This window comes from Bubalus bubalis, chromosome 9 (genome assembly GCF_019923935.1).
Source record: "Bubalus bubalis isolate 160015118507 breed Murrah chromosome 9, NDDB_SH_1, whole genome shotgun sequence".
NCBI classification, from domain to species: Eukaryota; Metazoa; Chordata; class Mammalia; order Artiodactyla; family Bovidae; genus Bubalus; species Bubalus bubalis.
This window is the reverse complement of record NC_059165.1, coordinates 47,579,852-47,724,030: the sequence shown is the minus strand read 5'-3', so window position 1 is coordinate 47,724,030 and position 144,179 is coordinate 47,579,852. Positions and strand designations below refer to the sequence as shown.

Sequence of the window (144,179 nt, the reverse complement as noted above, 5' to 3'; positions counted from 1 at the left end):
AATCTTTTCCTCTAAAATCAGGAATAAGACAAGGATGCCCTGTCTCACTACTGCCATTTAAATTAGTATTGAAAGTTCTAGCTACAGCAGTCAGACAAGGAAAAGACACAAAAGGCATCCAAATTAGAAGGAAAGTGTTAAAACTGTCACTATTTGCAGATGACATAATGCGAAATATATAGAAAACTCTGAAGTCTCCACCAGAAAACTATTGGAACTAGCAAATGAATTTAGGAATTTTGCAGGATATAAGATTAATATACAGAAATCTATTGCTTATCTCTACACTGATAAACATTAGGAAGATAAAGCAAGAAAACAATCCTGTTTTAAATTGCATCAAAAAGAATGAAATATCTAGGAATAAATTTAACCAAGGAGGTAAAAGACATATACTCTGAAAACTATAAAACATTGATGAAAGAATTTGGAAATAATACAAAGAAATGGAAATACTTCATCATTATTTTTTTAAACAGTTGTTTTATGTGAGTGTTATAAGTTTTTTTTTTACTTATGGTACTAATAAAAAGTTTTCTTTTAAAACAAAATTGAGACAAATATAAGTGGATATAAAGAGTAAGTCTTTAAAAAAAAAATGTAGCCCACATGGTAGCAAAAATTATCAGACAAAGGAAGTGACAAGTTTGGAAAACTCTGAAGCAGGTTGATGACAATTGGGACTCTGAACAAGGAATTTACCAAAGAGGTGCTGCAGACTCAGATAAATAAGCTCAATAACCACATAGGTTCAGCTGAATTCAGTTAAGTGAACATATATTGTATCAACAGCCTGCACAACACAGTGGCAGGAGGCAGAGATGCAAATGAAAAACTCAAAGACCTTATCCTAAAACAGTTCATAACCTACTGGGTGAGAGATACATAGCAGAAAACTTTGACCCACTATGGTAAATTCTATTAATATATTTAGTTAACATGCCTTAGGTGCCTAAAGAAAAGGCACTAATCTTAAGCTGGAGAGTAGGCATTGGGCAAGGGTAACCAGCAAGTTCCCTGGAGGAGGCTCTGGAAGAATGAATAGAGGTTCCCTGTAAGAAGAATGAGCAAAGGCATGAAGAATGTGAAGTACTCTTGGGAAAGCTGATTCTTATTGAAGCCTGATGTTTGAAACAAGAGATGAGACTGGGGATTGGGGGCAGCCAGAGTATAGATAGCTCTGTTTGCTACACTAGACAACTTAGAATTTTCCCTGTTATGGACAACAGGGGGTCCCTGATGGTTCTCAAGCTGGGAAAAGACATATATATGTATTTATTTATAATATATGTGTTATAATTTTATAAACAAATATATTAAAAAGCACATTATATATATATATATATATATATATAAAATACATTATATATAACATGTTCTTCTTTTCTACAAAAATTCCTGCAAGGTGGTTTTGCCACTTTTGTTTTGCAAGCCGCCAATGACAGGGTCCTCATTATCCTACAACTGAGCCTGCTATAGTCCTGATTGTAACCAGACAAAAAAGATAGACTTGAGGCACACAAAAATGGAAAGCAAGACTGTGCAGTAATCCAGGCGAGTGACATGAAGGGACTGAAATGAGGAGAGCTCTTGGTTTCATACTAAATGCTATAAAAATGTGAACTGTGGTTGTGCTTGCTTTAGAGCCCACACTTACTGCATAAACAACTCCCAAACCACACAAATACCCTTTTCCCCCTCCTTATAATTGGACAAAGCAATGCTGACACCCAGTGGCTGGTCCAGATTCCCTAAAACTCCCCAAGAGAGGATCTTGAGGGACAGAGATAGATGTCAGCTAGCCCACCCTGGCCCTCAGAGCAGCTCAGGATCCTTAGCTGAAAGGGCAAGTCTAAATTCAGCTAGAAATGGCTGGCCATGTGATGTGTTTGGTACCACACAAAGGATAGTTCCCTGTGAGTTTAATGCAGATGAAAGAGCTAAATTAAACCTGCAGATGAGAACAGCACCGCATCAAAGCCAGCCCCTTCTAAGGCAGAGGCAAAAGCAATTACCCTCAGAGTTCCCCCGAGAACTCCCATCCAAAGCACCAATAAGAAAATGGGATATTTAAAGGTCAGTTCCTCAGTCAGATCAGCACTCTGTATGGCTGTATTCCAGACTTCTTGCTTTGGATGGAACCTACCCAGACCCTGTTCTGACAGAGTCAGGATGTGTTAGAGCAATGAGAAAGTTGACAGATCAGGTGGTAAAACAGATCTAGGGAGGGAAGATGGGTTTCACAGGCTCTCAGAGCAAACTAAAGGCAGACTGTTTGGGTTTCACAGCAGACATTTATTATAGTTCTGGTGGCTGGAATGTCCAGGGTCATGGTGCTGCCAGAGTCAATGTCTGGTGAAGGCTTACTTCCTGGTTCATAAGTGGCCTTCTTCTCATTGTGTCCTTACATGGTGAAAGGGGTGAGAAAGCCCTTTGGAGTTTCTTTTACAAAGATCCCAGTCCCTTTCATGAGGGCTTCACCCTCATGACTTAGCCATCCCCAAGGCTCCACTTTCTAGGACCAGCACATTGGCGTTAGGACTTCAGTGAATTCTTCTGCAGGGGACATTGTCCACAACAATGGCTAAAACTTCAGTATGTTGCCTTCAGTATGTTGTCAATGCCTGTCATCTACTTGGTATCACACTTTGAAGGTCCCGGAGGAATGTTCAAAACCAAACTCCCAACTCCAAGTCCCCTCTGTGACCCTAAGTTTGTTCTCAATGTCTGTGAGCCCATTGCTGTTTCATGGATAAGTTCATTAGAGTCATATTTTAGATTTCACGTATAAGTGATAGCATATAGTATTTGTCTTTCTCTGACTTCCTTCACTTAGTATGGTAATTTCAAATTGCATCCATGTTGCTGCAAATGGCATTATTTCATTCTTTATTTCTGGCTAAGTAGAAATATCTTCTTTTTAATATCAAAACATACTGTATATGAAGTGGATAATGCACATTAAATGATGCATTTCTATGGCTCTTAGTTGTTGGCTCTTTTTAGCTAATGTAAATGGTTTTATTAGACATGACACATGAAGACTAAATTGGGTTTCATTCCTTATCTTTTTTGAAGGACATAATTTTAAAAAATTGTATTGGAGTACAGTTGATTTACAATGTTGTGTTACTTCCTGCTGTACAGCAAAGTGAATCCATTATATATATCCACTTGTTTTCTATTCTTTTCCCATATATATCATCTATAGCCCTTGAGGAGGAACTGAAGGTCCTTGACTTTATTTAATGGTTAAAGTGTTTTTATTTTGTCTTGCTTGACTGTTTCCTTTTCTTTCTGCATTTTCTCACCTCTCTGATTAAATTTACTTTTGGAAATTGGGGAAGGCCTAGGAGGTTGAAGTTTTTCTACAGATGAGAGACAAACAGAGGACATAGTATGTGGGGTGGGGGTGGAGTAGGGGGTGTCTGTTCTGGGAAGGTCCCACTGGATCCTGCTCGGTTACAAAAAAGAGCTTTGTCTGTCTGGTTATTACTGTACCTCCAATCCTGGAGAAGGAAATGGCAACCCACTTCAGTATTCTTGCCTGGAAAATCCCATGAACAGGAAAGCTTGGCAGGCTACAGTCCATGGGTTTTGCAAAAAGTTGGACATGACTTAGCGACTAAACCACCAGTGGTAAAGAACCCACCTGCCAATGCAGGAGACGTGAGATTCAGGCTCAGTCCCTGGGTGGGGAAGAACCCCTGGAGGAAGGAATGGCAACCCACTCCAGTACTCTTGCCTGCAGAGTCCCAGTGGATGGAGAAGCCTGGCGGGCTTCTGTCCATGGGGTTGCAAAGAGTCAGACACCACTTAGCATGCACACACACAACCCCAATCTTAGGCCAGTGCCCAGTACAAAGCAGGTGTTGGTCCATGCTTTGATGAATGAGTGAACATTCACATCTGTGTTCATATGATGGATCTGCAGTTCTTTGGGGTGGTGGTATCTAGCAGAGGATGAATAGGGTTAGCAACTGCCTGGGTATTACCTAAAACTCAGCTATCTGTTCCTGATCCTTTCTGTGGTTTATTACCATAGAAGCAAATGTTACTGATCTGACAAAAGACTCAAAAAGGCAGGCTGGTCTAATGGAGGAAAAAAATGTATTTTAAATCTGGCTTCTCAAGGTAGGACACTTGGAAGATGCAGTGTCAGGCTAACCTGGACTGCTACTTTTATTTTCTGCTACTTTCCATTATGGCCAACACCTTCAGGGAAGATGGTTAGTTACTGGTTCGTGCAGTTAGCTGGTGAACTTGACGGTTTAGCTGGTCCTTGACTGAGTCCACTTATTTACTTAAAATTAACTGTTCTATTCAAGGCCTTGTGGTGGGGACAGGTGGAAGGTCTCCTGCTTCCACTGATGTTCATGCCTGGACCCCACAGTTGCATTCTTCAGGGAGCGGTCAGAATGTGCTTACCCCCTCTCTCCCTCCCTCCTACTCTCTCTCCCTCTTTGGCTTCATACCTAAAGCTTATTTACTCCATTACAAGCCAACATTAGTGTTCCCAGCCAGCTCGAGGACACCTCTGAGATTATCTGGAGACCCAGACACCTTCTGCTCTGTAACTCTGACCTCTTTTAGGGCCTCAGAGACTTCCATAAAAGGGGAAAGGATGGGGAGGATTATGCGTGGGAAGTTTTTAGGAGTCAAGTGCATGATCTCTTTAAAATGTAAGTTGTCCAGGATCTTACCCTGCCTACCACCTTCAATGTCTTCCCACTTGCCATAGAATAAATCCCAAACTCCTCACCATGGCCTGCAAGGCCTTATATCTTTGATCTCATCTTCCCTTTGTTTTCTCTCTCCTCACTCACTCTGCTCCAGGACACACAGCCATTTTTTCTTGGTCCTTGACATCCCAAGCTTTGACCTGTCTCAAGTTCTCTGGGTTTGTTATCCTCTCTGCCTGGATGCCCTAACTCAGTCAGCATGGCTGGCTGCTCCCCTTGCCTCAGTAGAATTCAGTTCAGAGAGACCCTCTCCACCTGCCCTAGTTAATGTCTCTCACCCCTTCTTCAAGGATACTCTATTTTATTACATTTTATAATTTTCTCCATAGTTCTTATCAGCATCTGAAATTATATGTGTTTACCTGTGTCTCTTTTGTATATGATTGTCCATTCCTGTGGTTCAGAAGAGTATCTGGCACCTGGTTGGTGCTTAGCTGTGAGTACCTCAGCTCAGTCGCTCAGTCATGTCCGACTCTTTGTACCCCATGGACTGCAGTACACCAAGCTTCTATGTCCATCACCAACTCCTGGAGCTTTCTCAAACTCATGTCCATCAAGTTGGTGATGCCATCCAACCATCTCATCTTCTGTCATCCCCTTCTCCCCCTGCCTTCAATCTTTCCCAGCATCAGGGTCTTTTCCAATGAGTCAGTTCTTCTCATTAGGTGGGCAAAGTATTGGAGGTTCAGCTTCAGCTTCAGCTTCAGCTTCAGCATCAGTACTTGCTGCTAAGTCACTTCAGTCGTGTCTGACTCTGTGCGACCCCATAGACGGCAGCCCACCAGGCTCCCCTGCCCTGGGATTCTCCAGGCAAGAACACTGGAGTGGGTTGCCATTTCCTTCTCCAATGCATGGAAGTGAAAAGTGAAAGTGAAGTCAGTATCAGTATCAGCATCAGTATCAGCACCAGTACTTACCATGAGGCAATTACTCCTTGAACCATTGCACTAACTAATTTAATTCTAAAAGTCACTACTATTGCAATCCCTATTTCATAGAAGAAACTGAAGTCCAGAGAGGTTAAGTAACTTGTTTAGGGTCATAAGAGTAATAAGTTGAAAAGCTGGAATTCTGATTCTATGACCTTGACCACTATATTGTATTGTATTACCCTCACTCAGAATCCTAGTTTTGGAATAGAATTTGGTGTCTTTGGATCACCTCACCAGCATTAAATGCATGGATAATGCTCTGTAACATACCCTCTGAGGTTTCCTAACTTTTCTTGAGCATTTTGGGGACAAGAACCCACTTCCTCTTAAGAGAACCCACTTCCTCTTGAGTGAACCCACTTCATTATGGAAATTAGCCCAAATGTTAATTTCCTCCTCATTACCTGCCTCCCTATCACTTCTCCTCCAGCAATCAAATTCCACCTGCTCAGCACTCTGTGTGCTCTAAGGAAGACCATCAGCAGTGACCAGGTCTTCCTCCTGACACTTCTCTCCTCCCATGTGATAGTGCCAGGGTCACCATGGGCATAGTTTATCTTCCTTACCTTGCAAGGAAGTGCAAATGTCTGCCCAGGCTTTATACAGGTGAACTCCTTCTTTGTTCCTGTCCCTCTTTGGGGAAGCTGTGGTCCAGCCACGAGTTGATGGAATTTCTAAACCCATCACATCTGATTTCTCTGAATCTCATCTCACAGCCAGGATAACACAAAGGCAGTTCCTCCCTGGGACCATGGGAGCTGTTATCTGCCGCTCCTTGGATGATGCTATTAGCATTACTCATAGCTCCCGTTCCTCCTTCACAGCCTGAAATCACAAGCATGGGAGAGGCTGATAAAGAAACTGGCTTATGTATGCCTTTCCTTTCACTGCTGATATGCTTGTCCCTTGTGGGTTCTTGCAAAATAATGGAATCACAAAGAGAAGAGAAAAGTTATCATTGGGTTAGGAAGTATGGAGCTCCAGTGTGCAGGACTGTCTGGGGGTCACTGATTCAGGGGCTGGAGGTGAGCAGCGTTTACAGACAGAATAAAACTTTTGCTCAGAAAAGGCCACGTCATAGAGGTAAGACTCACTGACCTGTGTACAAATACATTTTATTTATTTGTTGTGTAACTCAAGAAAGTTACCTTACCTCTTTAAAAATAGAGAAAGTAATACTTAGCTGACACAGCTGGCATGAGGCTAGATGATACTTTTCTGTTTTGTGTGGTATGGGTCCTCCGTACACATGAATTCAGACCAATTGGACTCAACGGAGGTTTCTTTTATTTGTTAAAAAATCTATGTTTGTGGGATTGAAATCTATCCCAGGCATTTGGCTAAACCCACCTGTGAAATAGGATGGTGCTTTATAAAGGTAGAGACATTTTTAGTAATGACAGTTGAATATGCCTAGGGCTTTACACTTTCACTTTTCACTTTCATGCATTGGAGAAGGAAATGGCAACCCACTCCAGTGTTCTTGCCTGGAGAATCCCAGGGATGGGGGAGCCTGGTGGGCTTCCGTCTATGGGGTTGCGCAGAGTTGGACACGACTGAAGCGACTTAGCATAGCAATAGCAAGGGCTTTACAATTTTGCAAAATGTTACCCCATATGCTAATTCCCTTAATTCCCTTGACAACCTTATGAGGTAAGGATGCCAATTTTACACTTTACAGATGAGGCAACTAGGACACAGAGAGGTTATTAACTTGTCCCAAATCACAGTGATTGAGTGAGTAGTCACTATTTGAGCCCAGAAGACCTGGACAGGGACAAAGCCTTGAACTCAGGTCTTCTGATTTTAAACTCCTGCGTTGAACAGAAAGTTCTTTGCTGGGCTTGTAGAAATTAACCTTGTGTTATTCATCTTTGTGTCTTCCACCTTAGTGCCTGGCACTCAAAAAGGCACCAAATAGGCATTTACAGAATTTTCAGTTTTAAGCAACCGTGGATAATAAATGGATTTTGCAGGAATGGAGTTTAATTGTCCAGTGTAGTAAATAAGACAACTTATAAGTGAACTGCTACTTACCCACCCCAGAACTTGCAGAGATTATTCCTCACCCTGTTTCTTAACTTATGTGTGTCTTGGTTGAGACTCCTACCATGAGAACAATTGTGGGGAAAAAGTGGCTAGTCCAAAGAATCTGTGTTTTTGTAATTGAACAAAGAAAAATGCTGTGAGGACCAGACATTGCTTAGGAAAGTAGCATGTGGTAGTGACGAGGGTGTAGAGGTGGGGGTCAGTTTCTGGTTCAAGTCATGGATCTTTATGTAATTTATACTTTTATGCATCTACCCATGATGGTAGGCAACCAGCCTACCCTCTACCCTGAATGACTAGCACCAGTGACAACAGACTTCTGATTACCCCCTTCATTTATTATCTTTCCTTTCTCTTTTTATCTTTCTAGCCCACTTTGCATACTTATCTAATCCTTGCCACCACAGCTCCTGACTCCTTGCCTTGTCTCCCATTCATGGCTTCCTTCTTGGGCCTGACCCTTAGCACTACTTCTCTGGTTCTGACTTTGAGCTTCCCTTGTCAATTAGAATGAATTGTTTGTTTTCTCCCCCCAAATGCCCTGAGAAACATATGCTCTCATGAGAGTAATTCCCTTCAATTAGCCTTATTTATTTAAATTGGAGTTGACCCAATGGAATCTTTTATTTCTAATGTGTAATGATTCTATTCATTCATTGCTGTATTTATTCATTCCATCTTAGTCTGGTTGGGCTGCTATAACAAACTTCCACAGACTGGGGCTCATAAACAACAGGCATTTACTTCTCACAGTTCTGGAGGGTGGATGTCTGAGATCAGAGTGCCAAGAGGGTCATGTCCTTGTGAGGACCCTCTTCTGGGTAACGGACTACTGTCTTCTCACTGTAAACTCACGTGATAAAAGTGGGCAAGGGAGATTTCTTGGGCCTCTTTTACAAGGCCACTGATACCACCCTAAAGGCCGCCCACTCCTAATACCATCACCTTTAGTGTTAGGATTTCAACAGACAAATTTTGAGAGGACACGAATGTTCAATCTATGAGACTTTCATTTAATCAACCAATATACATTAAGTATCACCTACTTGCCAGGCACACCAGTACTGGAAGACCATGTGACTTGGACCCAGTCCTTGCCCCCTGAAGCCCAGAACATGGAAGGGGATGTGATGTAACATGGTGGTTAAGATCGTGTAGGCAGATCTGGATTCTAAATATGGCCCTGCCACTTACTGGATGTAATATCTTTGTTATCTTGGTCAAGGTATTTAACCTCTCTGAGCCTGTTTTTCCATTTATAAAATGGAGATATCACCTTATAAAATTACTGTGCTATTAAGTGAAATAATCTCTGTCATAAGCCTGGTGCAGTACCTAACTCATATTAACCACTAAGCCAGCTTTGGCTGATTGTTTTTATTAGTGAAGGACAAATAAGTAAGATAATTAGAGTATGGTGTGATTAATGCTATGATAGGGAAAGTATTGGTGGTTGTTGTTCAGTTGCCAAGTTGTGTCCAACTCTTTGTGACCCTATGGACTGCAGCATGTCAGGCTTCCCTGTCCTTTACCATCTCCTGAAATTTTCTCAAACTCAGTGTCCATTTAGTCGATGATGCCATCCAACCATCTCATCTTCCGTTGCCCCCTTCTTGTTCTGCCCTCAATCTTTCCCAGCATCAGGGTCTTTTCCAGTGAGTTGGCTCTTTGTATCAGGTGGCCAAAGCATTGGAACTTCAACTTCAGTGTCAGTCCTTCCAATGAATATTCAGGATTGGTTTATTTATCTAGGTTTCAGAAGGCTTCCTGGAGGAGGTGACACCCAGTTAATATCTTAAGAGAGAACATGAGCAGTCCTGTTAAGCAAATGTGGAGCATTCCAGGAAGAAGAAACAGCACGTGCAAAAGCCTGGAAGAGAGAAATAGCAGCCCACTTTGTGTAGTTTAGTCTGGAGAGAAAAATTGTGAAAATGGGTGGGGAGAGATGAGGACGGTGCTCTGTTTACTTCTTTTTTCTTGACTGCCTTCTTCCTCCTGCCCCACCCCAAGCGATGGCCTCATCTCTTTACCCTACTTTTCCTCTTTGCACAGCTGTGATTTGCTAGGGGCAAAAGATGCCCGAGAGAAAGTTGCTTCCCCTTGGTGACTTACTTACAGAATCGCTGATGCAGGTACCCCATGGAAAACCTGAGCCATATTCTATTTCGAGACATTCAGCCTTACACAGCACATCCAGCTGCTGCAGCTTGCCTCATTACCCATGAAGGGGACATTTGCATGGAAAGAAATGGTTCTGTTCACCTTGTTCTGCGGGCAGATCTGTCCTGTAGAGGGTGGACTGGGAGAGTGAGCAAGAGGTCACTGAGAGGTGCTTCCAATGAGCCCCTGGTAGAAGCATAGAAAGTGAGACTGGGAGACTCTTTGTGGCTCATTTCTACTGATACTTTCCCATGACAGAGAAAACGGTGAAAATTCTAATCCTAGATTCCAGGAATGACCAGGTGTAGGGGGTGGGTGGAACTAGTAAGAAGAGAATGATAGTGATGTTGACAATGGAATAGTTTTGCAAAACTATTAAAATTTTCCCATCTGATCTACCATCAATGTCAAACATGTGGCATGGCTCCCTCTACCCCTCATTCCTGCACCTGTGGCAGACATTACTAGCTGAAGGCAGCACTTTTCTTTTAAGCCCTGATAAGGTCTCAGAATACTTCTAAACATGGTGCTTTAGAGATCCACTGCTGAGTGTATGGAGTTGGCACTTGCAGTGAGACACACTAACTACCTTCATTGCTCCTCCTTTGATATGCAGGGCAAATCAAACCCATCCAATAAGGCATTTATCCAGGATAAATCTGCACATTAAGGGCAGAGTTTAGGTTACAAACTCTTTACAGGATTTGCTATCTTTAAAGGTATCACAAAGGTCAGTTAATAATTCTTCTTTCCATAAAGATGTTGTTGTCCTGCTACACCCTGGCTCAGCATCCTTCAGTAGCTCCCCATTGCCTATAGAATAAGATGTGAACAGCTTAGCAAAGCATTCCGTTTTCCATCTCTTGAGCTCACCTTCAGTTGAAGGATTCCTGTCCCTCTGTTCATACTTCTGCATCAACTCAGTTGCCTTTATCCTCCTCCAAAGCTTAGGTCAAGCATTTCAAGTTCTCTAAAACCATCCAGTTTCAATACTATTGATCTTCTTTCCCTGAAAAACTCTAACATTTATAGTTCAAGCCACATCACTTATTGGAGTTCTAGAGATTTTAATTCCCTGGTGGCTCAGATGGTAAAGAATCTGCCTTCAGTGCAGAAGACCTGGGTTCGATCCCTGAGGCGGCAAGATCCCTTGGGGAAGGAAATGGCAACCCACTCCCGTCTTCTTGCCTGGAGAATTGCATGGACACAGGAACCTGGCAGCTACAGTCCATGGGGTTGCAAAGGAGTGAGACACAACTGAGCGATTCACACTTTCAGTTTCAGAGATTTCAATGGTGGAAAAATGACATCTGGACAATATTGCTCTAGATTCCAACTGTTGTGCATCAGTAGAAAAGGGCAAGCTGCACCTAAAGGCTGACTTTTAATGAACACTGACCCTTTCCACCTGCAATCACAGCACAGCTTCAGTCCCAGTATTGGACCAAACTGATGATAGTGTCATTGGGTTGAGGTGGAGTGAAGATGGGTGGTAAGTAAGCAAGGAACCCCTGTACTCTAGAGGGCTTCGTTTAATATGTATTCCCCCTTTCCCCGCCTTTTCTTTTTTGTTTAGCTTATCTGTAGGGCAGGATCTCATTAATTAATTTGTTAATAAATTATTTGTCAAGTACCTTCTATTTTTCAGGCATTTGTTTTTTGGACTTGGGAACACAAAAACAAGACAAACTCCTTCCTCTAATGAAGCATGTATTCAGACAGGGGAGATAGAAAAGACACAGATCAGATCAGTCAGTCACTCAGTCGTGTCCAACTCTTTGTGACCCCATGAATCGCAGCACGCCAGGCCTCCCTGTCCAACACCAACTCCCAGAGTTGAAAAGACACAAGTAACAAATAAATAATGCCTTTCTTGTCTAGCATATCCTGGGGGAGCATGATATGTACTCAATAAACACTAGTTACTTTGGCTTATTTAATATATATTTTAATTGGTGTCTTCTTGGTGTGTGCTCATTTATTCAAGGATATTAGTTGAATGTTGAAATAGTCAAGTATCTGTATAATTACAATCAAGAGAGGTGGTCCAGAAGCGTGGAATGTAGGATTACGTGGCCTAGAGTCAGCCCTATACTCTAAGCTCAGCTACGCTTAGAGTACTGTTCTCCACCACGCTGAGGGTCTGCAGAGTGTCTGACAGAGGGTTGGTATGAGGTCTTGGCATTGTGTTACCTGAAAGACCTTTTTAGGAAGTGCAACTGGGTTTTGGAGAATAGTCTAGGATTTTGGTTGAAATGTGGGCAATAATGGTTGATTATTTGTTGTAAATAATTGAAGAGCTAATATGTGTCACAATGAATACATTTTTTGTGTGCATCCCAGAGGATAAAACCAAGACCAGTGAAAAATATCAGGAGGCAAGTCCTTAATTCAGTTTTAGATGTTCCCAAATGGGATATACATACAACTCCTGTCTTGTGTAGAAGGAAGCTCCCTGACCCTGGAGAAGCTCACACATAAGTCACAGAGTTTATGGTGGGCATTCAGACATTAAGAAGATGTTTGTACCAGGCAGTCTCTAACAGCTGTGTTAGCTTTATATCTAGTAGTGATTTGTCCTAGATAGTGGTAGTTAGTCACTAAGTCGTGTCTGACTCTTGCAATCCCATGGAATGTAGCCCACCAGGCGCCTCTGTCCATGGAATTTTCCAGGCAAGAATACTGGAGTGGATTGCCATTTCCTTCTCCAGAGGATCTTCTAGACCCAGGAATCGAACCCGGGTCTCCTGCATCGCAGGCAGATTCTTTATGGGAATTACTATTCTGTGTTATGAGCTGGAGAATATTTTCTTGTAAATTATCTGATTTGATCTCACAAAGAAAAGATTTATACCATCCCCATTTTATAGATGGGCAAACAGACCTCAGGAGGCCCATCATTCTTGGCCAAGCTGAGAGTAGGGTACATGGCTTATGACCTCACGAGTAGTTCTCTTCCTCCAGAGTTTAACCATGCTTGTTGATTCATCTTATAAACCGGGACGGACAAGGGAGTGGTTTAGAGCTACTCTGTGCCCTGTATATTCATGATTTTCTTCTTTTGAGAGAGCTACTGTTGCATCACCTCTGATTTTCTGTTTCAGTACCTATATGTTTCTTGCTGCTTTTGACTTTTCCTTTCCGCATTTGAAACCTATGTGTATATGCATGTGTGTGCGTGTGTTGCGTGTTTCCTCTCTACCAGGCATGTGAGCTGGTTGATCTAAAAGGTAGTTCCTAAGGGACTAACAGTTATGGCATTATTTACATGATACTGGAGAATTTAATTTGTATGTTTCTTTCCAAGCTGTACCCTCTTTATCTATCTAATTTTAGTCTATCTTGAACCTCACCTTTTCCTGGAAGCTTTCTGTAACCTCAGATCATAGAGTTTTCTCCATTCATTTTGTCTCATATAATTTCTATTTTAAAATCGCTTAACGTTTGTAACTTACCTGTTCTTGCTTGTACTATGAAATCTTCAGTTGTACTTTTCCCTCTTCCTTTGTACACTCCAATATCTTGCCACATCACTGGGCACCAGAGCACCTGATGACTTCAAATTCACCTCCATGGTCATCAGTCTTCTCACTGATGATATGTTAAAACGTATTTTCCATTTGCCCTAAAAGAAAGCAGAAGCAGTATATAGCTTTGACTCTGAGACCCAGTGATCTTTCATTAGAAACTTGGCTCTGCCACTGGCTAGAAATATGACCTCAGGGAAGTTTCTTCACTCCTCCAAGCCTTATCTGAAAAGTGGGAATCATGATAGTACCTTCCTTAAAGGGACATTATGAAGATTAAATCAAGAAATGGGTGCAATTCTTGCACATGGTACCTGGTACATTGTTAATATACAATGAATATTAGAGTTGTTATTCTTACAAGTGTTACTAAGTGTTGCTATTCCTACCACAGATTTTGTCAGATAAAATGACCTGGATTTGTTTAAATGATTCACTGTTCAGAATCCAGGGATATATACTAGTAAATCCAAAGCCCTATTTTAGGTATGTAAGTGTACGTTTCTATGCTTATACTTATTTATTTATACCTAGACTTGTCCTAAAAAAGAATATAAGGCAGCTTATTAACATGCATAGAATATAGCAAAGTAGAGTAAAACTTAAATAAGAAAAATGATGCAAAGGGAAAAGCAGGGAAGAGAAAAGCAAAGCTTAGAAATGAGGATAGCATATAAAATATATGTTATGAAATATTTTACCCATGATGGAGGTGGGCTATAAATCTGGTTTTGAGTTTCTGAGTGGCAAAGAGTAAAATAAGATCAGTTACTTAGTTTACAGTTCACAGAAGTTAGAAACAGGCTTCTAATGAAAAATGAAAAGTGTTATACTCTTTCCTAGGGGGATTGGAGAAGAGTCTCCCATGGCTCAGAGAGGTAGCTGGGCAGAGGAGCATGCGGCCTCCTTGTGGTGATTTTAAAATACATCCACAAGTTTTTTGAGATTCCTCTCTTCCAAAGTGGGTAGCTGCTAAGTCGCTTCAGTCATGTCCAACTCTGTGCGACCCCATAGAAGGCAGCCCACCAGGCTCTCTGGTCCCTGGGATTCTCCAGGCAAGAACACTGGAGTGGGTTGCAATTTCCTTCTCCACTGCAAGAAAGTGAAAAGTGAAAGTGAAAGTGAAGTCATGTCCGACTCTTAGCGACCCCATGGACTGCAGCTCACCAGGCTCCTCCATCCATGGGATTTTCCAGGCAAGAGTACTGGAGTGGGGTGCCATTGGCTTCTCCGAAAGTGGGTAGGGTTGGTTCTAATTCTTCCCTTATTGACTGTGAGACTTCTGACATTAGGAGATAAAAGGCACTGCAGCTTTCCCCATCTCTTTCTCCCCCTCTCTAGGATCCCTCCCTCTAGGGAAAGCCAGCTGCCACGTTGTGAGGATGCTCAAGCAGCCCTGTGGTGGGGTCCTGCCACAGCCTTGTGAGTGAGTTGTCTTAGAAGAAGATCCTTCAGCTTCAGTTAGGTTTCATGTGTCTACAGCTCTGCCTGATAACTACAATCCTATGAGACACCTGAGCCAGAGCCACTCAGCTAAGCTGCTTCCAGGTTTTCTACCCTCAGAAGCTGGTGAGAGAATATGTGTGTGTTGTTTTATGCTACAAAATTTGGAGGTGTTTTGTTACACAGTGACAGGTAACTATTCATAATATAATCCTGAACACCTCCTCACAGCGATCACAGTGAGGAATTTCAAGTGGCTACTTCTTATGGTGACTCTCAGTTTATGGTGAGTGCTAGTTGCGTGCAGGTCGATCAGGACTCAGGCAGACATGGAAAAGACTTAGAGATATGTGAGTAGGAATGGCCATGTCTAAATGAGTTTCCTGGAGACTCTTCTTGAGGGTAGTGCCCTTGATGCTCTGAGGGAAGCAGGATTAGGCAGAAGGAGTTCAGCTGAGTTCAGTTGCAACAAAAGCTTCAGTCAATTCTGTGGGGAGGTTGGATCTGGGACAGTCTTTCAGAATTGTCTGGAATTGAGATAAGGGGTCTGGGCCTGTGTACCCCTGCAGTGATCAGTCATCAGGGGAGGAAATATAACCTTGGGTGAGACACTTTCATTTAGTTGAAGGGAATTGCTGGACCATCAGCAGGCAGCATTTGTTCACTGATGGAAAGAGTGCCTCGAGCCTAGAAGGGGATGAGGGTGGCACCCTGCAGCATCCGTTCTACCAGCTATCGCTGACTTGGGCAGTTGTTGTCGTCATCATTATCATCATCATCATTATTACCATCATCATGATCATCATTTATTGGCTCCCAGATCGGAAAAGTCAATGGATAGGGCTAGTTTCAAGCACAGCTAGATTCAGAATCTCAAATGACATTTTCCCTAGTTTGTCTTATTCTCCGGCCTCTATTTTCCTTTCCGTTGGCTTCTTCCATGCTCCAGAGTGTGGCAGAGAAAGCTGTCATAGCTCTAGGCTTACATTCTGCCCTCCTAGCATCTCAGTGGAAAGGCTCTCTTTCTCAAAATTTCTAGCAAAAGTTCTGGGCTGCCACTGGCCTCCTGGAGTCACTGGCATATCCTTGAGCCTATCCCAGTGGCCAGGTGACTGTAGGCTTTGACCGACCAAGACTGGATCATATATCTATCCCAGAGCCTGAGTGGGGTCATTCCCACGCAAACCACGTGAACTTAATCCCAAGAAGGAGTAGCTTCTCCAAAGGAAAATGTATTGGAGTTTTATTATCCAAGGCTGACAAATAGAAGTCTTCCATAGGTAGGTGGGATGTCAGTAGGAAATAAAAGGACAGAAGGTCCATCTTAGGCAAGAGGCTAACCTGAGCAATGACATGGGAGTGTTAAAGCATATAGCTTGTCAGTGACTAGCACATGGCCTGCGTGTGTGCTCAGTCACTTCAGTCGTGTCTGACTCTCTGCCACCTATGGACTGTAGCCCTCTGTTCTCCTCTGTCCATGGGATTCTCCAGGCAAGAATACTGCAGTGGGTTGCCATGCCCTCCTCCAGGGAATCTTCGTGACCCAGGAATAGAACCCACGTCTCTTACATCTCTGCATTGTAGGTTCTTTAACACTAGTGCCACCTGGGAAGCTGGCAAAAAGCATCTTTTTATGCAAAACACATTTGATATATAAAAACCTCTCTGTCTCCCCTGATGCAGATATAGACCCATACCCCTTTACTCAGGGGAAGAAGAGCACATTGGGAGTGATAAATTATTCAGGTCATATTTCCATATGCACACAGAGTCTAAACACAAGAGACACTGTGCTCCCCTGGGAAGCCTCTCTGAAAGATGATGGGACAGGACAAGGAAGAGGGAAAGGAAGGAAGAGAGGAGGAGAATGAGTTCTGGCAGATTTTGCTTGCAGCTGGAGCGAGACTGAATGAGCCACCGATTTTCCCTGAGGCTGTTCCGTCCTGACCAAAGTGGCCTGGATTGGCTACAGCAGCCTGGGCCGGCAGCTCTGAGGCCGGCGATGACAGAGTGTGGACCTGATAGGAATTTGTGTCACTCTCTGATGGGTGGCAGCTTTGGTGATTACCACAGAAGCTTGGAGTGAGGAGTTGTTTAGTGTTATCAAAAGGTCTTGGAGCTTGGGAGAGAGCTGGGCAAGAAACTGGGGTATCTTTGCTGGGCCACTAGCATATTTTAGTGATGCAAGTCAGGTACCCATGAAAAGACAGCAGTGTAATCTCAGAAGGACCACTCCCATCTCTGTGTCTGGATACAAGGATGGATAGAAGGTGTGTTTTAATAGATATGAGGGTAGCATAGCTCTCAGGGGCAGTAAACAGAAGCTCCAAGGGGACAATGTGGGCATACAATACAGAAGCTTGAGTTCAATAAAGTCATCAACCTGTCAGATTATGTCTGACCTTGCTAAGAGAGATCAAAGAGAGTTTAACCAGGACATTGACTTTACAGAATGAAAGAATTTATCTTTACAGAGATAATCTGGTTATGCCATATCATCTGAAGAATGAGAAATAAAGTTAAGCCTCAATGGGTTATACTTTTTATGATTATATAAAAAGATATTAACAAAGCTATGGTTAGCATTCAGTCTTTTTTTAATCAAAGTATAGTTGATTTACAACACTGTTAATTTCTGCTGTACAGCAAAGTGATTCAGTTATATGTATGTTTTTATATACCTTCCATGATGATTTACCTCAGGATATTGAATACAGTTCTCTGTGGTATACAGTATGACTTTGATGCTTACCCATTTTTTATATATATATATATATATATATATATGCAATGGTTTGTATCTGCTAATCTCAGATTCCCAATCCATTCCTCCCTCACTGCCCCGCCTTCCCTCACTTAGCAACCACAGGCGTGTTCTCTGTGTCTGGGTTTACATTCATTCTTAAAACTTTATCTTTCTTAATCTGAAAGTAACTTTCCCTCTTAGGGTTTCTCTAGTGGCTCAGATGATAAAGAATCTGCCTGCAATGCGGGAGACCCGGGTTCAATCCCTGAATCTGGAAGATCCCTTGGAGAAGGGACTGGCTACCCCCTCCAGTATTTTGGCCTGGAGAATCCCATGGACAGAGGAACCTGGTGGGCTGCAGTCCATGGGGTCGCAAAGAGTCGGACAAGACTGAATGACTAACACTTTCACTTTCCCTATTTGGGGATTAGATAGTACAGATAAACCAAGTTAATTCATACTTCTTGAACAAATAAACATACTTGACAAACAACTGAAAGTGATAGAAATTAAAAGAGAATAGTTACCTGGGCAAATATATGGGCTATGAGGAGGTTTTCTGAGAGGTAGAAGGTAGCGCATGTCTGTACCAGGAAGATGCAGCTGATTTGTCCAAGTGATGAGAAGCCAAATGATGTGATCCAAGAAGGGTCACCAAACAGCAGTTTCCCAAAATATTTTTCTGAAGCAGAAGTTTGAAAAAATTCTCTAATCATTTGAGAAATATGTTTATCTCACTCTAGAAGATCCACAGGGAACATTAGCTTTTTAAGGGCTCTGAGAGGTCCTGTAGGAAACAAAACTGTTTAACTATTTAATCAAATATTTCTTAAATACCTTTGAACTTCTTTTCATTTTTTATTTTTTGCTCCCAACACCTGTTAATATCCTATAGAAAATGCTTTGAAAAATTCTATGGCAGATCAAGTGTATGACTTTGAGAATTTCTTTCTTAACCTCAGTCTTTATAAAATTAGATAATTAGGTTAAATTTATTTTATTTAGGTATATTTGATTTACAACGTTATGTTCATTTCTACTATACAGCAAGGTGATTCAGCTTTATATTTATACATTCTTTTTCATATTCTTTACCATTATGGTTTATCATAGGATATCGAACATGGTTCCTTGTGGTATACAGTAAGGCCTTGTCGTTTATCCATCCTATATATAATAGTTTGCATCTACACAATTAGGTTAAATACTAGTTCCCTCTGAGCGCCTATGATTCTAATTATTGCACATTAGTGGCAGGATCAGAGAAGGCAATGGTACCCCACTCCAGTACTCTTGCCTGGAAAATCCCATCGATGGAGGAGCCTGGTGGGCTGCAGTCCATGGGGTCACTAAGAGTCAGACAGACTGAGTGACTTCACTTTCACTTTTCACTTTCATGCATTGGAGAAGGAAATGGCAACCCACTCCAGTGTTCTTGCCTGAAGAATCCTAGGGACGGGGGAGCCTGGTGGGCTGCCATCTGTGGGGTTGCACAGAGTCAGACACGACTGAAGCGACTTAGCAGCAGCAGCAGTAGCAGTGGCAGGATTAAAACTACAAGAGAGGAAGCAGGTGAGCTTCTGTAAGCAGCCATCATTTCTTGCCTGGACCACTGCCATAGCTTCCACCCTGCTCTGCCACTTCCAATCTTGTCTCTCCCTAAACTCTCCCCTACACTGCAGCCAGAGATACCTTCTAAAATGCAAATAAGATCATGTGTCACATCTCTGCTCTCAAACCTTTGAGGTTCCCTCCAGGCTCTGAGGCAGACCCCTGAGACTTTGCAATATACCAGAAAGCTTTTGCTTAATATATCACTAGCCACCAATACATGGTGAAATGAAACATTTTTTAGGTTAAAAAAAAAAAAAAGACAACTTATTGTTTAATAGAAATGGTGGACATCAAAAAGAAAAAATGCATCAGACAGCCTGAATATCCAAAGAGGAGTCTACAGACTAAGTGGGAACTTGGTAGAAATGCTGGGACTTAGGCTCAGCCCAGTTCCTCTGAATCAGAATTTGCCTTTTGATTTGTGTGAATAGGAGAACTTGAGAGACATTGTGTTAGAGATAATCCAAGTCATTGTGCAGGTCCTATGGAGTTGGGATCAAGGCACAGGCTTTAGATTCAGGCCTGGTTTTGAATCTAAACTGTGTTGTGACTTTAAGCAGGTTCCTTAGCATCTGAGCCTCAGTTTTTTCATCTGTACAATGGGAGATTAAAACAAACTAGTACCTTGCTCATAAATAAATTGAGAGGCTTAAATGACATATTAGAGACAGCCTTTGTCACTGTATTGGCATACAGTCCTTAATATAAGTTAGATTAATTATTGGGAAACTAATAAGCTCATGGAGGTCTTCCAGCATTTGGTATCATGGTCTAAAGGTTAGAACAAGGTAGGGATGAGACAAGGTAGGAAAAAGGGGTAAGGCTTATGAACTCATTCTTTAAGGAGTTACTGAATACCTATGATGGGCCAGCCCTCTGGAAGGAACCAGGGTTACTGTGGCGGGCAGAGCACTGTCCTTGTCCTCATGAAGCACACAGCCTGTTAGGTCACAGACATCATAGGCAGGGGACATGAGTGCCACTGAAAATAGACTTGGCTACACTCTGTCCTTGTTTGGCACAGATCTCGCTGCAGCAGGGCTCTGATTCCAGCTGATCCTTCTCGCTGGCTCTTAATTCTCCCAAGGATTTCTCCTTGGGGAATTAAAAAGAGTCCCATTTCCCCCCTCTACCTCAAGGTATTATTTTGTCCATTTGGAAAGGGAAAAATACCCATCAGCTGTTTTAGGTGGAAAATATCTTTTCTTATTCCTATGTGAAACCATATATTTTTTTCCAGGACTTTCTGGGTCACTGAAACCTCAGCATGTGTCTGTTTATCTAGGACTCTTGGGTGACCTCTTCATTTGCCGAGCAAGCTCTCCTGTGTACACAGGGCTTGACAGCCTCCAGGATGGTTTTTCTAATCAAGATATCTCTCTTTCCTAGCTTGGCAGAGCTGGAAGTCCTGCCTGAGGAAGGCTTGAAGAGAAGCAGGGAATGAGGCAAATGCAAGCATGATCTAACTGTCAAATCTCCCCTATCCCCGGTTCCTCTGTAAATTTCCCATGAGTTTGTGAAAGTTCTATGAGTTTTGATACACTAAAACATAATATCAGCATGAGGAAGATAAAAAGAAATTGCTGGCTGGCTTCTATAATTTTGATAAACTTTCCTACTCATATAGGAAATCTTTGTTGGAATTTTCTAGCGAGTATTTTCAGGAGAATAGAGACTTGACAGTTGGAAACACTGTCTTGGGAGCCCTGTGTTCCTGATCAGGGCGAGAAAGAGCTTTGTGAGAAAGCCTAGAGGAAATACAACCATTTGTCTGAGAGAAGGGCTACTCCAGGTCAGAGGAATGGAATTCCATTTTGTTTTTCTAATTAATTAATTTATTTTAATTGGAGGCTAATTACTTTACAACATTGTGGTGGTTTTTGCCATACATTGACATAATTTAGCCATGTGTGTACATGTGTCCCACCATCCTGAACTCCCCTCCCACCTCCCTCCCCAGGATTTCCATTTTAAATGAAGCCATCTCCCTCTCTAAGGATATCCCCAATTTTATTTTATTTTTTCTTGGCTTTATTTATTTATTTCATTTTTTAACATTGAAGTATAAATGATTTATAATGTTGTATTAGTTTCAGGTAGATGGTAAGGTGATTCAGTCATATATACATTACTATATTATATATATATTATTCATCTATATATATATATTATTTAGTTATATATTCACACGTATATATATTTTTTCAGATTTCTCTACCAGACTTCCCTGGTGGCTCAGATGGTAAAGAATCAGCCTGCAATGCAGGAGGCCCTGGTTCAATCCCTGGGTCAGGAAGATCTCCTGGAGAAGGGAATGGCTATCCACTCCAGTATTCTTGCTTGGAAAATCTCATGGACAGAGGAGCCTGGTGGCTCCCAGTGCATAGGGTTGCAAAGAGTCAGACACTACTAAGCAACTAACACAGATAGACATAGGTTATTACAAAATAGTGAGTAGAGTTATCTGTGCTGTAAGTAGGTTCTTGTTGGTTATCTATTTTATATATGCTTATTTTGGGCTTCCCAGGTAGCTCAGTAGTAAAGAATCTGCTTGCCAATGCAAGAGACATGGGTTCGATCCTGGGTAAGGAAGATCCCCTGGAGGAGGAAATGGTAACCCATTCCAGTGGTCTTGCCTGGAAAATTCCATTGACAGGAGTCTGGTGGGCTACAGTCCATGGGGTCACAAAGAGTCAGAGCGACTGAGCACAGATGGGTATGGGGTATGCTTATGTTAATCCCAAATTCCTAATTTAATCCTCCTTCCACATTTCCTCTTTGGTAACCATTGTTTTTTTATATAAGTTCATTCATTTCAGTTTTTTTTTTTTTTTTTAAGATTCCAGATATAAGTGATATCATATGATATTTGTCTTTCTCTTTATGACTTACTTCACTTACTGTGGTGATCATCTCTAGGTCCATCCATATTGCTACAAATGGTATGATGTCATTTTTTTTATGGCTCAGTAAAATTCCATTATATAAATATACCACATCTTCTTTATCCATTGATCTGTGAATAGACATTTGTGTTACTTCCATGTCTTGGCTGTTGTAAATAGTGCTGCAGTGAACATTAGAGTGAACTGTGAACTTCCAGATGTTCCAGATCATTTTAGAAAAGGCAGAGGAACCAGAGATCAAATTGCTAACATCTTCTGGATCATGGAAAAAGCAAGAGAGTTCCAGAAAAACATCTATTTCTGCTTTATTGACTATGCCAAAGCCTTTGACTATGTGGATCACAATAAACTGTGGAAAATTCTGAAAGAAATGGGAATACGAGACCACCTGACCTGCCTCTTGAGAAACCTGTATGCAGGTCAGGAAGCAATAGTTAGAACTGGACATGGAACAACAGACTGGTTCCAAATAGGAAAAGGAATACATCAAGGCTGTATATTGTCACCCTGCTTATTGAACTTATATTCAGAGTACATCATGAGAAACGCTGGGCTGGAAGAAGCACAAGCTGGAATCAAGATTGCCAGGAGAAATATCAATAACCTCAGATATGCAGATGACACCACCCTTATGGCAGAAAGTGAAGAGGAACTAAAAAGCCTCTTGATGAAAGTGAAAGGTGAGAGTATAAAAGTTGGCTTAAAGCTCAACATTCAGAAAATGAAGATCATGGCATCTGGTCCCATCACTTTATGGCATATAGATGGGGAAACAGTGTCTGACTTTATTTTGGGGGGCTCCAAAATCACTGCATATGGTGATTGCAGCCATGAAATTGAAAGACGGTTACTTCTTGGAAGGAAAGTTATGACCAACCTAGACAGCATATTCAAAAGCAGAGATATTACTTTGCCAAAAAAAGTCCGTCTAGTCAATGCTATGGTTTTTCCAGTGGTCATGTATGGATGTGAGAGTTGGACTATAAAGAAAGCTGAGCACCAAAGAATTGCTTTTGAACTGTGGTGTTGGAGAAGACTCTTGAGAGTCCCTTGGACTGCAAGGAGATCCACCCAGTCTATTCTAAAGGAGATCAGTCCTGGGTGTTCATTGGAAGGACTGATGCTGAGGCTGAAACTCCAATACTTTGGCCACCTCATGCAAAGAGTTGACTCATTTGAAAAGACTGTAATGCTGGGAGGGATTGGGGGCAGGAGGAGAAGGGGACAACAGAGGATGAGATGGTTGGATGGCATCACCGACTCAATGGACATGAGTTTGAGTGAACTTCAGGAGTTGGTGTTGGACAGGGAGGCCTGGCGTGCTGCAATTCATGGGGTTGCAAAGAGTTGGACACGACTGAGTGACTGAACTGAACTGAACTGAACTGAAAAGGGAAGAGAAGAAAATAAAAAGTCTGGGCAGATGCTGGTTAGGGCACTCACATACTTTGTGCTTTCTGTTGCAATGAGGTAAGCAGTCACTGCCTCACCGTTTCCAGGAGGCTACCACATCTCAGGGCTCAGGTCGTAGGGAATATCATACTAAGTGAAGTAAATCAGACAGCAAGACAAAGATTCTATATCATTTACATGTGGAATATAAAAAATAGTACCAGAAAATTTATATACAAAACAGAAACAGAGTCAAAGACATAGAAAACAAATGTATAGTTATCAAAGATGAAAGGGACAGGGGCAGGAGGGATAGATTAGGTGTAAGAGGTTAACAGACACAAACTCCTATACATAAAATAGATAAACAACAGGGATTTACTGTACAGCACAGGGAACTATATTCAACATCTTATAATAACCTATAATGGAAAATAATCTGAAATATATATATAAACATAACTGAATTTGCTGTACACCTGAAACTAGCACAATATTGAAAATCAACTATACTTCAAGAAAAGTTCAGTTCAGTTCAGTCACTCAGTCGTGTCCAACTCTTTGCAAACCCATGAACTGCAGCACGCCAGGCCTCCCTGTCCATCACCAACTCCCGGAGTTCAGTCAAACTCATGTCCATTGAGTCGATTATGCCATCCAGCCATCTCATCTTCTGTCACCCCCTTCTCCTCCTGCCCCCAATCCCTCCCAGCATCAGAATCTTTTCCAGTGAGTCAACTCTTCGCATGAGGTGGCCAAAGTATTGGAGTTTCAGCTTTAGCATCATTCCTTCCAAAGAAATCCCAGGGCTGATCTCCATCAGAATGGACTGGTTGGATCTCCTTGCAGTCCAAGGGATTCTCAAGAGTCTTCTCCAACACCACAATTCAAAAGCATCAATTCTTCAGTGCTCAGCTTTCTTCACAGTCCAACTCTCACATCCATAAATGACCACTGGAAAAACTATAACCTTGACTAGATGGACCTTTGTTGACAAAGTAATGTCTCTGCTTTTGAATATGCTGTCTAGGTTGGTCATAACTTTCCTTCCAAGAAGTAACCGTCTTTCAATTTCATGGCTGCAATCACCATATGCAGTGATTTTGGAGCCCCCCAAAATAAAGTCAGACACTGTTTCCCCATCTATATGCCATAAAGTGATGGGACCAGATGCCATGATCTTCATTTTCTGAATGTTGAGCTTTAAGCCAACTTTTATACTCTCACCTTTCACTTTCATCAAGAGGCTTTTTAGTTCCTCTTCACTTTCTGCCATAAGGGTGGTGTCATCTGCATATCTGAGGTTATTGATATTTCTCCTGGCAATCTTGATTCCAGCTTGTGCTTCTTCCAGCCCAGCGTTTCTCATGATGTACTCTGCATATAAGTTAAATAAGCAGGGTGATAATATACGGCCTTGACGTACTCCTTTTCCTATTTGGAACCAGTCTGTTGTTCCATGTCCAGTTCTAACTGTTGCTTCCTGACCTGCATACAGGTTTCTCAAGAGGCAGGTCAGGTGATCTGGTATTCCCATCTCTTGAAGAATTTTCCACAGTTTATTGTGATCCACACAGTCAAAGGCTTTGGCATAGTCAATAAAGCAGAAATAGATGTTTTTCTGGAACTCTCTTGCTTTTTCCATGATCCAGAAGATGTTAGCAATTTGATCTCTGGTTCCTCTGCCTTTTCTAAAATGATCTGGAACATCTGGAAGTTCATGGTTGACATATTGCTGAAGCCTGGCTTTGAGAATTTTGAGTAATACTTTACTAGCGTGTGAGATGAGTGTAATTGTGTGGTAGTTTGAGCATTCTTTGGCATTGCCTTTCTTTGGGATTGGAATGAAAACTGACCTTTTCCAGTCCTGTGGCCACTGCTGAGTTTTCCAAATGTGCTGTCACATTGAGTGCAGCACTTTCACAGCATCGTCTTTCAGGATTTGAAATAGCTCAACTGGAATTCCATCACCTCCATTAGCTTAGTTCCTAGTGATGTTTCCTAAGGCCCACTTGACTTCACATTCCAGGATGTCTGGCTCTAGGTGAGTGATCACACCATCATGATTATCTGGGTCTTGAAGATCTTTTTTTGTACAGTTCTTCTGTGTATTCTTGCCATCTCTTCTTAATATCTTCTGCTTCTGTTAGGTCCCTACAATTTCTGTCCTTTATTGAGCCCATCTTTGCATGAAATGTTCCCTTGGTATCTCTAATTTTCTTGAAGAGATCTGTAGTCTTTCCCATTCTATTGTTTTCCTCTATTTCTTTGCACTGATCACTCAGGGAGGCTTTCTTATTTCTCCTTGCTATTCTTTGGAACTCTGCATTCAGATGCTTATATCTTTCATTTTCTCCTTTGCTTTTCACTTCCCTTCTTTTCACAGCTATTTGTAAGGCCTCCTCAGACAGCCAGTTTGCTTTTTTGCATTTCTTTTTCTTGGGGATGGTCTTGATTCCTGTCTCCTGTACAATGTCACAAACCTCCATCCATAGTTCATCAGGCACTCTGTCTATCAGATATAGTCCCTTAAATCTATTTTTCACTTCCACTGTATAGTCATAAGGGATTTGATTAGGTCATACCTGAATAGTCTAGTGGTTTTCTCCATTTTCTTCAATTTCAGTCTGAATTTGGCAATAAGGAGTTCATGATCCGAGCCACAGTCAGCTCCTGGTCTTGTTTTTGCTGTTTTGTTTCTTCCCTTTTAATTTGTTAAAAATGTCCTTGGGTCTCTGATTTGTCTTTTGTTTATAAATGCTAAAGATATACAGTTCTCATTTGTATGAATTTAGCTGCGAGATTTGAGAACAAATGCTTAATCTTTTAAGCCTTGGTTTCTCCATCTGTAAAATGATCAGTTTGAATCAGATTATTTCTAAAGTTTCTTATAACCAAAAGTCTGATTCCCAAGGATGCTACTTTATTTGATGACTACTTATACCAGGTTGGCAGTTAGTAATTAGCTGGCAGCTAAAACAGAGCATAAAATTGAAATTATCTTGGTTGAGATCTGAAAAATGCCTGTTACCTTTAAAACAATGTAAGCCATGCTACACTTTTGTCTTAGTTACATGTGTGTGTGTAATGGTAGATACTACTGAAAAGTCTCGCATGGAGTTGGAGGATGATTGTGCTACAATATAGGTAGGAGGGCAGAATACTTAGCCATCATTCCTCTGGGTACTTCTGATGCCCAAGGGCAGATATCACTAATCAGTCTTCTCATTCATTTCCACACAGGGCTCCAGAGAGCCAGTAACAAAGTTGTGATGGAACCTATTTGTCTTCCTTAGCACAAAAGACACCCACGACACTGGTACTATTAGCAATGTTCTCTACTCTTTGAGATCCTGGAGATTTTTCTTATTTGAATATAATTCGTTTAACACATTTTTTTAAAGCTCCTGCTAGATTCCAAGCACAGTTCTTGCTAATGGTGATAAGCAATAAATGTGTGTGTGTTCAGTCATGTATACAGCTCCTTGAGACCCCATGGATTGTAACCCTCCAGGCTCCTCTGTCCATGGGATTTTCCAGGCAAGAATACTGGAATGGGTTGCAATTTCCTACTCCAAGCGATCTTCCTGACCCAGGGATCGAATCTGCATTGGCAGGTGGATTCTTTACCACTACGCCACCTGTGAAGCCCATGAATAAAGCAGACAAAATTCCCTGCTCTCATGGAACTTTCATCCTAGTGGGAACAGAAGGACAGACAATAAACAAAATAAAGATGTAAATATACAGTGTGTTAGGTATTGGTAAGTGCTCCAAAGAAGGCAAAACAGAAAAAGGGTAAATGGAGTGGATATGTATGAGCTTGGAATTGGACTGCCATTTAAAATAAGATTTTCATAAAGACTTTATTGAAGTGATGTTTGAGGCAAGACCTAAGAAAGGCGAGAGAGGTCAGGTGAGTATGGGGGAGCTGTCATCTAAGGCCATGTCATGGTGTGCAGAGGAGCCAAACTCATTTTAACATGAAATATACACTGATGAATTGCCCCTTTGTAAAATTAGCCCAACTAAAACATTCTTCTCTGCTTAACAATTGTTTCCCCGCCTATCACATCAGTATTTTTGGCAAGTCTGCTGATAAGTGATAGGTATTACAGACATCGAATAATACAAGCTAAAGTAGTTAATCAGTTGTAAAGTAAAATGAGCAGTGATCGTAAAGGTAATGAATCTGCTGAAAGTTATGTTGGAAAAGTGCTTGGATTATAACCAAACAAGGATCTGAGTTTTTAGAATTAACAATTGAAAAAAAGAATCACTGAGGATTAAACATAATAGAATTTTTCAAAGAAAATGTTTAATCAAAGGACTATGAGAAACTCTTGGGAATTTTTAAAAATTCTTAAACGTTTCTGAAAACATAAACCAGTTAATGATTATCTGTGAACATCAAACCTAAAAAAAGGTTGCCTCTTGCTTTGCTCTTTTTTTTTTTTTAAGTGTGCCCTCAGCCCTCCATACTTGATTTATTCTTTGTTGCTTCTGAGAATTAGCATGGAGTTACAATTCACTAAATTTAAGTTAGAAATAACTTCTTTTTAAAGATTTTGATTTTATTTTTAAACTAAGGTCCCAATGGTATCTCTTCCACTGTTTAGTAGAATGTTTTAGAACTTGTTTTAAGTGGATTTGCTTTAAACTGGCTGATTTCCATTATCAGTAAAATTCCCCTGAAGGAGGTGAGGTGAGTTTGGAGAGGTGCAGAAACCCACTCAAGGTCACATGACTAGAAGGTGGCAGAGACTAGGAAATGCTTTTTCTGTATTTCCCAAAAGAGATCAGAATCAGGTTGAAGCAAAACTCTAGCAGATTCATGGCTTGAATCCACATGGGAAATCACAGCTTGCAGACAGTTAATCAGAAAACCAGCACAGTGACTCTTTTTGAAAGGTAGCTTTTTTTTTCTTTTAATAAGAGGACATTATTCTGATTTAAGATACACTCCTCATAGCTCATGGCAGTCTTCAAGGAAGCAATGCTCTCTTATGAGACCTGCAGAAGAGGGTAAAATGTGCTTATTTACCTGCTGAATGTTGCAGTGATGCTCTGAATGCCTTCTCCTCTCAGTGTAGAGCACAAGAACTCTAATTTGGATTAGGATGCAGAGTATATACTGCATTAAATAATGGACCAGCAATTTTAGGAGTCATCTTTTTCCCTTTACTCTTGGGACTCTTAAAGAAGAAATAGATGCTCTCTGGAGTTTCTAGTCTTTTGCTTTAGAAATGCCTTACATTTCCTCATTTGACCCATACCTTGAGATCTGTGTTGTTTTGAGGAGTACTCGGGGGTTTTTGAATTTGCATTTGGCTTAAATACACAATAAGGAGATAATTTACTTGCTATTCGCTTCTAAATGTAGACTGATAGATAAATAGATAGGATTTAGTTTCCCTGAATACCTGAACACTTCTGAAACTAACTTCAGGAATCATCTCTTTTCCTTTTTTCATTTTATACTGAGGTTGTACAGAAAGGAAAAGCAATGTGCCTGGGTCACCCAGCAAGGCAGAGACAGGTCTCACATTGGAATCAATATTTTCTGAATTATGGTTGGGTGCTGTAGTTCACCTCAGTATGAATGTTATTCCTCTATGAATTTATGCATGAGCAGCCAGCATATCCTATATTTAAGATATCTGCTAGAATTATCTTTCAGAGAAGGCAATGGCACCCCACTCCAGTACTCTTGCCTGGAGAATCCCAGGGACGGGAGAGCCTGGTGGGCTGCTGTCTATGGGATTGCACAGAGTTGGACATGACTGAAGCCACTTAGCAGCGGTAGCAGCAGAATTATCTTTTTCTTTACTATGTCCCAGTACAAAGAAGAACATACCATATTCTGCTGTTGTACCCATAAAATTGAGCAGTGTAGTTATGGTATGTCACTGAGAACTATACTGAAATATCTGCCCTCCCACTTCCCAACAAAGTTGGGTGACTTTGAATAAATGTTTAAAGTTCTTTTTGTCTCCATTTCCTCATTTTCTAAATAAAGAGGATAATTCTTCCTTCTCAGGTGTATTTTGAGGATTTGAGATAATTAATATAAGACATTTAAGTGTTTGAAATCACATGTAGGCTTCCTGGGTGGCTCAGTGGTAAAAAATTCGCCTGCCAATGCAGGAGATGCAGGTTCCATCCCTGGGGCAGGAAGATCCCCTGCAGAAGGAAATGGCAACCCACTCCAGTATTCTTGCCTGGGAAATCCCATGGACAGAGGAACCTGGTAGGCTACAGCAGTCCATTGAGTCTCAAAGAGTCAGACACAACTTAGCGACTAAACAACAACAAATAATCAAGGGTAGATGGGGCCTGATAAGAGTAGCTGTCATGTGGTCATCATCACCATGAGCTACTCGGTCTCAGCATCCTCAGCATCAGTGTCATTAGCATCTTCACCAGCATTTTTGTTAGCGCTACTGGCAAGATGCAATCAAACCTCTGAATTGTCCATTGAACACGTCCAGTCCAACCTTGGTCTGATGATTTAATATTCTCCAGCACCCATGACTTAATATTCTCTTGCATCCATGCCTCGTGGCTGGCTAATCTTGGCTTGAATACCTCCAATGCCAGGGAACTCATTTCTTCCCAGGGTAGCCTGTTCTATTTCTAGAAAAGATTTTAAATACAACTAAACTAGGCTTTACAAGTCTCTAATATTTAAAATAAATGGCCAGTCCTGGCCTCATTACTCACATCTGAAATGATTTATATACCAATTATGTAAGGGACTTGCTTTCACTGTTTTCTCATAAATATTATAGATCAATTAAGTCCTTGTTTTTCCCTTGTCTAAGCATGAAGATTCCAGAACAAAACTTGGAAACTGGCTGACAGGAGGAGGCAGCAACATGCCCCACCAGTCTTCATTCCCAGCCTGGGCTCTGTCACCGGTTGTAACGCTGGGATCAGGAGTTCCCACTGTTCTGCCAGGCTACTCCTCCTCTCAGCCAGTCACTCCTCTTATTTCATTTGGCTGACTGTGGTATTGTGATACCTAACATGGGCCTTATACTGCTTTTGATCATAACGATGTGAAGATAAAGGATGTGAATATAGATAGACAAGTTATATGATCTCAGAGAATTTACAATCTTATTGGAAAAGACCCTGATGCTGGAAAATTGAGGGCAGGAGGAGAAGGGGGTGGCAGAGGATGAGATGTTTGGATGGCATCATCAACTCAACGGACACGAGTTTGAGCAAAGTCTGAGAGATAGTGAAGGACAGGGAAGCCTGGTGTGCTGTAATGCATGGTGTCCCAAAGAGTCAGACATGACTTAGCAACTGAACAACCACGATAGGGGAATCACAGCAGATAAGTGAAGAAAGATGATAATTTCAGTGAGCTATAAGTGCTAAAGAAAATTAAAACTGGGCAATATGACAGAATGTTGGGTGGAGTGTGGGGAGACATTTTAAACTGAGCAGTCAGGGGAGGAAGTGACAGTTTAGTGGAGGTCTTCCTGATAGAGGAGACAGCCATCTGAAGATCTAGAAGTGCACTGCTCCAGGCAGAGGGAGCATCCTGCAGGAATGAGCTTGGTCAGCTTGATGAGCAGAGTGCTTGACTAGAGGGAGCTTTCAGGGCACGAGGCTGATCAGATAAGCAGGCCCAAAGGCATTTCTGTTCTGATGGCCTTGGGAATCCATCAGAGGGCTTTGAGTAGTGGAGTGAGATTGTATGGTTCATGTGTTTAAAAGGTCACTTAGACTGTAGATGGATTGTACAAGAGCAGAGTGGAAGTGGGTGGTCAGTGAGACTGTTGGTGGTTGTCCAGGTTAGAGACAATGGTGGCTTGGACTGGGTTCTTAGCAATGGAGATGGAGAGAAGAGGACAGACCCAGGGAATACTCTGGAGGTGGAGCTGAGGGGACTTGCAGGAAACAAGGCCAAGTAAGAAGTCAATGAGGCCTCTACGTGTGAGGTTTGAGCAACTGGATGTCTAGTAATACTATTTACTGAGCTGGGGAAGATTGGGGATAAAAACTTTTGGAGGTGAAAATTAAGAGTTCTCTTAGGGGCATACGAATTGCATTGAGATGGATATTGAATATCTGAGAGAAGAGATGGTACTGTAGCTCAGCATACAAGCCAGAGGTGGAAGTACCAACTCGGGGAGTTGTCAGCCTAGGATGGTATTAAAAGATGCAGGACTGGAGAGAGTATTCTCAGTGTGCTGTGGCAAAAATCCACTCAAAATTGTTAGCTGACAGCAGCCACTGGATTAGTAAGTGTGTGCCATTCAGATTTTTCTTACTTTTCTTCCTCTGATTGAGGAAACATACCTAAAGGGCCATGAAGATACAAGACGTTGGTTGGAATCAGTTAGAGAGATGATGTCTTCCTTTACCTCAGTGGATATGCAATCTATCCACTTGATTGATAGTTGAAAGAGAGATGTACAAGTCATTAATTACAGAACATAGACGGTTAACCTGGAGAGAGAGTGCAGGTGTCAGCAAGTCCTAGACTAAAGCACAGGGAGGAGCAGTTTGGTGGGCATATTAGGGAGGACTTCACAGGGAAGATGCTCTCTGTAGGGAAACCTGTATGATGAAAGACATTTTAGAGGTTTAAAAAGGGAGGCAGTAAAAGCATTCCAGGCAGAGGGAGACCTTGCAGAGAATGGATTGGGATGAGGCAGAGAGAGACACAGTAGGGACCATATAGTAGGAACTCAAAGCAGATTTGTGGAATGAATGAACCGTACCCTACTGATCCTGTGTCGGGGCCGGCCATTTCTCCTGTGCCCAAAGCCAGCCCTTGTAATGGATTTGTCCCTGTGTTCTGAGATGTAGATCTTGCATAGCTCAGGGAAAGAAGCAGGAGCCTCTCACCTTGTGCTGAGAATCGAAGGGCAGGGAAGAAACAAACTCCTCCCATGAGGCCAATAATGATGACACTCAAGATTGTGGACGGCGCGCTTGTTCCAAAGGTACCGTTGGGCATGCAGGCCGCCTCGCAGTAAATCACGCTGCACCAGGCCTCGCAGCACATTACTGGCTGGCTTGGTGTGTTCTCTGGGGGAACAAGGACAACAGATCCAGGAAGTGAAAGGCAGGTCTGCAGAGAACACCAGAGCCAGACAGGCACCCTGTGCCCCTCATTCTGGAGTTGGAGAAACTGAAGGTCTGAGAGAGCCATCACCTACCTAGCTGCCATGACAAATTAGTGCCTCTGCCCTTTTGCTCCCTTTCTTTGAGGTTGGAAGTGTTTAGCTGCTCCGCGTGTACCTGTTTCTGGCTCCAGGGGAGTTGCTGTCATCTGCTGTCACGGTGCCCTGTTCCCCAGCATGGCCCTCCTCTTGCCTTGTGCTCAGAAGGCTGGGTTCAATGCTGGATAGAAGCTTACTATACGCCCCTCCCTGAAGAATCATGGCATCTGTATGATTCAGATCATCAGTCCAGAGAATGGTGATACTTTGGGTGTGGACATTGTTGGGCTGTCCTTGAAGTCTCCATCATTGGGCGGGTCTTTATCAAGCCAGTTTTGACTGGAGGCAGTTATAGCTGTCTTTGGAACTTGAAAGACTGTTTTATGCTTCCCCAGAAGCCAAAGCATCATTTTCCTCCCTCCAAGCTGTCTGAATTGCTTCCCAAATGACTTGGGGACAGACGGTTGGCTTATGCTCCTGTTCTGGGCCTCCCTGGATCCTTCTTGTCTTGTGTCTGGGGTGGTTGTTCATTTTGGAAATTGAAAAGGAAGATGCTGTTAGACCACAGGGAAGCTGGGGGTAGGAGGCCTGAGGAGAAATGAAAGGGGTGTGGGGTGGGGACCACAGAGCAAATAGTGGTGGAAAGCTGGATAATTCAAGTTGAGACACTTAGGCTGATGTATGACTCTTGTAAATCCATAAGCAGCTTATAGATGCCTGGCAGACTAGTTTCTTCAGTGTAAATGCCTTTTTTTTTTTTTTTTCCTTTTAATGAGCCTGGAATAGCAATCCTGTAGTATATGACAGCAGGCCCTTTGTTTACAGGCAAGTAAGGTACTGAAGATGAGAAAAAAGGAGGAAAGTGTTGTTATTTCTGGGCAATCCCAGCTCCCTGAGAGCTAGGATCCAACCAGTCCCACTTACTGACCTCTTCTCACCACCGCATTACATGGCACATAGTAGGTGCTCCGAAAGAATTTGTTGAATGAACAGATGATTTGTTAGAAGAGAATTCGTCTCTAAAAACACCCTACTTTCAGCTTTTTCCCCCCAGAATTTTCTAGCATCAGAAACTTCAGCATATTATTATGTTCACAAGAAAGAACTCAGTAATCATTTATATTCACACAGCATTTAACAAGGTATTTCACATTCACTGGCCTGACTGTGCTCCCCACTGGATTGATGGCTTCTTCAGATCAGGTATCTTGTCCATCTCCTCTTGTGATTGTAACCCTGATCCTGTTGGCCTGAGGCTCGTGATTGACATTCATTCAGAACCCAAACAGCTGCCAGTACTACACCAGGCACTGGGTTACTGGTGGTGAGCCATAGGGACAATAGATATACATGGCAACCTACCAAACACAGTGTGACCAGTGCTGGGAAGGAAGAGAGTAGTTCTGAGATAGAGAATGACTGCTCTAACTTAGCTTGTGATGGGGTCAGAGGTCTCTAGGATCTCTGAAGTTTCACTTATCTGAAATTTTTATCCCATACCATCTTCCCACTTTCTGATGTTGTCCCCACTATGGGAAGTGACAAGGTACACCTGAGAGATGTTAAGACATTCAATGAACGTCCCGGACTGGCTCCCTGGGTGATTGATTCCTTCCCTCCCTCCATCCTTCCTTTCTTTCATTCCTTTGATTCATTCATTTATTCAATCAACTAACATCTATTCAGCACCTACAACTTTCCACACGCTGTGCTGGTGCTGCGAATATACCAATGAGCAAAACGGGCATCGTCCCCACCTTTGAGAAGCTTATGGTCTCCTAGGTGGAGGCTCATTAATCAAATAATCCTAGAATGTCTTATTATGAACACCAGAAAGTGCTGTGAAAGCAGATTCCATGCTTCAGTGAGTGTGTTTAACATGGAGGCTTGAGCTGGTATAGTGGTTCCAGAAGGGTCTCCCCATGGAGGTGATGTAGACAAGGACATGAAGGAAAGCTGTACATCACAAGGCACCATCAGAGGAGGGTGGACAGCCCTGAAGTGACTTATAGATAGGTCCTAACATCGTGGTTGGAGAATCAGTGACCTTCATGTTAATTCTGCAAAGTGGGCAAGGGTGACTCTATTGTAGAGATGTATTTTTACAGATGAGAAAGAACTGTGGCTTGAGGAAGGTGAGTGAGTCACTCAGTCCCATTGAAGCAGGACAGAACTGGGGCTTGTGCCTCATCGCATAGCCTGGAAGTCTCTCTAGAACTTTCCATGCCCTCCCGTGCCATAGTCTTCTGGCTATAGTTAAAGTATCTGATGACTACCCGGCTGGCTAATTGTCACTAGGCCAGCTTCAGGCACATATACTAAGTCACGGTTGGGAATGTCACTTCCAGGTCCCATTACTTTTTTCTCCCAATGAAGAAAGATGAATAGTGATAGTCATGTAAGCCTCAAAGCTGGGGATCTAGCCCTGCCTGTTCATTTTTCAAGTCTGCATCTAGTTGCTAATATACTGTATCATGTCCAAGGTCAAACTAACAATGGCATTTGGAGACTCTGGGCTTCTTAACAGAACACTTTTTTTTACCTCTTCTGCCTAAAACACTTGGGTAAAAAAATGGATGCCTGCTTAATATGCCTGATCCATTCCCATAAAGTTATAATAACTATCTTGGGCAGGAGAAAGCCCAGATTAAACACAAGTGTCTTATCTAGTTCCTTCTCTCCCTTTCTCTCATTCTCCCTTTCAGCTTTGTAAAAAGCATCGTTATCTCCTGAAAGCTAATACATCACTGGGGATAACCTGTATTTTCATAATAATACCCCCTGATTGTGTGGAATTTTAACTTTCCCCTAAAAATCCCTTATATGGGTTTTTATGAGGATGTTTGTTCAGACTGGAAAATGCAGTAGGTGTGAGGGCTTTGAAGTCAGGCCCCCCTACTCGCAACTCAGCAGCTCTGTGATTGCAGGTAAGGTACTTAGCCACTCTGAGCGTCATCCCTCTCTTCTGTGAAGCTGAAATGAATGTTGGGAAAGAATGGGATGGGATCCAAGGAAGAAACCTGTGCAAAGCACAGAGTTGAGGCAGCCTGGAACATGATTGGTTCTCATTCAACTTCAGTTGTCATATCACGGTTGTCCTCTTTCATAGATGAAGACCTGTGGGGACCAGAGACCAAAGTGGACCTGCCTGGGACCACACAGCTAGTTAGATCCTGAGTCTGACCAAAGCCCATCCCTGCCGACCAGGTGCCCTGCATCCTGTATGTCCACTCAAACCCTTATTCTTCAGGCAAAAAACAAGTCTCAAATATCAATGGGAAAACAGCATTCATCCCATTGCCTACTTGTGACCTGAATTCCTGGGCTCTCAGGTGAGTGTTCCTGCCTCCCCCAGCCCCTCTCTTTTGCACCGGAAGTCCTCCATCTTGCCGCAGCATGCAGGGGTATCACTAGGGAGAACATGCTAGTCACGTTTCCACTTACTTCTTTCCTCTGGGTTAGCCCGTTTTCATGAAAATAGAGCAGGGAGGAGGAGGAGTGTTGGTATGATCTTTATCATCATTTATCGGAGCAAACTTGAATCGGTTTCTTTTGGAGGAAAACTTCCTCTGAAGACTGACAAGGCAGTAGAAGATAGTAGAGCCACTCAGGCAGCCCAAGGGAGGCATGAGATAAAAAGAATCCCTTACGCTCCTGCTGGCTTTAAAGCTCTCAGAGCATTTCATGCATACCACTTAGTTTGGTCCTCTTGGTAGTCCTATACGACAGGAAGAATAGGGAGTCCTATCCTTAGGTGGGTAAACTGAGCCATGGGGTATCAGGTATGTCATATAAGGGCAAAGCTATTTCTGCAGTCATTTTTTCAGCAAACCTTAGGCATGGAGAGATAATGCAGACATTGACCTGACCTGGAGGAACACCCATTAGCTGGGGAAATCAGCACAGGAACATGAATAAGAAATTGTATTATTTGGTTAGCACAGTGACATCCATAAGTCAGAGGACATTAAAGGAAAGAGAAGAAAACCCAGTTTAGCCTAAGGGGGAGTGGTAATCAGGGAAGGCTTCCAGGAGGAGGTGATGCCTGAGATTTAAGGCTGAAGAGGTATAATCTAGGTGAAGGGGTTGGGAAGACAGCACAAGCAAAAGCATGGCTTGGAGAAATGGCCTGAGAATTTTAAAAAATGAGGAATGGAAAATCAAAGAAATCATCGAACTTGGATCTTAAAATGCCCTAAATGCCTTCCTAGGGACCTTGAGTTGGTCACTGGGAGTGGGGGTGGGGGTGGGGGCATTGGAGGGTTTTGGTAAGGGGATACATGCCTAGTTTCACCCAGATTAGAACTCAGATGTTTGATCTTCTGGTGCAACACTCTGGTACCCCAGTTTTACAGCCAGGGCCACGTGTTCAGGCCTTATCACAAGCCTAAGCCTCCCTCAGCCTCCTAGAACCCACCAGCCCCTCATCAGAGAACCCACAGTTGGCCAACGCAGGTGGCAAAGTCTCTCAGGCTCTGTATCCTTCCTCTGACATTGTGCCTTTCTTCTGCTTATTGGGCTGTTGTCTTCTCAGGACCAAACCTCATATGCTCTAGCCCCTCGCAGAGCCCTTCTGCATATCCAATTGTCTCCATCCATCCGGCTTTAAGTGCCAGCCTTCACCCACACCTCTCGCACCCTCCCCCTTCCCCATCCACCTCCTGCCTTGGGAATGGCCCTTGCTGGGTGAAGTTTTGCTTTCATACCACCGTTTTCTATAGCATCAGGGCCCCAGGACCTGGAACAAGGATTCTTGCATCTCAGCACCCCTGACTCCGTACTTATCTACTTTGTCGTTCATATATACACATATGCTCTCTCTGAAACCGCTACTTTTGAGATATCTTGTCTGGTCTGTTGTAAAGAATGTGAACTGCTCTGTTAGGTCCTAACAATTGCTAACCATGTGGCCTTATGAATTCTCTACCGGCCTCTTTCTTCATCTGTAAATTAGGGATCACATTAATATCTACATCCAAGGGATGCTGTGAGATTTAAATGAGATAATGCATGTAAAGGACTTAATGTGGTAAATACTTGATAAATCTTTTTTTTTTTTTCCCCATTATCGTCATGCTGGGGCTTCCCAGGTGGCACTAGTGGTAAAGAACCCACCTGCTGATACAGGAGACATAAGAGACATAGGTTCGATCCCTGGGTTGGGAAACTTGCCTGGAGGAGGACATGGAAACCCACTCCAGTATTCTTGCCTGGAAAATTCCATGGACAGAGGAGCCTGGCAGGCTACAGTCCATGGGGTCGCAAAGAGTCGGACACGACTGAAGCAACTTAGCATACATGTAGTGACTTTATGAGGCATCCGGTTCAGATGGTGGAGGAAATGGAGCAGCATCATTAGACCCTCTCTTTGTAGGAAGTGCAAACACTCACCATGTAATTCATCCAAAGTGGCTTTTAGAGAGGCAGGAAGAAAGGTGAAAAAGCTTCAGTGACGGGGTTGGGAGGTTAGTTATCAGATTGTCTGGGTTCTAGTTCACCTCTGCCACTAACTCCTCTGCAGACTGGGGTCTATAAAGCTCACTCTTTCTTTAGCTCTCATCTCTCTCACCCATAAACAGAGTGGGCTTCTTCTGGTGGCTCAGATGGTAAAGAATCTGCCTGCAGTGCAGGAGACTGACCTGGGTTCACTTCCTGGGTCAGGAAGATCCTGTAGAGAAGGAAATGGCAACCCACTCCAGCATTCTTGCCTGGAGAATTCCATGGACAGAGGAGCCTGGTGGGCTATACAGTCCATGGGGTCACAGAGTTGGACACAACTGAGTGACTAACACTTTCACTTTTAAACAGAATAGCCTCTGGCTGAATACTGCCAGCTCTCCTAGTTTGTGATTCTACCACTGGAGTGTACATTAAGTCCATTCTCAGCCTCTGCCAAGTCTGGAGCTACTCAGGGCTGGGACGTCTGATCACGTGGGATGTCTGGTCTGGGCCAGAGGCTGGACTTGGAACTGCAGTGTCCACCTGCCACTGCCTGGGTAAGGGAGAGGATGGTGCTATTGCCCATCCAACAGACACCAGCCCTCCCATCCCCAAGCTGCAACTCGAGGCTGGTGCTGGGAGTCTAGTTCTGTGGTCCATTTTTGGTAGTTCTGGATACATTTTAAAGTTCCAGACCAATCTAGGACATTTGCCACAAATTTAGCTGGAGTCAACAGTCTTGTTCTTTGCTTTAGCCCCTCTGAGGGCTTCTGTGCCTGATCAGCCAGCAACTGGTGGGGTCAGAAGATGGGCCAAGATAGGGGCAGAAAGCTGATGGAAAAGAAGCAAGCAGAGGCTGAGAGGTGGGTTCTGAATAAATACTGGATGGATGGATGGATGGATGGGGTGAGACTGCATAGATGGATGAATGGGTGGTGGAATAAGTGAGGGAGAGGCACTGAGGGGGATTGGCACCAATCCTGTCAGTGAGAGGGTGATGAATAAGTATTTGCCAAGTTGATGTTGAAGAAATTTGGGAGAGAAAAAAATGAGATGGAAGAATATAAAGAGAAAATAGAGCAGGGTGGAAAATGACCGAGAAAGAAATACAAAAAAAGAAAACAGTAGACAAGGAAAAAGTGACAATAGGAAGGAAAGATAAGAGGGAGAGAGAGAGGGAACCATGAGAGGTGGATGTGGCAGACAACAGACTGAGACACAGGTGAAAGTGGGGGAGTGTCCTGCCTATAGTTCTTCCATATCCTTTGCTAGAGCTGCCTGAAGTTCCAACACTGGAATTAGAAACTTTGTGTATGTGGTGTGTGTGTGTGTATTTGTGTGTATGTGTGTGTGTGTGTGTGCGGTGTGTGTTAAGGCACTGACCTCTACTAAAATCCAGAATTTCCTGAACTAGTACAAAACCAGAAATTGTTATCAGGTTATTCCTTCTTAAAGCCAGCCTGAGAGCAGTGTTTGGATTCAGTTGCCTTGAAAAGATAAGTAAGCAAGCCCAGGCCAGGTCCGTGGGCTGCATTTCCAGGGCAGTGATGGAAAAGGTAAACAGCAGAGAACCAGGTCCTGCAGCAGGGAGTTCAGTTCAGTCACTCAGTCATACTCGACTCCTCACGACCCCATGGACTGCAGCACTCCAGGCTTCCCTGTCCATCACCAACTCCAGGAGCCTACTCAAACTCATGTCCACCAAGTCAGTGATGCCATCCAACCATCTCATCCTCTGTCATCCCCTTCTTCTCCCGCCTTCAATCTTTCCCAGCATCAGGGTCTTTTCCAATGAGTCAGTTCTTCACATCAGGTGGACAAAGTATTGGAGTTTTAGCTTCAGCATCAGTCCTTCCAATGAATATTCAGGACTGATTTCTTTGAGGATTGACTGGTTGAATCTCCTTGCAGTCCAAGGGACTCTCAAGAGTCTTCTCCAACACCACGGCTCAAAAGCATCAATTCTTCAGCACTCAGCCTTCTTTATAGTTCAACTCTCACATCCATACATGACTACTGGAAAAATCATAGTTTTGACTAGATGAACTTTTGTTGGCAAAGTAATGTCTCTGCTTTTTAATATGCTGTCTAAGTTGGTCATAGCTTTTCTTCCAGAAGAAAGCATCTTTTAATTTCATGGCTGCAGTCACCATCTGCAGTGATTTTGGAGCCCCCCAAAATAAAGTCTCTCACTGTTTCTGTTATTTCCCCATTTACTTTCCATGAAGTGATGGGACCAGATGCCATGATCTTAGTTTTCTGAATGTTGAGTTTTAAGTCCAAAAATTCTCTTATGTGTGAGGTCCTTTGACTTCTATCTTATTTGACGTCTGACCATTCCTAAGGGGCATCCCAAGTTGGAGCAAGAAGTCCCTAGAGACTGTTTGGTCCAGGGGTCCCCATCACAGGGTACATATACCAGTGGTAGTAGCAAGGGAATTTTTTAATGGAATGCAGGTGAACATTTTTGTTTATTTGAATAATTACATATATGCTGAGATAGTTATCCTCAACTGATGTAAGTGATGCTGGTTTTTAACAGTGATAAGGTTTTCTTATTAAAATTTAAGCAAAGAGAGTTGAGGTAAAGACAGATTATTAAATAAGTTATGATGAAGCTGTCATGCCATCTTGAAGAGGCACCAAGATGGCATAACCATAGTTTGGGAAATGCATTTCTCATTCAAACTCCTCCTTTCACATATAGGGCCACTGGGACCCAGAGAAGGGAAATATCTGGCTTAGAACCAGGGGTGGAGTTGGACCAGAACCCCAGCCTCCCATCTCCTCAGTGAGCTTTCTTTTTGCCTGTAGTGCCCCACAATCCTCCTCTGATCATCCTTCTTAAAGCCTCAAGCAATCAATCTGTTAATTACGGGTCTGCTTGACAAATTCTAACCCCCCTATTGCTTCCATTCATGGATGAAAATAATTTGTTTCACAATTACTTGTCATGGTAGCTACCTTGAAACCACATGAGCATTAGACACAGTGTGATTGTTGTGGATTGTCCTTGATTTATAGAATAAGTAAATACTGAGAAAAAATGGTGTACAATTCAAATTTGTACAAATCAAATTCCATTGATTTACTTTATCTTGGAGGTGTTTGATTTTAATTTTTGAATTCTTTTCGGTTGGTAATTGCTTCAAGACATTTATTGATTGTAAAGAAAAGAACACTAGACTAAAAGGTTGGAAAACTGGGTACCAGGTCCAACCCTGCAATCTCATAAAATGTGATCTTGAGAAATCTTGAACCTCTTTGCATGTCAGCTTCCCCAAATGAAATAAAAAAATGGCAGGGTTTGAGGGGAGGATCTCTGTAAGCCTTTCCTCTATCTCTAATCTCAGAGGCTTCCCTGATTGTATGTTCTTGATCCCAATTGACTTTCTCTCCTCTCTAGCCTTTTCAAAGTTGAGAATACATAAAAGTTAGACCACCAACAGGAACAATTTCAAATCATGTCCATGCTAAGATTAGAAAATGGGGGTAAAGAGACAGAAGGAAGGCAAGGGCTGGCATGAGGTGAAGATGCAGTGAACAGCTTTGGAATTGTCTGTCTAGCTTCCCTTTGCAAAGAGTTACCCCTTGTCATCATCAAAATCACTGCAGAAAGATTATATTATACTATGACCTCACCTTTAAGACATAAACTAATTGATTCAGGGGCTTGTAGGCACCTGCCCAAATTTGGGCTAGTCAGAGTATCTCATGGAGAATTTTATAGTCTTGAGAAAGAGAATCTAGACACTTTGAGTGTCTTTACTAATGTAAATCTTGGGGGCTGCTAGCAGTCATTTTTGTCTTCAGCCATGAATGCCATGATAACTGAAGGAATGAGCAGAATAGAACTGAAGCAGGCACACGAGGAAAAAAAAAGAGAAAAGGAAAAGAATATGACTTCTGATCGCACTGAGACTTCAATTCCTTATTTCTGATGCTTAGCTGCATTTCATCCTTACCCTTATTGAGATACCCCACTATCCTTATAAATTATTCCCCAACACACTCTTTCTTATTGCCAAGGCTGGTGTAAGTTGGGCTCTGTCACTTGCCAGGAAGGAGATTTCTAATAACTGACAGGGACCCCTTTCCAGACCCACCAAATCAGAATCTCTGGTGCTGGGTTCCAGACAGATATATATATATTTTAAATTTATTTATTTTTTAATGGAAGATAATTGCTTTACATAATTTTGTTGTCGTCAAACCTCAACATGAATCAGCCATAGGTATACATATATCCCCTCGCTCTTGAACCTCCCTCCCATCTCCCTCCCCATCCTACCCAGCTAGGTTGATACAGAGCCCCTGTTTGAGTTTCCTGAGCCATATAGCAAATTCCCATTGGCTATCTATTTTACATATGGTAATGTAAGTTTCCATGTTACTCTTTCCATACATCTCACCCTCTCCTCCCCTCTTCCCATGTCCATAAGTCTATTTTCTATGTCTGCTTCTCCACTGCTGCCCTGTAAATCAATTCTTCAGGACCATTTTTCTAGATTCCGTATATATGTGTTAGAATACAATTTCTCTTTCTGACTTACTTCATTCTGTATAACAGGCTCTAGGTGCACCCACCTCATTAGAACTGACTCAAATGTGTTCCTTTTTATGGCTGAGTAATATTCCATTGTGTATATGTACCACAATTTCTTTATCCATTCATTGGGGCAAAGACAGCCTCTTCAATAAATGGTGCTGGGAAACTGGACAACTATATGTAAAAGAATGAAATTAGAACACTTCCTAACACCACACACAAAGATAAACTTAAAATGGATTAAAGAGCTAAATGTAAGACCAGAAACTAAAAAACTCTTAGAGGAAAATATAGAAAGGCACTTCATGACATAAATCAAAGCAAGATCCTCTATGACCCACCTCTTAGAGTAATGGAAATAAAATAAAAATAAACAAGTGGGACCTGATTAAACTTAAAAGCTTTTGCACAGCAAAGGAAAGTATAAGGTGAAAAGACAACCCTCAGAATAGGAGAAAATAATAGCAAATGAAACAACTGACAGAGGATTAATTTCCAAACTATACAAGCAGCTCACACAACTCAATACCAGAACAACAAACTACCCAATCAAAAAGAGGGAAAAGGCCTAAACAGACATTTCTCCAAAGAAGACATACAGATGGCTAACAAACACATGAAAAGATGCTCAACATTGCTCACTATTAGAGAAATGCAAATCAAAACTACAATGAGATATCACCTCACACCAGTCAGAATGGCCATCATCAAAAAGTCTACAAACAATAAATGCTGGAGAGGGTGTGGAGAAAAGGGAACGCTTTTGCACTGTTGGTGGGAATGTAAATGGATACAGACTGATATTTGAAGTAAAAACTCCGAAGATGATGCTTATGTGCAGCCAGGCTCAAGAACCTGCTGAGAAGTACCATGGAGAGAAACTTCTAGAGTAGCACTCTTGAAGTGTCTCAATCTGATTCAGCTCTAACCACCTACGCTCTCTCAAGCTCAATTTGTAACAGGTCCTCACCTGTTACACAGAGATCGTTCTCCTCATCTTCCTCTCTTCCCAGAGCTGTTGCGAGGAGTGAAAGGGGCACACCTGTGGCAGGTTGCGTTCCCCAGGAAGCTGACTCCAGGGGAGATGGGCGGGCCGGAAGTTCACTCGAGTTGCTCTCAGGAGCCGCTCTTGGGAGAGGAGAGGCAGGGCAGCAGGCTGGGTGAGAGGACAGAGGCCCCCCGGGTAGCTCTGCGTGGAGAAGACCCTTCAGCACTGTCCTCAGTTGGCCTGAGGCAGCCCTTCTGTCCATCAGTCACTGCAGGCGGGCGGGCACACAGCTGCCCAGACCTCCATTCTCGGAGGGGCGTCTGAGCGGCACTTCACAGGTTAGTCAATTCCTTCACACTCTTTGTTCCATAAATAAAGGGAACTCCTTACCCTCCTGAGACCTTGCCTGCCTTGAGCGTGTCCTGTTAGAATAAAGCCCCTCCACCTCTGTAAACTTTGAAACCTCTAGGCAACCCCTGCTTCAACCTGAATTCAGTCAGTCCCCACATTTTATTATCCTTTGTTTTTGCTACTATTGTCTTAGTTCAGTTTTCTATCTTCTCGTTTGAATTATTTCAACAGCTTCCTGATAGCTCTCCCTGCTTCCTGAATTCTTTTGCTGAAATTTATCCTGCTCGCAACTGCCAGAGGGATGCCTCTCAAAGACAGAGCGGAGCCTCTGATTACTGTGCAGAAAACCTTTCAGCGGTTCCTTACTGCCCTCAGGGTATAGACCAAGTTGTGGGATGGCCTACAGTGCTGTCTTCGTCTGGTTCTTTCCCTCCCTTCTTCCCTCCCAGTAAGCTGCTCACAGCTTCTGTCACACAGTGAGTGCGCTGCTCTGTGCCGTCTTGTCTTTTCTTGTGCTGTTCACTCCTCTTAGAATGACCTTGCTTTGAAATGTGAAACAGATCGACAGTCCAGGTTCATGCATGAGACAGGGCACTCAGGGCCGGTGCACTGGGATGATTCTGAGGGATGGGATGCGGAGGGATGTGGGAGAGGGGTTCAGAATGGGGAACACGTGTACACCCATGGCTGATTCATGCAATGTATGGCAAAAACCACTACAATATTGTAAAGTAATTCAGAGATCAGATCAGTCGCTCAGTCGTGTCCGACTCTTTGTGACCCCATGAATCGCAGCACGCCAGGCCTCCCTGTCCATCACCAACTCCCAGAGTTCACCCAGACCCACGTCCATCGAGTCAGTGATGCCATCCAGCCATCTCATCCTCTGTCGTCCCCTTCTCTTCCTGCCCCCAATCCCTCCCAGCATCAGACTCTTTTCCAGTGAGTCAACTCTTCGCATGAGGTGGCCAAAGTACTGGAGTTTCAGCTTTAGCGTCATTCCTTCCAAAGAAATCCCAGGGCTGATCTCCTTCAGAATGGACTGGTTGGATCTCCTTGCAGTCCAAGGGATTCTCAAGAGTCTTCTCCAACACCACAGTTCAAAAGCATCAATTCTTCAGTGCTCAGCTTTCTTCACAGTCCAACTCTCACATCCATACATGACCACAGGAAAAAACCATAGCCTTGACTAGACAAACCTTTGTTGGCAAAGTAATGTCTCTGCTTTTGAATATGCTATTTAGGTTGGTCATAACTTTCCTTCCAAGGAGTAAGCATCTTTTAATTTCATGGCTGCAGTCACCATCTGTAGTGATTTTGAGCCCAGAAAAAGCCTCCAATTATCCAACCAGTCCATTCTAAAGGTCAGTACTGGGTATTCATTGGAAGGACTGATACTAAAGCTGAAACTCCAATACTTTGGCCACCTCATGTGAAGAGTTGACTCATTGGAAAAGACCCTGATGCTGGGAGGGATTGGGGGCAGGAGGAGAAGGGGATGACAGAGGATGAGATGGCTGGATGGCATCACCAACTCGATGGACATGAGTTTGAGTGAACTCTGGGAGTTGGTGATGGACAGGGAGGCCTGGTGTGCTGTGATTCATGGCGTCGCAAAGAGTCGGACATGACTGAGCAACTGAACTGAACTGAAAATAAATAAATTAAAAAATAAAAAAAATTAATAAACACACACACCCCACAGAAAGAATGACCTTGCCCTTCCCATCTGGTTAATTCATATACATCCTTTAAGATGGCACTTCCCCCCAAAACAATCCTGGACTCTCTCGGGGGCTCCCAATGCTTTTATCCAACATAACTCATCTTTTTATGTTATTTTGCTTGCTTTTTATTATTAAAAATTATAATCCTAATATCTAACATTTATTGACTGCTGACTTGGTATACCATGCTAAATGCTTTATATAGATTATCTCATTTAACCCTCAGATAACCTTATGATGTTAGTACTATTCTTATATCTATAGAAGAGTGAATTGAGCCCGGAAGTTATTCATTCAATGTCACGTAGCTAGTGTAGTTAGGATTTGAAGCCAAGGCTGTCTGATTACACTATTTTGTTTTATTAATCATTTAACCTCAGAACTCAGAATGGTGTCTAGCATATCACCTTTTGAACTAAATCTGGCACAGTGACTAGATCATGGTTTGTTTTCCATAATGGATTTCCCCGCTGTATCAAATATGTAGAAATAGGTTGATCTGTCTTTCATTTCAGTAAAGGTAATATAATGCCTATTTATTTTTCCACATGGTAAAGATAGGTTCTTGCTTGGTTTAAATTTCAGATCCTGTGTAGTAGATACAACTTCTACCTGAGTTAGTAGGGGTCCAAGGAGTAAAGAAATAGTAGATGTGTATTGTGTCTCTTGCAACCCCTTTTAACCTCCTCACTACCCCAACAAGGCAGGTTTCACTTTCTCAGTTTTACATCTTTGGAAAGAGAGGCCTTGGAATGTAGAGTGACCTCATCATTGTCATATGGCTAATATGTGGAGGAGCCAGGGTTCAGATTCAAGCCCGTCCAGCTCCACACTCTTCACTTATTCCTGAATCCCCCTGCAGTCCTGCCCACCTCTGTTCCTGGAAAGGCTGGCTTGTCCCCAGAGATCAGAACAGCTTCTAATGATCATTAATGTTCTTCAGTTCAGTTCAGCTCAGTCGTGTCCGACTCTTTGCGACCCCATGAATTGCAGCACGCCAGGCCTACCTGTCCATCACCTAGGCATCTTCAATTGCTGGTGCCGTTGCTCCCCTGGGGGAGGGAGCTTCGCGATCTCCAGGTCCTGTGCTCTTCTATTAGGTAATGAGCAGGTAGCTCCCTGGGGAACCTGATGGAAATGCTGGGGCAGAGCCCTGAGCGCGGAAAGGGAACTGCTGTTTTTTGAAACCACCATCTTTCAGGGGTCTTGTCCAGGTATGTTGTTCAAGAGAAAGCTAAGAGTTTGCCTAAACCCATAGAGACAGAAAGTTAATGAGTGTTTACCAGCAGCTGAGGGGTGTCCTGGGGAGTAATTGCTTAATGGTTACCATGGTATGTCCTTTGAGGGTGATGAAAATGCTCTCAAACTAGGTGGTGGTGATGGTCGTGCAACTTTGTGAGTGTACAAAATGCACCAGAATTGTGCCTTTTAAAAGGGTTGTGCTGTGGGCTTAGTTGCTCAGTCATGTCTGACTCTTTATGACCCCATGGACTGTAGCCTGCAAGGCTCCTCTGTCCATGGGAATTCTCCAGGCAAGAATACTGGAGTGGGTTGAAAGGGTTACAATGGTATAGTTTGTGTCATCTGCATTTTACCACAATTTTAAAAAAAGTTTCCATAAACAAGTGGGCCAGGTTTGTGGACCATTTGCAAACAGGTATGGTTGTCATGCCCATCTATGTATCTAAACTGATTTCTCACAGCTGCTTTGGTAGTAAAATACAGTAATGAACAGCCGGCAGCTATAAACATGCCCACAGTCTGCGTGTCAGTGTGATTTGCTTTTACTCTCGATTCCTGCCCAGAACTTCTTCCCTGAATCCAAGGAGACAGTGTGGTGTGGCAGAATAAGCCTGGGCTTTAGAGTCATGTAGGCCCGTATCTGAATCCCAGGTTGCTATTTACTTACTGTGCTTGAGAGAACTTGACTATCTCTGAGCCTTGGGAATCTGTAAAACAGGAATGATAATAGCACTTTCCAAATAGAAGTTGCTGAGGATTAGAATTGCTATCCAAGGAGTCTGACATCTAGAAGGTGATCAGCAAATGCTGCTTCTCCCCTTCTTGTTTTATTCCTCCTCCTCTTCCTCCTTTTTTTCCCCTCCTAATTCCTCTCTTGTTCCTCATTATTATTGTTAAACAAAAAAGAAATGCTAAGGCTAGCAGAAGAGGGCGGACAAAGGAAAGGGTTTAGAGAAGCGGAATGTTCCGTAAATGATAAAGCTAACTGTAACGGCAACGATATTAAATGCATATTGACAGAGCTGTGATGCCTTCTGATCCTTCCACTCTCTTTCTCTTGTTCCTCACTTTTATTCTAGTAACATTCAGAATAGACTTATTATTCCCAATTGACAGATGGGGACACTGAGACTCAGGCAGGCCAAATCGGTGACTCCAAGTCACACTGGAAATGGCAAAGCCAGAACTGGAACAAGAGCCAAGTACACGCCCATGTCTGGCTTGCTGCTTTCTGCAACGACAGCTGTAGTCAGAGCTGCTGAATGTGTTTGTAACACCGTTCATAAAAAAGAGATACTGAGCTTTGTCATGCAAGGAGTTTGTCTTCTTGAGGTTGCTAAGAGATTCTGTTCGACTATCCTACACTCTGCTGATTCTCTTCACTAGGTGGCATAATCTGAGTAGAGATCATTAGTATTGTCATTAGGAGCCCTGAGTTCTAGTCCTGACTTGACCCTTAAAGCCTCTAGGAAGATAGCTTAAGTCATAGTAATATAGTTCACTTTTTAAAATTAGTTCATTCTTTAATTTATTCATAGGTTCTTTAATGAACAGGTTTTCTGCTAGGTGCCAGGAATAAATGGCAATAAACAAGCCAGATGTGTGTGTGTTTTTTTTTTCTTCTTCCTTTATGAAGTTTATATTTTACTGGAGGAGAAAAATAATTTAATAAGCAAAGCAGTACATAAATGAAATAATTACAATTTGTATCAAATGTTCAAAAGGAAATAAAAAAAGAGCCAGGATGGACATAACAGGCAGAGAGGGTGATCAGAAGGAAGACAGAGAACAGACTTTGAAATTGAGAGCTGACACCCAGTGAGAGGAGCAGGGGTGTCAAGGGAGCTGTTTCCAGAAGATGTCATGGATAGAGTGCTAAGGCTGGAGAGGATTCAGGGGGTTAGGAACTATCTTGCTGTACCTCACTGTGCACAATATTCGCTGAACTTAGGCAAGGTGTGAGCTGAGGGGCTGAAAGAGAACTCAAGGAGCCAGAGGAACTGAAGACATGAGAGGGTGTGGGGCAGGAGAGCCTGACCACTGCCATTTTGGCTAATTTGCTCTTTCCCTATAGGAACCTAAAGAAAACAGGGTGGCCACAGCTTAATGAGGAAGCAAAGAGTGGCCTGAGCTGAGACTGGGGAGAGACAGAGCCCAGGCTGTTCAGAGAGTGCCTGCTATAATAAAGACTTTGAATTTTAAGAGCTATAGGAATCCTTTGAAAGATGTGTGATCTGTTTTGCATTTTAAGAAGGTAAATCAAGTTGCTTATATGAAGAATGGGCCAGAGAGGGAAGCCAGGGGCCCAATTAAGACACTGTAACCATGAAACAAGCAAGAGTTGAGTGGCTTTGAATTGGAGTGATGACAAGACAGCAAGATACAGAGAGATTGATAATCTGTTTTGGAGACAGAATCTAAAGGACTTAATGATGGGTTGGCTGTGGAGAGGCATGGTCACAATAATTTTGTGTATGGCCCCTGGAAGCTGGGGGTGAGTGGGGTGGGAGTAGAGGAATAACTAGTTCCATTTTGAACATGTCGGACCATAAAGAAAAGGGCAGAGAGACGATGAAGAACAGGGAAACCAACGTTTGAGGACCTTGCATAAGGTCTGGAACAGCCGTTAAGGCACCGAGTGGCTGTAAGTACCTTTTGCTCTGAGTCCCAGTTTCTCCATCCATACTATATATGGAGTAGATGATATCTTGTGCTTGTCCCCACCTAAACATTCTATGATTCTAATAATATGCTTACTTGTCACTCATGGATCTATCTAAAATAGTGTAAACCTGTTTATTTTATTTTATTTTTTTGAGGGGGGAACACATGTACACCCATGGCTGATTCGTGTCAATGTATGGCAAAAACCACTACAATATTGTAATTAGCCTCCAATTAAAATAAATAAATTAATTAAAAAAATAAACCTGTTTGTATTTGAAATCTCTTCTACCCCTCACAGGGTGTCCCTTGTGGCTCAACTGGTAAAGAATCCATCTACAATGAGGGAAACCAGGGTTCTCTCCCTGGGTTGGGAAGATGCCTTGGAACGTAAAGGCTACCTACTCCAGTATTCTGGCCTGGAGAATTCCACAGACAGTGTAGTCTATGGAGTTGCAAAGAATCGGACATGACTGAGCAACTTCCACTCACTATTCCTCGTATGTTAGTGAATTCCTGCTGTAAATACCACTTCCTTTCCTTTGTCTTAAGGGATTTTTTTGAGGTCTTCACATGGGAGCCCTTCATCTGACTTTGTCAGAGTTGGGTGAACCTCCACAGAGTTATGAGCCAGAACTTTAATTCTGTTACATGCACCCATTTGTTACTTCTGTGTTTCTGGCACTTTCTTTATTTTTGATTGCTTAGACGTTAGCTCCCTAATTCACAAACTTTGCACATTAGAATAACCTGAGGATCCTTTAAAATTACTGATGCCTGGGCCTTACCGCCAGCTATTGATTTAGTTGAGATGTGAGCTGGGCATTGAGGCTTCTAAAAGCTCCTCAGGTAACTGTAATGTGCCACAAAGATTGAGAATCACTGTGTTCCTGATAACTAAGATGGGTGCGTGTGTATGTGTTCAGTTGCTAAGTCACGTCCCACTCTTTGCGACCCCATGGACTATATCCTGCTGGGCTCCTCTGTCCGTGAGATTCCCCAGGCAAGAATACTGGAGTGGTTTGCCATTTCCTTCTCTAGGGGATCTTCCTGACCCAGGGACTGAACCTGTGTCTACCGCATTGGCAGATGGATTCTTTACCACTGAGCCACCAGGGAAGCCCAATAATTAATATACTGCTTGATAATTAAGGTATGAGCTAGTAAATGGCAAGCTAGAAGGGTAAGACCCAAAACAGTGCCTCCTCTCTTAGGACTTTAGAAGTTCCCCAGAACCCCAGGCGTTCAAAGGATAAGGACTGGAAGGTGGAACAGAAGGATAAGTTATTATTATAGGGAAGAGGATCAGCTCTATGCCTTGTCCGGTGAGAGTCAACTACATAGCAAGTGTATTTTTCTGTTGTTTCTTCTCCTATTCCCCTCAACAGATTCAAGACTCTCGTCTAACCTGTCTTGAATCAAAATTTTGCTGTATTACTCAACACATACAGAACATACACTGTCACTCCTATCACCAACCAGACATTGGCAATCAATGAACTAAATCCTGAACATGTCCTCCCAAACTCTCACTACTCAATGATTGTGGTAGTCACTGCATCAGTGGGTCAGAGTTGGCAGAAAAATATCTATCATCTTGACTCTAAGGAATACATAGACATGCATTTTTTTGGAGGAGAGAGAAAGGATGTGTTTTCATAGTAAGTAATACATGGCCCTGTCCTTCTGATGTTTACTTTGAGAGAGCACCTTCATGTTCTGGTCTTAAGTTTTCTTATCTGAAATAGGAAGTTTGGATCCTTTAGTCTCCTAGTTGCAAAAGCACGAGAGGCCTGTCATTGCAGTGCTGTTTTCTTGGGCTAAGATCAGTGAAAGACAAATCAGATTCATTTCAAAGTCACATGTGGAAGATTCATTATTTGAGAAAAAGGGAGCCTTGAGGTCATTCATCCTCATCTAATAGGGATGAAGCAGATCTAGAAACCTCATCTCAAAAGGAGAGACATAACTTCTGGCTGTTTTGAGCTAGGTTTTATATTTATTCCCCCTTATTTAACCCAGTTCCTTTATGGAGCATAAATAAATTCTAAGGAGTAGAAGCATTGGAGAAGATTGAAAGATGACTGCATTTTCTCTCCCTCTCCAAATGTGAAGTTTAAAACTCGTATTTGCTTTTTCCTTCTTATTTATCAAGGACTATGGGCTTCCCTGGTAGCTCAGACAGTAAAGAATCCACCTGCCGGAGACCCAGGTTTGATTCCTGGGTCAGGAAGATCCCCTGGAGAAGAGAATGGCAACCCACTCCAATATTCTTACCTGGAGAATCCCATGGACAGAGGAGCCTGGTGGGCTACAGTCCATTGGGTAGCAAAGAGTTGGACATGGCTGAGCAGCTAACATTTTCACTTTTTTTTTTCACGCAGTTGCAAAGCTTAGTAAAAGTAACCAGAGGTATGAACTGTGTTTATAAAGGGTGAAGTCTCATCACTCCTATGCCTCCTTGAGGTTCCTTCTTGGTTTCCCAACTTTTCTCTGTGTAGGGAATGCTGCTACTTGGGAAAGACCAAAGCAAAAAGTCTCATGCAAGCCCTCAGACTACTAGCCCACATCGGAGCCTAGAAAGCATGCCTGCCCCTTACTCTGTTAGTATGCAGTGCCATGAAAAGAGTCAGGCTTTGTAGCCAAACAGATGTGGGTTCAAATCCTAACTTTTCTTCTTACTTGCTCTGTGGCATGGAAAACCTCACCTAGTGTCTCTGAGGCCTGGTTTCCATTGGTAGATAAGGGGTTAATAATTCCTGTCTTTCAGAAGTTCAAAAGTAGAGGGCCTGGCTCGGAGTAGATGCCGGACTTGGAAAAACCACCCAGGAAAATCTGGGCCACATAGCCATGACCTCACTATTTCAGGCTTAAGAGGACAAACCCTAATCCTTTCCCTTTTTCCTGAATTGGCAAACAAAACCCAACCGGCCAGGCCTCCTTGATGGGAGGTGAATTTCTCCAGCCTGATGCGTGTGGACTGCCTTTTGTCCACCTCAGGAGAACTACCCTCCTTTCCCACTGTGTGGCTTTGGCATGTTGCCAATCACAGGACCCTCTGCTTCCCTACCACAGAGAGGACAGGTGGCCTAAGACCAACCCTATTCTCCTTCCTCAGAACTTGGATCTCAGTGGAAGCATGTAAGAAAGGCAAGAACCTGGGGCAGAGGCTTTCTAAAGCTGCAGGAGAAAAAAGACCACAAACTACTTCCATAGAAAACCCCAGACCCTCCTTCTTCCTTGGCTTCACAAAGCCCTTTGCTTATTTATTTATGCTGTGCTGGGTCTTTGTTGCTGCATGGGGGCTACTCTCTAGTTGTGGTGCATGGGCTTTTCATTGTGGTGGCTTCTCTGATTGTGGAGCATGGGTTCTAGGGCGCGTGGCTTTTAGTAGTTCCCATGCATGGGCTTAGTTCCCCAACGGTGTGTGGAATCTTCCCCAACCAGGAATCGAACCCATGTGCCCTGCATTGACAGGCAGATTCTTGACCACTGGGCCCCCTGAGCAGTCCAAGCTCTGACATTTATGATATTCATTTATCCTCTTTCAATTCTGAGCATCATTCAGTGCTGATCTATTTAGCTTCCCTTTTCTATGCTAGAGTTAGAGCAGTGGGTATACCTGGCTAAGAATATATGACAGAGTTGTCCCTACATGGATGGGGGTCTCCCCTTCTAATATGTCTACACTTACTAATTTTGGGTCATTGTGGGCCTCGGGGCATCCAGCACAATGTCTTCATTTAATATCGAAGACACCTGAGGTTGGGAGGTAATGTGTGACTTGGCCATTTTCCCATAGTCATTTGGGGGAAGACCTCAGCTTCAAATTCAGATCCCCTGACACTGAGCCTTGTATTTATTCTGCCTCTTGCCATCCTGAACTTAGGCTGTAAACATTAAGTTCAGCCCCTGCAAGGCCACAATAATAGTTTTCATCCTCAAAAAAGCTAATGAGCTTTCCGTTGTGTCATAGACCATGCCTGCACCCCTATCTAGGTCTCTGGTATTGCAGGCTATTGGTTCAGAAGAGGGGATGGGGAGCTGGTGTGGGAGACTGAGGTTGGATCCAAATAGCCCAGACCACTACACAAGCAGCAGACCCATCAAGACCCATCAAAACATTGTCTTTGCAGGAGAGAGGTACTCACCTTAATCTTCTTCTTTGTCACAGACATTCTGACCCTACTCAATAATTTATCTTCTCTATCCTAGAAAGATGGAAGGGTTCCATTTCTGAAACAGAAAAAGCAGAGACAGAAGTTTATTAAACACTAAAAGAGAGGAGACCATTTGCTTTTTCCCTTAAAGATGGCAGAGAATGCTGAAACTAAACAGTGTAAGGACAAACACTAGTCCCTCTTTGTAAGTCTCAGGAAAGCGGGAGGAAAAAGGCAGCCAGGGTGGGCCTCTTATAAAGTGAGATGAAGTTCTTAGTGTGGCTCCTTGAACCAAGAGAAAAGAAGAAAAACGCTGGCTTTAGTATACTGAGCACTTCCTGTGGCCTGGGCCCTGGATAGGTGTTATTTAAGCCTGCAGTCACCTTGGAAAGAAGTATTCCCATTACATGGCTTCCCTGGTGGCTCTGTTGGTAAAGAATCCACCTGCAATACACAGAGGACCCAGGTTTGATCCGTGGGTTGGAAAGATCCCTTGGAGAAGGAAATAGCAACCCACTCCAGTATTGGTGCCTGGAGAACCCCATGTACATAGAAGCCTGGCAGACTACAGCCCATGGCGTCGCAAAGAGTAGACATGACTCAGCAACTAAGCCACCACCACCATTCCCATTACACAGGTGAGGAAACTGAGGGTCAGAAAAGGGAGATCATTTGCTAGTAAGCAGTGAAGCCATGGTTTAAGCCAGGATGATGTAAACCTCAGATCTTTACTTAGTATGCTTTACAGCTTCCCACCCGTAAAAGGACTCAGTCCCTAACACAGTTTTGAAGTCTGTGACAAACCAAACATTCCTGCTCTAGGCATCTACAGATTGGGATAGCACCTCGACTTTGCAAATTTAATCATTCCTTTTTTTTCCTCCGCCCCTGAACCAACCTTTATCGAGTGCTTAGAAAGGGCTACTTAAATCCATAGCCCAAGAAAAATGTATCTTTGTGATTAATATGTGTTAAAATGAGGAGTGACATGGTAATAAAATGGGAAAGGTTTGGGGCCCTTTGGGGAAATCCATCTGACTGCGGGCTGTGGTTCCAATAATGAGGCTGCTATTTTGTGGTCATGGAGGTAATGTTTTCTGATGCAGGTTGAATGATTAACAAGGAGAATATCTCTGCCTGGAGGAAGGAGGGGTGGAGAGGAAGTGCCGGCAGGAAAATGGCTCTGGACGGGAAACCACAGGCCTTTCCTGCTTCATTTTCAGGAGCTGTGAGAATTTTAATTAAGCTCAGAGGCCAGGAGAGGCTGGTTCTCTGCTCGGTCTTTTGCTCTTAGGCTCATTCATTCAGTGGTGCAAGCTGGGGGTTGAGGTGGGGGTGGGGGAGAAGAAAGGGGACTGGAAGGACTCCAGAGGAGAGGAAAGAAAAAACCAGAAGGATGCATTTTCCTAATCTATTTTCTCCACTGTCTAGAAATTTCAGTCAGGTAATTCCTCTTCTGTTTGCCTGGAGAGCTGGCTTGCCTGGAGAGTAGAGTGTTAGATGATGGGGGTACTGCAGTGCCATGCAAGGGGGTGACTATGATTATATATGGCCAGAGGATCCAGGAGTACACAAATCCTGCCTTGGTCCACCTATTCTTCTTATGAGCTTCCTCAAAGAGATGTATGCAAAAATAACTCTGTTATTAGCTCAAAGTAAGGATGGCCTGGATCAGGTGTTAACTTTCTCTTCTTGAGACCAGAGGCAGTCCAAGCGGCAAGTAAAGTCTGAATGACATAGTTTTCTCCCAAATTTAGATCCCTCCCAGTATGGCGCTATGGAAATGTACATCTACTGATAGCAGAGAGAGAGAGAAAGAGAGAGAGAGATGGAAAGATGGCATTCTCATCCATTGTCCCCTTAAGCTGTTTCAGGCTACATGAGGCTAAGGCCTGGCTACAATGCAAGGGAAGGGAAAACATCCTGAGATGTGGGGATGGTTGGACAGAGATCCCACAGGAAGTGTTATTAAGCCTGTGTATGTCTCTCTGATAACACCACCTTTAGAATAAAAAGCTTAATTCATTTTCTAGACTCTGACCAACCACATAATCATGTCACGTATGTCTGGGGATGGGGTGATGGGGTGGAGGTGGTGGTGAGGTTCATACTTTTCACCTCATTTCATCTTTGGGAGGGAGATAGCAGCTGTGGAGACTCCCAAAAGATCAAATGGAAAAAAGCTATTTTGAATCTCCCTGTGCTCCTAGTCTTCTACCCCAGTTTTGTCTTTCAGGATAAATGCTGTGGTCTCCCTGATAACTCTATCTTTGCTGTCAGAATGATTTTCCTGAATCACCACTCTTGTTCACATCACTAAATGCTCAGAAATATTCCATGGATATCACTGTCCTGAGCAGCCATGGGCAACCTGGCCCTCCTTCTGTTTTTGTAAATAAAGTTTTATTAAAACTGTTATGATCATCTATTTTCATGTTATCTACAGCTACTTTCACACTGCAGTGTTAGAGTTGGGTGCTTGTGACAGAGAGCCTATGGCCTACAAAACCTAAAATATTTACCATTTAGCCCTTTACTAAAGAGTTTCCTGCATCCTGGTCTAGAGCAAGATGTTCAGATATCTATACCTGGCAGTTGAGGTCTTTTCTCATATTTGTTGTTGTTCAGTCGCTCAGTTGTGTCCTACTCTGTGTGATCCCCTGGACTGCGGCAGGCCACGCTTCCCTGTCCTTCACTGTCTCCCGGAGCTTACTCAAACTCAGGTCCATTAAGTCGGTGATGCCATCCAACCATCTTGTCCTCTGTCATTCCATTCTCCTCCCGCCTTCAATCTATTCCAGCTTCAGGGTCTTTTCTAATGAGTTACCTCTTCACATCAAGAGGGCAAAGTATTGGAACTTCAGCATCAGCCCTTCCAATGAACACCCAGGACTGATTTCCTTTAGGATGGACTGCTTGGATCTCCTTGCAGTCCAGGGGACTCTCAAGAGTCTTCTCCAACACCACAGTTTGAAAGCATCAGCTCTTCAGCACTCAGTCTTCTTTATGGTCCAACTCTCATATTCGTACATGACTACAAGAAAAACCATAGCTTTGACTATCTGGACCTTTTACAGCAAGATGATGTCTCTGCTTTTTAAAATGCTGTCTAGGTTTGTCATAACTTTTCTTCCAAGAAGGAAACATCTTTAAATTTCATGACTGCACACACAGTGATTTTGGAGCCCAAGAAGATAAAGTCTTTAAATGTTTCATTGTTTCTTCCTCTATTTGCCATGAAACAATGGAACCAGATGCCATGATCTTCATTTTTTGAATGTGTAATTTTAAGCCAGCTTTTTCACTCTCCTCTTTCACCTTCATCAAGAGGCTCTTTAATTCCTCTTTGCTTTCTGCATAAGTGTGGTGTCATCTGCATATCTGAGGTTATTGATATTTCTCCTAGCAATCTTGATTCCAGCTTGTGTTTCAGCCAGTTTGGCATTTCACATTATGTATTCTGCATATAAGTTAAATAAGCAGCATGACAGTATACAGCTTTGACATACTCCTTTCCCAATTTTGAACCAGTCTGTTGTTCCATGTCCCATATTGCTTCCTGACCTGCATACAGGTTTCTCAAGAGGCAGGTCAGGTGGTCTGGTATTCCCATCTCTTTCAGAATTTTCCACAGTTTGGTGGGATCCACACAGTCAAAGGCTTTAGTGAAGTCAATAAAGCAGAAGTAGGTGTTCTTCTGGAATTCTCTTGCTTTCTTTTGATCCAACGGACGTTGGCAATTTGATCTCTGGTTCCTCTGCCTTTTCCAAATCCAACTTGTACATCTGGAAGTTCTTGGTACACATACTGGTGAAGCCTAGCTTGAAGGATTTTGAACATGACCTTGCTAGCATGTGAAATGAGTACAACTGTGCGGTAGTTTGAACATTCTTTGGCATTGCCTTTCTTTGGGTTTGGAATGAATATTGATCTTTTTCAGTCCTGTGGCCACTGTTGAGTTTTCTGAATTTGCTAGCATATTGAATGCAGCATTTTAACAGCATCATCTTTTAGGATTTGAAATAGCTCAGCTAGAATTCCATCACTTCCATTAGCTTTGTTCATTGTGATGCTTCCTAAGGCCCACTTAACTTCACTCTCCAGGATGTTTGGCTCTAGGTGAGTGATCATACAATTGTGATTATCTGGATCATGAAGATCTTTTCTGTGTAGCTCTTCTGTGTATTCTTGCCACCTCCTCTTAATTGTGTGCTTCTGTTAGGTCCATGCCATTTCTGTCCTTTATTGTTCCTGTCTTTGCATGAAAATTTCCTGTGGTATCTCTAATTTTCTTGAAGAGATCTCTAGGATTTCCCATTCTACTCTTTTGTTTTATTTCTTTGCACTGATCACTGAGGAAGGCTTTCTTATCTCATCTTGCTGTTCTTTGGAACTCTGCATTCAGGTGTGTATATCTTTCCTTTTCTCCTTTGCCTTTCACTACTCTTCTTTTCACAGCTATTTGTAATGCCTCCTCAGACAACCATTTTGCCTTTTTGCATTTCTTTTTCTTGAGGATGGTGTGATCACCACCTCCAGGACAGTGTTATGAACCTCTGTCCATAGTTCTTCAGGCACTCCATCTATCAAATCTAATCCCTTGTGTCTATTTGTCACTTCCACTGTATAATCATAAGGGATTTGATTTAGGTCATACCTGAATGGTTAGTGATTTTTCATACTTTCTTCAATTTAAGTCTGAATTTGGCAATAAGGAATGATCTGAGCCACAGTCAGCTCCCAGTCTTATTTTTGTGACTGTATAGAGCTTCTTCATCATTGACTGCAAAAAATATAGTCAGTCTGATTTCAGTATTGACCATCTGGTGATGTCCATGTGTAGAATCATCTCTTGTGTTGTTGGAAGAGAGTGTTTGCTATGACCAGTGTGTTCTCTTGGCAAAGCTCTGTTAGCTTTTGCCCTGCTTCATTTTGTACTCTAATACCAAACTTGCCTGTTACTCCAGGTATCTCTTGACTTCCTACTTTTGCATTCCAATCCCCTATGATGAAAAGAACATCAGTTTGTGTGTGTATTTTTTTTTTTTTCTGTTAGTTCTAGAACATCTTATAGGTTAATAGAACCATTCAATTTCAGCTTCTTCAGCACTAGTGGGTGGGTGCATAGCCTTGGGTTACTCTGATGTTGAATGCTTTGTCTTGGAAACAAACCAAGATCATTCTGTCATTTTTGAGATAGCACCCAAGTACTGTATTTCAGACTCTTGTTGACTATGAGGACTACTCCATTCCTTCTAAGGAATTCTTGCCCACAATAGTAGATATGATGGTAATCTGAATTAAATTCACCCATTCCTGTCCATTTTAGTTCACTGGTTCCTAATATGTCTGTATTTACTCTTGCCATTTCCTGTTTGACCACTTCCAATTTACCTTGGAAACAATGAAAGACCTATTTTTCTTGGCCTCCAAATCATTGTGGGCGGTGTCTGCAGCCACGAAATTAAAAGATGTTATACCAATGTGGACCTAACTAATTCTTCTTGTTTTATGTATCTCTATTCCCCTTCAAGTACCTTGTGATCCAGCCAAAAAGTTATCCCTTACTTCATGTTTTGTAATTGTTTTTGAGATTTTTATGGAATTATTACATGTGTATAGCAAAATACCAGTATTCTAAGTATACAGCTTGAATTTTTAAAATATTGACATAAGGTTATCAGTTCAGTTCAGTCACTCAGTCATGTCCAACTCTTTGTGACCCCTTGAACTGCAGCATGCCAGGCCTCCCTGTCTATCACCAACTCCCAGAGTTTACCCAAACTCATGTCCACTGAGTCAGTGATGTCATCCAACCATCTTATCCTCTGTTGTCCCCTTCTCCTCATGTTCTCAGTCTTTCCCAGCATCATGCTCTTTTCAAATGAGTCAGCTCTTCGCATCAGGTAGCCAAAGTATTAGAGTTTCAGCTTCAACATCAGTTCTTTCAATGAACACCCAGGACTCATCTCCTTTAGGATGGACTGGTTGGATCTCCTTGCAGTCCAAGGGACTCTCAAGAGTCTTCTCCAATACCACAGTTCAAAAGCATCAATTTTCTGTACTCAGCCTTCTTTATAGTCCCACTCTCATATCCATACATGATCACTGGAAAAACCATAGCCTTGACTAGATAGACCTTTGTTGGCAAAGTAATGTCTCTGCTTTTTAATATGCTGTCTAGGTTGATCATAACTTTCCTTCCAAGGAGTAAGCGTCTTTTAATTTCATGGCTGAAGTCACCATCTGCAGTGATTTTGGAGCCCAGAAAAATAAAGTCAGCCACTGTTTCCACTGTTTCCTCATCTATTTGCCATGAAGTGATGGGACTGGATGCCATGATCTTAGTTTTCTGAATGTTGAACTTTGAGGCAACTTTTTCACTCTCCTTTTTCACTTTCATCAAGAGGCTCTTCAGTTCTTCTTTACTTTCTTCCCTAAGGATGGTGTCTCTGCATATCTGAGGTTACTGATATTTCTTCCGGAAATCTTGATTCCAGCTTGTGCTTCTTCCAGACCAGCGTTTCTCATGATGTACTCTGCATATAAGTTAAACAATCAGGGTGACAATATACAGCCTTGAGGTAGTCCTTTTCCTATTTGAAACCTCTCTGTTGTTCCATGTCCAGTTGTAATTGTTGCCTCTTGACCTGCATACAGGTTTCTCAAGAGGCAGGTCAGGTGGTGTGGTATTCACATTTCTTTCAGAATTTTCCACAGTTTATTGCGATCCACACAGTCAAAGGCTTTGGCATAGTCAATAAAGCAGAAGTAGATGTTTTTCCAGAACTCTCTTGCTTTTTCGATGATCCAGCAGATGTTGGCAATTTGATCTCTGGTTCCTCTGCCTTCTCTATAACCAGCTTGAACATCTGGAAGTTCATGGTTCACGTATTACTGAAGCCTGGCTTGGAGAATTTTGAGCATTACTTTACTAGCGTGTGAGATGAGTGCAATTGTGCAGTAGTTTGAGCATTCTTTGGCATTGCCTTTCTTTGGGATTGGGATGAAAACTGACCTTTTCCAGTCCTGTGGCCACTGCTGAGTTTTCCAAATTTGCTGGCATATTGAGTGCAGCACTTTCACAGCATCATCTTTCAGGATTTGAAATAGCTCAACTGGAATTCCATCACCTCCACGAGCTTTGTTCGTAGTGATGCTTTCTAAGGCCCACTTGACTTCACATTCCAGGATGTCTGGCTCTAGGTGAATGTGAGTGATCACACCATCGTGATTATCTGGGTCGTGAAGATCTTTTTTGTACAGTTCTTCTGTGTATTCTTGCCACCTCTTCTTAATATCTTATATTAAGACATATGCTGATAACTGACACTAAATCAAGAAACAGAACATTAATTGTCAGTGCCTCAGAAGCCCTCCTCATTCTCTTTTCTATCCTGATTTCTAATAGTTATAGGTCGGTTTTAGCTCTTTTTGATCTTTAATTTGTCTGACTTTGTTGTGGATGTTGTTCAGTCACTCAGTCGTGTCCTACTCTTTGCAACCCCAAGGACTGCAACACACCAGGCTTCACTGTCCTTTACTATCTCTCAGAGTTTGCTCAGACTCATGTCCGTTGAGCCAATGATGCCATCCAACCATCTCAGCTCTGCCGCCCTCTTCTCCTCCTGCCCTCAATCTTTGCCATCAGGGTCTTTTCCAATGAGTCAGCTACTTTCCCTCAACTTACATTAGTGAAATTCAACCATGTCATTGCCTGTAGTGGTAGTTTGTTTATTCTCATTGCTGATTTCCATTTTGCATGTTTTACATGATTTATTAATTCTACTGTTGATAGACATTTGTGGTTTGTACTTTGCAGCTATTATGAATAGTGTTGCTATGAACATCATGTTACATGTTTTTTGGTTAACACATATATGCATTTCTGTTGAGTTAATGCCTAAGTATGTAATCGAGTCATAGGTTACAGGCTACCTAATCATCCCCAGGTATTTATATTACTATATAGGCCTATCAGGGCTAATTGAGAATTCCAACTGATGCTAAGGCTCCTTGTCAACACTTGGATTTTTACTGATGGTGTTTATTGTTTTTCTTTTTTGTTTGGAGAAATTCTGGTGGGTATATGGGGAAACCTCATTGCGATTTAAATTTGTATTTCCTTAATGACTAAAAGGTAGGGCACCATTTCATAAATTTACTGGATATTTAGATTCCCTCTTCTGTGATGTGCTTAAGTCTCCCCCCACCCCCACCCCCACCCCCGCCCCCCCGTGGGATTGTCTGTTCTTTTGTAGAAGTTTTTTATGTTCCAAGTGTGACTATTTTGTCAGGTTTATGTCTTGTGAACTTTGTCTCTGACTCTCTGAATTGCCTTTCTGCTTAAGAATTTTGTTTGATGAACAGAGGTTTCCAAACCTAATACATTACAATTCATCTTTTTTCCTCATGGTACTTTATGAATCATGTTTAATAAATTTTTGCCATTTTCAAAATTACAAAGATGTTTTTATAGATTTTCTTCTATAAGCTTTATTATTTCTTTTTTCTTACTGTAGATTTTAAATCTACCTGGCAATGATTGTGTGTGTGTATATATATGTGTATGGTAGGTATCAGTAAGGATCAAGATTTATTTTTCTTCATATGGATATTCAGTAGATCTATTTTTTTATTAAAATATTCCTTACCCACTAAACTGTAGTGTCACCATTGTCGTGTATTAGTTTGCTATTTTCTTGCATAAAAACTGCAAGGACATCACTATTTATATATGTATTACAAGAGTTTTATGATAGTATCAAAATCCATCAAATTTCTAGAAATAAATGTAACAAAAGAATGCATAACCCTATATACTAAAAACAAGAGATAAAGGAAAAACAAAATTATAGTATATGTGTACATATGTGTGTGTGTGTGTGTGCATATGTATATTCAGCATTATAATAGGTCTTGAAATATTGTAGCATATGTCTGCAGCTTTGTTTTTATTCTTTAAGGTTTCCTTGGCTGTTGTTGGCACTTTAAATTCCCAAAATAATTTTAGAAATAGTCAATTGGCAATACAAAATCTGATGAGATTTTGAATTTGTAGATCAAAATGGGGAGAACTGATAGATTTGCAATATGCTAATGTGCCGAAGAACTGATGCTTTTGAACTGTGGTGTTGGAGAAGACTCTTGAGTCCCTTGGACTGCAAGTAGATCCAACCAGTCCATTCTAATGGACATCAGCCCTGGGTGTTCTTTGGAAGGAATGATGCTAAAGCTGAAGCTCCAGTACTTTGGCCACTTCATGCAAAGAGTTGACTCATTGGAAAAGACTCTGATGCTGGGAGGGATTGGGGGCAGGAGGAAAAGGGGACGACAGAGAATGAGATGGATGGATGGCATCACCAACTTGATGAACTTGAGTTCGAGTGAACTCTGGGAGTTGGTGATGGACAGGGAGGCCTGGCGTGCTGCGATTCCTGGGGTCGAAAAGAGTCAGACATGACTGAGTGACTGAACTGAACTGAATGTGTCTAATTTGTCTAATCTTTACTTAGATCTTCTTCAGTTTTTCTTAATAATTTTCTGTAGTTTTTATAGTGTAGAAGTTTATATATATTTTATAAAATTGATTCCTAGGAATTTGGTGGGTTTTAATGATATTAAAACTCATCTCACACACTAGTAAAGTAATGTAAAGTAAAGTAATGCTCAAAATTCTCCAAGCCAGGCTTCAGCAATACGTGAACCATGAACTTCCTGATGTTCAAGCTGGTTTTAGAAAAGGCAGAGGAACCAGAGATCAAATTGCCAACATCTGCTGGATCATCGAAAAAGCAAGAGAGTTCCAGAAAAACATCTACTTCTGTTTTATTGACTATGCCAAAGCCTTTGACTGTGTGGATCACAAGAAACTATGGAAAATTCTGAAAGAGATGGGAACACCAGACCACCTGATCTGCCTTTTGAGAAATCTATATGCAGGTCAAGAAGCAACAGTTAGAACTGGACATGGAACAGACTGGTTCCAAATAGGAAAAGGAGTATGTCAAGGCTGTATATTGTCACCCTGCTTATTTAACTTATATGCAGAGTACATCATGAGAAACGCTGGGCTGGAAGAAGGATAAGCTGGAATCAAGATTGCTGGGAGAAATCTCAATAACCTCAGATATGCAGATGACACCACCCTTATGGCAGAAAGTAAAGAGGAACTAAAAAGCCTCTTGAGGAAAGTGAAAGTGGAGAGTAAAAAAGTTGGCTTAAAGCTCAACATTCAGAAAACGAAGATCATGGCATCTGGTCCCATCACTTCATGGGAAATAGATGGGGAAACAGTGGAAACTGTGTCAGACTTTATTTTGGGGGGCTCCAAAATCACTGCAGATGGTGACTGCAGCCATGAAATTAAAAAACGCTTACTCCTTGGAAGGAAAGTTATGACCAACCTAGACAGCATATTGAAAAGCAGAGACATTACTTTGCCAACAAAGATTTGTCTAGTCAAGGCTATGGTTTTTCCTGTGGTCATGTATGGATGTGAGAGTTGGACTGTGAAGAAAGCTGAGCACCGAAGAATTGATGCTTTTGCACTGTGGTGTTGGAGAAAACTCTTGAGAGTCCCTTGGACTGCAAGGAGATCCAACCAGTCCATTCTAATGGAGATCAGCCCTGGGATTTCTTTGGAAGGAATGATGCTAAAGCTGAAACTCCAGTACTTTGGCCACCTCATGCGAAGAGTTGACTCATTGGAAAAGAGTCTGATGCTGGGAGGGATTGGGGGCAGGAGGAGAAGGGGATGACAGAGGATGAGATGGCTGGATGGCATCACTGACTCGATGGACGTGAGTCTGGGTGAACTCCGGGAGGTGGTGATGGACAGGGAGGCCTGGTGTGCTGCGATTCATGGGGTCACAAAGAGTCGGACACGACTGAGTGACTGAACTGAACTGAATGATATTACAAGTGATAAATACTTTAAAAAATTTTATTTTTGTAAGTTCCTATGTTGCAAATAAATGAAAATCCAATTGATTTTTATAGATTGACATTGTATCTAGTGATAGCACTTAATTGAAATAGTTCATCTGTAGATTTTGAAAAATTTTGCACATGTATTTTTGCTATTACTCTGCTTTTTCTTTCCTTATTTTATTACAATAGCTAAGACCAAAACAACATTGTATAAATGAGGTCAAAGTGTGCAGCCAGTTTCTCCTCAGCGTGGGGCATCTGTCTCTCAAACCAACATGACTTATTTCATTGATTTGGTCTCTATAAACCACCTTACTGAAAGGAATCAGTGGGTTGGTGATTGTATGCAAGGGTTCCTTGTGACTAAGCAGAATTATTTGTTGCTTCCTCTTCCCTTACTCTATTTTACAACTATTCTTCAAGTATAGATGAATGACCAAAATCTACTTATCAGATTTTCTGGATTAAGTAAGTGTAAAACTCTTTTGTTGGTGTGCACAACAAAGTTATAACCATAACTATTACCTAGTGAATACTTTTTAAGCATTGATGGCTTTGTTTGCATTAGTTTGTTTGATGGTACCAACAATCCTATAAAGTAGTCATCAGTGCTTCTTTTGTACAAATAAGTCGACTGCAGAATAGAAGTGACAAATTTGGCCCAAATCACCTATGTGGAAGTAGTGGAGCTGGGATTTGAACCTAGGCAGTTTGATTGCAGAGCTCTTAACCATCGTGCAGCTGATTTTCTCATAACAGGTTGAAATTTGCCTCCTTAAAATTCCTTTGTAGCCGTGCAGAACAAATGCCCTTTCTTTCCTATGAATCCCTTTCAGTTGGTTGAAGATAGCTTCTATCAGCCTTCTGAGTGTTCTCTAGATTCAGTGTTCCTAGTTTCTGTCATTCCTTGCATGACAGCATTAAAAAATCTCCTTTGCTTTTCCAGGTAGCAATTTTCTTCTCAAAACTCTTCAAGCCTGGTGTTCAGAGAGGGCACCCCTTGCTGCATTTGAATGATCTGAGCTGTGCAGAGGGCAGAACTTTGCCCTTCTTCATCCTGGACTCTGTACCCCTTCTAATGCATCTCGAGATGGAAACAACCTGGTATAGATTTTGAAGTTCAAAGATCCCATTCCAGTCTTGGCAAAGCTGTTTAATAGCTGTGTGATGTTGGGCAAGTCACTCTATCCACCCGCCCCAGCCTTGGTTTTCTTGTCTATAAAATATGGGACCATGACTGCTACCCTGGTTACTCCCCCTCCCAGAGAATGGTGGGAAACTCATTTGAAATAATGGATGGGAATGTTGTTTGCAAATTGGGAAGCTCTCTCTCAATGTCAGTTATTTTTAGCAGACACATCATGCTGTTGACACATATTGAGTGAATATTTGTACAGAATGGAGCAGAATTCAGCAACAAAGAAAGAGAACAAAAGGGAATGTAGTGGCATCCAGCCAATAGAAGGAAATGCTAGTTGGGCTACTTAGGAAGAGAAGCAGTGGCGAGTGGGGGGTTAGCCCCAGCAAAGGAGGACAGATACAGACCTGCATGTTCAGCTGAGAATTAGGAGAGCCTGTCTTGGTCCACAAGGTCAGTGGGGACCAGGAAATCGTTATCAGCTCTGGTGACCTGAGATGCTGAATGGTGTTTTTCCTTCTAGTGAAATGGTGAGGCAGAACTGTTCTCTGCCTCCCTCACCCCACCCCACTCCCCATCCCACAAGGCTAATTATTATAAAAATTCTCTGTCATTGCTTTGCAACGGTCCACAGCCTAACTAATTTAAAAATGCAAATGAATGCTAAATTACAGTCAGCTTTTGGAACTTGTTTTCTGCCTGTGCACCTAGTGATGGTAGGTGTCATTTCCAGAGCTGTAAATCAATCTTGGGCACCCTGGGTGATTTGATAATGACCAGTGGCATCGCTGCTGATGTCACAAGATGCTCAGGTGATGGTAGGTTTCCGCAGCATCGTGGACCATCAATCTTAGGCTGTCTCTGCCTCTGCAGTGGCATACTGCAGTGCCACGTTATTCCTCCTGAAAACCAAGGGGCCCTCCTCCTGCCATCTGTTAGGCCTCTGATAGGCCAAGCGATGAGCCTGATTCTGGTGGTTGGGCAGTTCTGCCTTAACCATTATCCTTCCTAGCTGTGAGCTTTGGGTCTGAAAGCCTGTTTGATGATTACAATGATAATGAGAAATGAAGTCCTGCCTGTGAGCTAATGTTGAGACTAGTGTGTCTCACAGTGTATTCCTAAGAACTGGGGTGCTTTGAAATGCAGCTTCCTGGGGTCCAGCTCCTATCTACAGAATTGGAATCTCTACAGATGGGCCCCAGAAATGTATTTTTTTTTTCATTATTTAGATCATCTTTTTTCGGCTTGGTTGTAATGGGGCTTAATTACAAAGGGAATCCATATTTCAAATATAAATACATGCTGAAATGAATTTAAGAAATTTACTATAGTGAAAATTGTAGAGATTAAGAGCTTCTTGTCATAGTTCAGTTTTAATGGTTGATTTTTAACAGTGTTTTTTTTCCTTTTTCATATTCCTTTCCATAATGCTTTATTATAGGAAATTGAATATAGTTCCATGTGCTCTACAGTAGACTCTATTGTTTATTCACCCTGTATATACTAGTTTCCATTTGCTAATCCCAGACGCTCAGTCCTTCCCTCCTCTACCTCCCCACCTTAGCAACCACAAGTCTGCTCTCCATACCTGTGAGTCTGTTGCTGTTTTGTAGGTATGTTCGTTTGTGTCATATTTTAGAGTACACATAAAAGTGATATATAGTGAGAAATGTAAATTTTTAAAATAGGCTTCCCAGATGATCCTTATGCATGTGAAATTTTGAGAACTACTGTCTTACATTGTAAAATTATGGCATACTGGGGCTGAAAAAGCCCCCCCACCCCCACTCCCTAGCCCAGTGGTTTTCACACTTGACTGTTGCACATTAGAATTCTTTGGTGATATCTTAAAACTCCCAGTGCTGGAGGGCTTACCCCACACAAATGTCATGATCTCTAGGGTTGGGGTCAGGCTACCAGTGTTGTTTCTTAAAGCTCCCCAGGCAACTCCAATATAGACCAAGGGTAAGAACCACTGCTGTGATCCAACCCATTGGTTTTACAGTTGGGGACCCCATGGCTGCCCACAGAGGCGCTATTGCAGAGAGGCAGTAGGGACCCACCCAAGCGAGTCAGTGGCCCATGCAGGATAGGAACTCAGATTTCTTGTCTCCTCATTGGTGCTGCTTCTACCATAACTTCTTGCAATTGAACCAATGACAACCCTGATTCCCTGTGTTCTATTTTATCCTATACAAAGCAAAATAACACCTAAGAGTTTGAGGTCCTTATAATCTAGAGAATTTCTGTTCTCTCAGGGTGATCCTCTGACTCTAGCCAGAGTGGTCTCTGATTCTAGCTATGGCCTAAAACTCAGCCCCGGCTGCAGACTGAGTCACTGTCCACCCTAAGTGCCCTGGGGAACAAGGCAACTGTTCCTCAGTCAACTGGAGAAGGCTTACTGGGGAAACAAGCTTCTCATTCTGGCAAACTCAAGCTCTGACAAGCTTGAGTTTGGGGAGTCTAAAGAAGATCACCTGGGCAGGGTCACAGGCTAGGATGCCTATATGGCGGTGAAGAGTCACCCTCTGCCTGGAATCACAGGGTTGTGTATCATAACCGGACTTACAGGGTCAGTCTGAAGCTGAGATTTGAGTCAGCATGTGGTCTGGACTAGGGCTTAGCCAGTACAACACATACGGCCAACTTCAGGAGTAAGTGCAAGGCCATCCGGTTATTCGTTTCTTTAACATGTTTATGCTGAGTGTGTACTTTTCCCATGTAGGCTAGAGGTGGTCCAGATAAATGGAGTAAAAGTCAGTTGACAATAGTAATTAAATATGTGAGCTGTGGACAGACAACCTGGAACTGCATTGGGACTATACAATGTGAGAATCAGTTCGTGCCATTTTTCTAAGTTTTGTTTTCTCACCCATTCCATGAAGGATAACAATAGCTCTTTCAAAGGATGGTCATGAGCATCAGAGCGTGTAAAAAATGCTTAGCTTACTGCCGGATGTATCATAGATATCTAAGTGATATTACTGCTGCTGCTAAGTCGCTTCAGTCGTGTCCGACTCTCTGCGACACCATAGACAGCGGCCCACCAGGCTCTCCCATCCCTGGGATTCTCCAGGCAAGAACACTGGAGTGGGTTGCCATTTCCTTCTCCAATGCATGCAAGTGAAAAGTGAAAGTGAAGTCGCTCAGTCGTGTCTGACTCTTAGCGACCCCATGGACTGCAGCCTACCAGGCTCCTCCGTCCATGGGATTTTCCAGGCAAGAGTACTGGAGTGGGTCGCCAGTGCCTTCTCTGAGTGATATTGTTAATTACATGCAAACCAGCTGGAAAAAAAAATAAGAAAAAAAAAATCAATCTTTGTTTCTAAATATGGGCTTTGGACACTGAGAAACCCCCCAGCACATCTCAGGGGACAACTAGGGGATGAAGGGAGATTTCCTGTCAGCTGTGTCATTCCCCCAGGAGACTCAGCTGGCACCTCTCTTGTCCCTTTAGACAGCTTGCCTCTGCCTGGGATGGTGGCAGTGGGCCAGTCACTGAGTTTAAATAGAATTTTCTTTGCAAATTGACACAGCAATGAAATTACCAAACTGCTGTGTTTATCTTTCCAAATAAAAGACAGATTTTAAGTACATTATGCCAATGTAATTGAAAACCAGAAGCAAATGAGGAGGGTGTGCTGTAACTTCTACGCTCATGTGAGATTCCACTCTCTGGATCCCCAGTTAGGTATAGGGGGGTTGCGGGATATAAAAGAAGACAGTATGCTTGCAATACCCTTGTGCTCATAACTGTTAAGATGAGCTGGATTCTTAGCGTGATGGCAGCTCACCATTTGGGAAACCTGAAGGCCCAGGATCTCTCTAGAGATGCAAGTATAGCAACTTGAATTTCAATTAAAATTCTGCTATCCTCATGAGAGAGTCCCCTTAATCCTTCAGAAATGCTGGCTGGGTAATCAGACCCTTGCGCTTCCTGCTGCAGGTGTCTATGTGTAACCAGAGCTTTACTGCTCAAGCTCTCTGATGCAACCTCACCTGCTTGGGATCTATATGCTACATCCTGCTGTCTGTGTGTGTTGGGAATTGTGATGTCTCCACGTGGGCTTGGAGGCTGGCGGAAAGGTACAGAGCTGGGAAACTTCATGGGAAATTTTGGGACTGGCTGACCACTTGGCTTCATTTTTGGGGGGTCCTTTTCCTGGTCCTGTCTTAGTGGTTGGTACCTGACAGTGACTGTGAGGGAGGTGGAGGTGGTCTAACCTCTCTTATAACCCCAACTCCTGTCATGTCAAATCAAAATAATATTTTTTAAACTTTTTATTTTGTATTAGAGTCTAGCCGATTAATAATGTTGTGATAGTTTCAGGTGGACAGCAAAAGGACTCAGCCATACATATACATGTATCCATTCTCCTCCAAGCTCACCTCCCATCCAAGCTGCCCCATAACACTGAGCAGAGTTCCCTGTGCTATACAGTAATTCCTTGTTGGTTATCCATTTTAAATCAAAATATTTTAGATGTGAACAATTACAAATATTTTCTTAACCTTGAAAAATGTGAAAGAAAGCAGATTCTTTTGTTTCACTTAAAAATATATTCGTTGAGCACCATCTAGGTAAGATGAATGTAGTTTAAGATGTGTTGGGCAGATTTCTACCCTAAACCTCTCCTTTGTTGAGTCTCCTCCACTCAGCCTGTTCAGCCTTCTTGGCTTACACAGCAGCACCTTGTGGCTTAACCACTATTTGTGGGGATGCAGTCCTGTCTGGAGACGCTGATTGTTCTCACATCTAGGCAGAAAACAAGCAGAAAAATGAGTATCTGTGCCAGCAAGTTGGTAACAGCATGCTGTCTGAAGAGAATGAGTAATCATATTTTGCTTAAAGAATATTGGCAACTGAATATTATTTGCAGAATACTGATACTCAAGTGATGTTACAGTCTTTTGTGATAGAGTTGCTTACCGAACTCTCATCTTTGGTCTTTCAATGTGGAACTCTGATTTGAGTGAAGTACTAGTCTGACATTACTGATGGGCAGGCAGAAGTTGCTGACTTAGGGTGCAGTTGGACTTCTCTGTCATTTCCACCTCGAGTTGAAATTCTCCTCCCTGATGTCCTTGTTTAACAAGGACCTTGGGGTGACCTAAAGAATCAAGCATTACAGTTGTGTCTGATTCTTTGTGATGTTATAGACTGTAGCCCGCCAAACTCCTCTGTCCATGGAGATTCTCCCTGGCAAGAATACTGGAGTGGATTGCCATGCCCTCCTCCAGGGGATCTTCCCGACTCAGGGGTCATTATGATTAAACCTTGAAGTTCTAGTTGTGATATACCCACTGACTTGCTATGTAACCTTGACCAGGTCATCTAACCTTTCTGGACCTCAGTTTATTAATCTGAAAAATGGAGACAATAATAGCTATCCAACATATGTATATCTATGGCTGATTCATGTTGATATTTAGCAGAAACCAACACAATTCTGTAAAGCAATTATCCTTCAATTAAAAAATAAACAAATTAAAAATTAAAAAAAAACCCTGTCCAACAATATCCAACAATATGTTACAAAGCCTTGTGAGGATAGACAAATGCATATGGGAGTTCTTTGACGAACAGGACACGCTATGTGAAAATGATACATTAATGATGTCACAGTTTGTCTTTCTCTAGACATTATATCTTGCCTGAAAGTCTTAACAGAGTTATGTTTTTTAAGAGTGGAGATTCAAGGGCTAGACTGCGTGGTTTAGGATCCTGGCTCTGCCTCTTGTTGCATAAAAGATCTTTGGCAAGTTATTAAACTTGCTGAGTCTCAGTTTCCTGGTCTGTGTAGTGGGGATGATAGGGGTCATATTGATTTCAGAGGGTCATGATGAGACTTACAGACATAATACACATGAAGTAATCTTCATGGGGCCTTGCACAGAGCATGCTCTCCATAAAGTTTTGTTTCTTGTAGTATTACTATTGGGCTCAGCCAGTACTTAGGTTTCCTGCATTGGATTGTGACACCAGCCATCTGTGTTGTTGGGATATGTTCCAGACTCCTCTTGGAGGGATGTTAGCCCATCTCTGAACCCTACGTGGGCAGAGAATGCCCATGTACATCTCTCAAGAGAGATCTAAGCATAGCGACCAAAGTTTGTCAGTTTGGTGACCCCAAATGTTTTCTTTTATGTGGAAGCTCATAATATTCCATCATAGATGTTTCATAATTGCCTCATGAATTATTCACCTGCAACTTAATAACCTTAAATTTTATGGGATTATGGTTTTATGAGAGAAAAACATTATCAGCTTGGGACCCAGCTGTGAAGAGAAAATGCTGACCTTAACAATTTATTTTCACTATGCTGTAGACCATTTTTTCGTAACTATGAAATACAGAATATTAATAAAAGAGCAAATAAAAAACTAAAAGAAGAGGAAAAAAATCCTTACATGGCTCTTTCTAAAAAATTTAATCACAAAGCTGTGTTTGCAATATCTTTTCCTAGTGCTAAGAAGCTGATCCACCTTCATTATAGTTGGTATCATTTTCTTTGGTGATGCCAAAAAATTATTCTTCCTTTTCTTTCCTTATCTAGCCTTTGGCCTTTCATACTTTCATCTATTTCTCAATTATTTTTAAGTCTGTATTCATTAGTAATTTTTGAATTAATATCACGCTGTCACTCTCCTAGATTATCAGAATGTTAGTTTTGGAAGGTTGTCAGAGTTGTTTAAGCTAATACAGTGGAAAGAGCAGTGATTGGAAGATGGAGTCTCAGTTTAGACTATAACTTAATTGATGCATAATGTTAGCAATTCAGTTACATTTTCTCAGGCTCAGTTTCCTTATAAATAATATGGGAAATATTGAGAAGGTTAAGGAAGATAATATTGGGTTGACTGAAAAGTTCCTTTGGGTTTTTCGATAAGATGTCATGAAAAACCCAAATAATTTTGGGGCAACCCAATAGATGAGCCAGCTTTTTAAAGAAGAAAGCACTCCACGGCATGAAAGGAACTGGCTCAGCAACACAAGTGAGGAAAGGCTGAAGTGTTAAAATCACTGAATACAGTGGAAGGATGAATAGGAAGATAGAAAAAGAAATCTAGTTCATATCAAGTAGGCAAAGAATCCAACTTTTTTCAAGTCTGAGTTTTCACTAGGAGCAGAAAAGAATAAAGCAAGATCATTCTATCCTCTAATATCAGCTAGAGGTACAACTGTTACCAAAACCCTTTTATTGCAAGTCACAGGGTATGTATATATACATCTTAGAATCAAAGAACTGTGGGAAGACAACAGAAGGTTTATTCCAATGCCCCCCCTTTACAGATGAGAAAACTGAGGCTTAGTGAGGAGGTAAATTTGATCACGGTTCTGTGGTGAGTTAGAAGCAGATGCTAGGACCAAGAGATGAGTTCTTTAATGATTCACATTGTTCCCCAGTAGATACCTACAAAATATTGTAAAACAGTTAACCTCTAATTAAAAAAAAAAAAAAAAAAAAAAAGCCAGGTTATTTGACTTCTAATACTGGGTACTTGACTGTCCCAGAAAGGGCCATGGATCCACTATAAGTGGGGGCCTCTGGAATGGAGGGCAGGGGTTACTAATAAAAATGGGACAGGTTTTGGGCAGGGTAGGGCCTGAAGAAGAAGAACTAAGAAATGCTATTCCACTGCAGGCGAAATGAGCACCACCTATAAGCCAAGCTTAGCCATCGGTGGGGCATGTTTTTGGACTGGCTAGACCTGAGTCATCCAATTAAAACAGAAGCAGGTGCTCCAGAGGCTGCACCCCCTCTCCTTCCCACAGTTTGCACTGAGTTCTAATAACATTTTATTAAAATTCTCTGGATCCTGATTCATTTTCCTGGCTGCTTTCTCTCTTATTGCTCTCCTGGCCACAAGATGAGAACAGTCAGTGCAATAACGAATGCAGTGAGCACTTGGGCTCACTCACTGGGTCTAAATGGCTCTCTGTCCTCTGCCTAATGAAGCTTTGGGGATTTCTCCCCTGCTTGCACTTTGAGTGGATGATGGGAGATGGCGGCCGTTTGTGTCTGAGAAGACAGGCAATACCAGGAACTTCTCTTCTGGGGCATCATCTGTAAAAAGATTTGGTTACTGGAGAGTCTGTCAGCTGAGAGAGGAAACAAAGTCGCATTTGCTCAGCGCAGGCTATATGCTAAGCAATTTTATGTGACCCTTCTCTAGGTTTCTAGAGCATCCTGTTCATTCTTCTAGCACAGAGTTGGCAAGATCTGTTTTCCAAAAAGGACTGGGAGCAACTTGAGAGAGACAGTCTATCTTGCTCAAAGTCACTTTCTCAGACTCACCATAATGGCCAACCAGCTCATAGCAAGTTCTCCATAAGTAGGTATTAAATTGATGGATGACTGCTGACTGATAAATGCAGGCTTTCTTATCCAGTGCTCACCACCACCCTCGCTCCCTTTCCTACTTCCATTTTACAGATGAATAAGGCAAGGAGTGCAGTTGACACCACCCTCATGGCAGAAAGTGAAGAGGAACTAAAAGGCCTCTTGATGAAAGTGAAAGAGGAGAGGGAAAAAGTTGGCTTAAAGCTCAACATTCAGAAAACTAAGATCATGGCATCTGGTCCCATCACTTCACAGGAAATAGATGGGGAAACAGTGGAAACAGTGGCTGGCTTTATTGTTTTGGGCTCCAAAATCACTGCAGATGGTGACCGCAGCCATGAAATTAAAAGACGCTTACTCCTTGGAAGGAAAGTTATGACCAACCTAGATAGCATATTCAAAAACAGAGACATTACTTTGCTAACAAAGGTTCATCTAGTCAAGGCTATGGTTTTTCCTGTGGTCATGTATGGATGTGAGAGTTGGACTGTGAAGAAGGCTGAGCACCGAGGAATTGATGCTTTTGAACTGTGGTGTTGGAGAAGACTCTTGAGAGTCCCTTGGACTCCAAGGAGATCCAACCAGTCCATTCTAAAGGAGATCAGTCCTGGGTGTTCATTGGAAGGACTGATGCTGAAGCTGAAACTCCAGTACTTTGGCCACCTCATGTGAAGAGCTGACTCATTGGAAAAGACTCTGATGCTAGGAAGGATTGGGGGTAGGATGAGAAGGGGGTGACAGAGGTTGAGATGCCTGGATGGCATCACCGACTTGATGGACGTGAGTTTGACTGAACTCCGGGAGTTGGTGATGGACAGGGAGGCCTGGCGTGCTGCGATTCATGGGGTCACAAAGAGTGGGACATGACTGAGCGACTGAACTGAACTGAACTGAAGGCAGGGCTCAGAGGGATTTGCTGATGGTCACTCACATGATGATACATACAGGTCTGTGTAATGTGAAAAAGGATATGACCTTTCTACTCATTAAACATGCTGTCTATTTCTAGGGAGAGTGTACTATCTCTGGGACCTGCTGAATTTCAGTCTAGATCCCAGTGAAGTGTTGCCTTTGGAAGACATCTATTTTGGACTTAGCTTTCATGGAAAACAAGTTGCTAAAGTATCAAGATTGTTCAACTTGCATTATAATACCGAAAGTGTTATTATGGGCTAAGAGATGTTTTCAAAAATGACAAAACTGGGTATGGTGGCATATACACTAGAGTCTAACGAACAGTAGGTGTTAAGGGTAAGATAATGCAGGATCTTCTGTGTACAGTATGATAATTTCCTCTAGCCCTGTCAACATATGCTTGAAAGTATGAACCAAATTTTTTTGATTCTCAGTGGTTATGGTTGTTGCATTTGGATGTCAGTTCAGTTCAGTCACTCGGTTGTGTCTGACTTTTTGCAACCCATGGACTGCAGCACGCCAGGCTTCCTTGTCCATCACTAACTCCCAGAGCTTGCTCAAACTCATGTCCATCAAGTTGATGCCAACCATCTCATCCTCTGTCATTCCCTTCTCCTCCTGCCTTCAATATTTCTCAACATCAGGGTCTTTTCCAATGAGTCAGTTCTTTGCATCAGGTGGCCAAAGTATTGGAGCTTCAGCATCAGTCCTTCAGATGAATAATTAGGACTGATTTCCTTTAGGATTGACTGGTTGGATCTCCTTGCTGTCCATGGAACTCTCAAGAGTCTTCTCCAACACCACAGTTCAAAAGCATCAATTCTTCGGTGCTCAGCTTTCTTTATAGTCCAACTCTCACATCCATACATGACTACTGGAAAAACCATAGCTTTGACTAGATGGACCTTTGTTGATAAAGTAATGTCTCTGCTTTTTAATATGCTGTCTAGGATGATCATAGCTCTTCTTCCAAGGAGCAAGCGTCTTCTAATTATGGCTGCAGTCACCATCTACAGTGATTTTGGAGCCAAAGAAACTAAAATTTCTCACTGTTTCCATTGTTTCCCCATCTATTTGCCATGAAGTGATGAGACCAGATGCCATGGTCTGTTTTCTGAATGTTGAGTTTCACTCTTTCCCTTTTATCAAGAGGCTCTTTAGTTCTTCTTTATTTTCTGCCATTAAGGGTAAGGTCATCTGTATATCTGAGGTTATTATCATTTCTCCTGGCAATCGTGATTCCAACTTGTGCTTCATCCAGCCTGTCATTTCACATGATGTACTCTGCATATAATTTAAATAAACAAGGTGACAATATACAGCCTTAAAATACTCCTTTCCCGATTTTGAACCAGTCTATTGTTTCATGTTCAGTTCTAACTGTTGCTTCTTGACCTGCATACAGATTTCTTAGGAGGCAGGTAAGGTGGTCTGGTATTCCCATCTCTTGAAGAATCTTCCACAGTTTGTTGTGATCCACACAGTCAAAGTTTTTGGTGTAGTCAATAAAACAGAAATAGATGTTCTTAAGAAGCTCTCTTGCTTTTTATATGATCAAACGGATGTTGGCAATTTGATCTCTGGATCCTCTGCCTTTTCTAAATCCAGCTTGAACATCTGGAAGTTCACGGTTCACATGCTACTGAAGCCTGGCTTGGAGAATTTTGAGCATTACTTTGTAGTGTGAGATGAGTGCAATTGTGTGGTAGTTTGAACATTCTTTGGCATTGCCTTTCTTTGGGATTGAATGAAAACTGACTTTTCCAGCCCTGTGACCACTGCTGAAGTTTTCCAAATTTGCTGGCATATTGAGTGCAGCACTTTCACAGCATTATCTTTTAGGATTTGAAATAGTTCAACTGGAATTCCATCGCCTCCACTAGCTTTGTTTGTAGTGGTGCTTCCTAAGGCCCACCTGACTTCACATTCCAGGATGTCTGGCTCTAGGTGAGTGATCACACCATCATGGTTATCTGGGTCATTAAGATCTTTTTTGTATAGTTTTTCTATGTATTCCTGCCACCTCTTCTTAATATCTTCTGCTTCTGTTAGGTCCATACCATTTCTGTCCTTTATCGTGCTCATTTGGCATGAAATGTTCCTTTGGTATCTCTAATTTTCTTGAAGAGGTCTCCAGTCTTTCCCATTCTATTGTTTTCCTCTATTTCTTTGTATTGATCACGGAAGAAGGCTTTCTTATCTCCCCTTGCTATTCTTTGGAACTCTGCATTCAAATGCGAGTATCTTTCCTTTTCTCCTTTGCCTTTCACTTCTCTTCTTTTCTCAGCTATTTTTAAGGCCTCCTCAGACAACTATTTTGCCTTTCTGCATTTCTTCTTCTTGGAGATGGCTTGGTCACTGCCTCCTATAAAATGTCATGAACCTCCATCCACAGTTCTTCAGGCACTCTGTCTGTCAAATCTAATCCCTTGAATCTGTTTGTAACTTTCCACCGTATAATCGTAAGGGATTTGATTTAGGTTATATCTGAATGGTCTAGTGGTTTTCCCTACTTTCTTCAATTTAAGTCTGAATTTTACATTAAGGAATTCATGATCTGAGCCACAGTCAACTCCCAGTCTTGTTTTTACTGACTGTATAGAGCTTCTCAATCTTTGGTTGCAAAGGATATAATCAACCTGATTTCTTTGGATATCAGAGATATATTAATAAGGGATTGGAGGCAGGCAAGAAGGAGAGGCTGCAAAACCCTTACATGTAAAAAGGATCAGAGAAAACAGTGGGGGATAGAAAAGGAGCAAGTAGAAGCAAGGAGCTGAGAGCCAAATTAAGGATGGACAAATTTAAATGGAAGGCAGACAATTTTAACCAGGTGGACATGGCTGAAGATGGGCTTTGGGAGGTCAGGGTATTCTTCAGAAAATATGTGTAAAATTTGCATATGTGTATTACACTGGAAAGAGGATACATAAGCAACTTTTCAAAGGATTGTGAACCACTGTTTGGGGATAATTAAAGCAAGTCAAGGAGTCTTAGAACCAGAGTTCCAGGATGGGAGAGGTGGGGCCAATAAGTTTTCCTAAATTGTGTTTGGAAGATGGATCTATGGACAAGCTCTAATAGTTAATATTTATTGAGTGTATGAATATGTTCACAATATAACTTTAAGCCCCCTTTAAAATACTTTTCAATATTATCTTATGGAATCCCTACAACAGTGCTTTGAAATGCTCATCTCTATTTTACAAATGAGGAAACTGAGGCACAAAGAGATAATGTAATCAACCACCCAAAGTCACATCATTATCAAATGACATGGCTGTGATTGGAACTGAGGACTTAAATTCCTGAAGCTGTCGTTCTGATCATATCCTGTGTTGCCTCTTTAGAGGAATAAAAATATCTGTCAGGGGTGATGGAGGCCTAGCATTTTGGATGTCTTTGTAGGTCATGTGACTTTGACTCCATGGCTGCTGTTTCCCACAATGGCCTCAGGTTGGGTACTTGAACTTACTCTTTAGGAAGAACCCTCATGGATAAGGGCCAGGAATAGTTCCAGAGAACCACCATGAGAGAGTAACCCCACAGCGGCAACAGCAGAAGGAATGTCCAGAGATGTGGGTGGCTGAGGGAGCCTTCTGTTCAGGGAGGAGCTTGAAAAATTCATCTGCAAAGCGGCTTTCCAGAGTGGGTCAATGGAAAGATGGTGAAAGTTGAGCCTCCGTCTTTAGAATTTACCCAGGGAGCTTCATGAATGTCTCTCTCCACTCTTAGCAAGTGCTCTTTCCTGAGCAGCAGCACAGGAAAGTGGGCAAAGTGAGGACTTTAGCATCTTGTAGGCCTGGGCTCCACTCTCAGCTCTTACCCTCCTGCTGCACACCTTTGGGCAGATTTCTCAATGTCTTAGAGTCGGACATGACTTAGCCACTGAACAACAACAACAAAGAGCCCCCTTTCCATCCTCTGTGAACGTGGGCCAAGGACCACCAACATCAGGGGCTGTTGTGATGAACAAGTAAAACACTGAAGGGAAAGCACCTTTCATTTAATGAACCCTCGATACATGGTAGCTGTGGATTTGTTCCTCACAGCAAGGAAGATCAGTGTGCACCAATTGCAGAAACAATCCTTGAGCCAAATGGATTCTATTCTCTTGCCAGCTTCCCTTGAACTCCCTTTATCTAACTTGTTGCCTGCAACAGAACATGAACTTTTCTTCTCCCAATTCTCTATAAATTCCACACCTTCAGGGAATTAGGAAGCTATCTGTTAGCTATCTCCAATCAGTGAGAGAGAGAGAGACAAGGAGAGAGAGAGATGTAGAGGGAGAGAGAGAACTTTAATACCATGATGTGCTGGAGCTGGCTTGTATCGTTTCATGAAAAGCTTGAAATTGGCCAAGATGGGAGTACTTATACTCAAAAATTGTCAAATACTACTGCAATCACAGCTTTATTTATTTTCTTCAAGAACTGGTTTTAAAAAATTTTAACCAGCATGCCACAGAATAACTAACAGTTATAAAGTGTATTGTCAGTCACATATTGTTCTAAGAGCCTTATATGCATTAACTAACTTGATTCTTATAAACACCCTTTGAAGTTGTTATTATTATCCCCATTTTACAAATTGGGAAACTGAGAAAGTAAGTTGTCCAAGATTAGGTAGCTAGCAACTGGTAGAATAGGGATATAAACAAAGGCAGGCTGGCTGCAAAGCTTGCATTCATAGTTGGTTATCCTGCCTCTTGAGGGTTCTTGTGAGGATTCAAAGACTCACATAAAGAGCTTGGCCCAGTGCTTGGTATTTAGTAATTGCCTGATAAATATAAGCTGTTATTATTTATATCAGGGATTCTTATTTGAGGTTGTGAGAATCTGATGAAAACTTCAGATCTTTTCACCCCTAAAAGATGCACAATTTGTACAGCACATGCGTACACACACACTCACTGTGAAGTTAATATTAGCAGACTTGTGGACTCTCCAGAGCTCATTTATCCTAAGTTTATCTTCTTGGGTTCATGTCATAAATCAGATGACTGATTCTAGTTCCCCACAGTCTTTGAGCTCCCCAAACATTCAGTTCAGTTCAGTTCAGTCACTCAGTCATGTCTGACTCTTTGCAACCCCATGAATCGCAGCACGCCAGGCCTCCCTGTCCATCACCAACTCCCGGAGTTCATGCAAACTCACGTCCATCGAGTCAGTGATGCCATCCAGCCATCTCATCCTCTGTTGTCCCCTTTTCCTCCTGCCCCCAATCCCTCCCAGCATCAGAGTCTTTTCCAATGAGTCAAGTCTTCGCATGAGGTGGCCAAAGTATTGGAGTTTCAGCTTTAGCATCATTCCTTCCAAAGAACACCCAGGACTGATCTCCTTTAGAATGGACTGATCGGATTTCCTTGCAGTCCAAGGGACTCTCAAGAGTCTTCTCCAACACCACAGTTCAAAAGCATCAATTCTTCAGTGCTCAGCTTTCTTCACAGTCCAACTCTCACATCCATACATGACCACTGGAAAAACCATAGCCTTGACTAGACAGACCTTTGTTGGCAAAGTAATGTCTCTGCTTTTGAATATGCTGTCTAGATTGGTCATAACTTTACTTCCAAGGAGTAAGCATCTTTTAATTTCATGGCTGCAATCAGCATCTGCATTGATTTTGGAGCCCCCCAAAATAAAGTCTAACACTGTTTCCACTGTTTCCCCATCTATTTCCCATGAAGTGATGGGACCAGATGCCATGATCTTCGTTTTCTGAATGTTGAGCTTTAAGCCAACTTTTTCACTCTCCTCTTTCACTTTCATCAAGAGGCTTTTTAGTTCCTCTTCACTTTCTGCCATAAGGGTGGTGTCATCTGCATATCTGAGGTTATTGCTATTTCTCCCTGCAATCTTGATTCCAGCTTGTGCTTCTTCCAGCCCAGCGTTTCTCATGATATACTCTGCATAGAAGTTAAATAAGCAGGGTGACAATATACAGCCTTGACGTACTCCTTTTCCTATTTGGAACCAGTCTGTTGTTTCATGTCCAGTTCTAACTGTTGCTTCCTGACCTGCATATAGGTTTCTCAAGAGGCAGGTCAGGTGGTCTAGTATTCCCATCTCTTTCAGAATTTTCCACAGTTTATTGTGATCCACTCAGTCAAAGGCTTTGGCATAGTCAATAAAGCAGAAATGCAATTTCTTTCTTGTTTCTCTTTTTCTAGAGGATCATCCCACATTTCTTCAGCTCATCTCTGGGGACTGTTTGTGTTCCCCACCCAAACCACTCTTTTTCCTATGGATGTGCTCCAATTCACTTTGCACTTATCACAGTGTGGGATCAAAACTGGGCAGTCTTAGAGTCTCCTTTATTCTTCCTGCTGCTGCTGCTGCTGCTAAGTCACTTCAGTTGTGTCTGACTCTGTGCGACCCCATAGATGGCAGCCCACCAGGCTCTGCCGTTCCTGGGATTCTCCAGGCAAGAACACTGGAGTGGGTTGCCATTTCCTTCTCCAATGCATGAACACTGGAGTGGGTTGCCATTTCCTTCTCCAATGCATGAAAGTGAAAAGTGAAAGTGAAGTCATTCCGTCATGTCCAACTCTTCGAGACCCCATGGACTGCAGCCTACCAGGCTCCACCATCCATGGAATTTTCCAGGCAAGAGTACTGGAGCGGGTTGCCATTGCCTTCTCCGTCATTTTTCCTGATCCTCTGACAATGGATATCTTTTCCAGTCTCATTTTGCCCCAAGCGTCCTGCTTCAGGGGACTCTACGTGTTTTCTAGCTTTGAGGACATAAAGTTGAGCTATAGTTATACCACTGCTCATTTTTCATGCACTTTTCATGATGCACCCTACAAACACAACAGGAAAAGATTTCTGAATATGTGAACACACATCTTGAAGCTTCTTGACTTGCTTCATCTGGATGTCAGTGAACTGAGAGACATGTAGTTTGGTTTCCTCCTGACTTTTAAACTTTCCTGGTCACCCCATTCCTCTTCCTAAACCCCTAATCCCTGCCAACATGCCTGCTCTCCATACCCTAAGTGCAGCTTACTTTAATCTGACTGAAGCGGAATAACAGCTGATGCAAATTAGTCTTTTGACACGGCTGAAATGTTCTATATGTTACCTCATTCAATTCAGCCCACATATAAAGCTAGGGAAGTCAGGGTTTCAAAGGAAACTGAAGTTCAGAGATATTAAGTAACACCCAAGTCTTCGCAGCTAATATCTGGCTAAGCTAGAATTCAGACCTGTATCTGGGAACTCTAGGTTTACACAGTTTTCTTTGTGCATGGATTTTTTTTTTCCTCCTGTGTAACAGCATTTACTAGTATCCTGACACATGCCCCCTTCCCTGAATATCTACAGTTATCTGTGGGCCTTGGAAGCCTACAGTGGTTCTAAGACTTAAAGGGGTCTCAGTCACTTAGTGTGTGCATGGTCAGTCACATCTGACTCTTTGCAACCCCACGGACTGTAGCCCACCAGGCTCCCCTGTCCACGTGGGATTCTCCAGGCAAGAACACTGATGTGCGTTGCCATTTCCTTCTCCAGGGATCTTCCTGACTCAGGGATCAAACCTGCGTCTCCCGCATTGGCAGGCAGGTTCTTTACCACTGAGCCATCTGGGAAGCCCCTCAGTCACTAGGCACTGGGGAAATTCTTGCAGGTGGAGGATCTTCACAGTGTTGTCACAGAGACATTTTCTCTTCCAGCCTTGTGGCTCAGAGACTAGGTGGGAGCAGGCTACAGCCCATCTTAGTTTCCTTCCACGTCAAGGGGAAATGGGTTAACTCCCGTCTAGAAAATAAAGCAAGGACTCTGGGCTGGATTTCTGATAGTGCATGTGTGTATGTGTGAGTGCTCAGTTGCTCAGTCATGTCTGACTCTGTGGCCCTTTGGACTGTAGTTCACCAGGCTCCTCTGTCTATAGGATTTTTCAGACAAGAATACTGGAATGGGTTGCCATTTTCTGATAGTCCATGCTATGCTATGCTAAGTCACTTCAGTCGTGTCCAACTCTGTGTGACCCCATAGACGGTAGCCTACCAGGCTCCCCCGTCCCTGGGACTCTCCAGGCAAGAATGCTGGAGTGGGTTGCCACCTCCTTCTCCAATGCATGAAAGTGAAAAGTGAAAGTGAAGTCGCTCAGTTGTGTCCGACTCTTAGCGACCCCATGGACTGCGGCCTACCGGGCTCCTCCGTCCATGGGATTTTCCAGGCAAGAGTACTGGAGTGGGGTGCTAGTCCATACAGGCCTTTAAATAAGAAACCGGTTTTGAAAACGTGCCAGGTAGGCATCCTTTCAGCTTTCTATGGCTTACCAGCGGCCCCTAGTGGCTAGAGACTCCAAGTGCCTTGAGCAGGGAGTCTTGGCTGCTGCAGTCTGCTCTGGCCTTGTGCCCTGCACAGTTTTAAAACACTACATCAATTCCCAATCAACATACTTTGCTGTGCTGGGGCAGAAAAATAGTGGAGTCCAAAGCTCTGGGCAAAGAGGGCATTACAATGGGTGATCTTCACCTACAAAATACGGAACCAGGCTATCACTAAATCACTAAAATCTTTTTCGTTTTAATATTCTAGACCACAAACCTAGAAGGTGTACAATAGTGTTATGTCTGTTTACCTGCTGAGTAAACTCAGGTCAGAGAGTTAAAATAGCCAGGGGCACACAGGTTAGTGGGAAAGAACAGTCAGGTTTCTTCGAGACCAGACTCTAAATTTGCCAGACAGGCTGTGTGTGTGTGTGTGTGTGTGTGTGTGTGTGCGTGCTTGTGTGTGCTTGTGTGGTGTGGTATTATGTTGTGTTGGCCTAGCAGTGATCTGGTCTTGGGAATGGTACTGGCAGCTAGTACTTAAGAATTCATTCTGAGGCAGGCACACGCTAGATACTCTGGTGGAAACCCCTTCACTCTCCCTAGCTGCCCTGTGAGGTGCACATCTTCAATTTACAGGTGGGAATGTGGATTCTCCGCAAGGCCAAAACTGCCAGAGGTCATATAAATGAAAGGCAGAGCTGGGAATTAGGTCCCAGCTTGCCCAACTCCAAAGCATAGCTTGAGTTTACCCTCTCTGTATTGCATGAGTGTTCTCCTTGCAGCCAGTCTAGGTTACTCATTCTTAGTACCTGCTCATCTGAAATATCTCCCTCCTCTCTCCTGCCTGGCCAGTGCTAATGGGAATTTCTGCTGGTGAGAGAGCAGGGAACTGGGGACGTCTGTTGGTGGGTGTCCCTCGGAACATAGATTTTGTATTTGGGAGGATGTTCACGCCTCCTTGTGTGTCTCATGCTCTCAGACATCCTCTCTGACTCTGGTGGGTGGTAGGTGGGGTGGAACTCAGTCATGTCCTGGAATCTTGGAGGGTTTCCTTTGAAGAAGTATATGGAGACTGTGTAACATGGTAGTCCTGAGGTAGGTTTTGGGGACTTGAGACACTGAACAGCTACTAAGCCATTCAAGACTTGGTTCCCTCATCCACTCAGTGGACACAGTGGTGCCTATTGAAAGGTTGTTGCTGAACCATGCAAAGATGCCGGGATTCTTGGCCTCCGGAGGAGAAGATTTCAAGCTGGGGCCATAGATGAGGCTTGATCACTCAGAGCTTTTGGTAATAAAGTTTTATTAAAGTATAAAGGAGATAGAGAAAGCTTCTGACGTAGGCATCATAAAGGGGTAGAAAGAGTACCCCCTTGCCAGTGTCAGCCATGGAGTTATATACTCTCTGATTAGTTATTACAGTGAATCAAAGAATGTCTGGAGGTTGTAAAGACCTCACTAGACCTACTCCCATAATTTACACCTTAAGATAACAGGATTAGCCAGAAGGTTTTTTTCCAGACTGTCCTCAAGCAGGATACATTATTGTTACATAATCCTAAAGAATGTAGAGGGACAAAAAAGTTTGTCCTTTCCTCCTCCTTGAGAACTCCAGACCCCTCTCTCCTTGGGGACCCCTGGACTTCTTATCAATCTGCCTAGGAATTGACACTCTCACTATCTCATAGGGTCATTGCAGGCTCTATTAAGACAAATACATTAGATATCCTTAATGCAACACCAATCACATAGTAAGTCTCCTTGCTGTGTTCATGAGCAAAGGAACACATGGTAATAATATATTTCCTTGAGAAGGGTGCCAACAGCAGTATTAACTGTCAAGAGACCTGGCCTCTTGTTAGGTGTTAGCAGGTGAGATTAAGTGGTTTCCCTTGAAACAAATAACAATTGCCTTAGGGGCTAAAGCAAGAACAATGTGCTGATGGAAGACAGCCAAAGCCAAGAAGACCCCTTCCATTGGGATATATTGGGTGGCAGGAGACAAATGATGACAAAGCCTTTTTTGGGAGCAATGCCTCCCAAATCCCTTGCCAGGAGAGTATTGCATCTTGGGAGCAACAGGAGACAGCCACAGAGGAATTAATTTGCCTCAAAAGGAATTGCCTTGACTTAATAGCTTTATTGAATCCATGCTTTTCAGCTCATTGATTCCATTTGCTTTCATTCAGGATTATGTAGGAGCGATGCCATTACTTTGCCTGGTCAGGTTGATTATCCAAGATCCCATTGCTGTGGCTTCACGACTCTCCTTCTTCACATGTGTCACCCTTCCTTCCTTAAACCCTGCTTTATGTCCTCATTTCACCCACCTCAGGGACTGGGCCAGACATACGTACATGGTCTGGGTAAACGCTTTGAATTCCTTGCTAACTGGAAATAATGGCATCAGGCAGATCACTGATGCCCCCTCACTTTAGAGCTTTTTGTGCTAGTTAGCTTTTGCTTGAGGATTCATTTTCTTAAAACCAAGCTTTGAAAAAAACTTAATTTTTGGCTTCTTTGGGAGGATTGTCCTATGTAGCCATGCAGGTAGATTTTTAGGAATGTTTTCCAAATGACAGTGTGCACCAATATCACGTGGGAGCTTGTATAAAAGGACATTTCTGGGCCCAAATATTAGATTTAGCAGGTTGTCACGTCCCCCCTTCTTTTTAAATTGAAGTAAATGTCAGATGGCATAAATTTAACCACCCTAAGGTGAATAATCTTGTGCCATTTAGTACACTTATGATTTTGTGCAACTATTACCTCTATGTAGTTCTAAAACATTTTTATCACCCCCAGGGAGATCCCACATCTATTAGGCACTCACTCCCAGTCCCCAGTCCTCCCCAGCCTTTGGCAATCATCAGTTTACTTTCTGTCTCTGTGGATCTAGCTGATCTAGATATTTCATATAGAGAAAATCATGCAGTATTTATCTTGTTGCTCTGGCATATTTCACTTTGTATAGTGCTTTGAGGTTCGTCCATGTTGTATCATGTCCTAGTACCATATTCCTTTTCACGGCTGAGTAACATTTCATTTGTATGCACATGTAGCATTTTGCTTATTCATTTAAACAAGGTCCTCCCTTGTTTCTGCAGCAGGTCATCTTTGGTCCATACTTGGGAATTGTTAGCAGTGGAGATCACTGCATTTTCCCAGGGAAGGCTGATACATTTTTAGAGTAGAGTTTAAAGAGTGCCAGGCCACAGCTGCCATTGGGTATGATAGGCATTTGGAGATGGACCTAGGAATAGATGATCAGGGAATGTCTCACCTGGCAGGACAAGGCATTGAAGGGAGGGCATAGACAGAGACCTGGGTAAACAGTGCCAAGAAATGCAGGTAAGAGAGACTTCAGTCTGGATCCCAGCTCTGTTGTCTCATAATAGGCAAGTTAAAAACTCTCTGAATCTCCTGTTCCTGATTCATAAAATGGGGAGGGAGGAGGGAGGAGGGTTCAGGATGGGGAACACATGTATACCTGTGGCGGATTCATTTTGATATTTGGCAAATCTAATACAGTTATGTAAAGTTTAAAAATAAAATAAAATTAAAAAAAAAAGAAAAAAAAAAAGAAAAAAAAATGAAATAGCAATAGTAACTCTCATAGCATTGTTGTTTAGATGAAATAATTTATATTAAATGCCTCTTATAGGGCCTGGACAGAGAAGGCAATGGCACTCCACTCCAGTACTCTTGCCTGGAAAATCCCATGGACGGAGGTGCCTGGTAGGCTGCAGTCCATGGGGTCGCTAAGAGTCAGACACGACTGAGCGACTTCACTTTCACTTTTCACTTTCATGCATTGGAGAAGGAAATGGCAACCCACTCCAGTGTTCTTGCCTGGCGAATCCAGGGATGGCGGAGCCTGGTGGGCTGCCGTCTATGGGGTCACACAGAGTCGGACACAAAGCGACTTAGCAGGAACAGCAGCAGCATAGGGCCTGGAACAGAGTGAGTAAAGCCCAAAGTGGCCATGATTTTTATTACTTTCCCAGAAAAGGAGTGCTGTGCAGTTGGAGTCTGGCACAGGCAATTTGCGTAGACGGGGGCGGGAGTGTTCTCATTGGGGTTGGCGCCTGGTCCGGGATCCTGTAGCATCTCCAAGAGAACTCATGAGAGCAAGACATGGCTCCTGATGTAGGAAAAAAGAGACCCACTCTCCAGCATGCTTGTCCCAGCAATAAAGCAGGAACCTTGCATTTAAAATGAGACATACTGTCAGAGTGGAAGCAGTATCGAGGCAAAAGGAATAAATTTTTTCATTGTTGGTCTATTTCACTGCTGGATTGTGAATACAGGGAGGGCAGGGGTTGTCTGTCCTTCTTACTACTCTGTTCCTTGAACATGTGTAGGGCATCCAGTCAATAAATATTTGTCATACGTGTGACTGGCTAGCTGGCTGCTGTGTTATCTCTTTATTAGCTTTGTTGTTGTTTAGTCACTCATTCCTGTAAGACTCTTTGGCCCCCATAAACTGTAGCCTACCAAGCTCCTCTGTCCATGGGATTTCCCAGGCAAAAATACTGGAGTGAGTTGCCATTTCCTTTTCCAGGGGATCTTCCCTACCCAGGGATCAAACCCATGTCCTCTATATTGGCAGGCAGATTCTTTACCACTCAGCCACCAGAAAAGCCCCCTGTCTATTAGCTTGCTGCTGCTGCTGCTAAGTCACTTCAGTCGTTTCCGACTCTGTGCGACCCCAGAGATGGCAGCCCACCAGGCTCCCCTGTCCCTGGGATTTTCCAGGCAAGAACACTGGAGTGGGTTGCCATTGCCTTCTCCGATGCATGAAAGTGAAAAGTGGAAGTGAAGTCACTCAGTCGTGTCTGACTCTTAGTGACCTCATGGACTGCAGCCTACCAGGCTCCTCTGTCCATGGGATTTTCCAGGCAAGAGTACTGGAGTGGGGTGCCATTGACTCCTTAAATCCTTCTGAATCAGTTTCATGTACTGTCAGAAGAATATACTCTGCCTCAGGTACCCTGCTATGAGACTATTCATAAATCCACTCCAAAATTCTTAAGAATGTACATGACTTTTGATCCAGAAGTTCCACCTCCAGGTATTTAACCAGGAAATACCTAAGGCTTAGAAGGATTATGACTCATTATGACTCAAGAACGTTTATTGTGTGCTTATTTGGAATAACAAAAAAGTGGAAAGAACTTGCCACCCAACAAAAGGGAGATTGGTTAACTGTATTATAATACTTCCATTCAATAAAGTGTTTTAAAACCATCAAAATAAGGAGGAAGATTGTTTAATGATATGAGAGAATATCCAAGTTATGTAATTAGTGAAAACAGCAAGTCAACAATATTTTGATGTAATAAAACTGTGTGTAAGTGTATATATATAACACTGGAAGGATATATACAAAATATATATCACTGTTGTTCTGAGTGATTAAATTAGAGATAACTATTTTTTGAGCTTGTCTGTTAATTTCCATGATTTTTTACATTGAACTTGTAGTGAGTTAAAATAAGAATGAATGTTTTTAAGGATTATGTGGGCTTCCCTGGTAGCTCAGCTGGTAAAGAATCTACCTGCAATGCAGGAGACCCCGGTTCAATTCCTGGGTTGGGAAGATCCCCTGGAGAAGGGATAGGCTACCCACTCCAGTGTTCTTGGGCTTCCCTGGTAGCTCAGATGGTAAACAATCCACCTGTAATTTGGGAGACTTAGGTTAGATCCCTGGGTTAGAAAGATTCCCTGAGGGCATGGCAACCTACTCTAGTATTCTTGCTTGGAGATTCCCCATGGACAGAGGAGCTTGATGGGCTACAGTCCATGGGGTCTCAAAGAGTTGGACACCACAGTGACTAAGCACAATGCAGCACAAGGATTATGTTTCTGATAAGAATTTGGCTCTTGTCTCTTGAGTGTGTCTGAACCTACAGAGTGGACCAAATGGCCTCAGCCATGGGGGTTGGGAAGCTGTGGGAAGAGACTGGGGACAGCAAAGCATCAGGCATGGCTTTTGCTACATCCCAAAAGTGGGGCACGTTGTTTTGTTTTACTGATGGAGAGGATGCTCTGTCCCTCTTATTGTGTCATGTTCTCCATCCTCGCCTACATGTTAGTGTCAACTTGAAAGTGAAAGGTGCTCAGTCGTGTCTGACTCTTTATGACCCCATGGACTACACAGTCCATGGATTGAACCCAGGTCTCCCACATTGCAGGCAGATTCTTTACCAGCTGAGCTGCAAGGGAAGCCCAGGAATACTGGAGTGGGTAGCCTATCCTTTCTCCAGTGGATCTTCCTGACCTAGCAGTTGAACCAGGGTATCCTGCAGTGCAGGTGGATTTTTTTTTTTTTTTTTTTTTTTTTACCGATTGAGCTATCAGGGAAGGCCCAGTGTCAACTTAAATAAGGGGTAAACTGAGACAAGCTCAGATTACCAGGAATTGAGGTTATTTGGAAATAGTAGAGGAATTGCCATTTGGGAAACACATGGACTAGTAAGCTATAAGTGAGTCTGTTGAGGGTTTGGGATGAGCTGTGTTTATGGGCAAGGAGTGAAAAGAGGTTGAAGTCCAGCTATAGTCCAGGCAGGAAGTTCGCTGGCTTGATGATAGAAAGAGATATAAGTCAGGAGATAATTGTTCATCTTCTGTAAATCAAGCATTTGTGGAAAATCAATCACTTGGTTAAATTCCATTCTTCTGAGAGCAAGTAAGAATCTCCATTTTGTATCCTCCAGTTTCATTTTAGATGGAAATTATTTTCATATTACATTAAATACACCCAGGGTGTAGGGGTTTTTCCGCTTTAGAGGGTGAATGGATCCACATTGTAGGCTTCTAACTACTGAGGTAACCATCCACACCCTGGTTTCAAGAAGATAAATTTAAACTTTTCATGGGCTGAATTGGCCATACAAATTTATTCTGTCCCGTGTTCTAGGAAATTAAAAGAAGGAAGTCTGGGCTGAGAAAATACAAATGAAATTAATATTTCTACCAAAAGAGAAACAAGATGAGCACCAGTTTCTGATATTTACTTACTTACAAACACCCCCCATCCAGGCCTGAGACTTTGTTCGCAGGCCAAGCAGGTGTGTCAGACTCCATCTTCTGTGAGGTTTGGCTCTCCCCAGAGAGTACTGGGCCCTTTACACTAAACTGTGTCCTCAGGTTGCTCTTTGGGAATTCTTCAATATGTCAACATCCCAGATGGGGTTGTGATTTAGACTCATGCTGGGACCTCTACAGGATCTGCAAATCCACAGTGGTTGTGTACTGTAGAGTATGCTTTAAAGCAGAAGAAATATTGCTAAAGGGAGTATATAGGGAGGAACAACTAGTGTGAAAGGAGATGCAGTTTGACAGATGAATAGTCCTTCAGGAGCACAGAGAGGATGCATCATCAGAGGCAGAGGGAGCAAGAGGGAATTCAGTGTGTGATGGGAAGAGACCACATCAACATAGAGGGCAAGCAAAGGTGTTGCCAGGACTAGATAATGAAGGGGCTTGTAATCCGTTATCAGGAGTTGACCATTTTATCCTGTAGCTTATAAATTGCCATTAAAAGATTTTAAGCAAGAGTATAATCTTCAGTAGTATGCACACTCTGTCTTTCCTATTAATCTGTGAGTTTCCTGAAGGCAAATGTTTGAGTCATCTCAGTGGTTGCCCCATCTCCATTGCCCAGTATAGTCTGTTATTTATAATAATAGCTATACTTTCATCACTTGCTTACTATGAATCTGACATTGTGCTAAATGCTTTATGTATTGTACTAGTTAGGATTCTCTAGAGAAACAGAATCAACAACAAATATACATAAGTTTTTTGGTTTTGTTTTTTTTTAGATAAGAATTCCCTCTTATTTGGAGGAGTGTCAGTCTTCTGAAGGATGAGGCTTTCAGCTGATCAGATAAGTCCCACACACATTAGGGAGGGCAATCTGCTTTACTCAGTCCATTGATTCAATTGTTAATCTCATCCAAAAACATTCTAAAACACATACCCAGAATAACATTTAATAAACCCAGATAGTTTATCTGGGTTTGGGGTGATAGTGTATCACCCCAACCACCACCATTGCCCAGTCATGGTGACATAAAAAATTAATCATCACACATGAGTTATATCATTTAGCTTATACAATGATCTTGCGAGGTTATTTCTATTTTTATTCCCATTTTAAAGGCAAGGAAACTAAACCTTGGAAGGTTGATGTCATGTCTGTGAATAACAACAACTGGTATGTGATATAGCCCTGGTTTAAACCCAGGCAACTGACTCATTCTTAACCACTATACTATAATAAATATTTTTAAATTATTTTTTTCTAGAATTCTCATGTAGAAATTTAACAAAAATATAATCACTAATAATATGTTAATTATATTGACCATCCTATTCCTATCTATAGGAATTATATTATGAATTCCTATAGATGAGTAACATAGGAATAGGAACATAATAGGTTCCTATAAGAGATGAGTAACATAGGAATATAATAGGTTACATAATAGATGAGTAACATAGGAATAGGAACATAGGAATATAATAGGTTACATAATAGATGAGTAACATAGGAATAGGAACATCCTATTTCTATCTATAGGAATTATATTATGAATTCCTATAGATGAGTAACTAAATGTACTGTTAACACCAGTCTTCCAATAAATTCGTGTTTGATTTTTTCTTTCTAATTCTAAAAAAGAAAGAAGTAGTGAGGAGAGTTTTGCTCAGCAAACACTGGTGAATCTAGTAGAGAATTCAGTTTTCTTTTCACAGTGAGTCTCTTGGGTCCTACCAGTTGCATTTCAGTAAAAAGAAGGAATTGGTACATTAAGATGATTCACTTATATGTGAAATCTAAACAGCAAAGCAAGCAAGCATAACTAAAGAAAAACAAACTCATAGATACAGAGAACAAATAGGTGGTTGCTAGAGGAAAGCTAGAGGAAAGCTCGGAGAAGGCAATGGCACCCTACTCCAGTACTCCTGTCTGGAAAATCCCATGGATGGGGGAGCCTGGTAGGCTGCAGTCCATGAGGTCGCTAAGAGTCGGACACGACTGAGCGACTTCACTTTCACTTTTCACTTTCATGCATTGGAGAAGGAAATGGCAACCTACTCCAGTGTTCTTGCCTGGAGAATCCCAGGGACAGGGGAGCCTGGTGGGCTGCCATCTATGGGGTCGCACAGAGTCAAACACGACTGAAGCGACTTAGCAGCAGCAGCAGCAGAGGAAAGCTGAGTGCCAAAGAATTGATGCTTTTGAACTGTGGTATTGGAGAAGACTCTTGAGAATCCCTTGGACTGCAAGGAGATCCAACCAGTCCATTCTAAAGGAGATCAGCCCTGGGTGTTCTTTAGAAGGAATGATGCTAAAGCTGAAACTCCAATACTTTGGCCACCTCGTGCGAAGAGTTGACTCATTGGAAAAGACTCTGATGCTGGGAGTGATTGGGGGCAGGAGGAGAAGGGGACAACAGAGGATGAGATGGCTGGATGGCATCACCGACTTGATGGATGTGAGTTTGAGTGAAGTCTGGGAGTTGGTGATGGACAGGGAGGCCTGGCATGCTGTGATTCATGGGGTCGCAAACAGTCGGACACTACTGAGCAACTGAACTGAACTGAACTGAACTGAGAGGATAGCGGAGGCGGGAAGGAGAGAAATAGCTGAGGGAGAATAAGAAGTGTAAGCTCAGAGATGATGGTGTTAACTAACCTTATAGTGGTAGTTACTTCATCACAGTATGAAGTCAAATCATTATGCTGTATACCTTAAACTTATACAGGGCTTTATTTCAATTACATCTAAAGAAAACTGAAAGAAAAAAAAAAAGATGTGAAGGGCTCTTAGCGTTATAATATCTGCGTTGCGCAAAGAGGAGACAAATGTAACCAGCTTGCAGTAAGACTTGATTCCTGGAAAGAATAATGCTGTGATATCATTTTCTGGGGATTGTCTTGAGTGTGTTTGAATGAGATTTGAGTCAGATAAACTCATTCCAGAGTCTCTGGAGATGACTCATAGGCACTGTGGCTTGCCTGTCACTAATAAGTGGCATGTTCTGGCAATCTATGCAAATAAAATCATGCTTTCCTACTGATATTCATGGGTCACTAAGATATTCTTCAGTTAGAACTGTTGTCTTTTCTTCCTCTCCCTCTAAATTTTTATGGGCCGTTTTTAATATTTGAAATATATGCCTATTTGTGAAAGGAGAGTGCTCTAAATGTGAAGAGTTGATTTAGAAAAGCAAATTTACCCTAATAAATTATTACAAGTTGCAGTGCTTAAATAAATAACATTTAAATAAATTTTCTTAAATCAAGGCACATAAAAATTTATAAGAAAACATCAGGAAAAAACCCTGTATTGTATAACTGAATTTTGCTAACAGAGTAGAGCATGCGTTCTCATCAAAAAATATGTGAGGTGATGGATATGTTAATTAGCTAGATAGTATGAATCCTTTCATAATGTTTACACATATCAAATCATCATGTTGTACACTTTAAACATATTGCAATTTTATTTGTCAATTATGGATCCAGAAAGCTGGAAAGATATTTACATAATTAAGATTGACTCAGCGAAGAGTAATGTTAGGACTTTAGTGGTCAGGCTGGTGCGAAAACATGGTGGGAAATAAGTGTGGGGAATAGTCTATTTTGTCATACACAGGAAACAGCTTTGGGCCAGAGTAAGACTAATGTTCACCACTTGAAGGGAATTCAGCATAGGCAAATCTTTTTATTTGTGAATAACTGTTCGCATTCAGGCTGGTGTGAGTAAAGGAGAGTTTTGAAAGCTGAGGTGGGCATTTCATAAAAATGAAACATAACTATATACTTTGACCCTTGGACAACACAACTGTGAACTATATGGATTGTCTTATATTCATGTTTTTTTTAGTAAATGCATAGAACAGTGCTACACTGTCCTCTGTAGGTTGAATTTGTAGATGCAGAGCAACAGGTACAAAAGGCTGACTGTAAAGTTATACATAGATTTTCAACTGTGTGCCTCCAACCCCAGGTTGTTCAAGAGTCAACTGTACTTTGCTTCAGAAAGGTATATGCTTAGCTGAAAAGGTCCTAATGATTGAGTTTCTTCTTCTGTTTATTTTTCTCTCTCTGGTTGCATTTAAAAATGTGGATTGGTTTCTCTCTATAATACAGCTTTCTAAGACAACTTGTCAGTAAGAATGTTGCTGAAAATGACTACCCTATTATTACTCCATGTCTCCACATGACCTTTTAGTTTAAACATATACTTGTGTCTGATTATAGAGTTATGTTGTTCTTTTTTTTACTCAAATTCTCAAGGAAGAACACTCATGATTTGCTAGCCATTTAGTGGCTTGGCTTTCCTTGTGTTGCCTTTTTTGTGTGTGTTAGGTTGTACAATTGTCTATGACTTGTAGTGGATCACATGGCAAAACACAGCTACTTTTATTTACTCCTCAACAGAGGTTTTTTTCCATGATCCAGTGGATGTTGACAATTTGATTTCTGGTTCCTCTGCCTTTTCTAAATCCAGCTTGAACATCTGGAAGTTCACAGTTCATGTACTGTTGAAGACTGGCTTGGAGAATTTTCAGCATTACTTTGTTAGTGTGAGATGTGTGCAATTGTGAGGTAGTTTTAACATTCTTTGGCATTGCCTTTCTTTAGGATTGGGATGAAAACTGACTCTTTCCAGTCCTGTGGCCAGTGATGAGTTTTCCAAATTTGCTGGCATATTGAGTGCAACACATTAACAGCATCATCTTTTAGGGTTCGAAATAGCTCAATTGGAATTCCATCACCTCCACTAGCTTTGTAGTGATGCTTCCTAAGGCCCACTTGACTTCACATTCCAGGATGTCTGGCTCAATTGCCAACATCTGATCATTGTAAAAGCAAGAGAGTTCCAGAAAAACATCTAGTTCTGCTTTATTGACTACACCAAAGCCTTTGACTGTGTGGATCACAACAAACTGTGGAAATTTCTGAAAGAGATGGGAATACCAGACCACCTCACCTGCCTCCTGAGAAATCTGTATGCAGGTAAAGCAGCAACAGTTACAGCTGGACATGGAACAACAGACTGGTTCCAAATAGGAAAAGGAGTACGTCAAGGCTGTACATTGTCACCCTGCTTATTTAACTTATATGCAGAGCACATCATGCGAAATACTGGACTGGATGAAGCACAAGCTGGAATCAAGATTGCGGGGAGAAATATCAATAACCTCAGATATGCAGATGACACCACCCTTATTACAGTAAGTGAAGAACTAAAGAGCCTTTTTTATGAAAGTGAAAGAGGAGAGTGAAAAAGTAGGCTTAAAGCTCAACATTCAGAAAACTAAGATCATGGCATCCGGTCCCATCACTTCATGGCAAATAGATGGAGAAACAGTGGAAACAGTGTCAGACTTTATTTTGCTGCTAAGTCACCTCAGTCATGTCTGACTCTGTGCAACCCCATAGATGGCAGCCCACCAGGCTGCGCTGTCCCTGGGATTCTCCAGGCAAGAACACTGGAGTGGGTTGCCATTTCCTTTTCCGATGCATGACAGTGAAAAGTGAAAGTGAAGTCACTCAGTCGTGTCCGACTCTTTGCGACCCATGGACTGCAGCCTACCAGGCTCCTCCATCCATGGGATTTTCCAGGCAAGAGTACTGGAGTGGGGTGCCCTTATTTTGGGGGGCTCCAAAATCATTGCAGATGGTGACTGCAGCCATGAAATTAAAAGACGCTTACTCCTTGGGAGAAAAGCTATGACCAACCTAGATGGCATATTAAAAAGCAGAGACATTACTTTGCCAACAAATGTCTGTCCAGTCAAAGCTATGATTTTTCTGGTAGTCATGTATGGATGTGAGAGTTGGACTATAAAGGAAGCTGAGCACTGAAGAATTGAAGCTTTTGAACTGTGGTGTTGGAGAAGACTCTTGAGAATCCCTTGGACTGCAAGGAGATCCAACCAGTCAATCCTAAAGGAAATCAGTCCTGAATATTCCCTGGAAGGACTGATGCTGAAGCTGAAGCCCCAATACTTTGGCCACCTGATGTGAAGAACTGAATCATTGGTAAAGACCCTGATGCTAGGAAAGATTGAAGGTGGGAGGAGAAGGGGACGACAGAGGATGAGATGGTTGGATGGCATCACAACTCGATGGACATGAGTTGGAATAAGCTCCAGGAATTGGTGATGGACAGGGAAGCCTGGCATGCTGCAGTCCATGCGGTCTCAAACAGTCGGACATGACTGAGTGACTGAACTGAACAACAGAGGTTGGGAGGGAATTCTCTGAGAAGAGAATGTGGCCTTTTACTGGTCTCCTAACATTACACCCCACAGTGAATCTCAGTAGAGCTTCTTCTTTTAAACAAACAAAAGTCTTTTTATTTTGTATCAGGGTATAGCCGATTAACAATGTTGTGATTGTTTCAGGTGGACAGAAAAGTGATTTAGCCATAGATGTACGTATATCCTTTCTCCCCCAAGATCTACTCCCATCCAGGCTACCATATAACATTGAATAGAGTTCCAGCAGGGCTTCTTTTTTAAACAGTGGTGTCACACTTTCTTTAATCACAGAAGTGTCATGTGTCTGTCCTCTGTCATCTGCATTAAGCAGGACTCAAACCAGTGGCTGGTAGTTTGGGTGACAGGTCTCAGTTACCAGAAGAAAGATACTGGCATGTGTGTGATCAAGGTTCCAGTTCAGTAAGCTTAGGCTTAGAATGGAATGCGAGTAGGTATGCCAATCAGGAAGCAACATAGAGGTTATCTCATGTGGGTAGGCCACCATTACATGTGTTATGAGCAGGCTTATCACTCAGAGCAATGACAGTAAAAGCTACATGATGCATCAGAATCACCTGGGGAGATTAATCTCAGGGCACCTGCCCAGATCTAGTGATCTGCTGAGAGAATTGTTTTGACAAGATCAAATGGTGAATCTAATGTTGAGTCAAGTTCAGAGACCTCAGACTTATGAGACCCTCAGTCGCCTGCACACAGTAGATTCTGAGGTAGCCTACAGCAGCAGAAGCCTAGATTTGCATACTTCTAGTCTAGGATTCCTTTCTTTGTATCTTTTTGCTGCCTGTAGAGTTAAAGAAATACAGGCCAACATTCTTTTATATCAGAGAAACAGGGTTTGTCTTGGGTGACTGGTAGCTTTCATGCCATATGGTCAGGCTAGGAGAACTCAGGTAGATGTCTTAAGAGATTGAATGCTGAATACATGTGTCCCTAGCAAATGGGCTCTATCAATCACAAAAATTATATTTTAATGCAATGTTTTTCAGTTACATACAGTGACAAACGTTTGTTGCTGATGTTGTATATCTATACTGGGGGTTCTCCTATGAAGTTTTCTGACTTCAGGACCTAGGCTAGTTGCTGAGGCAGAGGGAAAGGAGAACATGGGAAGAATATCTTGGTTTTTAAAGCTTTCACCCCAAACTGACCCACATCAGTATAGCTCATATTTCATTGGCCACATCAAGCCCTTACTTCATGTAGGCAGGGAAGTATACTCTTACTCTTATGGGTCTTAAAGAAGAGACCCATTTATAAAACCTAGCACAGGGATTTTGGCTTGTTTTCTACCACATCCCCAGCATTTAGAACAGTTTCTGGTACATGGTAGGTGCTTAAAAATATGGACTGAATAAACAAACGAAAGTAAACTAACAGTCCATATTACCCAGGATAAACTGTGGTTCCTGAAGCAGTTCTGAAATTATGTTAGTTGGAACATCTTAGGAAATAACTCCAGAAAGGACTGCTTTTGGGAAAAATTGTCCCCATATAGATTATTAATGATTGGAAAGGCCTGAGCTTGAAGAGGATCTGGGCTACTTGAGTCCCTAATGGCATTCTACATTTTGAGTAGGGGCCATTTTTTCATGTTTCCACAAGAGTATGTGGCAGGTCAGTTGGAATAGTTGTCTGATCTCAGGATATTAAGTGTAGCATTGGGGGTGGGGAGTCATTTCGAGATTTCACATTAGAGCTCAGAGTAAAATTACCATATTGGCAATTACTGTCATAGGGATCCCCTTTTAACCAAAATGATGACTCCTCTTGGGGTTAACATTAGTTTTTACATGAAATGGCCAAAAGATTGCATTTAAGTGACTATGCTGAGAGGCCTGGCTCCGAAATTCACAGGCACATTAAGAAGAATGGCCATTTCCTCTCTCCTGCCTTGTCCTCAGCAAGCATGAGTCCTCAGAGCCACTTTATGCCAAGAGAACAAATGTTTGCAAATGCCCCTTCTGTTACTGGGAAGTCTAAAACCTGCCCATAATTTGGCTAATTTGTAGTTGATCATGGGGAAGATAATGAGGAGGGGAAATTGAGGGAGCAGGGGACAGAGTTGCTAGGAAACAGATTTACTTCTCCCATCCAGACAAATAAACTAAAGAAATGGTGTTAATGATTCCGGTTACTGACAGTCTCAGTTCCAAGGAAGCACAAATAAAATATGAATTCGGGTTACCATGAAGAAACATCAGAGGCAGAGGCTCTGGCCGTGAGAGTGGAACATGGTTGTTAATAATACTCTTAGAGCAGATGTGCTGTTGAAAAGAAGTCTTTGATGGAAAGGGCTTAGCATGGTATCTGCGTAGAGGGGATGGGCAATAAATGTTAGTCAAAATCATTATAGTTATATATATATATATAATCTATTTATAAATAAGTTATTTTAATCTCATCACCTTCTAAAAAGTTCTAGCCCTTTTGAGTCACTTAGTAATGTCCAACTTTTTGCAACCCCATGGTCTGTAGCCCACCAGGCTCCTCTGTGTTGATTATCAGGCAAGAATACTGGAGTGGATTGCCATTCCCTCCTCCAGGGGATCTTCCCAACCCAGGGATCAAACTTATGTCTCTTGTGTTTCCTTCATTGGCAGACGGATTCTTTACCACTAGTACCACGTTGGAGGCCCTCTAGCCTTTCTATTGACTTCAAATATGTCTTCCATTGCCCGTTAAAACTTTTATGAACCTTTCTTTCCTCATTTCACCTCCTCTGCATTGATTGTTATAAGGGTTAGTGAGGTGAGATGTGTGTATACAATTTGTAAATGCAATGATTTTTTAAAATTTTTATCTGCTTGTTTTTAATTGTGGTAGATGCCACAGAAAATAAAACATTTGCTATCTAAATAGTTAAATGTATAATTCAGTGGTGTTAGCTATGTTTACTGAATCTCTAGAATATTTTTATCTTGAAAAACCTAAACTGTCCTGATAGACCAACTCCCTCAGCCCCTGGTAGCTGCAATCCTTGGATCTCTATTAAGTTTGACTATATTAGATCTAAGTGGAATCATACAGTATTTATTTTTCTGTACTAGCTTATTTCACTTAGCTTAATGTTCTCAAGGTTCATCCATGGAGCAGCGTATATCAGAATTTCTTTCCCTTTTAAGGCCAAATAACATTTCATTGTGTGTATAGACCATGTTTTCGTTATTTAGTCATCTATTGACAACATTTGCCTTGCTTCCACCTCTTGGCTTTTATGCATCACGCTGCATTGAATATGGGTATACACATATCTCTTCCAGATCCTGCTTTTAGTTATTTTGGATAAATATCAAGACGTGGATAAACTTCAATGCATTTTATGTCTACAAAAAACAGTTTGTCCTCATCATTATTGCTCATAGTCACTTCCCCAGACACAGAGGGGAATTTTTATGTAGGTCTTTGAGGTTCCTTCTCTGCTGCCCTCTGCTTTCTCTGCACCTCCAATCCCAGTCATCTCAGCAGCAATGAACTCTGATCTTTTTCCTCAACCCAGCAAAACTATTTCTCTGTGTCACCGTTTGGAAAATGCCCTCAAGAAGAAAGCTGGTGTGAGTGGGAAGCTTTTCTCCCATGTGATTCTCTTCTGATTACCCTGCATTAGTAACTGTCCAACACATGAAAACAATTTTGTATCCGTTTTGTTGTTCAGTTTTATAGGACAGATTAAATCTGATATCATCTACTCCATGAAGAGTAGAACTAGAATTTAACCTAGGTGTCTTACATTTACACTTCATCTTGTTGGGAGAGGAAACAAACAAAAAAATCCTCCAAACAAAAAGGCAAATTAAGAAAATAATTACAAATCAGGATACATGCTATGAAGAAAACAAAGGCACTGAAATATAGGCTTTCCCAGGTGGTGCAATAGTAAAGAATAGCCTCCCAACTCAGGAGACAGAGGAGATGTGAGTTGATCCCTGGGTTGGGATGATCCCCTGGAGGAGGAAAGGGCAACCCACTCCAGTATGCTTGCCTGGAGAATCCCATGGACAGAGGAGACTGGCAGGTTATAGTCCATAACTTTGTAAAGAGTTGGACATGACTGAACACGCAACATAAGGAAGGTGGGGAAGGAATATATGATTTGGGAATATGGTGATAAGAGGAGACTGCTTTGAGGAATTTTACACTGAGATTTAAATGATGAGTACGACCTTACTATGTGAGGCAGAGCTAAGAGGGGAAAACAGAAGGATGTGCTAAATAGAAATATGGATTCTGAATAAGTGCTCCTGGCAAAAATTTACGTGACACAAACAAGGGCCAGAGTGCCAGGATAGGTAACTCATTATAACTCATACTATGGGCGAGAGGTCTGGAGACCTTGACAAGGAAGGGATAAAGAAGCCATCGCAATGTCTGGGGATTGGGTTTGGGCAGTGTTTGGGGGTGTGCTAGCATGAGTGCTATCTTCAGATACCCCAAGAGCTATCATGGGGAGAACAGACAACACTCTAGCACATGGGTTGGCAAACTAGAGCCCACAGGCCAAATCCAGCCATACAACTTGCAAACTGTGGATGGATTTTATACATTTTTAAATGCTATTACATTTTAGATGGCTATATTAGTACTTGTTTAATAGCCTCAGTTTTGTTTCTGGCCCACAAAACAAGTTATTTATTACCAAGCCCTTTAAGAAAAAGTTTTCTGACCCCTTGCTTTGTTTGAGGCAGTTGATGCTCACAGACGAAGATTGTCCTTGCCAATTTTATTTAATACAGGTTCACTGTGGGAATTATAATAATTTCACAAGCAAGTAACAGGCAGGATAATGGCTCTTAAGCCATCAAGAAATAACATTTTGAGCCAATGATAGATTAATTACACTCCAGTTCCGGGCAAGGGGAGATGAAAGCAATAAAGTCAGAATTCAGTTGAGATGTGCAAAACCAACCAGTTGGTTCTCAGGGGAGGTGGTTTAGTCAACTGAGAACTGGTATCCAGCTGTCAGCACAAAAGCAAAACTCACCTGTTGTTTGAGCTCGTTGCTAGGGAACAGTGGCATCACTATTGACAGGCTAGATGATCTCCTAGGGGCCTTGGCACAGCTTTCATGACTGCTAGTAAAAGAATCACCTTTACCATGGAAGGAGCTAATGCCTCAGGGTCATTAGAGATCAGCAAAGGGTCACCTTGCCCAGATGGAACACTATTCTACAGTTCTTATCAACTCTGAGGATTTATAGTCTAAACATCCCCACCACAGTTGCTTCTTCATGTTCTTGTCAATAAGTGTCCAGCTGAGCTCCTAAGTGGTTACTGGCAGCCACAGATTTGGATGATGACATCCTGACACACAGTTTCACCTTTATATCAAAACAGCTTCATTCTTAGAAATAACTTCACTCTGAAAAATAACTTCATTTTTGTCAGAAACAAGTAGACTTGACATCATACCAAACCACTACACGGCACCTGTGTTCTGGATCAATTGCAGGAATTTGATTTGCTGTAGTGAAAGGAACGAGTTAGCAAAGTTGGTATCAAAAATTCTCTAAAGGGAAGAGATTTTCCTGGGTGGAGTTTTGGAGGGACCTCCCTCCTAGGCCTTTCCTTGCCCATCATCACACACTGGGTAGTTTTCCATCTACTCAGTCCATGCATGAGAGGATGTTATTTGGCTTATTGAGAACAATGTGGAGGCATTGGACCAACTGGTCAAGAATTTGATTCTGTGAAATTGGACAGTTTTATATTTGGCAGAAATAACAGTTTGATTTGAAAACACCTAATTAGTGACTGTAGCTAATTGTTTCACTGAATTAAATTATTTTATCATCCCTCCAACTGGATTTAGACTATAAAGTCCTTGAGTAAAATGTTGGTATCTTAAATTAATCTGTTCCAGGTCTCCAACAACCAGGGGAAGACTAGTTTATAGTCTATAATGTGTGTACTCAGTTGCTCAGTCATGTCTGACTCTTTGCGGCTCCATGGACTATAGCCCACCAGGCTCCTCTGTCCATGGGATTTCCCAGGCAAGAGTACTGGAGTGGGTTGCCATTTCCTCCTCCAGGGGAACTTCCTGACCCAGGGATTGAATCCGAGTCTCTTGCATCTCCCGAATTGGCAGGAGGATTCTTTACCACTTGAGCCACCTGGGAAGCCCCATAATCTGTAATAAACTAGGCTAATTGCCCAGAAACTAGGCCATGGGCCCAGGTACTTCAGAAGGAAAGTACTAGTTTCAGAGCAGTCTCTCCTAATAAAACCCACCCTGGTTTATGGTAAGGAGTGGAATATGATACAGATCTCATTCATGTATTTCTTTATCTGATAAGGAACTCACAGTCCAATGGGGAAAGTGAAAGTGAAAGTTGCTTAGTCATGTCCGACTCTTTGCGACTCCACGGACTATACAGTCCATGGAATTCTCCAGGCCAGAATACTGGAGTGGGTAGCCATTCTCTTCTCCAGGGGATCTTCCCAACCCAGGGATTAAACCCACACCTCCCACATTGCAGGTGGATTCTTTATCAGCTGAGCTACTAGGGAAGCAATGGGGAGACAGATAAAATAATAGTAAGTATATAGGAAATTCACTTAGTTTTTGCATTGTAATTGGGGAAAAAGCTTTCCATTACCCTCTTAGGGAACCTGGCTATGTCTGAAAATTAAGTTATTAAAGACAGATTGACAGGAGAAAAGTATACAAACTGAATTTTAACATGTATATGAGAGTCTTCACAAGAGACTGAAGATTCTAAAAAGTGATCAGAGCATGAAGCTATAACTTTCAGACAAAGAAAGAATAAATTTGTGAAGAATTGATAAAACAAAGGGGTTTGACCTAGGGGTAGTCCAACTAAGACTAGGTCATGATGAGTGTTAGTTTAACAAGGTTAGTTTGTAGATTCCTCTGGGCTGATAAAAGTCTGTCTCTAGAAAGAGAAGTATTTATATTCTGTCCATAGACAGAAAAGAAAGATTTTTTTTTTTCTGTGTTTACTGCTTGTTTATTGCCTCCAGCTTATGACCATATTATGTTAAGGGGTCAAATTTTGGAATGATATATTCTGGTTTCCTTTTATGCATTATGTCCAGAGCACTATAAAACATAGTTGGACATTGAAGGAGGTCAAAGCAATTTTTATGGAGAAGATGATGCCTGGATAAAATCTTAAAGAAGAGGATGAGGATATTCAGATGACAGGTGTGGGTCAGCTGTGGCAGCATGTGGGTGGGAGAATTTAGGCAGTAGAAAGGATGAACCATGAAAAAATTTAATGCATTTAGAACATTTTAGAGAATTCTGTATGACTAGATTAGAGTGGAGAGAAATGAGGCTAGACCATCAAAAGATAGCACGGCTGTGTTATACAAGAGGTATAGCACATTTGAGTTTCACCCCAAGGGCAGTGGAGAGCTACTGAAAGATATAAACAGTGACATGACTGTATTTGATTTAAAAGAAAAACATTTTTCTGGTAGCACAATGAAGAGTTGAGTGGAGCTAAGACCAGAGCTTGACAGATGTGTTAAGATGGCTATTGCATGTTATTTTAAACATTAAAAAAAATTCTCAACTGTTTGTTGCTAGGATATAAAAATACAACATAACTTTGTATGTTGACTTTGTATCCTACAACCTTGTAAACTCATTATTTCTGGTAGTTTTTTTTAAAGATTCTTATTCCTATGCACACATTATTTCATTCTCAATTAAAGTTTTACTCCTAAGGAAAAAAAAAAGATTGCTATTTCAGTTATCCAAGTGACAGGCAACAGAGATGTAGGCAATAGTAGGGGCGATGGGAAGAGGGGCATGAAATACCAAGGAGATCAGAAAAACAGGATTAATTATTGCTGAATGTGTGCAGTAAGTGACGGAAGAGAAACTAAGAATGCCATTCAGATACATCTTGAATGAGATGACCACTCAGGACAGAAAATGAAATACAAGGGAAGGGATGATTAGCAGTATAAAATAGTACAGTAAGTCCCCTACGTATAAACAAATTCTGTTCTGAAAGTGCATTGGTAAGTCCAATTTGTTTGTAAGTCTTACAAAATTAGCTTAGGTATCCTACTAACACATTCAGCTATATAGTACTGTACTGTAATAGATATATAATATTTTTCACTCAAATAATACATAAAAACAAACAAGAAAACATTTTAATCTTGTAGTACAGTGCCTTGAAAAATACAGTAGTAGAACAGTGCAACAGCGGGCCTACAGGGACTGGCATAGGGCGAACAGGCAAGAAAGTCACGGACTGGAGGGGAGAGAGGGAGTGGGGACGGCAGAGCCAAAGGACCGTCAGCAGTAGGAGACTGAGGGTAAGCTGCAGTTTCACCATGCCTGATGTTGATGGCAGAGGTTCTGGTTCCTTGCTGGAACCAAATGTATGTTCCCATCTTTGAAAGTTCACAACTTGAAGGTTTATATGTAGGCAATTTACTGGACTGAGAACTATGGAAATATTGACTTGGAAATTGGGGAAGGTTTGAAAAAGTTAGTAGTGTTTGAGATAAGCCATGCATGATGAATGAGTTTCCCGAATGAGAGTTGGTTGTGAACCTTATAAGGATGACATTGTTAGCAAAGGCTTGTAAGTGATGTGTACAAGGGTAGGTAAGTTCACTCTCACAGGTCCGTAATGGTCTGTGGTTCATGGTGTTTATTGCCAGTATTCACTTTCTCATTTGACTGTGATGACATTTTCATTAGAAGAACTTGGTAACTGAATAATCTCTTTTTCAGAGGTGAAGATGCTGATGCTTGGGTTAAATGAGGCTTCCAAGCTCATCACTTTGTAAGGAGAACCGTGGCTTGAACTCACATTGCACCAAGCAGAAGGCAACATAAAGCTGGATCCAAATGGAAGGTCAGTCAGTTGCAGCTCATCTGCCAGGTAAGGACCTAACAGAAATTGCTCTTTCAAACCAGATTCTGTTTTAACAGTGGAATCCAGTCATGCTTCAGCTGTGTCCTAGAGGGCAAACCTGAGCCTGGAAGAGCAGAGCAGGAGTTGTAGAGGAATCTTCAAGGATACTGTGAACCAACCAAAACCAGACCTTTATTCTTTTACTCCTGGGAAGCAGTAGCTTGCATGTGGCCATTTAGAAGGGTTATATCATAAATCCAGGTATTATAATAACTATTATTACTGTAATTCAATGTGATTTTATTTTGTTGCTCAGATTATTTCATCTTTGGCCATTGGGAGCTTTTTAAGTTGTTTCCTGTGTTCTTCTGACATACCTTCATCATTGTGGATATTTATTTATGAATAAATTAGCACTTCCTTACTCTCTGGCACTATGGGATGTTTCAGGCACATCTTACACATTTTCTGTCCCAGTTCTAGAATCAGTAGACTCAGCCAGTTTTACAAAGAGGGCTTAGTTGGTTCTCTCTCTCTCTCTCTGTGTTTGAGTGTGTGTGTGTGTGACATTGGAACCAAGACCTGGGTGCTTGATGTGCTTTTTGTAGCTTGGGTGTCACAGCTTCTAGGCAGTCTCAGATGACAGAGCAATACAATATATTAACTTGTGTGTGTGTGTGTGTGTGTGTGTGTGTGTATATATATATATATATATATTTCTCTTTTTAACTATCTGTATCTATATTAAGCTAAATAAGGGTTTGTCTTATTTCCACATGGATCATTATAACCTACTCCCCTTGCTTATGTGTAATTTCTGGTTTCAGCAATGAAAAACCTGCCTCCCACCATCTGTTAATCAATCTTAATTGTCCCAATCCAGGATGCATGCTTAATTGTTTTAGAGTTGCTCCGTACCCTCATGGGGGGAAAGGTTTTATCACTAGAGTACAGTGCTTATGTGTGGTTCGCTTGCCTTTAATCTTACAGGCTCCACAATTTTCAAAGTTAGGTTTATTCCATTCCTACAAGTAAGGGTGCTTCATACATTTGTACTACAGTTAAATTCCTCCATCATCTGTATTTCATCCTGAGACTCTCTGATTTTCTAAATCATTATTTTGTTTTAAAGTTTGTGTGTTAGGTTCATTCTTTGTGTTATAAAGTTTTATAGGTTTTGACAAATGTATAATATCATATATCCACCATTACAGTACCACACAGAATAGTTTCACTGCCCTGAAAAATCCACTGTCCTTTAATGCCCCTTGTCAACTCCTGGAAACAAGTTATCAGTTTACTGATTCTACGAATTTGTCCTTCCAGAAAGTAATATATATGGGGTCTTCAAGACATCCCCAGGTTTGATGATTTGCTAGGAGAACTTACAGGAGTCAGCATGTAATACTCACAGCTAAGATTTACTACAGTGAAAGAATGCAAAGCAAGAACCAGCACAGGGAAAAGGCACATAGGGCCAAGTCAAGATGCAACCAGGCGCAAGTTTCTAAGAGTTCTCTCCCAGTGGAATCACATGGATGTGCTTAATTCTTCCAGTGCTGAGTTACAGCATGATAAGTGTTGTCTACTGGGGAAACTCATTAGAGACTCGGTGTCAAGGATTTTCATCAGAGGCTGGTCCTACAGGCAGTCTGTCTAGCATATACCAAATTCCAGGCTCCTAGAAGAAAAGATGTTTAGCATCCACCACATTGTTTGTACAAGCATTTTCATCACAAGGATCTTCTCTTATAAATACTTGCAAGGGTGGGAATCTTCCTGAAATCTACTTCTTGAAATACCAGGCAAGGAGCAGCTTACAAACAGACCTTTCTAAGGATAGCAGTCTCAGGCCTGTTATGTTCATTCTTTTATACACATGGTATACATGAAGTCATACAGTATGTAATTTTCTCAGATTGGCTTCTTCCACTTAGCAAAATGCATTTAAGATTCATCCTTGTCTTTACATGGTTTGATAGCTTATTCTTTTCTAGTTTCTGAGTAGTATTCCATTGTTTGAACATACCACAGTTGGTTTACCCCTTCAGCTAGTGAAGGATATTTTGTTTGCTTCCAGTTTTTGAACGTTATTAGCATAGATTTTGTAAACATTTGTGGGCAAGTTTTGTATGGACATGAGTTTCCTAATCAGTTGTGTGTACCTAGCTGTGTGGTTGATTGTGTGGTAAGACTGTGTTTCATATTATAAGAAGCTCTGTACTGTCTTCCGAAGTAGCTGTACCATTTTGCATTCTCACTAGCAGTGCATGAGAGTTTCTGTTGCTCCACATCCTTGCTAGCAATTGGTATTATTTGTTTTTTTAATTTTTATGTTAGCCATTTGAATAGGTACACAGTAGTATCTCATTTTCATTTGCATTTTTAAAATAACAATTGATGTTAAATAGTTTTTCTTGCCATCTTGTATCTTCTCTGATGAAATGTCTTATACTATCTTTTGCACATTTTAAAGTAGGTTGTTTATTATCCTTGATTAAAATTTTGTATGTGTATATTTCAAATCAAGTCCTTTTCTAGATAGGTTTTACAATTATTATTCTCTTAGTTTGTGGTTTGTCTTAACAGTGGCTTTTACAGGATTGAAGTTTATAATTTTAATAAAGCCCAACCTACTTATTTTTCTCTTTTATAATCATAATCATGGTGTTATATTTTAAAAGTAAAAGTGAAAGTCATTCAGTCGTGTCTGACTCTTTACGACCCCATGGACTGTAGCCTGCCAGGCTCCTCTGTCCATGGAATTCTCCAGGTCAGAATACTGGAGTGGGTAGCTGTTCCCTTCTCCAGGGCATCTTTCCAACGCAGGGATCAAACCCAGGTCTCCCTCATTGCAGGTGGATATTTTATGGCCTGAATCACCAGGGAAGCCCAAGAATACTGGAGTGGGTAGCCTATCCCTTCTCCAGGGGATCTTCCTGACCCAGGAATCAAACCAGGATCTCCTGCATTGCAGGCAGTTTCTTTAACAACTTCAAAGTCCTCTATATTTTTCTTCTAGAAATTTTAGTTTTACCTTTTTATGACTCATTTTGAGTTTAAAGTGTAAGGTCTGTGTGTAGTTTCATTGTTTGCATATAGGTTTCCAATCATTGTTTGTTGAAAATACTACCCTTTATCCATTTAATTGCCTTTGTCCAAAACCATTTGACAATATTTGTCCTGGTTTATTTCTGGGCACCATTTTATTCCACTGACCTGTGTTTCTGTTCTTTCATTAAAAGCACACCATTGGTATACTGTAGTTGGTAATAAGCCTTGAAATTGGGTAGTGTATCTTGAAAATGTTCTTCAGTATTCATTGGCTATTCTAGGTCTACTGACTTTCCATACAAACTTTAGAATTAGTTTGTTGACATCTACAAAAAAACTTGCATAATACATATTTTTAATTAAAGTACTTCTAAGAACCAGTGGAGAAAGAAATGGCAACCCTCTCCAGTATTCTTGCCTGGAAAATTCCATTGACGGCTGAGCCTGGTGGGCTACAGTCCATGGGGTCGCAAAGAGTTAGGTACAACTTAGTGACTAAACAGCAAGCAACTTAGAACCATTAGTATACTAATGTCAATTATGAATATTAAGGGAGAATACATACTTTGCAGCATTTCTCAGACTTGACTTCAGTTCAGTTTAGTTCAGTCGCTCAGTCATGTCCAACTCTTTGTGACCCCATGAACCGTAGCACACCAGGCCTCCCTGTCCATCACCAACTCCTGGAGTTCACCCAAACCCATGTCCATCGAGTCGGTGATGCCATCCAGCCATCTCATCCTCTGTCATCCCCTTCTCCTCCTGCCCTCAATCTTTCCAAGCATCAGGGTCTTTTCAAATGAGTCAGCTCTTCGCATCAGGTGGCCAAAGTATTGGAGTTTCAGCTTTAACATAAGTCCTTCCAATGAGGGACTCTCAAGAGTCTTCTCCAACACGACAGTTCAAAATCATCAATTCTTTGGTGCTCAGCTTTCTTCACAGTCCAGCTCTCACATCCATATATGACTACTGGAAAAACCATAGCCTTGACTAGATGGACCTTTGTTGGCAAAGTAATATCTCTGCTTTTCAATATACTATCTAGGTTGCTCATAACTTTCCTTCAAAGGAGTAAGCGTCTTTTAATTTCATGGCTGCAGTCACCATCTGCAGTGATTTTGGAGCCCCCCAAAATAAAGTCTAACACTGTTTCCACTGTTCCCCATCTATTTCCCATGAAGTGATGGGACCAGATGCCATGATCTTAGTTTTCTGATTGTTGATTTTCAAGCCAACTTTTTCACTCTCCTCTTTCACTTTCATTCAGAGGCATTTTAGTTCTTCTTCACTTTCTGTAATAAGGGTGGTGTCATCTGCATATCTGAGGTTATCGATATTTCTCCTGTCAATCTTGATTTCAGCTTGTGCTTCTTCCAGCCCAGCGTTTCTCATGATGTACTCTGCATATAAGTTAAATAAGCAGGGTGACAATATACAGCCTTGACGTACTCCTTTTCCCAATTCTAACTGTTGCTTCCTGACCTGCATACAGGTTTCTCAAGAGGCAGATCAGGTGGTCTGGTATTCCCATCTTTTTCAGAATTTTCCACAGTTTATTGTGATTCACACAGTCAAAGGCTTTGGCATAGTCAATAAAGCAGAAATATATGTTTTTCTGGAACTCTCTTGCTTTTTTGATGATCCAGCAAATGTTGGCAATTTGATCTCTGGTTCCTTTGCCTTTTCTAAAACCAGCTGGAACATCTGGAAGTTCACGGTTCACGTTCTGCTGAAGCCTGGCTTGGAGAATTTTGAGCATTACTTTACTAGCGTGTGAGATGAGTGTAATTGTGTGGTAGTTGACGTCAATATTCTTTTTTCCTTAACCTGTGTTGTGCTTAGTCACTCAGTCATGTCCAGCTCTTTTGACCCCATGGACTGTAACCAACCAGGCTCCTCTGTCCATGGGGATTCTCCAGAAAAGAATACTGGAATGGGTTGCCATGACCTCCTCCAGGGTATTTTCCCAACCCAGGGATCAAACCCAGGTCTCTCACACTGCAGGCAGATTCTTTACATTGAGCCACCAGGGAAGACCTGTGTTATATAACCCCAGAGAGAATTCCTTTCTTTTAACAAAACGAAGCAATGAAGGTCACAGAGGAGGAGTTGTTTTGGCTAGGGTGATGATTTTATTAGGATAGAGGCCTGGGGTAGAAATCTATTTATTCTGAGGCTATAAATATATTTTGATCATTTTTATACATGACATGTATCTCCACTTTCAGATAATTTTACAGTTAGTATAAAAGCTCAGAGAATCACAATATAGATATTGTGAAAGATTTCATTGATTCATGGTAGATGAATGGCTTTTTATTCAACTTATTCTCAAATAATGAGTGAGTAAATGTGATAGTATATTGTGTATAATAATTTTATCCATATTTTGATGTAAAATTGTACAGCTTATTAATGTTGTTGTTCAGTTTCAAAGTCGTGTCTGACTCTGGAACTCCATGGACTACAAGCACTCCAGGCTTCCCTGTCCTTCACTATCTCCCAAAGAATGTGTAAATTCATATCCATTGAGTCAGTGATGCTATCTAAACATCTCATCTTCTGCTCCTCTTTTCCTTTTGCCTTCAATCTTTGCCCACATCAGGGTCTTTTCCAATGAGTTGGCTCTTTGCATCAGGTGGCCAAAATATTGTAGCTTCAGTTTCAGCAACAGACCCTCCAGTGGCAAGTAGCAGACGTGGCTTTGATCCCTGAGTCAGGAAGATCCCCTAGAGAAAGAAATGGCAACCTATTCCAGTATTCTTGTCTGGAGAATCCCATGGACAGATTTGCCTAGCAGACTATAGTCCATGGGGTCACAAAAGAGTCCGACATGACTGAGCAATTAAATAATATTATTAGTCCCTCAGTTAAATTCTGCTTTCCTGAAACTATCAGTTTATTCAAGCACTTCTGAAGGGTCATTGAAGTCATCCTCAAGAGCTCTAGAATAAGTGTTGTTTTACAGAAACATGTGCCTCTCTTAATACCTCAGCTCTGTTGATTTAGGTCTTTTTATTCAAGTTGGGGCAACTTGGGCAAACAGTACCAATGGTTGGTTCTCTCGGTGGACTTGTAGCTTTAGTTATATAACCAGGTTAACAGTGCCTGTCGCTAGCCAAAATCTTGGCCTTCTCTGCCCACCAAAGCTGAATGAAAAATACAGAGACAGAGTTTGGAGGAAATAAAAAGCTGGCTTTAATTCTCAGCTGGCAGAGAGGGGAACACAGTAGGCTCATGCCTTAACAACTGTGCCCTCCGAATCCATGAGGAGTCTAGGGGCTTGTATAAGACGGGGCTTACAGTCAGAAGTTGGTGATGAGGAACAATGATGATAAGATCTTCATTTCTTCCCTCTTGTTGTTTCAAAGACAGTCGTAGACTGTCATCATTGACCTAGAAATTGAGTCTGGCAGTTGGATCGCTCTGTGGACTTCTTTCTGCTATGTAACTAGAGGGGGCATGTGTTTGTAATGGTTAACGCCAGATACAGGATATGTCTATCGTAGAGTCAAAGGAAAAAAATGTGAATTGTAGCTCCTGCAGGGTTAGGGGGCAGAAAAGCAAATTTAGTTATAGACATACAGAGTTAGGAGTAGTTAACAGTTAAAAAAAAAAAAAGGAATGTTCAGGTCTGCTCACTGTTCTGTCTTCTTTGTTCTTAGGAGAGGGAAAGAGAAAAACTCATTCCTCTTTTTTCCTTTTCACTGCAACAAAATGAAGGAATATTTTGTTATGTTAATGAGGTGACTTGTTGAAAACCCTTTGCTAACCTAAGGATGAGGCACTGGTTGCCAGAAGAACAAACTTTGTGATTAGAGGGTTGGGTGGAGCTAGAGACTTTAACGGCTGATCATTCATGCGTCTGAAATGAGCCATCAAAGACAGGGTTTGGAAAGCTTTTGTGTTGGTGATGAGAAATGGAGTCTTTCCTGCCATATCAATAGACAAGGGTGTTACAGTCATCAGTGATTCCAGCCCTCCAGGGCACTCAGGAAGGAGCAGAATACCTGGAGATCTGGCAGCCATGAGGCTGCAGCTGCTCCCTACACAAAGCCCTAAGGAGGTTCAGGATGTGAGAACACAGGATCAGTCCAGTTTAGTTCAGACCATTAGTCATGTTTGACTCTTTGTGACCCCATGGACTGCAGCAAGGCAGGCTTCCCTGTCCATCACCAACTCCTGGGGCCTACTCAAATATGTGTCTGTTGAGTCGGTGATGCCATCCAACCATCCCATCCTTTGTTGTCCCCTTTCTCCTCCTGCCTTCAATCTTTCCCAGTATCAGGATCTTTTCCAATGAGTCAGTTCTTCGCATCAGGTGGCCAAAGTATTGGAGCTTCAGTTTCAGCATCAGTCCTTCCAGTGAATACTCAGGATTGATTTCCTTTAGGATGGACTGGTTGGATCTCCTTGCAGTCCAAGGGACTCATAAGAGTCTTCTTCAACACTACAGTTCAAAAGCACCAATTCTTTGGTGCTCAGCTTTCATTATGGTTCAACTCTCACATTCATACATGACTACCGGAAAGACCATAGCTTTGACTATATGGACCTTTGGAAGCAAAGTAATGTCTCTACTTTTTAATATGCTGTCTAGGTTTGTCATAACTTTTCTTTCAAGGACCAAGTAACTTAATTTCATAGCTGCAGGTATTATCTGCAGTGATTTTTAAGCCTAAGAAAATAAAGTCTGTTGCTGTTTCCATTGTTTCCCCATCTACTTCCCCATGAAGTGATGAGACTGGATGCCATGATCTTAGTTTTTTGAATGTTGAGTTTTAAGCCAGCTTTTTCACTCGCTTCTTTCACTTTCATCAAGAGGCTCTTTAGTTCCTCTTCCCTTTCTGCCATAATGGTGATTATTGATATTTCTCCCTACAATCTTGATTCCAGCTTGTGCCTCATCCAATCTGGCATTTCACATGATGTACCCTGCATATGAGTTAAATAAGCAAGGTGACAATATACAGCCTCGATGTACTCCTTTTCCTATTTGGAACCAGTCTGTTATTTCATGTGCAGTTCTAACTGTTGCTTCTTGACCTGCGTATTGATTTCCCAGGAGGTAGGTAAGTTGTTCTGGTCTTCCCATCTCTTTCAGAATTTTCCACAATTTGTTGTGATCCTTTAGAGTAGTCAGTGAAGCAGAAATAGATGTTCTTTTGGAATTATATTGCTTTTATTATAATCCAATGGATGTTGGCAATTTGATCTCTGGTTCCTCTGCCTTTTCTAAAACCAGCTTGAACATCTGGAAGTTCACAGTTCAAGTATTGTTGAAGCCTGGCTTGGAGAATTTTGAGCATTACTTTACTAGCGTGTGAGATGAGTGCAATTGTGCAGTAGTTTGAGCATTCTTTGGCATTGCCTTTCTTTGGGATTGGCATGAAAACTGACCTTTTCCAGTCCTGTGGCCACTGCTGAGATTTCCAAATTTGCTGGCACATTGAGTGCAGCACTTTCACAGCATCATCTTTTAGGATTTGAAATAGCTCAACTGGAATTCCATCACCTCCACTAGCTTTGTTCATAGTGATGCTTCCTAGGGCTCACTTGGCTTTGCATTCCAGGATGTCTGGCTCTAGATGAGTGATCACACCATCATGGTTGTATGGGTTATTAAGATCTTTTTGTATAGTTCTTTGTGTATTCTTACTACCTCTTGTTAATACACAGGATACTGGCCCTAGATAGTGAGGTGCATATGAAAGGAATGATTTCAGTGAGACCAGACTCTTGCAAATTCCCATATACAGAAAAGTGCTAAATTCCTTAACTTGGGATAACTGGTTTCCTTTAATTTGCAATCATTTCTTGATATTCAGGCTACTTGCCCTTTGTTGTAAAACTTCTATATAACCTGGCTCCTCCCCTCACCTCATTGGAGCAGTTCTCCCAGGGTTATTTGAGATGCTGTGTTCTGGGCTGAAAGTCCTAAAAATTACCACTGAACAAAATATAACTTTAACTTTTTAGGTTGTGTGCATTTTTGGAGGTGCTGGGAAGATGGCTAATGACACGCCTGGAGAAGCCTTTGAAGCTGTCTGCCCTTCCCCTACACTTTACCTGCCCTTCCCTACACCTCTCTTCTGTCTGGTTGTTCCTGAGTTATATCCTTTTATAACAATCCTGCAATCTAGTAAGTAAACTATTTCTCTGAGTTCTGTGAGCTGCTGTAGGAAGTCAGTTAAATCAGAGGAAGGGGTCTTGGGAATCTGTGATTTATAACCAATTGGTCAGAAGTACAGGTAACAACTTAGGCTTGTGGATGATATTTTAAGTGTGATGGTGGTAGGGTTGACCCTTAACTGATGGAATCTGTTGCTGTCTGGGTAGTTATTTTGTTGTTTAGTCTCCAAGTTGGTCCAACTCTTTTGCGACCCCATGGACTGTAGCCCTCCAGGCTCCTCTGTCTGTGGAATTTCCCAGGTAAGAATACTGGAATGGGTTGCCATTTCCTTCTTCAGGGGATCTTCCTAACCTAGGGATCAAACCTGAATCTCCTGCATTGCAGGCGGATTCTTTTACCCTGTGCCACCAGCGAAACCTGTGTCTAGGCAGAGAGTGTCACAGTGGAGTGGAATTGTAGGGCACCTAGTTGGGGTGCCGAGAATTGCTTGTTGATGTGGGACTGTCTTCCCTTCCCCATGCCTGCCCCTGACATTGGCACTAATACCAAGGCCTATTTGATAGGTTCTCAGTAAATTTTATCAAGTGAATGGATACCATCGAATGGTTGAATTCTAGGATGTCAGGGTTTAACAGCCCTAGGAGACTAACCTAACTGTCACAACTGGCTAATGATAGAGCTCCAGAAAAAGGAAGTGTCTTACCTATACGTTTTTACTTTATTTATTCATGTTTCCCAATACATGGGTTTATTTCCTTATTTTTAAAAACTTGGTCATTTTTGGCAATGAAGAGCAACCCATGGATAATAAAATGTCTATACAAGACTGATTGATTTTACTTATATATATGAAATGGATAGGGGCTTCCCAGGTGGTGCTAATGGTAAAGAACTGCCTGCCAATGCTGGAGACACAGGAGATGCAGGTTTGATCCTTGAGTTGGGAAGATCCCCTGGAGGAGGGCATGACAACCCACTCCAATATTCTTGACTGGAGAATCCCATGGACAGAGGAGCCTGGCAGGCTATGGTTCATAGGATTGCAAACAGTCAGACACGACTGAAGTGACTTAGCATGGCAACATGCATGAAATGTACATATTATTTTACGTATTACTATAATTTTAAATTTTTACCCTTAGCACTTTGGAAAGAGACTTAAAATCCCTTTCTGATCTTCAGTGTCTCAGAAGCTGAAAACAAACTCTAAAATTATAGGATAACCTTGTGATTTATATGAAATATAAAAGTACATCAGGTTTTATTCATTACTTTATCTTTGTGATACCATTACCTGCATTGTTGCAATAACCTAGTAACTGTCTCCCTTTTTCTAATTCATGCAACCTTTCCTACATATGGACAATTGCATCTTCCTAAATCTCAACTTTGGTTCCATTTCCCCACTTAAATGTTTTATTCTGCCTTCACATTTCAACATGGAAAGCCCAAGCTGCTTAAGCAGGCCCTAGCCAATTTTTCCAGCTTTATTCCCACCACCACCCACTTGTTAAAAATGTGTAAACATCCTCCTGATTACTAGACCAGTGCTGCTCAAACTTTAAAGCTTGCATGAGTCACTTGGGGGATCTTGATACAGTGCAGATTCTGATTCACTAAGTCTGGAGTAGGAATCTAGGTTTTGCCTTATAAGTAAGGCCAATAAATAAAGTGGGCCCCAGAACCACACTTTGAATGTGAGGCCCTGACAATATTATGGCCATCTCCTGTATGCACTCATCACCTTTCATTGTTATGTGTTTAGTAGCTGTCTTCCCATCACTGGAGAGTATGTCTCAGAGGACCGTATCAGATCTGTCAGGCTCACTGTTAAGTCCATTGTGTGTGTGCTGTGCTATGCTGAGCTGCTTCAGTCATGTCCGACTCTTTGTGAGCCCATGGACTGTCGCTCTCCAGGCTCTTCTGTCCATGGGATTTTCCTGGCAAGATTACTGGATTGGGTTGCCATGCCTTCCTCCAGGGGATCTTCCTGACCCAGAGATCGAACCTGCATCTCTTATGTCTCCTGCATTGGCAAACGGGTTCTTTACCACTAATTCCACCTGGGAAGCCCCATTAAGTATATTGGTACCTATCAAAGTGAATCTGAGATTTTTAAAACCCTAGCTTTGGACAGAACCTCATTTATCGCTCCCCTGCAAGTTTTAGGCAAAGAATTGAATCCAGAGAGGGAAAGTGACCTCTCTGTGGTACATGGCAAGTTGGTGGTAGAGCTGAGAAGAGGAACTGGTTTCTGAAATAAATACCTATTGTGTTGCAAAACATCAAGTAAAAGTCTTAGGGTAAGTAGCACTTTACTCAGAACTTGCCCCCCCATGTATTGTATACTTAACAGAGAACTCCCATTGCAAGCACTTTGGCAAGTTGTGAGTGTCTGTGAGTAGGCAAGAAGTACCTCTGGGGTGTTTCTCAGAGTCCAGGGAGCTTCCACAATTAGACTAATAGCTTATAGAATAACTAGAGTGTGGCCAATTGAGAAGGATTGACCTAATTCTTCCTTTTTAATTACCTTAATTTTATGCATCAGGTAATTAATTGAATGACTTAGTGATTACAAATGCTTTCTCTATCTCCAGCCAGGAATGAGAATAAGTTACATAAGAAGCATCAGTGGGAAAAGGAGGAGAGATTAGGACAAGGACCACTTGTTAGGAGTCTACATGAATCCCATGCTGTTACACAGAAATCACCATAGTTTTTTATATTTGAGCAACAGAGACCCCTGGAGCAGGAAATGGAATCCCACTCCAGTATTCTTGCCTGGGAAATCCTTTGGACAAAGGAGCCTGATGCGCTACAGTCCATGGAGTTGCAAAGAGTTGGACATGACTGAGTGACTAAGTATGTGCACGCCTGTACACATGCACCCACACACACAATGTATTTGTTTGGTCATAGAAGAAAAATATAGGAAATGCCCCTCTCCCCGCAAAAAGCTTCTAGGACTAGACTGATGTTTCTCAATGTTGGCACTATTGACATTTTGAGCCATATAATTCTTTATTGTAGAGAACCATCCTATCCATTAAAGGATGTTCCCTGGTGGCTCAGATGTTGAGGAATCTGCCTGTAATGCGGGAGACCCAGGTTCTATCCCTGGGTTGGGAAGATACTTTGGGGAAGGGAATGGCAATCCTTTCCAGTATCCTTGCCTGGAGCATTCTATGGACAGAGGAGCCTGTGGGTTATATATGGGTTTGCAAAGAGTCAGACACGACACAACTGAGCAACTAACACACACGCCATCAGCATCCCCTGAAGTTGTAACAATCTGAAGCATCTCCAGATATTGCCAATTATCCCTGGGGGAGAAATGGAGCAGATCATCTCCAGATGACTCCCCAGTTAAGAACAACTGGGCTAGACCATTGGTCAGGCTCAATATGTCCACAGTACTTTGCTGCAGCTACGCAAGTTGTGCAGTAACAGTTCCATGGTGCACCGTCCTTGTAGACTTCAATAACGCTTGGATAGCTTACTACAGATTTTGATAATATCTGCAATCTGTGTCTTTGACCTTTAATAATGAACCATTGTAGGCTAAATATGAAGTGAATAATTCACAAAAACCATGTGCTTATCAGAGTATCCAATGACTTCAGTGTCTAAAAAGATGGTCCATTGGTCAACTTCATCTCCAGTATTATTCTTATCTTCTGCCCCACCACATCCTAAACCTTTATATCATTCACTGTCACCTTGAAATCTTCAAGTATCTTTCTCTCTGATCACCTACCTCTGTGCTTCTGACTTGATTAATCATTTAGCCCTCCCACCAATATTTTGACCCCAACTAGGTCTCCAATGCATTGACCTCACCCATTTGCACCACTGATTATTCCCCTCTTATCTCTATTTGCCTGTATTTCAGTTCAGGCTCTCTTGTCCACCATAGAAATAATTCTCTTATAAAAAACCCTCCATAATCTTGCCTTTCTAAACCCATGATGTGTTTGCCTTGTTAAATCTAAGGCAGCAGATTGAAATCTTATTACTTACCTTGTCTGTTGTGGTGGTGGTGTTCAGTCACTAAGTTGTGTCTGACTCATTTGCGGCCCTGTGGACTACAACCCACCAGAGTCCTCTGTCCGTGGGATTTCCCATGCAAGAATATTGGAGTGGGTTGCCATTTCCTTCTCCAGCAGATCTTTCTGACCCAGGGATCGAACCTGGGTCTCCTGCATTGGCAGGCAAATTCTTTACCACTGAGCCATCTGTATCTACACCTAAACAGATTAACATCTGCACCTCAGTGGAAAAGACACATACAGTATTATGACTAATCCACTTCTGTTTAAGATTACAAACCCCAAATAAGCACTCACACTGTCTGGATTTATTTCTTTGCTTCCTCTTGGACAACTCTTCTACACTTCACTCTTTCAGATGTCTTACCACTTCCATGCCCTCTCTCTTATCTGATAACTTTGCTTAAAAATAGAAACAGAGGGATCTCTTGTATTTACATTATCAAATGAGAACCTATCCTTATTTAGACCCATATTTTCTATGTCATTCTTTCTCTGCTTCTATCAAGGGCCAGTCTCCCGCTGTGCTGTCTATCCCAGCCCTTACAGCATCCTTATGCGTTTGTTTCTGTAGTTTCCCCACCTCCTGCATCACAATTGTTGCCTTTTATCCAAATCATTCCCCCTGCATATAAATATACTGCAGTTGCTCACAGTTTACCTTCTCGTGATCTGAATGCTACTTCTACTGCCATCATATTTCTCTATTCTCCTTCACAGTAAATCTTGAAGAATCCGTCTACACTCACTGGATCCTTGTCCTTATCTTTCACTATTTCTTTAATCTGCTTCAGTCTAGCTTTCACTATCATTACTTCTTTAAAGCCTTTCCTATCCATGATCATCATATTGCCAAAACTAATGAATTCACCTTCAAACTTCTTACTCATTATTTACAGTTGACCACACTTTACTTCTTAAAACCTTCATCTTGGTATCTAGGATCCCATCCTCGCATAATGTTTTACTTACCTTTTTATGTCTTCCTTTCTTTCCCACCTCCAAATTTTCCCTTCACAATCCTGCCTTTAATTGTTTGAGTTCTCCACTAATTGGTCCCAGATCAGTTCTCAGTCTGCACATTTTCCCACAGTGATCTCAGCTACCTCATGGCTTTAAATACCAAATGGATGAAAATGGCTCCCAAATGTGAATCTGCATCCTGTCTTCTTTCCTGTGTTCCAGATTTATATATCCATCTCTTTACTATTTATAACTGAATATATGATAGGCATGTCAAATCATCATTTTCAAAAGAGAATTAAAAATTTTTTCTCCCTCTTCTTCCATGCTCCCCACTTCCACCAAGACAATTTTGTATCATTAAATGACTCCTTCATCTATCTAAGAACCTGCTCAGAGACTCTTCAGGCTGAAATCCCAGGAGTCAACCTTGATTTGTTCCTTACTTTCACTTCCTATTTATAATCCTTCATCACAATGTTTCATTCTAGTTCTGAAATATGTTTTCTTTACCTGGTTAAACAGCAGCAGCTCCAAAAACTTGTTAAACGTGGCCAGACAGATTTTATTCAGACTGATGTGTTAAGGGATAGAGACTCTAGTATAAACTGAACTCAACTCCAACTAAGACAAAGATAACTGAGATTTTTAAAGGGAAAACAGAAAGAGAGATCACAAATGGGCTATGGGAGAGAGAAAAGGGAGACAAAAAGGAATTAAGGACTGTAGGAAAATGGAAAATTACAGAGAGGAATAAGGAGAGAATTACCGAAAATGGTTTGGCAGTGAGAGTTGGAACAATGCACATTTTGCAGCTTGGCAGCATTGCATTTTCTTGAGCAAAGACTCAGCACTGGGCTGGAGTCACCTTTAGGGACATGACCTATGCAGGTGGAAAACAGTCTATAGTTAAGTCAGTTCCCTCAGCACAGTGTTTGTGCCCTGGGGGTTCAGTGTTCACAGCCCCCTTACTGTTAACACCTTGACCGTCATTTATTATTGGACTTTTGAAAGAGCTTCTTCAGTGATTTCCTTGTATAATTCCTTGCCTTGTGTCAATTAAATCATCTGTTCTTTAATCATTAAGGAAATCATTAAGTCCAAACCACAGCATACCATTTCATACACATTGGAATGGCTATGCTGCTAAGTCGCTTCAGTCGTGTCCAACTCTGTGCGACCCCATAGACGGCAGCCCACCAGGCTCCCCCATCCCTGGGATTCGCCAGGCAAGAACACTGGAGTGGGTTGCCATTTCCTTCTCCAATGCATGAAAGTGAAAAGTCAAAGTGAAGTCACTCAGTCGTGTCCTACTCTAGCGACCCCATGGACTACAGCCTACCAGGCTCCTCTGTCCATGGGATTTTCCAGGCAAGAGTACTGGAGTGGGGAATGGCTATAAATGTGATTAAAAAGACAGACAATAACAAGTGCCAGTGAGGATGCAGAGAAATGGGAACCCTCATACATTGATGTTAGAGATGTAAAATGGTACACCTGCTTTGGAAAGCTGTTTGCCAACTATTTTAAATATTGAATTATGATATGACCAAGAAATTCCACTCCTAGATTTATCTACCCAAGAGAAATGAACACATTTGCCCACACAAAATATGAACTAACTAATATTATCTCTTCACTACAGATCAGCAGAAGGACTGATACTTATTGAACTCCTTATTGAATAAGGACTCCTTATTGAATAAGGACTCTACTTATTGAAGTTACTTGAGGACCTAGGATGATGAAGTGGCCAGGATTCCTACCAACAGTTGTTAGTTGCTAGTCTAGAAGGAAAACAACTCTGGCAGATCTCACATAAGCAATTAAGTTATACAGATTACTTCTGTTCACAATTTAGAGGCTGGAATTAGCCATGAGACCCCATCTAATACAAGAACAAGGAAATGCAATTCTGCATGTGTCTGGGAGGTGGAGAACCAGAATTTGTCAGCAAGCATACTAATAACTTCTTTGCCTGGGTCCTTACAATTTCCTTGACTTGATATGATTTTCCTTTATCTATGTGCAGAGCTGGGTCCTTCTCACCTTTTAGCTTACAGGACCTCCCTGAGAGAACTTCTGTGAAAAGTCTGTCCCAAGCAGTTTCTTTATCTCTTGCACAATCCTTTCGAGCTGTTTATCCCATCTTCTAATGTTTTATGACCCTGCTTATTTCATGATCTGAAATTGTTGGGTATATTTCTGTGTTCATTTTCCTATTTGACTAACTCTTCCCACTTGAACAAATTTTTTGAGGCTGTAATTTGTATTCTTCTCTGTTTTAGTCATTCCCAAAACCCAGCATTTAGAACAATGTTTAGCAAATTCATAATAGAAAAATCAATAAATATTCATTAAATGAATGAATGGACATCCTTTCCTGCTTTCCTAGCATTTTTCATGCTATTCCTTCTTACTTTTCTTTCAAGCAAGATGCTATATATTCTCTAATGTTCATATTTTTCTTGGGGATGGTCTTGATCCCTGTCTCCTGTACAATGTCACGAACCTCATTCCATAGGTCATCAGGCACTCTGTCTATCAGATCTAGTCCCTAAAATCTATTTCTCATGTCCACTGTATAATTGTAAGGGATTTGATTTAGGTCATACCTGAATGGTCTAGTGGTTTTCCCTACTTTTTTCAACTTAAGTCTGAATTTGGCAATAAGGAATTCAAGATCTGAGCCACAGTCAGCTTTCAGTCTTGTTTTTGCTGACTGTATAGAGCTTCTCCATCTTTTGCTGCAAAGAATATAATCCATCTGATTTCGGTGTTGACCATCTGGTGATGTCCATGTGTAGAGTCTTCTCTTGTGTTGTCGGAAGAGGGTGTTTGCTATGACCAGTGCATTCGCTTGGCAAAACTCTATTAGCCTTTGCCCTGCTTCATTCCATATTCCAAGGCCAAATTTGCCTGTTACTCCAGGTGTTTCTTGACTTCTTACTTTGCGTTCCAGTCCTCTATAATGAAAAGGACATCTTTTTTTGGGATGTTCTAGAAATTCTTGTAGGTCTTCATAGAACCGTTCAACTTTGGCTTCTTCACCATTACTGGTCAGGGCATAGACTTGGATTACTGCGATATTGAATGGTTTGCCTTGGAAACGAACAGAGATCATTCTGTCTTTTTTGAGATTGCATCCAAGTACTGCATTTCGGACTTATTTGTTGACTATGATGGTTACTCCATTTCTTCTAAGGGATTCCTGCCCTCAGTAGTAGATATAATGGTCATCTGAGTTAAACTCACCCATTCCAGTCCATTTAGGTTTGCTGATTCCTAGAATGTCAACATTCACTCTTGCCATCTCCTGTTTGACTACTTTCAATTTTCCTTGATTCATGAACCTAACATTCCAGGTTCCTATGCAATATTGCTCTTTACAGCATTGGACCTTGCTTCTATCACCAGTCATATCCACAACTGGTATTGTTTTTGCTTTGGCTCCGTCTGGAGTTATTTCTCCACTGATCTCCAGTAGCATATGGGCACCTACCGACCTGGGGAGTTCATCTTTTGGTGTCCTATCTTTTTGCCTTTTCATACTGTTCATGGAGTTCTCAAGGCAAAAATACTGAAGTGGTTTGCCATTCCCTTCTCCAGTGGACCACATTCATTCAAAATTCTCCAGCATGACCCTTCTGTCAAACATGGCCCTACATGGCAAGGCTTAGTTTCATTGAGTTAGACAAGGTTGTATTCCATGATATTAGAAAGAAAAAGAAATACAAAAGAAAAGAAAAAGAAATACAAAAATCCAAGAAAAAGAAATGCAAAAAAGCAAAATGGCTGTCTGAGGAGGCCTTACAAATGGCTGTGAAAAGGAGAGAAGTGAAAAGCAAACGAGAAAAGGAAAGATAAACCCATTTGAATGCAGCGTTCCAAAGAATAGCAAGGAGAGATAAGAAAGCCTTCCTCAGTAATCAATGCAAAGAAATAGAGGAAAACAATAGAATGGGAAAGAATAGAGATCTCTTCAAGAAAATTAGAGATACCAAGGGAACATTTCATGCAAAGATGGGCTCAATAAAGGACAGAAATGATAGGGACCTAACAGAAGCAGAAGATATTAAGAAAAGGTGGCAAGAATACACAGAAGAACCGTACAAAAAAGATCTTCATGACCTAGATGATCACAATGATGTGATCTCTCATCACCTAGAGGCAGACATCCTGGAATGTGAAGTCAAGTGGGCCTTAGAAAGCATCACTACAAACAAAGCTAGTGGAGGTGAAGGAATTCCAGTTGAGCTATTTTAAATGCTAAAAGATGATGCTGTGAAAGTGCTACACCCAATATGCCAGCAAATGTGGAAAGCTCAGTAGTTGCCACAGGGCTGGAAAAGGTCAGCTTTCATTCCAATCCCAAAGAAAGGCAATGCCAAAGAATGCTCAAACTACCACACAGTTGGACTCATCTCACACGCTACTAAAGTAATGCTCAAAATTCTCAAAGCCAGGCTTCAACAGTACATGAACCATGACCTTGCAGATGTTCAACCTTGATTTACAAAAGGCAGAGGAATCAGAGATCATGTTGCCAACATCCACTGGATCATCGAAAAAGCAAGAGAGTTCCAGAAAAACATCTGTTTCTGCTTTATTGACTATGCCAAAGCCTTTGACTGTGTGGATCACAATAAACTGTGGAAAATTCTGAAAGAGATAGGAATCCACCTGATCTGCCTCATGAGAAATCTGTATGCAGGTCAGGAAACACAGTTAGAACTGGACATGGAATAGCAGACTGGTTCCAAATAGGAAAAGCAGTATGTCAAGGCTGTATATTGTCACCCTGCTTATTTAACTTATATGCAGAATACATCATGAGAAATGCTGGGCTGGAGGAAGCATGAGCTGGAATCAAGTTTGCTGGGAGAAATATCAATAACCTCAGATATGCAGATGACACCACCCTTATGGCAGAAAGTGAAGAGGAACTAAAAAGCCTCTTGATGAAAGTGAAAGAAGAGAGTGAAAAAGTTGACTTAAAGCTCAACATTCAGAAAGCAAAGATCATGGCATCTGGTCCCATCACTTCATGGGAAATAGATGGGGAACAGTGGAAACAGTGTCAGACTTTATTTTTGGGGGTTCCAAAATCAGTGCAGATGATGTCTGCAGCCATAAAATTAAAAGACGCTTACTCCTTGGAAGGAAAGTTATGACCAACCTAGACAGCTTATTAAAAGCAGAGACATTACTTTGCCAAGAAAGGTCCGTCTAGTCAAGGCTATGGTTTTTCCAGTGGTCATGTGTGAATGTGAGAAGTGGACTATACAGAAAGTTTAGCACCAAAGAACTGATGCTTTTGAACTGTGGTGTTGGACAAGGCTCTTGAGATTCCCTTGGACTGCAAGGAGATCCAACCAGTACATCCTAAAGGAGATCAGTCCTGAGTGTTCATTGGAAGGAGTGATGCTGAAGCTGAAACTCCAATACTTTGACCACCTGACAGGAAGAGCTGATTCATTTGAAAAGACCCTGATGCTAGGAAAGATTGAAGGCAGGAGGAGAAGGGGATGACAGAGGATGAGATGGGGTTGGATGGCAGCACCGACTCAATGGACATGAGTTTGGGTAAACTCCAGGAGTTGGTGCTGGACAGGGAGGCCTGGCATGTTGTGGTCCATGGGGTCACAAAGAGTCAGACACGACTGAGTGACTGTACTGAACTGAATGTTCATCTTAATGTCTTCTGCTCTGTAGAGTCTTCCCCTAGTTAGAGGTAATGTCTAGCTCCATCACACTTTCATAAAATTTAACTTTTTTATTAATATCTTTCCAGTTGTATGTATGATTCTCCATTGCTTTCTAATCCATACTTAATTCAATTTACAGAGTCTTTTTAAGGCCAAGTATTATAAGTATTTTATATTCTAGTGCCCAACTCAGTCAACATATATTTTGTGAACATCTCTATTCCAGGAAATATTCTAAGTGCTATAAATAGAATTATGAGCAGCATAGAGTCTCTGTTCTCATGGGGTTAATTTTCTAAAGGGATAGACAGACAACCCAAGAAATAAATATATGACATAATTAAGATGTGATAAGTGTTTCACATAAAATTAAAGTAAGATAAGGAGGATAGACAATGAAGAGAGAGTATTGGTTAGGGAAAACTTTTCCTAGATGTGATATTTGAATAGACATCGACATAAAGTAATATGCAAGCTGGCAAAACATCTGGGAAAAGTGTGTTACAGAGAGATAGGACAGCAAGCACACGTCCCTTGAGACAGGAATGAGCTGAGAATAATTGTTAGAGTAACTAACATTTGTTGGTAGAAATGATGGTCACTTCATCATCCTAGGTCCCTGAGGAATTGCAATAAGCAGAGCCCCTCTGCTGATCTATAAAGAACAGATAATAGTAGTTAGATTTATTTTTTGCATGGATATAGTTTATGTTTTCATTTCTCCATGTGGATGGAGTGCGACTGAGTGCAAGTCAGAGAGCTGTTAGGATCCATTCTATGCATTCTGTGGCCTCTCTAGGCCATGACGTAGTTTTGGCTTTTATTCTAAGTGTGTTGGCATGTCCTTAGTAGATTTTGGGCAGATTGAGACTTCTTAAAGCATGAAATCAACTATCACTCCATCTCCTGTATATGGGAAACAAAAGTGGGATCGAGAAAAGTAGCTAAGAAGTTTTTTGATAAGGTAAGGGAGGAGGGCTTGGATTAAAGTGGTAGTGAAGAAATGTTTGAGAAGTGGACAGAGGGTGAGTGTAGTGTCCACGGAGCCAAGTGAAGAAAGAATTCAATAGTGAGGAAGATGAATTCAACCAATTCTGTGGCAAAGATGAGCAAAAAGAGCCTTGGTAATTGACCCCTGGAGTCACTGGTGGGCTTAATAAATGTGGTTTCCTTGAAGTAGTGGAGAAAAAAAGCCTTACTATAGTGATTTCAAGAAAAGGTGGAAGCTGATAAAGTAGAGACAAAGAATATACTCTGATGGAATTTTGCTATAAAAGAGAAGCAAATAAATGGAGGGAAAGTATATAGTGTGCACAAAAATGCTTGTTTAGAGGATCAAAATTAAAAAAAAAAAACAGAGTCAAGGAAGGGGAATGGATTTATTTATAATTATTGGGCATTTAATCTTAAATGGACCTTTGAGACTGCTTAATTCCTACAATAATACTTACTGACACAAGACTGTCTTCTCTGTTTACTCCTTTCACCTCTCACTGTCCCCAGGAAGGAGAAAGACTGCCTGTGGATCAGGGATGAAATGGACTCTGAGGACCAGCCAGGCCACCTTGCTAGTGGCAAAGGTTCTAGAGGAAAACATAAAGGGGGAAACTGCAGCTCTGTCCTGGGCAAAGGCTTTCCTGTCCCTTTTAGGATCTCTCCCGCTTGTTCTCATTTTTTCTTGGCCATGATACTCTTTTCCCGTTTTGGGTTTCTTCCCAGTGCTTTTGAATTTCCCTTTCCAGAAAGCAAGTTGTCCTGGCCAGAACTCTTAATTGCAGATTAAAAAAGAGAGAGAACAACAGAAAAATCAAAACAGTAAAATTCAAAGCAAAAACTAACTCTAATTGGTTTAGCTCAAAATGATGAATCAATTTTTTTCTTTTTCTTCCAATATTTTTCCCCATCAAAGAAATAAGACCTCAGAAAATAGCATTAGGTTGTGAACCTAGAAGACAATGCCAAAAAAAAAAAAAAAATTGCTTATTTTTAGTCTATACTAGGATCAGCAAACCATAACCCATAGACCAAATCTGGCTTATTACCTGTTTTCTGTAAATAAAGTTTTTTTGAATCACGGCTATACTAATTGATTTACATGTTGTCAGTGATTCCTTTTATGCTACAACCACAGTACTAAGTAGTTATGAAAGAGAGTGGATGGCTGTACAAACCTGATACTTAACTACATGACCCTTTATAGAGACCCACAAGTCTATACTCTTGTTTCCCAAAATGTGCTCTCAGTGACATTACCACAGTGGGATACAGTGAACACACAGGCATGAAAACTCCAAGGTAAATAAGGTTAAACAAATCTTTTGCTGCAGGACTTCACAGAGCCTTAAAATACCACTATGACCATGAGTTCCTAAAAGGGGGATAAAGTGTGCTTTGCAGGTTTAAGAATGAAGTTTTAGGATTATTATTAATAGGATGGTATGGTGGTTCTGATTCCTAAAAATGCCCAAATTATTGGCTGAAAGATGCCTTTTCTTTCCATAAATTCCCTTGACAAGCAATATCTCTAAGGAAAACTGAAGTGAGAACAAACTGCCACTTTATCAGTAGCTGCTCAAGCATCCAAAACTCCAGTACAGGGCTGTCCTGTAAAAAGCCATAGTAAAACACACAATTTATAATTTAAGACCACACAAGAGACTTCCTATCCTTCCCCTGATTTAAATTCTGGAATATTACTGTTTCATGTCAGGCTGTGGATAAAGGAAGTGGAAGGGAATGAATGGAAAGTTAGATGCCAGGTATTTTTGTAGCCAAGATAGGTTTATTCAAGATCAGTAGAGAATCAAAAATTGAGGTTTACAATTGTGGTGAGCCACATATAAGTCCCCATGAAGCAAGGGAAACAAGGAAAGAAAGGGAGAAAAGCAAGTTGACAGGGCTATATATTTAAAAATTTCATGGCTTCCAGTCCTTTCCAGGAAAGGAGTCTTTCTTCTTCCCCTGGCCTTTGCTTTCTTACAGGGCATGAGAGCTTTCCCTTCTGGTCTTCAAGGTCTGTTGTTCAGTTCAGTTCAGTTCAGTCACTCAGTCCTGTCAGACTCTTTGCGACCCCATGGACTGCAGCACGCCAGGGTTCCCTGTCTATAACCAACCTGGAGCTTGCTCAAACTCATGTCCATTGAGTTGGTGATGCCATCCAACCATCTCATCCTCTGTCATCCCCTTCTCCTGCCTCAATCCTTCCCAGCATCAGGGTCTTTTCCAATGAGTCAATTCTTCACATCAGGTGGCCAAAATATTGGAGTTTCAGCTTTAGCCTCAGTCCTTCCAGTGAATATTCAGGATGGATTTCTTTTAGGATGGACTGGTTGGATCTCCTTGCAGTCCAAGGGACTCTCAAGAGTCTTCTCCAACACCACAGTTCAAAAGCATCAGTTCTTCGGTGATCAGCTTTCTTTATAGTCCAACTCTTACATCCGTAGATGACTACTGGAAAAACCATAGCTTTGACTAGATGGACCTTTGTTGGCAAAGTAATGTCTCTGCTTTTTAATATGCTATCTAGGTTAGTCATAGCTTGTCTTCCAAGGAGCAACTCTCTTTTAATTTCAGGCTGCAGTCACCATCTGCACTGATTTTGGAGCCCCAAAAATAAAGTCTTTCACTGTTACCACTGTTTCCCCATCTATTTGCCATGAAGTAATGGGACTGGATGCCATGATCTTAGTCTTCTGAATGTTGAGCTTTAAGTCAACTTTTTCACTCTCCTCTTTCACTTTCATCAAGAGGCTCTTTAGTTCTTCTTCGCTTTCTGCCACAAGGGTGGTGTCATCTGCATATCTGAGGTTATTGATATTTCTCCCGGCAATCTTGATTCCAGCTTGTGCTTCCTCCAGCCCAGCATTTCACATGATGTACTCTGCATATAAGTTAAATAAGCAGGGTGACAATATACAACCTTGACATACTCATTTCCCAATTTGAAACCAGTACTGTTGTTCACGTCCAGTTCTAACTGTTGCTTCTTGATCTGCATACAGATTTCTCAGGAGCCAGGTAAAGTGATCTGGTTTTCCCATCTCTAGAATTTTCCAGTTTGTTGTGATCTACACAGTCAAAGGCTTTGGCATAGTCAGTAAAGCAGAAGTAGGTGTTTTTCTGGAATTCTTTTACTTTTTTGATGATCCAAAAGATGTTGGCAATTTGATCTCTGGTTCCTCTGCCTTTTAAAATCCAGCTTGAACATCTGAAAATTCACAGTTCACGTACTGTTGAAGCCTGACTTTGAGAATTTTGTGCATTACTTTGCTAGCATGTGAGATGAGTGCAATTGTGCAGTAGTTTGAACGTTCTTTGGCATTTACTTTCTTTGGGATTGGAATGAAAACTGACCTTTCCAGTCCTGTAGCCAGTGCTGAGTGTTCCAAATTTGCTGACATATTGAGTGCAGCACTTTCACAGCATCATATTTTAGGATTTGAAATAGCTCAATTGGAATTCCATCACCTCCACTAGCTTTGTTCATAGTGATACTTCCTAAGACCCACTTGACTTTGCATTCCAGGATGTCTGGCTCTAGGTGAGTGATCACACCATCGTGGTTATCTTGATCATAAAGATATTTTTTGTATAGCTCTTCTGTGTATTCTTGCTACCTCTTCTTTAATATCTTCTGCTTCTGTTAGGTCCATACCATTTCTGTCCTTTATTTTTCCTTATTCAATAATTGAGGTTTATAAATTAATTTTATTTTGCATTCTTCCCCATTTGATCAAGATCTTTCTTTGAAAGCATCATGGTTCAAGAGTAGAGTTGTCAGTTTTAGTGTTTTTGGTTTTTTTTTGGTCCCTCAATGCTAGGAAGAAACTTTCCTTGGTGTAGTGTTGGCAGGAATGTGCAGATTGGAAACTTAATGAGGTCACATATGAGTAACAAGGGAGAACTCTCAGGCACTTTTTATCTAAAGTCCATATGTTACCAATATCATAGACATTGGAGGGCATTGGAAGCCATTACATTATCATCAAAGGTTTGGCAATAAATTCCAACAAGCCTTGTCTGGATATCTTGGGAAAACCATCTCATGAGATGTCTGCTTCAATTCTGGGAAATCTCCCCCCCCCACCCCCCCCCCCACACACACATTTGCTTTAATCAGTAATGCCAAAATTAACATCTTTGTGAATAGTCATATTCTCATGTTTATGGTCGGGTCACAAGATAATGTGCAGGCCCAGGAGGGTTTGGTGCCTTCTCTAGGTGTGAATCCAACAGTGTATTCCTTGGAATTTGGTTGCAGGGGCATTTCTAGCAAGGCTGAAGAGAGTTATTCTGGAGGTGTCTTATCCAATAGATGGAATCCTCAAGTTGCAAAGTGTGATGCTTCAGGTCTTTGTCTCCTAAGACTACACTGTGAAAAGATTTTTCTTCCAAAATAGGGTTATTTTTAATAGAAACAATTGGCCTTTTGCATATTGGAGTCTCCATCTTTCCTTTTATCACCATGGGTCAAAACAAAAAGGAGGCAAGTGCATAGGGCATCCTGTGACTATTTCAAAGAGTGAGGGGTTATAAATACTAAACAGGGTTAATCTGAGACTTAGAGGGACCAAGGGCAATGTTTTTGGCTAAGGTATTTGGAGAGTCTCTACAAATTTTGTACATTAAGTCTTAATAATATCTTTGATGCATTCAACTAAATCAGACAATTGAGAGTGATAAGCACAGTGAAAGTGTAAAGCCGGTCCAACAGCACACTCTTATTGAATTACCTGATCTGTAAAATGGGTTCCTTGGTCACTGTGAAGTTTGACAGGAATTCCCAAAGATAGGGACAGTCTTCCCCAAAAGGATTTTAGCCTGTAAGAGGCAGTGGCCCATCTGTAAGGGAAGGTTCAGTCCAGTGAGAAAACATACAATCTATGACTGAAACTTATTTGTGTTCATCAGATGGAAGAATTTGTATGAAACCCATTTGCCAGATATCAAATTGTCCATTGCTGCTACTGCTAAGTCGCTTCAGTCGTGTCCAACTGTGCGACCCCATAGACGGCAGCCCACCAGGCTCTGCCATCCCTGAGATTCTCCAGCCAAGAACACTGGAGTGGGTTGCCATTTCCTTCTCATTGGTCCTTCTCCATGGTCCATTAGGCAATTTTAAATGTCCAGCAGCAGTTCAAATCAGTTTCTCTGTGTTGTATTTGGGACAAGCAGGATAAGTGAGATAGATACTTTTTGTAGCCTTGTTCATGCTTGAGCAACCAATGTTGATTCATGAATGCTGTCACTTTGTCAGTAGACTGATAGTTTAACCCACATACAATGGAGAGGAGTGTGGATTTTAGAGTTTTTAGTAGGACTGGGGTGTTTTTTGTTCCAAGACAGAGCTTTCTCTTTTTACCAAACTGACATTTGTTGAATTTCCAGTCTTATTTTTCTTTTTCTGAGGCCAGTTGTGGGTTTCTCTTGCCATGTTTTCTAAATTATCATTTGAGGAAATATCCTTTTAGATCATGGCAGCGATTTGACTGCTCTTGATCTCTTTAAGAACATAATTTCTTGCAGAAATATCAGCAACATGATTTCCTTTAGCTTCCAGAGAGTCAAGTTTAGATTGCCCTGGAATTTAATAACAGCAAAAGTGGCATGTAAAATTATTTCATCCAATAATTCCTGAACATAGGGGCCATTTTAAATTTTATTTCTGCTGGAAATAAGGAAGTCATGTTGCTTCTGCAACAGTCCAAAATTACAAGATACTCTGAAAGCATCTTCTATCAGTTAAATATTGGCAGTTTTGCCCTTGACCAGACTACAATTGTGTGTGTATGCTAAGTCACTTCAGTCATGTCTGACTCTCTGCGATCCCATAGATGGCAGCCCACTAGGCTCCCCTGTCCCTGGGATTCTCCAGGCAAGAATACTGGAGTGGGTTGCCATTGCCTTCTCCAATGCATGAAAGTGAAAAGTGAAAGTGAAGTCGCTCTGTCGTGCCCGACTCTTAGTGACCCCACGAACTGCAGCCTACCAGGCTCTTCCGTCCATGCGATTTTCCAGGCAAGAGTACTGGAGTGGGGTGCCATTGCCTTCTCCAAATTGTGTGTGTAAGAGTGTATAATTCAGCTTGTTGGGCTGAAGTAACCATAGGTAATGATGCTGCCTCAACAACATCAAAATGAGTTGCAATAGCATACCCAGCACAATATTCACCATTGTCATCTCTTAAATAAGAACTACCATTGAATCATGAGAAGTCAGCATTACCCAGGGGAGTTTCCTGTAGATCATGGTGAGGCGTCAGAAGGTGGTAAGTTAGTATTAAGTAGTCATAAGGGACTTGCTCAGTGATGGAGGGCAGAAGAGTAGTTATTACAGTATAAAAGAGTTATGTGAGAGACAGTTAACAATAGGACTTCATAGGAGGTGAGGTGGCTGAATGAGAAATGTTGAGTGTTACAAGAATTCAGGAGAGCTTCTACTGTATGAGGTCTAAAATTGGTTAAAGGAGACGATACAGAAAATTTCTTGGTGGTATTAAAGGAAAAAAACAGTGGCTGTTCTAGCTTTCAGGCAAGTGGGACATCCCCATGCCACAGGATTCAGTTGCTGGTTATAATATCTTCTGAACTGATGGTGGTCCTCATGTTTTTGGGTGAGTACCCCAAAGGAAATGCCTTCCTTTCTATTCATAAAAAGGAAAAAGAGTCTGATAATTGAGATGACAAGGGCAGGTAGGTTCATCAAACTCTCCTTTGAGTGCTTAAAAGCTATGTTGTTTTGTGTATGGTGTTAGAAAGTGTTCTAGTTTCATTCTTTTACAAGTGGTTGACCAGATTTCCCAGCACCACTTGTTAAAGAGATTGTCTTTAATCCATTGTATATTCTTGCCTCCTTTGTCGAAGATAAGGTGTCCATATGTGCGTGGATTTATCTCTGGGCTTTCTATTTTGTTCCATTGATCTATATTTCTGTCTTTGTGCCAGTACCATACTGTCTTGATAACTGTGGCTTTGTAATAGAGCCTGAAGTCAGGTAGGTTGATTCCTCCAGTTCCATTCTTCTTTCTCAAGATCGCTTTGGCTATTCGAGGTTTTTTGTTTTTCCATACAAATTGTGAAATTATTAAACTCAAAATGGATTAAAGATCTAAACGTAAGACCAGAAACTATAAAACTCCTAGAGGAGAACATAGGCAAAACACTCTCTGACATACATCACAGCAGGATCCTCTATGACCCACCTCCCAGAATATTGGAAATAAAAGCAAAAATAAACAAATGGGACCTAATTAACCTTAAAAGCTTCTGCACATCAAAGGAAACTATTAGCAAGGTGAAAAGACAGCCTTCAGAATGGGAGAAGATAATAGCAAATAAAGCAACTGACAAACAACTAATCTCGAGAATATACAAGCAACTCCTACAGCTCAACTCCAGAAAAATAAATGACCCAATCAAAAAATGGGCCAAAGAACTAAATAGACATTTCTCCAAAGAAGACATACAGATGGCTAACAAACACATGAAAAGATGCTCAACATCACTCATTATCAGAGAAATGCAAATCAAAACCACTATGAGGTACCATTTCACACCAGTCAGAATGGCTGCAATCCAAAAGTCTACAAGTAATAAATGCTGGAGAGGGTGTGGAGAAAAGGGAACCCTCTTACACTGTTGGTGGGAATGCAAACTAGTACAGCCACTATGGAGAACAGTGTGGAGATTCCTTAAAAAACTGGAAATAGACATGCCTTATGATCCAGCAATCCCACTGCTGGGCATACACACTGAGAAAACCAGAAGGGAAAGAGACACGAGTACCCCAATGTTCATCGCAGCACTGTTTATAATAGCCAGGACATGGAAGCAACCTACATGTCCATCAGCAGATGAATGGATAAGAAAGCTGTGGTACATATACACAATGGAGTATTATTCAGCCATTAAAAAGAATACATTTGAATCAGTTCTAATGAGGTGGATGAAACTGGAGCCTATTATACAGAGTGAAGTAAGCCAGAAAGAAAAACACCAATACAGTATACTAACACATATATATGGAATTTAGAAAGATGGTAACAATAACCCTGTGTACGAGACAGCAAAAGAGACACTGATGTATAGAACAGTCTTATGGACTCTGTGGGAGAGGGAGAGGGTGGGGAGATTTGGGAGAATGGCATTGAAACATGTAAAATATCATGTATGAAATGAGTTGCCAGTCCAGGTTCGATGCACGATACTGCATGCTTGGGGCTGGTGCACTGGGACGACCCAGAGGGATGGAATGGGGAGGGAGGAGGGAGGAGGGTTCAGGATGGGGAACACATGTATACCTGTGGCGGATTCATTTTGATATTTGGCAAATCTAATACAGTTATGTAAAGTTTAAAAATAAAATAAAATTAAAAAAAAAAAAAAAAAAGCTATGTTGTTCTGTTCTTCCCATAAAATTGGGTTGGGGTTGTTATTGTTTTCTAAAGCATACAGAGATTTGATCATAAGAGAGAAATCTGGAATCTAGTTTAGGCAATAACCAACTGGCCTAAGAAATTGTCATGGTTGGTCCTTAGTTTGGGGTTTTGGAAACATGGGACACTATGAAATATATCTGGATCTATTTGCAGATATAGTTCTGATACCAAATTCTCTAAATATCAATCCTGGATTTGGGCAAATAAGGTTTTTCTTTGGTGACCTTATGTTTCCTCAAGGTTAAAAGCTTTAGCCAGTGGATACTGTCTCCCTGTGAAGAGGTTTGAGAAGGAGAGCAAAGAAGCAAATTATCCACATACTGCAACAAAGTTGAACCTCTAGGGAACCTTATATCATCCAGATGGATCAGCCGCCAGGCTTTGTGAGAAATAAGGAATCTTTCAGAGAAGGCAATGGCACCCCACTCCAGCACTCTTGCCTGGAAAATCCCATGGATGGAAGAGCCTGGTAGGCTGCAGTCCATGGGGTTGCTGAGGGTCGGACCCGACTGAGCGACTTCCCTTTCACTTTTCACTTTCATGCATTAGAGAAGGAAATGGCAACCCACTCCAGTGTTCTTGCCTGGAGAATCCCAGGGACGGGGGAGCCTGGTGGGCTGCCGTCTATGGGGCACAGAGTCAGACACAACTGAAGCGACTTAGCAGCAGCAGCAGCAGCAGTAAAACCCTGGAGTGTTACTGTCCAGGTGGATTGTTCTTCCCCAGTGAAGGCCAAAATGTACTGACTAGCTTCATTAACAGGAATACTAAAAAATGCACTGCATATATCAATTACTGTTAAGGAATTTGCTTCCAGTAGAAGTGGATATCAGCAATGTATAACGGTTAGGAACAACAGGGTGTGAGGGATAACAGGGTTGTTTATTGGGTGGGGATTCCTGGCAAATCTCCACCCTCAGCCCTTAGGTTTTCTTACCAGCAAAATGGGAGTGCCACAGGGACTAGTACAGGGAATAAACGAGGCCTTGTGCCTTGTAATATTCTGTTATGGGCTCTGTGCCTTGAAGGACTTCTTTACTTATAAGGTACTGATTAATTCTGGGTAGAGGTTTTGAGAGATCTATTTGAATCTTGATGCGAGGTGCACTGTGAATTTTCGCTCACTTGGAGCTTTTGCTTATAAGGAAGGTAGTAGCTGATTCAACAGGGACAAATGATTGATGTTTCCAGAATCAGCTCTAGTGCCATCAGAGATGGGACAAAAAAAAAAGGGTCATTAAATTCCCTGGCTTGTTATTTTGATCATTACTGTCAATTTCTAGAATTATTTCCCCCTTTTGTGAATAAGAAATTCTGGCATGTTTCTCTAAGAAGTCTTGAATAATAAAATGGATAGATAGGCATAGAAGAACTAAGGACAAAATTGCTCATCTATCTCAAAGGGCCTAAACAAAGGAATTAGGTTCAGAGACTGAAACCTCTTGAGGTCTGTTAAAGATGCCAGTATCTGAACAATTTGCTCTGAGCAGAGGCTGTTTTATGTTAGTGGAGTTGAACATCAAGAGTGTGGTTCTGGTGCCAATTAGGACTGGAAGATATTCTTCCCCAATCTGCAAAAAGGTTTTTCAAGCTGGTTAAGAGGAAGGAATGGGACAAGCCCCTGTAGCTCTTTGGAGCCCCATCACTGAGAATTGGGAGGGCTTTGGAGGGCTGAAGCCACCTGAAGTGCTTAAATCTGTAAGAATATTGTTTCCAATGTTCTGCATTTGCAATACGAGCAGAAACTAGATGGTTTTGCTTTTGTCTATGAGTTTTTATTTGCTGAAGTTGAAGAATTTTGGCTGCCTTCCTTTGAGATGACTCAACTGAATCTGGAGTGGACTTAGTTTTTTATTCCATCCTAGTCCTTTTTATTAGAAGAGTTCCAGTTCAGTCCATTAATAAGGAGTTAAAAGTACCTGGTTGGAATTAACATCTGAATGAAAACTAGAATTTTATTTAAAAATAATCTGAAGTCAATTGTAATAGTCGTGAATAGATTTATCATATTTTTGCATGCAAAGTTCCAGCTTTAGTAAAGCCCTAAGAACTGCTCAATGAAGTTGCCTTGTCTGATCATATAATAAGTTAGGGGGCTGATTTCCCAGTTGTAATTCTAGAGACCTTTTAGGATTTTCCCAGTCAGGAGTTTTCATCCAGTGCTGGGCTTGCCTTCACTGACAAGCATGTGAGCTAGCTGATACAAGTCAGAGAAACCAGATTGATAAATTTGAATGACTATATAACATTCCTCAGCTAATCTGTGAGGATCTTTGGTTACTTTGGGAAAGACTTTGACTATGGCTGACATATCAACTTTAGTCCAGAGAATATAAGAGATTAGGTGTTTAAAGCTTAATTTTAAAGGGAAAAGTTCTGAGATGTTCAGAGAAAAAGGGAGTAGGGAGAGTTTCAGAGGAAAGGGGAAGTTTAGCAGGAGAATTGGTATGGGGGAACTGAGGGCATCGAAGGGTCATAGGTGGCAGTGAAGTGAAGTGAAAGTCGCTCAGTGGTGTCTGACTCTTTGCGACCCCATGGACTATACAGTCCATGGAATTCTCCAGGCCAGAATACTGGAGTGGGTAGTCTTTCCCTTCTTCAGGGATGGTGGCATAGAAAGGAATGGAAATGATTGTGCCAGAGGTGGAGTCTAATCTTGAGGAACTAAGGGAGAGAAACAAGATGGCGCCAGAGGCAAGACTGAGACAAAGGAGCCGAGGAAGACTAGACTGAGGCTTCAGGAGCCAGTTTTTCTTTCTTCAGTGATTTGTTTGTCTCCGTTACTTTAAAATCTTATTTTGCAGAGGGGAGAGTTTAGACTCCTGAAAAGGTCAGAAAACCTCAAGATACCAGTTGAAATAGGCTTTCCATCCAATTTGGACATTTTTGAGCTATTCTAACCCAGTTTAGTTTTAAGAAAATTACATTTGAGGATTTCAAAATTTCCCATAATGACCATTGATACTGTAAATTACCTTTGGTCAGGTTGGTGCATTTAGTTAAAAATGCAGAGGCAGGAACACAGTTTTTAAACACAAAATCTGCCAGAGTCCCTGTGGGGTGGGGGTGGGGGGAGACACCTTCAAGATATTCAGATAACTGGCATCCCGTTTCTTGGACATTTTTCTCTAGAGTTAAAAGAGCAGTTTTCAAGTAGCTCACACAGCTCAGTGTAGACAGCTTGCAACTCGTACAGCCTGCAGGCCTAACACCTGCCAATTCTAAGGAGGCAGCTTAGTCTCTGATAGCCCCTATTTTAAAGGAATGGGCCAATGGCTGAACTGGCACAGATTCAGTGAAGCAGCTCTTGTTCCTGAAGGAATGAGCTGCTGGTCTTTCAGCCAGCTTCACCTGCAAGTCTGATCTCAAAATCAGACTGAAGTGTCAAATGACTACTTGCATACAGAAGAAAACCTTAACCAGAAAGAGGAAATCTTAAAACAGATCCCTAAAGGGACTGGGGAGCTTCAAAAGCAAAGAGGGTGTGAGCTTGGATCCAGGAAAAAGATACACATTTAAACTCCAGGGATCAGCAAGAAAAACAATGAGTTCAGTGGGTTCAATTTTGGGTACCAGACTTGTTTGCTCACCAGCTATGGAGCCTTTTTTGGGGAGGAGGGGGTGGTCTTCTCTTGTCCTTCTTGACCCTTCTAGGTCAACATCAAAAGGTTGACCTAGAATAAATAGATTACCAGGTATTTTTCTAGCCAAAATGGGTTTATCCAGGATTAGCAGGGAATTGCAATTCAGGATCTGCAACCATGGTGAGATGCACGTGAGCCTCATATAACAAAGGAAGGAGAAAGCTTTTATAGGGGGAAAAGGAAGTTGGGAGGGCTGTAGTTAACAGAGAGTCCATGGCTTTTCATTGGCTGAATCCTTGTCAGGAAGGGAGAGGAATTTTTCTTCTTCTTGAAGGGTTCTACTGTCACTGGAGGGCCTGGGAACTCCCCTTTCTGGTATCCCAATTCTATTTAATTAAGATTTCTGTTTATTAATTTTTTACAGGAATTCTTTGTATATTAGGGACAGTTGAGTCTTTCTCACAAAGGAAATAATATTTGAATGGGTCTTTTGGTGAAGGCCCCAGAAATGTTAAAATCTAGTTCTCTGCCTTATTTGAATATGCTTTCTGGAGAGTTGTAGCATCTCCTTTTCTGGAAATCACTAAGAGCATTAAGAATAGTATAGGCTACATTAGTGGTCTTGCATGGATTGCAGACAGTTCACAAGGAAAATGAAAACTTACTAGAATAACTATATGGAGCTGTCTGCAAAGAGAATGAGCTGCCTAACGAAAAAAAAGTTCAAGCATGAGATATATTGTAGAGGGAATTAAAATATCTCACTTATTCTAGGATTCTAAATTTTAAAGTTCTAAGTTTTATAGTCCCAACCAACTCTGAGATTCTGAGTCTGATGTAGAAGCATTGCATACCATTTGTTGTTGTTTTCCAAAGACAATGCCAATTTTGCACTTTATTTCTGTAAAAATAACTCGTATGTCCACTTGGGGGTAGTAAAGTATTTTTCAGTATCTCCAGGGAGTTTTCAGTATTTTCTCTGCAAATACATTAGATGTAAGTGAAAATAGCTCCAACTAGTTGTTGTGTTATTTCTTTTATTTTATAAGTGACAGTTTCTTCTACTGCGTAAACAAACACAATAGGCATTACAGGCAAACACCGGTTTCATTTCCTTTGTACCCCCCTGTAATGCCCAGAGATTTAAAAACAACATACAGATTAAAACTCTTTCATCAGCAACAGATATGCCCAGAAGCTGAATGATATTTGTGTTAGCTCTAAATGGTAATTTTAATATATTCAGTTCACTAAGATAGTCCCAAGATGGTTTGAAAATTCCTGAGTTGTAAAGATCAGCCAACACTTGAATTATTCTTCTCTTAAACTGTTTCAGAATTTTTACTATTTTTTTTTACCATAATAATATAACAAATTACTATGAAACTCGGTAGCTTAAAATAATGAACCTTTATTATTGCACAGTTTCTGTGGGTCAGGAACTTGGGTGCAATTTAGCTGGGTAAGCCTGGCTCAGAATTTCTACCATCAAGGTGTCCACAGGCCTGCTGTCTTTTCAGGGCTTGACTGGGAGACAATCTGATTTCAAGCTCACTGGCAGCTGGCTCCTCTGGAGAAAGCTAGCTAAGAGAGAGGGAAAAGGAGGGCATGCCAGGAGAGAAGCCGGTCTTTTCTGTAATTTAATCTTAAAAGTGACATTCTATCACATGCTGTTCGTTAGAAGCAAATTGGTATCATCTCGCCCAGACTTAAGGGGAAGGAATTACAAAAGACATGAGTTCCAAGGGATAGGGATTGTTGCAGGGGGCCATTTTATAGGCCGCCTAACACGAGACAGAGTTCATAGTTATGTAACTTTAAGTTATTTCTCTTTTGAGTTATTGCTAAAACAGTGTTCAGCACTTAATCAGATTTCCACTTTACGGGTGGAATAACCAGAAACTGTCTTGCCCTGGTGTCAGTCAACATGGGTTCTGGCCTTTCCTCTGTGCTGACCAGCTGTATCACCCCAGGTTTAAGTCCTGAATCTTGGTTTCCTTATCAACAAAGAGAGGCAATATGATTATACTCTTTTTTAGAATTTAATTTTTATTTTATATTAGACTATAGTTGATTTACGATGTTATGTTAGTTTCAGGTATACAACAAACTGATTCAGTTATACATACATTTATATCCATTATTTTTCGGATTCTTTTTTCATATAGGTTATCCCAGAATATTGAGTAGAGTTCCCTGTGCTATGAAGTAAGTCTTTGTGGATTATCTATTTTATATATAGTTGTGTGTATATGTTAATCTCAAATTAGGAGTTTGGGGTTGCATTCTTGATTGATAAGATCCCTTGTAGTTTGGATATTGTTTTCCAACAAGAAAGGTTCTGTTTTGCTCTGTTCAACTCTCTTTCCTTTAGACAAGAATTTCTCAGCCTCAGCATTGTTGACATTTGAGGCTGATAATTCCTTATGGTTGTTGGATGGTGGAGGTTGCCTTGGACCTTGTAGGGTGATAAGCAGATCCCTAGTCTCACTTGATATCAGAACTTTGTGACAATCAAAATGTCTCTGGACTGTGAGGACCACAGATCTAGGCAGAGCTGTACTTAATCTAGCAACAAAAATGATTTCCTTTTCTGCAATATTTTGATTTTCCTCCACTAAGAAAAAAACAAAACAAAACAAAACTATAAATTAACAAATACACAAGAGTTAATTTCTGCATTATTTTGAGTCACTTTCTGCAATATTTTGATATTTTCCACTAAGAAAAAAATCTATAAATTAATAAATACACAAAAGTTACTAACTTAACAAGTATTTGTAGTTTAAAAGAAAAAGGATCTTTGGAGGCAGAAATTCAAGGCTTAGAGATGAGAGGCTGTTTTCAGTGACACTGTCAGGGAGTGGGATGGAGGTAAGACTCTATTCATATTAACCATGAAAAATACTTATTCCACAGAAAAAAATGAAACTACTGGAGAATAATTTCCAGGCTCCACAGAAGTGATTGTGTGAAAGTACACATCTGTGATGGTGAATTTTATGTGTCAGCATGACAGGATCATGGGGTGGGGTCCAAACATTTGGTCAAACTGTTTTCTGGGTGTTCCTATAAGGGTGTATCTGAATGAGGTTAACATTTGAATTCATTTGAATTAGAAGAATGAGTAAAGCAAATTGCCCTCTCTAATGCAAGTGGACCTCATCCAGTGAACTAAAGACCTGAATAGGACAAAAAGGCTGAGTTAGAGGGAACTTTGCCTGCTTGGCTGATTAAGCTGCGCTACTGGCCTTCTCCTATCCTCGGGCTGGAAGTTATATGATGGACCGGCCTTTCCTGATTCTCAGGCTTTCAGATGCAGACTCTGTGACTACATTACCAGTTCTCTGGGGTTGGGTCTCCAGCTTGCTTAAGATCCTGGCTCTTCTCTGCCTTTATAATCACATGAACCAGTTCCTCATGATTAATCTCTTTCTGTCTCTGTCTCTCTCTCTTAAGATGGATGGAAGAATTTTAGTCAGGTCACAACTTTTCTAAGCATCATATTCCAGGCCCCAGCAGTATGTAGCACTTGGAACATTTCTCTGTCCACCACAGGGTCCTCCTGTTACCATTCTCAACTCCTGAAAGCCATTGGCAAGGATATTCTCTTTGGTCAGACGTCTGTCAGCCTCCTTGGAGCCCTCTTTTTGCCAAGGCCTCTCTTTGGTCCCCATCTTTTTTTTTTTTTTAAATTGAAGGATAATTGCTTTATAGAATTTTGTTGTTTTCTGTCAAACCTCAACATGAATCAGCCATAGGTATACATATAGCCCCATCTTTGTCTGAGTCTAGTTGTAGCAAAGAATCCTGCTAAGTCAGTTTATAGATCATCTTTGTTATCACTGATAACCAATTAAGCTCTTTTCCTATTTATAGTAAAGTTCGTCAGTGGTGTCCGACTCTTTGCGACCCCATGGACTGTAGCCTACCAGGCTCCTCTGTCTATGGGATTTTCCAGGCAAGAATACTAGAGTGGGTTGCCATTTCCTTCTTCAGGAGATCTTCCCAACCCAGGGATTGAACCCAGGTCTCCTGCATTGTAGGCAGATGCTTTACCTTCTGAGCCACCAGGGAAGTCCCTTCCTATTTATATCCTTTATCTAATCAAGTTGCTCTTCCCTTCCCCACCTTTGATGACTAACCATGTTTCTCTTGGTAATTTTATATCCACTTCCTCACCCAGGCCTATGTCCATAAATCCCCATGTGGTCCTCTTATATATGAGTTGATCTCTTCTCTCCATTGTAATAGCCTCTATTACTTATTAAAATAGTCTTGAAAAAGTCTTCCTTGCTATTTTTAATGTGTCTGGTGCAATTTTTATTTCACTTAACACCACGGTGCAATGACAGCTCCAGTAAATAAAATTTTCAGTAGACAGATTAAACCTAGATTTTCAGACATTTTTTCAATTTGAGTCAAAGTATGATTTAGGTTTTTTAAACTCTTAATGTGAACCATGTAAGAGTTACCTAGGCATGTTTTAAAGCTGCAACCTTCTGTCAAGAATTGGTCTGTGTGTAGGGAATAGAAACTAATTTTATAGCTAAACAAATAGACATAAACACATTGATGAAATTTTCTTTCATGAGGTCCAAAGACCATATCATAGATTTAAGAATATGCTTTTTTTAAAGATATACTTTATCTTCTGAACTATCCAGGCTCTCGCTTCTTGCCATTCATTCAGACATAGTGAGATATAAGAGGAGCTATGAACAAGAGAGGGAGGAAATCAGTCCTGATACTCATTAACACGGCCTTAACACTCATTGTTTTGCCTCGGACAAAGCACTTTTCTGTTTTGTGCTTTAGGTGTGTTGTATAGATTTGTAACTCAGAGCTAGAGATCTATACTTAGCAGTGAGTTAAACTTCATCTTCAACAATTATTAGCTGTGTGACCTTGGGCGAGTTCCATAACCTCTGTGTTTAAATGTATCTTTCTTCTATGGAATGAGGATTATAATAATGCTCATCTCTCAGGATTTGGGGAAGATTAAATCAGATGGTAAATATAAAGCTCTTAGTACAGTAGCTGGAAAAATATCAATAACTATTATGGATGTATGGAAGAAATGTTGGGTTAGATGATCTTGAAAACTCCATTCTCTAAATCTCTATGAATTTCATAAGTTATATAGGAGTTTAAAACAGGTTACTTGTCTCCATTCAGTCAAGATCAGAGTTAAGAATTCAGTTCAGTTCAGTCGCTCAGTCATGTCCAACTCTTTGCGACCCCATGAATCACAGCATGCCAGGCCTCCCTGTCTATCACCAACTCCCGGAGTTTACTCAAACTCACGTCCATCGAGTCGGTGGTGCCATCCAGCCATCTCATCCTCTGTTGTCCCCTTCTCCTCCTGCTCCCAATCCCTCCCAGCATCAGAGTCTTTTCCAATGAGTCAGCTCTTCACATGAGGTGGCCAAAGTATTGGAGTTTCAGCTTTAGCATCAGTCCTTTCAATGAACACCCAAGACTGATCTCCTTCAGAATGGACTGGTTGGATCTCCTTGCAGTCCAAGGGGCTCTCAAGAGTCTTCTCCAACACCACAGTTCAAAAGCATCAATTCTTCAGTGCTCAGCTTTCTTCATAGTCCAACTCTCACATCCATACATGACCACAGGAAAAACCATAGCCTTGACTAGATGTACCTTTTTTGGTAAAGTA

General features: G+C 41.6%; 1 long non-coding RNA gene across 3 annotated transcripts; it reads left to right on the top strand.

The window, feature by feature from the left end:
* Nucleotides 1-43,700: 43,700 nt before the first annotated feature.
* On the top strand, nt 43,701-117,063 carry LOC123466144. Of its 3 annotated transcripts, XR_006641385.1 has the most exons (5): nt 43,701-44,010; nt 105,455-105,578; nt 105,656-105,839; nt 114,612-114,774; nt 116,929-117,063. It is a non-coding gene; the product is annotated as an uncharacterized LOC123466144 (long non-coding RNA). The 3 variants fall into 3 exon arrangements; XR_006641386.1 differs by lacking the exon at nt 105,656-105,839 and having other exon boundaries at nt 105,455-105,605; XR_006641384.1 differs by lacking the exons at nt 114,612-114,774; nt 116,929-117,063 and having other exon boundaries at nt 43,719-44,010; nt 105,656-106,002.
* The last annotated feature ends 27,116 nt before the right edge of the window (nt 117,064-144,179 follow it).